At 38.2% G+C, this 128,325-nt stretch overlaps 5 protein-coding genes and 1 long non-coding RNA gene across 10 annotated transcripts; 4 read left to right on the forward strand and 2 right to left on the reverse strand.

The window, feature by feature from the left end:
• The first annotated feature begins 13,036 nt into the window (after window positions 1-13,036).
• Window positions 13,037-20,201, forward strand: LOC135078121 (thioredoxin, mitochondrial). 5 transcript variants are annotated; one of them, XM_063972700.1, is made up of 4 exons: window positions 13,037-13,179; window positions 14,177-14,317; window positions 14,767-14,931; window positions 15,550-20,201. In XM_063972700.1, exons 2-4 carry the CDS (start codon window positions 14,180-14,182, stop codon window positions 15,679-15,681), a joined length of 435 nt encoding a protein of 144 aa, XP_063828770.1. In that variant the 5' UTR covers window positions 13,037-13,179; window positions 14,177-14,179; the 3' UTR covers window positions 15,682-20,201. The 5 variants fall into 5 exon arrangements, with proteins under 5 accessions (XP_063828770.1, XP_063828769.1, XP_063828773.1 ...); XM_063972699.1 differs by having other exon boundaries at window positions 13,037-13,064; XM_063972703.1 differs by having other exon boundaries at window positions 13,038-13,087.
• A 238-nt stretch (window positions 20,202-20,439) lies between these two features.
• Window positions 20,440-84,662, reverse strand: LOC135078325 (pecanex-like protein 1). The gene is made up of 27 exons (XM_063972924.1): window positions 84,176-84,662; window positions 81,339-81,505; window positions 80,538-80,653; window positions 75,524-80,064; window positions 74,761-74,925; window positions 72,702-72,846; window positions 71,162-71,328; window positions 70,227-70,383; window positions 69,613-69,738; window positions 68,515-68,631; window positions 67,175-67,327; window positions 65,414-65,610; window positions 62,716-62,885; window positions 56,563-57,723; window positions 52,637-52,784; window positions 41,358-41,509; window positions 36,890-37,073; window positions 34,277-34,446; window positions 32,210-32,440; window positions 31,901-32,082; window positions 31,574-31,684; window positions 28,440-28,564; window positions 27,032-27,142; window positions 26,458-26,523; window positions 25,974-26,110; window positions 24,528-24,951; window positions 20,440-23,971 (listed from the first exon to the last, which is right to left on the reverse strand). Exons 1-27 carry the CDS (start codon window positions 84,326-84,328, stop codon window positions 23,831-23,833), a joined length of 9,717 nt encoding a protein of 3,238 aa, XP_063828994.1. The 5' UTR covers window positions 84,329-84,662; the 3' UTR covers window positions 20,440-23,830.
• On the forward strand, window positions 42,324-44,675 carry LOC135078124 (uncharacterized). Its single transcript, XR_010258568.1, has 3 exons — window positions 42,324-42,468; window positions 42,657-44,077; window positions 44,318-44,675. It is a non-coding gene; the product is annotated as an uncharacterized LOC135078124 (long non-coding RNA).
• A 163-nt stretch (window positions 84,663-84,825) lies between the features above and the next one.
• LOC135078125 (mitochondrial 2-oxodicarboxylate carrier) lies at window positions 84,826-91,787 on the forward strand. Its single transcript, XM_063972707.1, has 4 exons — window positions 84,826-85,266; window positions 88,985-89,257; window positions 90,267-90,448; window positions 91,157-91,787. Exons 1-4 carry the CDS (start codon window positions 84,925-84,927, stop codon window positions 91,278-91,280), a joined length of 921 nt encoding a protein of 306 aa, XP_063828777.1. The 5' UTR covers window positions 84,826-84,924; the 3' UTR covers window positions 91,281-91,787.
• A 2,408-nt stretch (window positions 91,788-94,195) lies between these two features.
• Window positions 94,196-102,782, forward strand: LOC135078126 (uncharacterized). The gene is made up of 3 exons (XM_063972708.1): window positions 94,196-94,337; window positions 101,062-101,558; window positions 101,668-102,782. Exons 2-3 carry the CDS (start codon window positions 101,284-101,286, stop codon window positions 102,500-102,502), a joined length of 1,110 nt encoding a protein of 369 aa, XP_063828778.1. The 5' UTR covers window positions 94,196-94,337; window positions 101,062-101,283; the 3' UTR covers window positions 102,503-102,782.
• Window positions 102,783-104,443: 1,661 nt separating this feature from the next.
• LOC135078137 (ecdysteroid-regulated 16 kDa protein) lies at window positions 104,444-119,082 on the reverse strand. Its single transcript, XM_063972725.1, has 4 exons — window positions 118,929-119,082; window positions 106,779-106,892; window positions 106,216-106,334; window positions 104,444-105,280 (listed from the first exon to the last, which is right to left on the reverse strand). Exons 1-4 carry the CDS (start codon window positions 118,993-118,995, stop codon window positions 105,140-105,142), a joined length of 441 nt encoding a protein of 146 aa, XP_063828795.1. The 5' UTR covers window positions 118,996-119,082; the 3' UTR covers window positions 104,444-105,139.
• Window positions 119,083-128,325: the final 9,243 nt, after the last annotated feature.

A 128,325-nucleotide genomic window follows, 5' to 3' on the forward strand; every position in this document is an offset into this window, starting at 1 on the left:
ACTAAATCATAATAATAATGGCATAATGTAGGTACATGATAGAGTAAACCTAAGTCTCTGATGAAACTAGCAAGATTGGTTACCAGATAGGGTTGTCAAAATAAAATAATACATTTGTGGTGAATCAAAATGGCATTACTCTAACAGAAGAAAGAAGAACACAAAAAGACGTGTGAATTTAGGTACACCCAACCCACCCTACTTCAGAAAATTTTCGAGTTGAAGTTTTAAATTGACTAGACTTTGGACCCCAATACCAATGTACCAGTTAAATCGGATTGGTAGCCCTGTTTTCCAGAGCACTTTCTCTTGAACTTGATATTGTTTAGGTTAGTTCTGGAAAGGCGATTCAAAATATAGTTAAAGCAAAAGTTGAACTGCATTCAACTTTCGTCTTTAGATAAGTTTGCTGCAGAACAAGAAACCATCATAAATTCAAGACATAAAACCTAGATAAAAAATGGTTATAGTAATTGTATTACTTGGTATAGGTACCTACTACGATTGTAAACTATTGACATGACGTCATGACTCATTATCACACACATCCATTGGATGAACTCTATAAAAGTGAGAGGTGCTAAATTAACATTTTTATTAAGATCACAATGGTTTCCGAGCTTTTATTATGTCTGACTGACTCATTGGTGAGCTGTGAGAAAATTTTATTGAAATGCCCATTAAATTTTAGCCAGAGGTGGTCTTAATTCATAAACGCAATTACTTTCATAACGCGATTTAGAAACAGGTTTTGTCATATTGCGTAATGAACGGACATAGCAAAAAATGTCAGGACAAATATTTTGAAGACAAGTTTAACTGTGACATTCGTATAACCATGAATGAATTATCAAACGGATGACGCCATAACATTGCCTAACAAAGTCATACGCAAATTCTTATAATGTGCTATGAGTGTGCAAACAAAGTTATTATATTCAAGAGTGGTTTTTAGTCTTAATTTTTAATGCCGAAAACCTTTTGACCCTTTTGAGAAGAATGACATATTTGTAAATGAGTTAACAAGAACCATGCTTTTGTTCTAAACTTGAGAGGTTAACATGAATAACAGTAGCAGATACGAGCAAGTTTAATAATTTGACGATAATGAAACTTGGTAACGAGAAAAATACCTCAAAAAATAACTGACCGTTTATTATTCGTTTTATAACTGGACAGACTGAAGGACTTATTTTTAGAGTGCTTGATTTGTACAGAGAGCAAGTATTTGATAACGAATCTTATACTTGACATACACAGTTTACAGTCTGTTGAAGAAAATCTGTCATTGGCAGAACTTAACTTGTGCCTATAATTACATCCAAGTAATCATCACTATTTGTCCGGTACATAAATGGCTACACGATGACCGACCGTACTATCTAAGGGAAAACGGACCGGTCTCAAACTATACATAAAGACCTTGTTTATGGTCCATAATGAATGCTCCACGACTCCGCGACATTGACGGGATCTACTAAACATACGACTTCAATAACGACACCGCGTTTAAGTCGCAATATTGTACAGAACTTCAAATTGCTGATAATATGGGCTAATCAAGCAATATAAACGCCCTAAGAGAAAATCTAGGCAAATTAAACTCACTAATTGGCGAAACGCATAAGAGAAACCTACATGATGTGTAAAAAGGTTATGACGTCGAGTTTTTACATGAAAAAACGAATGGATTTTCTCCTTTTAATATAAATGCGAGAAAGTATTTAGTTCTGTTGCTTAAATATAATTGATAGTCCGTATAAGCGTGTACAATTCAATTAACCCACTTTCAACAATTATTCAAATCAATAACAATTAAACGAGCAACAGAACAATATTATCAAGTACCTATGTATTATAAAAGATTACATCTTGATTGGGTTGAGACATAGCTTCGTCATGCTTTGGAAGTATCGTCCTCCTTACACTTATAGACCACAGAATGTGCCTCGATAAAAATAAATTGACCAGATGTTAGTATACTATGGTTAGTTTCGAAATCCCATAACAATAACGGATGTTGTTGCATGCAGATACGACACCTGAATTAATATAACTGACCCATTTAATGAATTCCAAGCGTGTAAAAGGTTAAAGAAAATATTCAAGAAATTACTATAGGAGCAGCACTTCTAATGATGAAGTAGTTTTATGCGAAATCACAACCCAAAATACTGTCAAATACCCATCGTTTTTCCTACAAATATGTTTGTGCTATTAGTTGTTTGTTAATTAACTTGCGAACCGAATAATTCACGGTTCAACGGGCGATAGATCGGATCTAAACAAGGCTTGCCTGACTGAATAATATTAGTCAGACCGGGCCGGTCACGGTCATTGTCTTACAACATCTGACCATTTACACACCAAAATCCACTTGAACACTTTATTGAATACTTTTTTATTGGTCGGGAAACGGGTACTTTACCGAGCAAGAATAAAAAGGCAGTGTTTCTTCAGCGAAAAAATAGATAATGTTACAAAGGGCGGTGGTTATTTGTAGCGCATGACCTGGGCTGGCATGGCTGTTATTATCATTACGAATATTTTTTCCTTAATAATACCTATTTATACATTTGTGAGAATCGAATTGACCTGTTATCGCGAAATAAAATGAAGTGAGAGCCTTTTATCCCACAACGCATGCGGTAGTGCAATGGCATCTAAGAGTCCATTATAATTTTATGACAAGATTTCACGTGGTACATGTAAAGTTTCCATTAAAGCTAATGCGGGGTTCAAAGATGGATAGTAAAGTGCCCATAAAAAATTACCGTGGAAGATAAGATTGGTGCTCAATAGAAATTAATGAAAGGAAAAGTATCTAATAATACCTACCTATAAATAAAAAATAAACGTAGGTGTATGTCAGTTGTAATTGCACGAAATTATTACAGATTCTGTTAAAATTGCACATAATTGTCATCCATAATAACGGTAATGTAGTGTGCATGAACACTACTTAAATTGTGATCAATTTATTAATTATTATTTATTACCACTATAAATTTATATCACCGGAAGTGAGAGTAGTGTCTGTTGATGACACCAAATAATTAATTAATATTTTTGTTCGCCTTTCTAAATTAAAGACAGCTAAAATTTTATATCAGCAAGTTGACGTAAACATATGTAGGCATACGATTAGCACAACTAATTTAAATCCAAATGATAATTGGTCAAACATTGATATTCGTAGTACAATTTTGGAAATCGGTTTTTTAACTCATTCGGGTTAATTAAGTTTGTCGATTACTGTGATTCGTTCGAACACTCATGTTTTACCATTTCAGTGAATCAGGCGCCCTCATTTTCGAAAATAATTGAATTAGAAGCCTGTCAGAGAAATTGGCAATTCGAGCAAGCCTTTCTATTTTCGGGCACTACTTTTCTTTAACGTAGTCATTATTGTGGATTCACACTTTTTTTCTGATTTTGAAAAGAAAATAACATACCTCGACATTAGGTAGGTACATGAACTAATTCATAATACTTAATACATTCGAAATCTTCATAGAGGACTTTTATCAATTTTAATCCTAATGCCTAACACGAGTCGACAACACACTTAAAAATTATTGCAATATCCTACGGAAAATTATTACCTAAATGAATCCTACAAAATAATGTTTCTAAATCGGCACAATTCAATAAACATGAACAACGGATGTCACAGGATTATCGTCAAAAGTATTATACACTCGCCGTCAAATAAATCGCACCTCCCGCGACAAGCATTTTCAAACGTATGCATCCCCACTTCCCACCAATATTGGCACCACTTAAAAGCCTAGTTCTAACCTTCATTTCATTAAAGGAAAGGTTTTTACCCCAAAAATGTGACTTTAGAAGGATCCAGAGTCACTTCTTTAAAAAATAGGTAGTTACGCTAAAGCCAACTTTTATGGCTATAAAATTGTTAAGTTGGGATTAATCGGTATCCATCTGTTAAAGAGGACACGTGAGATCATTATTTGGTTTTATAACCATAAAAATTGGTCTAATTGATCCCACAGGTGGGCCCAAAGTAAGGTATTTTTTCAAGTCACATTTATGGTATATGTTAATCATTTATAAAGAAATTAAATGTGTTTTTCTTTAAGGATATTTATTGAGCTTTCAAATAATACCAATATTGTTGGGGCACCATGATTGTGTCAGAAGAAAATCGTTAAAGTTCGCGTCGCGGAAGGTGCGGTTTATTTGATGTTGAGTATATTATTAATTACATTTTACTGCATTTTTAGTAAAAGACGTCTTTGTATGTAAAAATGCGTAGATATCCTCTTTAGCGGGTATTTCTTTAATAGCCGCAAGACAAGCCACGTTCCATAGGCGAAGGTCGCCAGACGACGCCTCTGGATGAAATGCAGAGAAAAAGCAAAGCGAGCGAGGACCGAATTAACGAGCAGAATGTCGCATGCGGCAAAAACTGTTTTTATTTTAGGGCGGCGAACGTTGACCATCTAGGCAGGGATGCTGTAGAATTAAATGCACCAATACGCATTGATACAGGGTGTCCATCTAGGCAGGGATATTTTGGAAATAAACGCACCAATATACAGGATGTCTAGTGAACGGTCGAGTTAGCGATAGTATTCTAAACGCTTAACAGTCCCATACGAAACAAAATGCATTCTAAAATAAATGCGGAAGTGACTCTGCCCGTCCCTTTTCACGCTTAAATCGGTGATCCAATTTTCATATTTAGAGATTTGACTCTTAGTTTGACTCTAGGAGTTAATGCCCGTTTTCACCATCAATCCCTAATTTTTAAGTGACCCCTATGTAAACAAAATTCCTGTTATTGGTTACCATGATGGTGAAAACAGGCATCAGTCTCCTATGTGTTTCTGCACCTTATTTTTCCCAATTTTGGTCTAATGATAATTTGCACGAAGTACGAAGTAAGTACTTAATCTGTGGTATAATGTAGTCAGAATAGAAGTAAAAATTTGGAAATGACTAGGTTTTACAAATTAAAGGGCATGTAAATCTTATCTTTAAATTCATTTTATCATTATCATTCAGGACTTGACCGATACCATAAACTGCCGATATGACATGGGCGCCTTCAAGTTTATAATTGCACGTATTTTTTACCCGAGCAGGTGCCATGCCATAGACGTGGAGGCATTTAAATTCCACAATGTTCATGCGACAAAAATAATATAAGAGTTTACAAACTTGTATTCTGTTATGGTTCACGATAACTTCAAGGTGAGGCACCATCTTAGTTAAATAAAAATAAACAAATTATGAATGCGTTTTGCTCAGAAGAATATTGATTCATTATTAAATGACAATGCAATGTGAGCGCAAAAAAAAAACGCATGGAAAGGCAAGTAGTCAATCAATGTCATCATAATTATCTGGTATAATTTATTTATAGACAATTTTCAACCTTTTTAATGAATCCGTTAGATTTTTTACTGGATACAAAGCAAGCTAGCGTGTGAGATAATAACTGGAACAAGGCGAATACGTCGGCAATACAAAGCGATTTGAGAGCCACAATGTAATTACCAGAAATGCTGATAAATCAAATGGCGGCTGTGCAAATAAATATCTAATTGTAACTGAAGTGGAATTGAATTATTTTATTGTTGAAACAGAGAATCTAGACCACAAATTACCGGTAGATAGACTTTCAGATCTTGAACAATAATATTGATAGAAACCCCATTTTACCTATAACCGATAGTCGCTAAGTTATCGGACACTGTCTGAAGTCGAACCTTTACTTCGAATTCCTCCTATATTCTTCTGATTAATTTCGTTGCGGATTCAATGACAGTTAAAATTTTCCCGGGACAAACTTGACCTTCACTAGTTGGGTTTTTATTGGCGGTCAAGCTGTAGATCCTGGCTAAACAGGAGTTGCAGCGGTGGGAACGAGAGGTGGGAATAGTCCCGTAGTTATCGGATACCTATCAGAAATAAATCACCCTATAAAAGTGAAATCGACATAGTAGTTTTGACCTTTTAATTTTTGCTGAATACCATTCAGGGATGAGAGGCTTTCGTATCATACTGAAGTTTCCGTATTTACCGAGTTATCCATTCATCTTTCTCATTGCGAGATACTGGCATGAGGGATAGCGGCAGACCGGTCCAAAGATAGGGAAATGACAAAAGCTTCTACGCCGTTACGTAAATATCTAAATAACTATTTTCAACAAGTTCAACAATTTTCCTGCAACCGCGCTGGTACCCACCCTTAGACCTGCTATCCTTGCTGAAACCTTGGTAACATAGATTGACTGCTGCGAAACAATAAGTAACATAAAATGTTCTTTGCTACGGTGAACGCACCGTTCTTGGTATAAAGCTGGTAATTACGGTGGTAATTTTTAATTCCGGATAATGATTTATTTCCACCGACAAAGGCGCGTGTATATTAATTTAATTAAGTGAACAACACTGTCAATAATTTGTGAGCTAGATATCCAAATGGAGGAAATGGAGCATGTCACACCTGCTGACAGAGACACGATCAGAGTACGGCACACTTCAGTGAGCAGGACAGTGGGTCTGCGGGGTTATTCCGAAGTTTCGAATGTTGTCATCCCTCTCACGCAAAGCGAGATGCCAGCATGAGTGACGGTGACAGACAGAACTATGTAAACAGCGTTTCGGAGTACCCTGCTGGACGCAAAGGAATCGTTGCACGGTGCACGCGCGCCCGACCGTGACCTCAGGCGCGGACGCAGCAAGGACGCCGGTACAGTCGACAGACAATACATTTTGTTGCAAAATAACACGTATTACGATTAAGTAAGGTGCTACAGTGTTTAACTTGCTGGTGCTGGTGTTTAACTTGGCGCTGTAGACTTGTAAACTCGCGAGTGCAAAGGAAATGTAGTTATATTCATGTAGATCCAAAATCCGTCTTATCATTGTATCAGCGCAGAATAAACTAGACTTCAAATGGCCAGACCAACCAGAACTACTCAACATGTTTATCTAACAGCAAACTATTTGGCAAAAGGCAACTCTGGTGGCTCTCTGCGGTGTAAGCACTGCGACAAGTGGATGATATAATACTTATAATGACTCATTATCTACTAAGTATTGAAGAGTAATATTAAATTGGCCCAGTTTTCAGTTGTGCAGAAACTTCATAATTTAATATCAATCCATTCCAATTTTACTAAAAATTACAAATCAAGACATATCAAAAACAGATAAGTGCAAAATAATTGCTTGTCTTTTAGATTAGTTAAATAAATTGAGCATAATTAATCAGTTGATCTTATATTCATTAATTAGTCACTAATGTTAGTATTTTTTTATTGTGTCTGTGCCTTATGAACATTGCAAGTCACATTATACACTCAGTTACTACCTTAATACCTATTTTTGCTGATGATATGATGTCTTAAACACAATTTATTTAGAGTTGCCAGTACCTCCTAACTGCATTTTTTTTTTGGTTTATAGGAGGTATAAAAAAATACGTAAATATTACTCGCAGCTATTTCCACAGAGTTTCATTGCTATCTAAAAGGAAATATCAGTTAGGGGAAAAATTTCACAGCCACATAAAAGCCTAACAAAAGCAGGACAGGCCAGACAGGCCAATATTTGGCCGGACAAGATCATAAAAAGCCAAACATGTCCGGCTAAAGCCAGACACCTGGCAACCCTAGTCATGCGGCTTAGGAGCAAGAAGTTAAAGGAAGTGGGCAAAGTTCAGAGTTTTATAAAGATAAACAAGAAAAAAGTACCTACCTACCCAGAGAGTAATTGAGTGAGTAAATAAGAAGAAATTATAATTAATAGTTTGGTTCAGAATAATTTTGGCAAATCCAATTCGAAAGTTTATAATAGGAAATAATCTAGGAACAAATAGGTTATTTCTTGCCCAAGTAGGTACCCACAGGAAGAAATTATAATAAGTTTTGTGTAGTGTGCAGGTAATCCATGTGTACCTACCTACCATGTTTTGAGCAATTTCTACAATAAATCTTATTGGATTTCAACAGTTGCAATGCAAATGATGAGTTTGTTGTTGGTAGGTACTGCCACTAGTAATAAAATGATATCAAGAATGGATTATTGTTTCTTTGATATAGGAATGTGGTTCAGCCTTTCATTTTGTCCGCAATTATTAGACCTTGTTAAAATGAGCATTAGTCATCAAATACAAATCCAAGACTGGATTGTTTCTATCGGTACATCAACATTCAAAGTCTTAATAGTAACCTTCAGGAACAGATACATATTTCTTCATAGACCACAGGTATTTCAAAACGTTAAACCCAGACACAGTCATGATAAAAGAAAAAATATTTCTGTGGACGAACGAACTAGAAGCGAAAAATGGCGTTTCAAATTCATGGTTTTCCATGTGTTTTCATGTGCAATTCTTTGCAGATAGCAAACCAACGAATAATGCATTGATGAAAAACTGTTCAAGAGTGCGTAGAGTAATGAAATATTATTAATAAAACCAATAAATCTTACCTTTCTACAAAATTGACAGAAACACACAGCACAGAGAAATTTCACTGGTTTCAATCATAGAGAAAAGTAATACATAGGAAATAGAGAACCCTCTCTGTCATATTTTTGAACCTACTAATTGACAACCTGGTGTTAAATTCCCTGTACTTAACCTACGTACGTAACGCTCACATACATACATAGTCCACGCACACATACATACATAAAGTCCACGCACACATACACACAGTTCACGCACACATAGACCCTCATAACCTTCAAAGAATTATTGTTTTTTTGATGTACAATGTAGAATTTTTTCAAATCCATTATTTTAAAAGTATTTATCTTTATGGTGTACGTATTGTATTATTTTCAAAACAATGGATTTGGAAAAATTCTACATTGCACATGGAAATGCAAATAAACAAAAACTTTTCAATTTAATAATTTTACTTTATTTATGAACACACATAATATTATACACCAAAAGCGTCTTTTCGCAAAGTTTTCAACAACACTAAAAAAGCATTTGCACTTTGAGAAAACTCAGATCACTTGTGAACATAACAGAAAGTTTCTTCGCGATTCACGAAGGAACGAACAAAACTCCGATGAACCAGAACAGCAGCAGGTACGAAGGAATGAACTTGAATTTGACTCGACTCTTCAATACTTTAATAGGGCCACAGAACTCATAAACGATGGCTAAGAAAACAAGAATGCATTCAACCTAACAAAAACAACACCGGCCATTTTGGAGGAAAAACAAAGTTGCCATATGTTAAATAGTAATTTCTACTACTCTATTATGTAAATTATAACAAAAAATGTCACCGTTCAGTTTTAAATTAAAACAAATTAATTTCATTTTAAAAAAAGTTTTCACATTGTAATTAACAATATTCTGAAATATATTTTAATTAAGAAAAAAATGAAAATATGAAGGAAACAGGAGCAGCGACATCTAAAGCGTTTTAGGGTAGTTAAAAAGTATTGCTTCCTCATTGTTATAGCATTGCTGCAAAATCTGAAAAGCTTTTAAATATTTTAAGAAATAAGATGTGTTTCTGGAGTCTGGTGGGGTGCTCACCCAGCGTCATTAAGACTTTTATACAATGCTATTATAAGAAGTGTACTTGACTATGGCAGTTTCTATCTAGAGCCTTGTAATTTAGTTGGTTTAAGTAAATTGGATGCGATTCAATCTAAAGCGCTAAGGATTATAGCTGGTGCTATGAAATCGAGTCCAATCAATGCCTTGCAAGCTGAATGTGTTGAGCCCCCATTGAAATTACGCCGCCAATATTTATGTGACAAGTATCTTTTCCGTGTACTTCAATTTGCTGACCATCCTATATATAGCAAACTCAACAGACTTAATGATTTAATTGATACTTCCTCTTATTGGTAACGTAAATCTCCTCCTTGTGTGATTATTAGTTTTCGTAAATTTATATCAATCCATGCCCCAGTCCACAGAACCTCCTTTCTTCCGATATTTTCTGTAAATTTTGAATCCCTTATTCTTACTCCGACAATTCATTTCAACCTAGACATACATAAGGATGACTACAATGCTAACATTAAGTTCAATCAGATCGTAGACGAACACTGGGGCGATTGGCATCATATCTATTGCGAATTTAGAGATGGGTTTCCACCCGGGTAAAAACCCACATGAGGGTAAAAACCCAATAAAAACCCGTTTCATTCCACCCGTGGGTGTTTACACCGGGTGAAAACAAATAATTTTATAATTATTTCAATTGGTATCTTTTCTTTATTTTTATTGAATTTTTCTCATTTAAGTTTATTGATTAATAAGTAATAAATCATATTTAACACTAATATGCATTTATATCGTGGCCAATCGTAAAATTGATCACCTTATGATGATGTGACCAATTATTTTATAAAATGGTGTTATTTCAAGAATCGTTGAACCGATTTAGAAGAAATTTAGTAGGAACACAATAATTTGTGATCATGGCAAGGACATGGAGGGGGGGGAGAAAAAAAAAAAAAAAAAAGTATTGGAATTTATCGACTGAAGTCGCTGTTTGGAAGCAAGTTTGATCGTAGTATGGAAGTTTCCGTACCCTGGTTTCAATGCTGACAACATTAGCAAATTAACTTTGTAGGCCTGACTGCGTTTTGATTAAAATAAGATTTTGATTAAATTTTATTAATTCATAAGACTAGAATGGAAATATTTCCAAATCTAACAAAGTAAATAATTCTCTTTACTATTACTTTTTAAAAATATATCTGTAAATTATATTTTTCTAAAACATTTTTCAGTGCAGTTGGAAACAAAACGCAAAATCCGAGTTTTTGTTTCATAGTGACGTGCTTAGGAGAAAGTAATACTTTCAATTAATATCGTATTGAAAGTATTAAGAATCGAATATAAAAGTTATAAAAATTTGAAAATATAGAAAAAAAATATTAATGATCGCCAATGAGTTTTTACCCGACTGCGCGACGCAAGGGAATGTAATGTGTTTATTTCAGTGTTAACTATTCTATAGGTATTGTTCGGTTTTATGAATTTCTCGGTTAATTCTTCTGTTATCAGTGATTAGGCATATTCAATATTTTACAAATAAATTTTAAATATAATTATGCCTAATTATTTGCTATTTAACCAATGTATTATCGATGCGACTACTGGGTGCGTCAGAAAAATGAAACAGCAACAAGTAGGTGGTATACAATGGGGAACCTGTGGATTTACTCACTCCGTCAAGCGGCGTACATCGTTGCAAGAAAGATCCCCATAAAGCAATATTAATATCATTGTCAAAATGTTTTAATCATCGGCGTATCTTTGAATCTGTAGGTAGCCCAACATCCTGGGGCGGGCAATCGGGCACCCCAGCTCCTGCTATAGTATACGGTTTCAGTAGCAGATTTACGAATTTGCCAGTTTTGAAAATTATTAAATGTGACGCTTTAGACTTCAGCAAGTCAGCGCTGATGTGCTTATACTTATACTACATGGTAGTAGGGAAACGTACAGAATAATTGTACCTAATTTCGGAACACTAAAAATAACAATTTATTAGAACACAATTAAATTAGGCCTCTGGTGCGACGACACACGTTAACCATCTACGAAAAGAGCTTTTGCATGAGATGGAATCGCTATTTTTTTTTAATTTGTGTTGAGCAGCTATTCTAGTTCAATAAAATCCTAGTATTTTCTTACAGTTTGCCTCCGAGTCCTGCATCCATTAGAAAGTGCAGTATCTTTTGTAGTGTCCGACCGAATGTTCGGTTTCGGTTTCGTTTTCGGTTGAGTTTCGGTTTAGTTTCGTTTTCGGCGGCAAACTTGCCGAAACTACGAGCGAAACCGAATGTGCATAAAAGTATAATAAAGTTTAATCTAACCTATAATTTTTTTTTTGGTTCGCAAATGCTATACGTAAACAAACATTAGTTAGGTAGTTAGTAATGACTATAGTGCATTTCATGGTGATAATATTATGGATTCAGAGTTTCAAAGTTCATTTTAGTATTTATCACCAAGTACAGTAGATACTAACTTACGTACTACCAATTTTGTTTTGAGAAATTATTAAGGTAAAAGACCCAACCATGGGACGGGTTATGTAGATGTCCTGAATATTGCGAGTAATTAAAAAAAATTTAGACTAAGTATAAATCTTTCTTTTTCTTTTTTAATACATAATTTGATACCTTTTAGAGTAAAAAGGCGCTTTATAAGTTCAATTTTAATGCAATTTAAAGAGAAAACAATAAAGATTGACTGATTATTGATTATAATAACGTTTTCTTTATATTTCCCTCAAAATATGAGCCTTGTAAGGAAGTTTCGGTTTCGGTTTCGGCCGAAATAGACACCGTTGCCGAAATTCGTTTTCGGTTTCGGTTTCGGTCGTAAAACTAGTTTCGGTCGGACACTAATCTTTTGGGGGGCGATATGTTTTACATCTTGTGGGCTTAAATTATGATGTGTTTGCCTAGGTGTAAACTCCACTTGCGCATCAGAGGTCAGCAATCCGTGAGAATGTGTAATGGCGTTTCATCTGCCTCTTGGCACATCCTGCACGTTTTTGTTTCGGACAGTCTCATAGTGGACAAGTGCTTGTTTAAGTGAGGGCAGTGACTGCAGTGTCCAGTGAGGGCTCGAACTAAGATGCGCATTTTAATCTTACTCAGTCCTTTGATCTGCTTAGAGCTTTTTCGGTCATAGAGAGCTTTGGAATGAGTTAATCCTGGCGTGTCTGACCATGCCATAAAGGATTTGTTTAAATTGATGTTCTCGAGGGTCATTCGAGCGAGACTTTTGGGAATGCCACAAAAGGGTTCTGGACCATATTGTGTTCCCTCCGCTCCCGCTCTGGCTGGAATCTCTACCTATCCTATTCAATGTATTTTTAATCAATAAAAAAAGTTTTTATGATTTTGTCTATGTCGTAGTATGCAATAAATAAAATTATTATTCAATTAGTTTATGAACGGTCATCTAAAAGTAATTGAATAATGAATATTATGACATCACTAGTTTGTCAATATGACAACATCACTTTGCTGCTTGCTTGTCTGTCAATGTCATTTATTGTTTTTTCATGACGGGTTGTGAACTTGTGAGTTTAGTGTAAATTTCAAGGTTTTGTCATATTTTTATCTACGAAACAAGTTTAAACCGCTTTGCGAAAAGCTATTTGTGAATATCATATGTGCAACCATCTGTGACAAACCGTAAATACTCTTATAATGCTGCATGATTTTATGAAAATAACATGTCTGACTTAGTTTTAATCTGCAATTAAAAATGTCTAATTTCGGTGTCGGGGTATATTTTCTAACTGTCTTGTGGATAATCACTTTGTTTCTGTGCTGGGTCTCTGTACGGACAGGTCATTACATTGGGAAGATATCAGTAGGAATATCGTTTTTACTAACAATCATTTTGGTTTCATTGCCAAAAGGGGACGCGCAGAACATTCATGGTGCCAATTTTTACGATCACTTGTTCGTGACTCGATACGCAATTCTTTCGTTTATGCTTGTCAGTGTTGTAGCTGGTACTGCCTATAGTTTTATTTATGTTTGTCTTGCTCCTGTTGAGACTCAAAAAGTTAAGACATTTGGCTTGTTGAACTAAGTTACTCATAAGTTGCTTTGGTAAGTTTTTTTGTAACTCTTCTGTATTTATTAGCATTTACCATTCATTCACTAACGTTTGTAGGGATCATTAAGTAGTACCTAAATGAGAAACATCCTATTGTCTGTTGTTATCACTATCATTTGCTAAATGAGAGCTTATTCATACAAACATTATCTAACATGGTGTATCTCACATAGACTGCTTGTTGACTTTGATCTTTACAACAGACTTGCCACAATATTTAAGTGAAATCTTTATGTTATATTGGTTTATTTCTTTCACTTACTGGTAGGTACTTCAGTTACTAAATAAATTATATAACTAAGTAGTCAATATGTGTGGATTTTTTTTACAAGTGGTAGCCAAGTTTCAGAATGTATCTATAACTGTAACCTTATCATCAGATTGTTTTAGATTCTCTTATTATACAAAGATACCTTTGCAGTATCTTATCAAAATTAAGTGGTAGATCAAAATTAAGTGGTAGATAACTATTTTGGCTGCTATATAATTTGAAGATAATCTTCTCCAGTAAAGTATTAACTGAAGGTAAGTCAAATAGTCTAAACATAATATCTTTACTTTCAGAAAATGTCTAACACAATTTGCCAAGGGTTGAGGTCCCCGATCAGGAACCTAGCGAAACTGAGACAAGCAAAAGCAATCTCCACATCAATAGTCCACAATGAGACTATTTTAGTGAAAAATAATGAAGAATTCATCAATAAGGTAATTAACATTATGTTGAAAACTGCGTAGCTATAAATTTACCAATCAAGTTTTACACAGTACCTGTCTGATTAGCTGTGATTTTGGAAGCCTAGTTGTCTTGTGCTTTATTGTGATATAATAACTTTATTGACATAAAACAAGTACAGTATAAAATTGCGAAACCTTATGATTAGTGTGTGTAGGATATGAAACTTACATAAAGAATATACAAACAAGAATAGAAACACTTAGTTTTATAATTGTGATTGTGAAGCATTATTTCAAAATTCCAAGTGTAAAAAAAAAACTAAAAACTCATAAAACTAATTTATTTTTGCAAATAGAAGCACTTTTTCTTTTTAAACTGAATATTATAAATCTTTGGTACAAACATTATCTAACAATTTTATTAGGATACAGGAAAGAATGTTATAGTAGTAAATAAAATAAATCTTCATTTGTATCAGGTGATGAACAACAACAAGCCAGTCATAGTGAATTTCCACGCGGAGTGGTGTGAGCCATGCAAGATACTTACTCCGAAGCTGAAGGAACTGATCGAGCCACTTAATAACCTTGATTTAGCTGTAGTCGATGTAGAGGACAATGCTGACTTGGTGCATACCTTTGAGGTACGTAATTTTTGTTTTTTAGGTCTATACAGGCATTAGGTATTAAATTGTGTAGAAATGAATTTGCTTTGAAGGACCGGTCTTTGTGGAAATTCTTGGGGGAAGCCTTTGTCCAGCAGTGGATGTCTTTCGGCTGAAAACGAACGAACGAACGAATTTGCTAAAACATTTGTGCTCAATATAACTTCATAGTGAATATCTTCTTTTATTCGGTGATGAATGATGAAAAATTCAGTCTTTTAAGTCAGAAAAGTGTTTGATTTTTCTAAAACACAGATCACAAAAACTAAAGGGAGATGTGACAAGAGGGTGGGGCTGGTATCGCAGCAATATGCCCAAAATCAGAACACGTTGCTGCAGACATCATAATGTAAACAGTTTACATTGCTTGCGTAGTACTAAAGAAAACATTGGGTACTGATACCACAGTGGATAATGAGCACATATTTTGATTACTTTGTGTGTGTGTGAATTTCTAATGCGACACTGAGTTTCGAACTCAGCGCATTAGTTGGCATCTCTCTAAACCTCTATGTTCTAAAATATGACAACTGGTATATTTAGTAATATTTTAGTTTTTATGTAAATTTAGTCTCAAGTTTTCACGCACTATTTCAGGTGAAAGCAGTTCCAGCAGTCATAGCCATAAACAATGGTTTAATAGTTGACAAATTCATCGGCCTGGTCGACGCAGACATGATCACCAGCCTCATCGACAGAATGGCCGGTAAAAAGAAGGAGGGAGCGTAAATATGAAACGTGCATATTATAGATGTTATAAATGAATGGGATATTGGCTTTACACACATCGGATGTTGGCTTATGAGATTGGTGATAAAAATGAAGGTTTCACACTAGTTTTTAATGTGCTTGATACAATTCACAACAAGACAGAACATAGAATATCGCAAATGTGAAGGGAGTGTGTTATTTGTGAATTAAAATCCAAAAGTATCTACTGTAAAATGCCCTTCACTTCTAAGCAGGTAATTTACATGACAAGCCATTCATTGTTATCACTAAACTCAAAAAGAAAAACAGGGTTTTAGTTTCATTATTTATCATAGTAATGTCTTTGTAACCAGTCTTACTCGTAGGCTGGGTTGCACCATCTTACTTTGACTTTAACAAACGTCAATAATCTGTCAAACTTCATACAAAATGCACCGGTAATTGTTATACCTAGTTAAATAAGATGTAAATAAGATGGTGCAACCCAGCCTTAGTCTTTGTTTAGTTTAGTTTGTAAAATATGATAGGTCAATGTGTCATTCTAATATAATAGACAATTCCACTACATTTAATTTGTTATCTTCTATTTTTATGTGCCAATATCTCAGTCAGTTTTATGTAGATAAAAATCACAATTATTGTTGTTTACAGTTTGATTTTATTTAGGTAAAATACCACAAGCAATAAGATATTGTTGGAAAAGTATAATTAAAAAGTCGTTATCTAATTATGTGGGGTATTTGATGAATCTTCAACGATGCTAACTAATGATTTAAAAGGGCCTAGTCTTGGAAAGACTGTTTTTGCTTGAATAATTAGTTGTTTGTGTATAAGTTGTTATTGCCGCACTTTAGGAAAGATGGGCGATTGTGAATGAGTCTAGCTAGTTAATTAAATGACAATTATATTGCTGCTTTAAATATTAAGTTTAATCGCAACATATCTATATATATAAAAATGAAACCCGTTTCGCGTTGTCACGGCATCACGTGTGAACGGCTGAACCGATTTCGATAATTCTTTTTTTTAAATGTTTGTGGAAGTCCAAGGATGGTTCTTACGGAAAAAAATATTAAGAAAATCTCTACGCTAAGGCGGTACGAAGTTCGCCGGGTCAGCTAGTCCTCGATAAAAATTCAACTAGAAAAGTAGCTTAGAACTTTTTTTTGTAAGTTGCCCACGTTTTAAAAACCGTATGAGACAACATGCTAGTTTGAATAGCTTTTTTGTCGATTCAAAAATTTGCTAGTCATGTATTCGTCTTGTATTCTTATAGGTCGCTCTAAACTTCGAACTCCAGCAATAGTTTTCAGTAGAATTGATATTCACAGATGTGAATCTTGATTAAATGTAATAAGAATACTTACTGGTACAATTTGGAAAGTATTTTTACCTTAGAAAATACATAATAGCAATAAGCCTACTTTAATGGTTAAGTTACATTATTTAGTCATTAAACTATCATTATGTTCTGCTGATAGCTCTTTTAATGAGATGTAGTGCTATTAAGCATTCTACACACTTAAGTCGTCGACCGACTAATATTTTTTTCAAGAATGTAGTTTTTAATGATATGCTAAATCATCGGCACGTGTCGGCGACTTGTCTATAGAATGTCTTGTTTGTTACTCTGGATGGTTTCAAGGATAAGTAGCGATTGACTTTAGCTTTAACTAATCAGAACATATCTCGGCTTTTTATACTAAGCCTGCCTTATTAATCGTTTTGCAAAGTTATTCAAATCATAAATTCAATAAAACTGCACTCGGCCCCTGAGGTATGTTCTTAATGAGAGGGATAAAATGATAACTATATTTTTGTAAATGCTGCATGCCTTCGTTTAGTTACACTGGCTTTTTACATACTTTTCAACTTTATAGTTTTATACTCTATCTACTGTTTTGTATAACACTAATTAAATTAGATAAGATAGTTATTATGATAGTTGAAATTAAGACTTAAATCTTATGAAGAGTATATATTTTCTCTTACAAGCGCGAATAAATAGATTCTGATACAATTATGATTCTTAACTGTCAACTTACTTTTTTCCCTGATAGTTTAGTGTCCACTGTCTTCTAGAATGTAATAGTTTCTAGAAAATGTAAGACTAGTATAAACTTAGAAACAAATACACTCGCGAGCAAAAGTATGGAATCACTTACATGAAGTTTTTTCCATGCGATCTTGTGTACTAACGAATTTGTTAGTAACAAAAAAAGTGACACCATTTTAAAGATTAAACTTTTAACTTTAAAATGATACCAAATTTATTTAAATCACACCAGTATTTAAAAAGATATCCCGGCTGATGTGAAGAAGTAAATAAAAAGACATGTATCAACTGTTTGATACGTCGCGAGTTGCGGCCTATTTACCCCCTTATATTAAAGCTACCCTATTTAAGCGTGCTTATCGGTGACCTGCCGTCAGTTTCGAGCCTGTGACAGGCCTTTTTGGAGTCAAATTCTATTCCTTATATTTTAGGCGAACTGTCCACTCGCTAACAGCTATCCTACGAACATTTCTGAGCTCTTGCTGGACGTTGATACCAGTCAAATGACGATTTCATAGAGAGGTTGACTTGAAAAAACGGTCATCCCTCTGCGATGTGCACCGGCGCTGTTCAGAACTTGGTCTCGGGATAAAGCCACCAGTCTCCCGAAAGCGTCTTAAAACTTTCGAAACCCAGGACTGGCTTATTTGGAGCTGACGTGCGACAGCCCGCTGGCTGAGCCCTTCTTGCAATAGTGCAACGATTTGTGCTGCTTCTGAAGGCGTAGAATCCCAGGTAAAGTGTCAAAAGAAGCGGAGATGTGTATGGATCAACGTATGAAAGCAAAAATCCGAAAACACGTGCTTTTATAGGGGGTAAATAGGCCGCAACTCGCGACGTATCAAACAGTTGATACACGTCTTTTTATTTACTTCTTCACATCAGCCGGGATATCTTTTTAAATACTGGTGTGATTTAAATGAATTTGGTATCATTTTAAAGTTAAAAGTTTAATCTTTAAAATGGTGTCACTTTTTTTGTTACTAACAAATTCGTTAGTACACAAGATCGCGTGGAAACAACTTCATGTAAGTGATTCCATACTTTTGCTCGCGAGTGTACATATTTAGACGTCAACTGAAAAAAAAATCCAAGTATACAAAATATAGAGATTTTCTGATAAATACATTCTATAATAATTGATGTATAGTTGCTGCACATCGATCACAAATTTACTTTGTTATCTCACTCGTGTAATAGATGGCGCTGTGCGTTATTACATTGCGCTAGTTTCGGTGTTACCCAATTCTGCTAGTAGTTTTCACTTTAGACTTTCTGCAGACTATAGATTTTTAGTATGAGTACAGATAATGTAATACTAGTGTATAAGGAATCGTCTGATACCAACGAAATCGGTGTACATAACATAATGTGCATACTTTCTGATACTGACGTGGGCGCCTTTTTTGAGACATGCAGAGCGACATTGTGGCGCGCTTCTAATTTTTATTCAATTTATAGAGAACCGCAACCCCAAATGTGGTCAAATACCTGCCTTGTTATGCATAAAAAAAATCGACACCACAGTGAAAAAAGTTGTGCGTTTCTCATGCCTCTAATAATTTAAAGGTGTTATAATACCCCGACCAAACTATCGGCCTACAAAAAGTATATAGTCTGCAGGATTTCTTATAAAGATTTCCTATCGGTAAGGTGCTTTTGTATTCCATCCGTGTGTGTGTACCCCTCTAGTGATTTATAATAATCGAATATACTATGTATACGTAGTAAATAGACGTAGGAAGGTTGATAACATAAAATGTAAGCCAGATTTGTCAATGTGTAGACAAAGTCTATAAAATGCAATTGTAGTAAATATATCTTTTTTAATATAGTGCAGTGCTTTAGCTAGGAGCTGCTTAGTAATGATTATAGGATAATGTCACATCTCAGTTCCTTCGACAGGCTTACAACAGCACAAATTAATTTATTAGCGTAGACAAAATATCACACTACACAAAACGCATTAATATTTTCCCACATTTAGTAATAAATCCTCTCAAACAGTTTTGGGAATTTATCCCGTTTTTCATGTTTCCATTTAGTTGTAATTTGAAATCAATTTTACATGCGTCTAACAAAGCAATAAACGTCCTAAATCCTAACGAAAAGTATTACGATTGTGGTGCAATTATTTTGTAGTTTCACGTGTTAATACCCACACCCGTTAATTCGTAGTTTTCGAGCTTACGATAGAATAATGTCCTGTGTACGACCATATTCGGGTCCATTTTACCTTTTTGATGTGATGTGTATTAGATAATGTGTTGTTGGTTTAGGGTAGATATTGTGTAAGTAAATAAACCCCTGCTAACCTGCTTGATTGTCCAGTAGCACCATTGATTCTTAGATGCAACATTAATATTGTTTAAAAATCAGTAAAAAGAGACGATAACAGAAAGGAATTGAATTTTAATTTTAAAGAAATGTATCGAATCCATTTATTATGTCGTAAAAATATATGAAATATTTTCTTGAATAACTTGTTTTTATTTAGTAACCCTTTTCTTCTAGTCTATTGCAAAGTTGTTGTCAAAAACTTATTAAAATTTTCAAGACTTAGATTTTTTTCAAATAGTTGCATGTATCCAACTCTATTGTTCTCTGCGTTTAGCAGTGCAAGAGTATTCAAATTCAAAACGTTTATTGCATGTCACATTACAATTTATATAACCACCACTAAACGTAAATATAGGGGCTGATAAATAAAATTTCATGAATTCCAAGTACCACTTTATTTCGGGATATTTATTTTGATATTCATAATAACACAATTCAACAGTTATATTCGGCGGTTTTCACTCAATGCCTAATGGAACTCTGACGTTTTTAATCTGCATATGCCCTAACAAATAATGCAATAAATTCGTTTTTGAAGTGTTATAAGGTACATATTTTGTTTGTGTACATCTCATAAAACTCAAATCAAGTCAAATGTCATGTTTGCATATGCAGAAAACACATCTCTGTGGACGGATTGTGCTTCCTATCATTTAAAATCTACTTTGTTAATATTTTTAAGACATCAACTGCATACCGTTCATCCATTGACACACGACACAATATTATAACGTATTGTATTACGAGCGAAACACAAGTGAGGTAAAGAAAATTCGAACGAAATTGACATGTAACTTCATAAGTTTCAAGGAATAGTGTTCCTTAGAAATAATAACTATAGTACACATTGATAGAGAATCGAATGCAAGAACATTATAGGTGATCGCCACGTATGATTCGGTGGACTCTATAGTGTAAACCGCCTTTAAGTGGAGCATAAGTACATTGCGATGTTCTTATATTTTAAATAATTAAATTCAAGAGCGCAATACTATATCTTAACAATTATCTATTCATATATAATATGGGCTTAGATACGCTCACGATTATAAAAAATCAGTCTAAAATATATTAAGGCAACTTGAGAATATATACTCATTTTTGTGGTCCGTTCGCATTTGCTACCAGTGAAAGGAAGATTAGATTCCATTGAAGTTAAAATGTCATCGTAAAACAAGCAGTTTCTTTAACATTTTATAATATAAGACTATTTTTGTAATTAACTTATTGGTATGTAAATTGTACACTTAGATAGCAAATGCGAAGGATACTAAAGCGAGTGAAAATACTAGTTTAAATATCGATTGTATCTTCAAAAAATATTAAAAAGAGATCGTGATTTAAATTTAGATCGTTAAAATGCTTTAATGTTTTGAAATAGGTAACAAGATTCTTTTAGTGGAAAAGATTTGTCAAAAGATTTAAAAACTAGTACTATCAACCCGCCGCAGGATAGAATGTGCATTGCATACATAATAATAATGTAAACATTTCAACATGACGGGGAAGGTCTCAAACGTTAATAACTTTAGAAAGAAAATCGTTTTCAATCAAGCTTATTACAAGCACACTCGCGAATAAATACCGCATTTGAGTCACGATATAAATAATTTTAATATTAAATATTGAAACTCAAGACCGATTTCCACAAAATTATGATTTCTTTTTGATACAGTTTACGTTACTAATGAATTAGCACTTTCCAATTTAGTATGATAATATCTGCGATATGTGCTTATAATAATTAGGTATACAACTAGTGTTGCGCGCGCTCCGATTGTACAATAACATTATTTAATAATTTAAATCCCCTTAAATTTATAAAACTCAACGTGCCATAATTTCACATTACCTTCGATCATAAACAATACATAGATATAAAAATGCATCACAAGTATACATATTTAACAAACAACAGTCATTATTAATTAAAAAGTAATTAAGCCTCGTACACACTTCTGTGTTAAAATGCAAAGGCATTTTTTATGATACTTTATGTCCCAGACTACGTCAGGCGGCGACCGAATGTGTACTCAGCTTAAAAGAGAACACCTAATACATATTTCATAATAAAAGATTCATTTGGTGTCGAAGAAAGACTAAGATTTTTTGGGAGTAATTTTTACTTAAATTTAGTGAAGAAAAACATAACAAAAATAAAAAGAGTACTCTTCTTATCATAATAATGTATACACGTTTTTTATATATTAAGAGATAAATATACAAATGTTTACATATTATTTTACATTATATACAATTATATTTACACAGCGAACGAACCTGTCTACCATAAAGCTACTCACACACAACAAAGCGTTTACTCTTATGTATATACATCGTGGATTTGGGTTTATGCAAACTATACTGTAACATAAATCAGGTTTTGGTTACAAGGAAATTTATATTACAATTTATTATTATGTATAAATACTTTATACACGCACAAAATGTACTTAAATTTTATCAATGACGTACATTTCATTTTTCTAAAGATTATAAAGCTTATTTTTAACCCATTGTACCTGCGTATGATTGTATTTATGCATCCTAAGATGCGTTTTTTAAATTAAAATCAAATATTTCGTAACAATAGTTTGTGACACATTTGGGATCAATAGTACCTTTGGTCTTGGCACAATTTATTTAAACAGTGTCTACGCGTGTAACACTTCATAGCTTATGTAGTTAAACTTTTAAGACATTGGTTACAATTCATAGTTCCCATATTACTATAACTAAAGAGAGGAACTTCAAAGAAATATAAAAAAATATAAAAATCAGGCAGTTAACTAAATAACACAAGTTCTAAAGATCTGTGTCTAGCTAATTTAGATCACACTGTCCGCTATTCTTAATTTCCTACCCTCGTTACTAGTTTAGAACTTACGAGAAACGGAATGAATTAATTTATTAACTTCAAATCGGCTGAATAAACTTGAAATTCGTAACTTTATTCTATTGGTGGCTATCAGAACAGAGCCCCGATTACGGTAATTTTTAACGTTTTCAATCCAGACGCGTTTCATCGATTCTGCGATACGATTGGTCAGCGTAATGATCAAAACAGCGTACGTCAGCTGTTTTGACCAATCGTATCGCAGAATCGATGAAGCGCGTCTGGATTGTAGACGTTAAAAGTTACCGTAATCGGGGCTCAGTTTTATAAACAGAAAGTATTTACTTAGGTGCTTAATTTTATGTTTAATTATATCTAATATTGGTTCAGAATCTACCGTATTTTTCGTAAGATTGTAAACTAGTACAAATAGCCAAAATATACACCGACACTTACATAATTACGCTTTTAAATTCGATACTAGCGAACTCAACCTAATCTCGTTCGCGTTTGGTTTGATTTTGCATACGTTACCCCTTTTTATTAACAGGGTTACATACTTCTTGTCATTTTTATGAGTATTTAGCTCACGTTCAAGTTATTATTTACTATTTATAACATAAAAGGTTGGGTTGATAACATATTTTGTGGAACTGATCTGTGAATTATGACAGAGGATGTAAATTTCATCATTATCATTTCACTTTATCAGGAACTGTCAGATTTCATTGCCTCTCGAGTCATTCAATAAATTTCTCAGTGATAGGAACATAATATTTTAGTATATTACAATGAGAATCAGATGAATAGTTTAAACTAAGGTTTGTTTTGGAGATCTTCGCGTTAAGAATACAGGAGTCGAGGTACAGTCCAATCCTTAAGTCTAAATTCAAGACTGATAAGCAAGAATAGAGCTTACGTCAATGCTATAAAGTTTAAACTTCGTCGCCGAGGTCTTGCACACAGTTTTCCGCGATAGGAACGAATTTATCATCAATTTCTATGAGCAGGATGCTTTTGTCTACGTGTGAGCGGAGCTTGGGGTCCCTATGGTTTGGAATCCATTTGTGCACCACCTGAAATTAATATGTATGTTTAATTATGTACGGACGACGACTAGACACTGGCATCTATGTGGCGGTGCTATCTGTTTAAAAACAGTGATTTTATTTTTTAATTACAACCACACAAACTGTATTTATAAACTGTAATAATTTCATGCTATCAACGTTCAATAGCCTGTGTTTCGTTATGTGATAGAAAGATAAATAGTTTATTTGGTTCATCAAACATAGTTTAACACAATTTAAATAATTTATTGAACCAAAATTGCTCCTACTCAGCGTGTATCATGTTCTACTTCATGTCCAATTCAATTTTCAAGTGAACCCTATGAAAACAAAATTCCCGTTATGTGTTACCATAGGGGTCACTTGCGTGGGACGTCCACCCACAAGGTGGACCGACGACATCATAAAGGTAGCAGGAAAGCGCTGGACGCAGGCCGCTACCAACCGGGTAACATGGAAAGCATTGGGGGAGGCCTATGTTCAGCAGTGGACGTCCTATGGCTGAGATGATGATGATGATGATGATAGGGGTCACTTAAAAATTAGGGATTATTCCTCTTACCAGTCCATCCATCCCCGCGAGAGGCACCCAGCTGCCCCAGAAGTTTCTCCCGCCCCTTTCCCTCTGGTACTCAGAGGGCCACTGCACGTCAATCCTCCTCCCCAAGTTGATACAATCGTACACTCCCAAAGGCTCCGTTATCAACACTTTACTCCCCACACTGACGTTTATCTTCAACTCACTCTTCCCCGAATCCGAGCGCTTGATCTTTGTCTTTATCTCTTTAGTTTTAGAGTCCTTTTTCGAGTCCTTCTTCAGGACGGACTCCTTGTGGGACAAGTCCGAGTAGTGAGTCTCTTTCAACGGTATCGATTCGGGCTTCTCGATGTATCGACCGGTGAGCTCTCGGTAGCTCTCGCGCTCGTGACGTATCTCTTTGCTGAGCTTCGATAGGTCTTTAGATGTGCCCTCGTTTATGAAGTATCTGTAACAGAAGGGTGACGTCATTCGTAGTTTTAAAGTGAATGAATGAGTTTTAGTAATGATAAAAAATTGTTACTGAATCTTTGGTGATGAAATGTTATTTTAATAGTCGATGGCCGTGAAGAAGACAGAGCCGATGTCATGCCATGTTGAAGTATTAAAGTTATGATTGTAAAATTATGAACTTGTTTCACCAGAATCACCAGTGTCTGATGAAGTTTCGGATTTTTAACTGACATAATGCAATATAAAGATATAGTAGACCAGAAAGTCTCCATTGCAGGAGCATCTCATTTACTTTTAGACTTTACCAGCAACTAGTGAAACAGTACCTCTAGTACGAAAAACTTTCGACTTCAAATCGTTTGCGAATTCGAATCGCCATCAAAAGATTTAGTATGAAAACTTAAACCGAACGTGACGTAATATGAGAAATGATAGCACAAAGCTAATTTTGACAGTCAAGATCGTCACGTTATCGTTGAATTCGAAGGCTGGTCTTGTCGAATACGCAAACTGTCGCAAACGAGTCGAAGATGAAAGTTGTTTGTGCTAGAGTTACTGGTCCAAAAATAATATGATACAGAATAAAAATGCTTGATAAATAGAAAATAACGTTTGTTAGTCGTATACTTAGAAATCAAAAAATCTTAGTAGCTTTCACCTATTCGCATTTCACCGTGATAGCGTTTTTTGTTGTAGCATGTAATATCGGTAGTATATTTTGTTACTAGCATATATTTTTAACAGATTTTTACAACAGTAGCGAATTTTGATGTAGCATGTATTATCAATAGCCTATTTATTAAGCCGACACACACAGGCAGGAAAGTAAATCTACTATGAATTTTTTAGACAATTGTAATTAGCGATCAAAATACTACAAGAATAAAAATCTATTCAGAAATTTTGATATCGCGGCGGAATGCGATTAGCTGAAAAGCTACAAGGATTTTTTGATTTCGAGGTATACGACTAACAAACGGAAAATAGAAATGGTATGGGTGTGCAGCGTGCGTCTACCTTTTAAAGTCTCTGTCTTGCCTGGCGTTCCTGTTGGCGATGATCTTGCAGTCGGGCAGCGACAGGTCCAATCCGCTTGGAGCTAGCGCCAGGTCTTCCAGTGACGATTCCGCGCTCGGGACGCGCCCGCTCGATACCTGGGAATCAATTCGTTGGCTTTAAAAGGTGACCCCATAGATCGATTTTACCATTCGTCAAAGAGACTGTAGCCACCAGCGACCACAATAAAAACGTCATCGAACAGAAACAGTGAATGTTTGCAGCCGAAGCCACAAACAACTTTCTGCACAGAAACACACATTCGTCATCATCATAGAAACAGGAATGTAGCCCTAACAAGAACCGTTGCATAGCCCTGAGAAGAGCTGTGATAACTCGCTGCAGCACTTATTAAAGGTATAAGGTAAAGTTAGGTTATTAGTTAGTAAAGTTAGTTAATTTATTATTAAGAGACGTTATTTATTTTATTATGATTGCTAAGTACCTTAGCACTCGCCGCGCGTCTTGGCTGGTCCCTCCAAGCTCCTTCCCAGCCACTACCAGTTGATCCCTGAAATACGCAGTATTCGAATTGAATCGATTTTGTAACATCCAATTCAAACGTGGATTATAGTAAACTGTAATGTATTAAACGAAGTTATTTATGCGAGTTGTAAGCGTGTCCGTCTTTTGTCTATAAACCACGGACGTAAACGTTATCAAGATAAACACTAAGGTACTTTATTAGTTGTAATTTAATAGATGCCGCCATTATAAATAAATTATAAATAAACAACTGGAAAAAATTGAACTGCCCAAGGCGGGAATCGAACCCACGACTTTGATGCTTGCCGGGCGACTGCTCTTCCATCTGAGCTACTTATGGCCGTTTCCACCATCAATCCCTAATTTTTAAGTGACCCACCCATGGTAATACATAACATGAATTTTATAAAATTAGGGATTGATGGTGAAAACGGTTATTTCATCAATGTTGAGTAGTAATACCCTTAAACATCCAAGAGAAATACACATTGTTACAAATATTGTAGTTTCGTAGCCACCATAGTAGTTTGTACCTGCGCGTCGTCGGCGTGCGATTCTGCGCGCAAGTTGTCTGACGCGGCGAGCAGGCGGAACGACGCCGGCACCGCGCGCTCGCGCCGCGCCCGGCTGCGGCTGCTACTGGCCTGAATAAAGTACATATTATACAGTTAGAACATGGTTCCCACGGGATCCATAATATGCAGGATGCTTAGGTCCATGTTAACAATAAGAGCGCTTTCACATTTCACTTAGGCGATTTTAGCAACGCGACGTGCGACTGACGCGCTATCGATAATTTCATACTACATATATGACAGCGGATTCCAGTGACGTAACTATACCATTATTGTCTTAGGCTGGTACCGCCTCGCGTCGGTGGCCCGTGGCATTTTGCCAGCCCTGACACCTTATAGTTACGCCAGTCGCGGATGCCTGCCTTCACATTATTAAAACGCTGCTGCCGCGCTACTGACGTCCTAATGTGAAAGCAGTTTGAAGAAGTTAAACGTTGCATTTTTTTTGCAAAAAGAAATGCTATGTATACCTAAAATTGAGGTCATTTACGCATCATGTGTTAAACCATGTTAAAATGTATGAACTGTATTATGTATGTGACTTTGTTGGTGTACCTTATAAATAAATAAATAAATTCGTGCCGCGCCTGCTGCTAGCATGAAGAGTAGGTACACAGTAAGAAACGTGGTCTCTCAGAATAATGAGTTTTATGGGATTCTCCCTTCCAGAAAGGCGCGACATACCTACTAAAAGTTAAAACCCGACGATATCCTCCGGGACCAAGTACCTGTGTAAACAACTTAAGCTTCAAAGCTGTCCCTGATTAACCCGGCGAGGATGTGGAGGGGTCAATTAGACCCTATCCTTCATATTTTTGTGTACAGTTATTTATCCCGTAGCCGTATGTTGTTGAACGTCTCAGTAGCTGGAGTAATTGAACTCTGCTCTCCTTTGCACGTCACTAGTGAGTCAACCGTCGCCGGTGAAAAAAAATAGACGTGCACAAACGTAAAAATGACAAAATTTTGCCAAAACCATATTGCTCTATTTTATTAACAATGAGCTTGTTTGTACCTTAAAGTACTAATTATGAATATTTAATGATATAAAATGCCGATTATCAGAAAATACTAATTAATATTATGAAATACTGCTTTTTTGTTACAAGATTACGCATATATCACTATTTTTTTAGACTTTTAGAATAGCTCTATTATCTAAACATGTATAGGGGTATTGATGAATTTTTCAATATAAATCTTTTAATTACTAACTACTAGTTAAGTTTCTTGATAAATATTTTTTGAATTACCGCTTAGTAGGGAAAAATATACAAATCAAACACAGGGTCATGAAGACCCTCCACATCATCGACTTATACTTTTTGTAGCACATCCTCGCCGGGTTAAGAAAACCTCCTGTTACCTGTCGGGCGGGTTCCTTGGCGGCGTTTCGCGCGCGCATATTGCGTTCACGACGCGGCGGCGCGGAGCTGGCTCGCTCCTCGCTACGCCTGCGGGGCGAGCTGTTGTCTTGTGTGCTTGCGTACGCTACGGATAACAAGGAATCTAAATTAGTGGTTCTTAACCTTTAAGTCATGGGGGACCATTTTACCAAATTTCTGTCTTGTCAGGGACCACCTCATAATCGGTCAAAACAAGTTTGACTGCAAAAATCGGTTAAAAGTGGTGATAACCAAGGTGTGCAAGTGCACTTCGTGGACCACTTGGAATGTCTCCAGGGACCACCAGTGGTCCGCGGACCACCGGTTAAGAACCACTGATCTAAATATATAAAAGGAGAATCTAAATCTAAATACACTCAGCGGCACGGAATTTGGCCCAAGACTAAACACCCAGATATGAGGCCAAATAGGTGTTGTATACCTAAGTTTCGTGTGACATGTTAACAGAACATTTGTTTTTGTTAATTTAAGAGGCTAGATTAATAAAAAAATGCGTCTGTTTAACTTTTTTGACTCTAGAAACGCATTTCGTTGTTGGAGCGTAAAGAGTACGGGTAAGTTTAAATTCGATATTAAATGTTGTAAGGGTTTGGCGTTTTGTTTTTTGTTTTTAAATTAATCTTAGGGTTATTCTCGTTTCCATAATTTGAGAATAATGTCCATTACTTCAGCTCAAGTTGCTCAAATAGTGCTGCTTAGAAGTCAAGGGCGTATGCAGCGGGAGATGGCTGAAACTTTCAATTTATGTCGTACAAACTTAAGATACACTTTAAAAAGGCATAAGCATACCGCTTTTTACACAAGAAGACCAAGAAGTGGGGAGTTAAGGTGTAAATCAGCGCGCGATGACCCGATAATCGTGCTTGCAATATCAAGAAATCGGGTTCTCACTACGTTTGAGATACGCCAGCGTTTACAAACAACAAGCCTAGTAAATGTCAGTGAGTACACAATAAGAAGAAGGATGGAAGATCATAGCCTGCATACTCGAAGACCAGCTCGAGGACCAGAACTTCTCCGATACCTTCGCGAAGTGCGACTTACGTTTTCTAGAGAACATGCAAATTGTACGTTAGACTAATGGAGTAAACTCTTTATGAAAACTGTCTGTTTGCGTAGAAACTCTTCTCCGCACCTTCTCTATACACTTCCACGGCCGTCTGGAGCTCTTAAGGTGACTCTGCAATCATCGATCCATAGAACTTTACTCCATTAGCCTTGCGCCCAATTTGCATGTTCTCTAGAAAACGTAAGTCGCACTTCGCGGAGGTATCGGAGAAGATCTGGTCCTCGAGCTGGTCTTCGAGTATGCAGGTTATGATCCTCCATCCTTCTTCTTATTGTGTGCTCACTAACATTCACTGGGCTTGCTGTTTGTAAACGCTGGCGTATCTCAAACGTAGTGAGAACCCGATTTCTTGATATTGCAAGCACGATTATCGGGTCATCGCGCGCTGACTTACTCCTTAATTCCCCACTTCTTGGTATTTTTGTGTAAAAGGCGGTCTGGTCATGCCTTTTTAAAGTGTATCTTAAGTTTGTACGCTATAAATTGAAAGTTTCAGCCATCTCCCGCTGCATACACCCTTGACTTCTAAGCAACACTATTTGAGCAACTTGAGCTGAAGTAATGGACATTATTCTCAAAATATAGAAACGAGAATAACCCTAAGATTAATTTAAAAACAAAAAACAAAACGCCAAACCCTTACAACATTTAATATCGAATTTAAACTTACCCGTACTCTTAACGCTCCAACAACGAAATGCGTTTCTAGAGTCAAAAAAGTTAAACAGACGCATTTTTTTATTAATCTAGCCTCTTAAATTAACAAAAACAAATGTTCTGTTAACATGTCACACGAAACTTAGGTATACAACACCTATTTGGCCTCATATCTGGTTGTTTAGGCTTGGGCCAAATTCCGTGCCGCTGAGTGTATATAAAAGGAGAAACTGACTGACAGACTGACATATCAACGCACAGCCTAAACGGCTAAACGTAGGCACTTGAAATTTGGAAGAGACGTAGCTTAGGTACCGAAGAGGTGCACTAAGAAAGGAATTCCCGAAATTCCCACGCGAACGGGAATTAGCGGGAAAATCCTTTTGTATGAAAAATCTAAACCGCTTAAGTTAGACGCTTGAAATTTGGCATGCAGGTACCTTAGTAAACTTAAAGCTTAGTTACAACAGGATATTGCAAAATTCTCACGGGAACGGGAGTTAGCGGGAAAAAACATTTGTATGAAAAAATCTAAACCGCGTAAGATAGATGAAGGGGGTAAAAAAAAGATAAAAAAAAAGATAAAAGATCATTTATTCACCGAGAAAAAAAAAATTCAGGTAAAACGGGATCCACGCGTATGACGTCGCGGGCGGCCGCTAGTTAATGATATCAGAAATAAAATCAAAGAAACCAAGGCGGTCAACCTGCATCGGCGATAAAAGATATTCACTGACGCTTTCGCTAGTATTTCATCATCATCATCTCAGCATAGGCCTTCCCCAATGCTTTCCATGTAGCCCGGTTGGTAGCGGCGGTAGTATTTAATAAAACAGAAAAGTCAAATAACAAGCCCGATCACAACTTTTTTTTTTCCATGTAGCCCGGTTGGTAGCGGCGGTAGTATTTAATAAAACAGAAAAGTCAAATAACAAGCCCGATCACAACTACGCCTACGCAATTCAATGGCCTCACGAACATTTGCTGTGTTTTAGTAATTTTAGTTTCAAAAATAAGGTGTTCGCACGTTAATGAAAAGTGTATAATTCTGTTGTTTCGTCTTTGTTAGCGCGTGGTCTTTACCATGATACCGAATCGTACATCAGCCGGAATGAAAATGAAACGCGAGTTGCGCGCGACTGGAGATGAAACGCGAATGAATTGGAGAAATTACAAATTAGCGCAATCGGGGCCTTAATCACCACCGCGGTCGCAGGCTGAACGTCACTGAATTTAAGAGATCCAAGTATTTCTACGCCAACAAAATACGGCAGAATATGTAGAACTTTGTCATTTTAAGAACTGTTGTAACCATATTCTTTGAAATAAACTATTCTATTCTATTCTATTACAAACAATAATTATTACCAGCTTCCTCCAGGGTCCTTTCATGAGAGTGCTCCCGGAGTAGGCCCGCCAGTGATGCTAGCGTAGACGAGGTCGGCTTGCCCGCGCTCGCCAGGCTGCCTCTAGTTCCCGCTGCAATAAAAACATTAAATAAGACTGGTGTTTAAGATCTTTTTGACACTTCAAGATTATCCAATAGTGATGACAACAGAGGTCGCATCGGCTCAACTCAATACAGTCTTTTAAGTACAAATCTCCTGTAGGGCTCGAATTTAGGATTATCTTAGACATACAAGAAACATATGAATCCGCCTCCGCCGCGTGCTGGGGACAGTACGCTACACTCACCGAGCGAGGTCCGCGACAGGTGCAGCGCGTTGTGTCGCGGCGTGACGGCCGGCCGCGCCGCGCCCGCCTCCGCCGCGTGCTGGGGACAGTACGCTACACTCACCGAGCGAGGTCCGCGACAGGTGCAGCGCGTTGTGTCGCGGCGTGACGGCCGGCCGCGCCGCGCCCGCCTCCGCCGCGTGCTGGGGACAGTACGCTACACTCACCGAGCGAGGTCCGCGACAGGTGCAGCGCGTTGTGTCGCGGCGTGACGGCCGGCCGCGCCGCGCCCGCCTCCGCCGCGTGCTGGGGACAGTACGCTACACTCACCGAGCGAGGTCCGCGACAGGTGCAGCGCGTTGTGTCGCGGCGTGACGGCCGGCCGCGCCGCGCCCGCCTCCGCCGCGTGCTGGGGACAGTACGCTACACTCACCGAGCGAGGTCCGCGACAGGTGCAGCGCGTTGTGTCGCGGCGTGACGGCCGGCCGCGCCGCGCCCGCCTCGGCCGCGCACGCGCCGCCGCCCCCGCTGCTGCAGCCCTCCCCGCACCGCCGCCGAATGCTAAGGACCGATAGATAAATAAATAAAATACACTCATCGTCAAATAAACCGTACCTCTCGCGACACAACTTTAAAGATTTTCCTCTGACACAATCATGGTGCCCCACCAATATTGGTGTTATTTGAAAGCCCAATAAATATGGTTTACCGAGGGCAACGTCAGGTTTTAAGTGGCCCTGCCTTTTTGGAAAGGAAAACCCCACTTAACCCACTTGCTGCCGTAGGTATACAAACTCATGTATTTTTATGACGAAAAGAACAAAAAAAGAGAAGTTTTACTGCGACGCACGCGGCGCTTGATGGCAGTGACGGTGATAGTTGTCCAACACTGAACCGTCCCAGCTATAACACTGATAGGAGGGCGCTACTGTCAATACCAGCGTTGCCAGACGTCCCGATTTTGGAATCAAATTTAAATGTCCCGCGCGGGACAAGCTCGGTCCCGCTTTTCGGAGAGAGACACTCACTTCACCAGACTATTGTTTGAAACGCCATATTATTTTAAAGATTTTTTTTTATTTATTTCGATTTGTTCTTTTTTTTCTTTTTTTATTCTAAAGACGAATTTAAAATACATTTTCTATGGCTACTTTTGCTATCTATTGTCACGTAAACGTAATTTTAAGTCAAATAAAAAGATAAATATTTGAAAACCTTTGATTAAATACGTTTTTTTACTATGTCCCGCTTCTGACGGAAGAATCCCGCTATTTTCACTCAAAAAGTACCAAAGTCCCGTCTTGGCGAAAAAAAAAAAACTGGCAACGCTGGTCAATACTGAATTATTAGTTCCAAATTTTGCCACGTTGGACTACCATATAATTATGACATTTACAGGAGAGCGCTACTATCAATATAGATTTTTGACACTTTTTCAATGTCCTCATTTCACCTCAGAACCATTTCACCAAGCTTCATAGTTCGAACAAAGTGGAATAATCCATACCGTCGCCACGCGGCTACGACGCGACGCTTGATGGCGGTGACGGTGACGGGTCCACCCAGCAGGGAACACAGCTGCGGCGACGTGTCCGCGTACGACGTAAGACGGCGAGTTCTTACCGTCGCCGTCTAGAGGCCCCGACGGCGTCTAAAGAGGCTCACTGGAGTCTGAAGGCGCAGTGACGCCGCCCTTGGTTTGGGGCTGTGCATTAAGCGAGCAGAATGTCGAGCAGGAAACACGGACGAATGCTTGAAGCAAAACCCGATAGTGATGTCCCGCGTTCCCGACTCATATGGCTTACCGAGGGCCAAGTCTGTTTTTAAGTGGTCCTACCCTTCTAGCAGGGAGAACCCCACATAACCCACTAGCAGGTGGCAACTGGTGGGTATACTAATTCATGTATTTTCACTTCGATAACGGTGTTGACTGTCTAATTACTTACCCTCTTACTAATAAAAAGTTGTTGATGACTGTTTTAAAATGACATTTCCATACTAAACGTCACTTTAAAACACTGATCAACGAGCGTGTAAGTTTTATTAGTAAGGGGGTTAGTCTTTATATTGATTGAACTATTCCTAAATAAATAATAAATAATAATAAATAAATCTTTGGACAATTTCACACAGCGCCAGCTAGCCCCAAAGTAAGCAACTTTTTAATGCTTGTGTTATGGGTGCTAGCTTGACGGATACACTACTTATATACTTTTTTTTTTTTTTTTAAATACATACATATTATACATAGTAACACCCAGACCCGTCACAGAAATTAAAATTCATCATTTCAATTTCTGCCCGGCCGGGAATCGAACCCGGGACCTCTCGGCATAGTAGTCCGTTCTGAACCACTACACCAAACGGCCGACAAATTTAAAAAAAAAGAGGTTTTACCGTCGCCACGCGGCTACGATGCGACGCTTGATGGCGGTGACGGTGACGGGCCCACCCAGCAGGGAACAGAGCTGCGGCGACGTGTCCGCGTACGACGTCGTGAGCGGCGACACGTAGATCGGGTACCCGATGGGCTGGTCGCACGACGAGTTTATTATGTTCCGCAGGGCCTGTGGGGATATTGATCGTGAGAACGGCAGTAAGTGCTTGTTCACGTTGACTCGCGGGCGCGGTGACGAAATATCAAACATTATGTAGTGATTCCAAGTGTTCACGTACGAAACGCAGGTGCGGTCTAACTAGCGGGCAAGCTAGCGACTGGTGCGCGCGGAGCGCTCGCGGTAATTTCAACGCGTGAAGATGTTTGTGTGTGTTCATGTCAAACTAGCGGCGGCGCGCGCGTTTCACTCGCGACGTCAGGTAAGTTCAACCAGTTTGAACTTGTCGCTAGAAACGATAGTACGTCACACTCGCGCGAACGCCTGGTCGTCAATGTGAACACGAGCTCGCGACGTTTCCCGCGCCCGCGCCCGCCCCCGCGCCCGCGCGTACCTACGTGAACAAGCACTATCCTTAGTGCTTAGATAAACACTGATAAATGTTATACCTTTCGTAGGAATTATTCGGAGAGATACATAAAGGAACGTAAAGCTAAAGAAGAGTGAGAGGTGACGGGTTTACAACGGCGCACAGTAGTCGGCAAGCGGAAAAAAGTCCAAAATTGGAAGGTTCTAATTCATTAAAATTAATATAGTAGCCTTATTGTAGAATAGTTATGGGATCATAATCACAAAAAAAAATATCAATTAAACGTTATTTTAAAGGAAAATTATGCGTCATAAGTTGATCAAACACGAAATATTTATTTAAGCGTAGTTTCTACGCTCGGATGTCTACGAATGTATTTCTTAAGACATTGATGATATCAACAATATTTCTTTTTAATTGTCTTTTAGGAAGCATTATGTATTTACATTAAACTATATTTTGCAAATAACTGCTGTCGTCATGTCCTACTTGACCTATATAAAAGACACTCTTTTATATTCGAAATTATTGCTTTTCTTGGACCATAACTTTTTTGCCTTGTCGATCCTAGTGGAGATGTATGTATCAAAAGATTCCTTAGTCCTTCTAGTAACTAGCCTAATATAAATTAGCTGCTAATATCTGCTACCCTTGACATACGATTCATTTATCTAATGAGGTTAAGTGATTGGATATGACGAGACGGGGATGAGAGAGTAGGTACTCTCGGTGCAAATGAGGATATTATGAACATTCTTCTGGCTTCGTCTGATCCATTGATCAATAAATTTAGAAGTAAAATCAGCAAAAAATGTTTAGTTCTAAACCAAGAACTTTTAGACCTGATAAAAAAGTGACATTATTTGTTCGTAATTTCTGTTATGTATTTAAACATAGACATTGCACTATATAACGTTTTTTTTATCATTTTAAAGCAATATTATGAAAAGAAACATGACAACACTGAAAAATGTAATTATTTCCGCTCTCCCATACAAAACCGACCACTGTGCGGCGCGGCCAATTTGAATAACCAATCAGAAACGCGGCCGCAACAGCGTATTACACTTCAAAATTTCGACTGGTTCATCCAGTGTCTTAACTTCTTTAGTAGTTCCAATGGAAGAGCAGTCGCCCGGCATGCGAACGGTCGTGGGTTCGCTTCCCGCCTAAGGAATTTCAATTTTTTAAAGTTATTTATAACCAATCAGATTTCATACTATAAATTTCCATCAATCTGAATGAAATCTTATTGGTTATTTAAAACATTTAAAACTATTTTAACAGCCTGCGCAGGCATTCGCGGTTCAGTTTGATCACCCTGAAGCCTAGATGGCGCTTGTGGGTGATCATCCTTGAAGCTAACACTGCTACTACCCACCTGCTTAGCGTTCTGTATGGAGCCCCTCTCCGGGTTTCTGTTCCTGAGGTAGACCAGTTCCTGCTATCAATCGGTCTACAGCTCATACACTTGCAGATCAGATTGATCACCCTGAAGCCTAGATGGCGCTTGTGAGTGATCATCCTTGAAGCCAACACTTCTACCAGGCCTGTTCATCTCCGCGAGTTTACATCGAAAACAAAACACGCACGATGGCCCACCTACAGGATACTATTCGACAAGGCCTCACATACGAGCGAACATTGACTCACGCACGCGTATTCTTGTGTATGATGGAAGAAAATAAAGAAAATGGTGTACTAAATACTGTGCAGTATTTAACTGCCTAAATAATAATAAAAACACAGAATGTACTTTTTTAAGTTGCCTCAAGACACTGAGGACTGAGGAGAGGTAAATAAGTAGTTAATATTATTCATGATAATTCATGCTAAATCATGTAATTCCTCCGCCATTTTCCGCAGTTTGGCACCTCACGTCACATCATTTTACCGAAGTCAGCCCTATAGCTTCGGCGCAGTGCCGATCACTGACGTTTGTCAACAAAATGGTGCTTGACTCTTGAGATAAGCTAAATTACACCATATTGTTAATGACATTGAGCATACATTTTTTTAAATACCTTCGCAAAGTAAAACTTCTGTACGTAGTACTTATTATTATTCTGTGCTTCTACTACCCACCTGCTTAGCGTTCTGTATGGAGCCTCTCTCCGGGTTTCTGTTCCTGAGGTAGACCAGCTCCTGCTGCTGTCCAGCCCAGAGCCCACGCACGCATTCGCGGTTCAGTTTGATCACCCTGAAGCCTAGATGGCGCTTGTTCAGCATTATGATCTTGTAGTCGTCGTTGCCTTCGTCCATCACGTGCCTGGAGACAAAACACAAATGGTTCTTTAAGACTGACTCGTAAGACCATAGATATTTATAATTAGGCGCGCTGAAAACCGGTGTAATTTCATCTATACCATTGGTTCCCAAACATATTTGAGACGCGCCCCCTTTTGACCATACAAAATTTCCGCGCCCCCCCCCCCCCCCCTCCTCTAGTCAAGATTATTTACTGGTCGTATTGAGCAATCTCGAATGCATTCTCTCAGCGGTCGCAGGTTTTTTATACTTAAGTACACAGATGGCTCACGCCTTTAAAGGTCTTTGCGCCTCCCCTGGGGGGTACGCTCCCCACTTTGGGAACCAATGATCTATACTATTATAGTTCTAGCGCTTTTACTAAGGCAGTACCTGAGTTATGGGAGCGACACGGGAAGGTGTTTTTTGTTACGTCAAATGTCAGCGAGACTTCAGTTTGTATTCTGTCACGTCATAATATGTCAAAATCAACAGCCGCTCATATACCGCAGGCACTGCTTGAGTTAAGCTCTAGTACTATAGTTATTGTGATGTATATCAATAGCTTCTTCAGACGCGGGATTCCGCATAGTGCTGAATCTCTGAAATACTCCGGGAAGAAGTAGGTAGTATGCAGCCTAAAGGATTCCACAGACCAAACGCGGGTCAGAAGCAGTGCGGGTCAGTTGCAGCGCGACAGTAGGCATACTGAAGGCAGCGGCAGTTTCAAAGCAGTTGCAACGCGGGCGGTTGTAAAATAGAATATTAGTCGTAAACCGCTTTCAACGCGCTGTGCTGCACTGCTGCCGCCCTGCCTCCGGTGAGTCATGCTATGGCCGCCATAGTAACACAAAAGCGCGGGCCCGCGCTCGCGCCGCTTCTGTCCCGCTCCCGCGCCGTTAGGCAGTTGCAGTGCGGCGCGGTTGGAGCGCGGGCCCGCGTTCAAATTTGGTATGACACACTTCAAAGAGTTTCTTGTATTACAACTTGCGCGGGCCCGCATTCAAACAGCGCTGCTACTGCCCCGCGTTTGGTCTGCCGAAGCCTTATTATACCTATATTATATATATATATATATATTATATTATATATATACAGTGTGAGTCACGTTAAAGTGTACATATGAAAATATATGAAACTAGACCTATTTTTATCGATAAAAAAGAGGTCAAAAAATTTTTGAGATTTTTTTTAATTTTTTATAGAATTTTTTTTCTTCAAATTACTTATTGTAAAGAAAACGTAATAACTTTTAAACTAAGCGGTATATCCTGATAAAATAAAAACAGTAATAATGATAAATAACAGGCGATACTAAAAAATACATGAAATACCTAGAAAATGCCAATAAATAATAAAAAAATGATCTTTTTGAAAAAAATCTGCTTAAAAATTCGTATTTTTTTGGTTATTTGATAAATTTCTCCAAAAAATGCCCCTATAACAGGTGGTTTTTATTACTTTTTATTATTCTCTATCGTATTACTTTTGTAAAACCAAAAATCGCATGTCTCTATCCCTATCACAACGTTTGCAATAATCGTTTGAACTAAGCCTCTCCGGGCGCGCCATTCAACGCTTCGTTAACAACGAAACTGAAAGTGACTCTAGATTTGTAATTTGGATAAAGACAAGTTAGATTTTAAATAAAATAAAAGATTTCGAAGTAAAATAAGCATTTGAGTTAAAATTAAAATTGTCTCTACCTGTAGCGGAGAAAAATGTGGTGGCAGGCCTTTGTTTAAACGATCATAGCAAATGTTGTGATGGGGATAGAGATATGCGATTTTTAGTTTTACAAAAATAATACGATAGAGAATAATAAAAAGTAATAAAAACCATCTGTTATAGGGGCATTTTTTGGAGAAATTTATCAAATAACCAAAAAAATACGAATTTTTAAGCATATTTTTTTCAAAAAGTATCATTTTTTATTATTTGTTTGCATTTTTTGTGTATTTTATGTATTGTTTTAGTATTGCCTGTTATTTAGCATTATTACTGTTTTTATTTTATCAGGATATACCGCTTAGTTTAAAAGTTATTACGTTTTCTTTACAATAAGTAGGGTAAACCACCCAATTATTGGCACTTTAAGCAGCTACTTCACAAAACCGGTAAAATTCGCATGTAAAAATATGTTTTATCAAAGAAAAAAACATTTATATTGGTCTTTTAATCTTTGTAGAATATTATAAAGTACTTATCATTAATAAATTAAATCATTTATTCAATATAGTGTACCTTTTAAAAAAAATCCTCAAAATACCAGTTCCTGGCATAGCCAAACCTTTTATTGGCAGTGATAATTACCTATTATTGGCACTGTTCTCGCAAGACTGAAAAATAGCTGCTAGGTCTTATGTAGAGGTTTTAAAGAGATTCATGATAGAAATAAACAAAATAAAATCCTTTGTTATAAGAAAAGTAACATTTATTTGTATAGGAACATACCATATCAGTTCAAACGCTTATATTTAAATATGGTTTTAAACTTTCCATAAACACTTATTATCAAATCTTCTTTTCTCTTCACTATAAAATACTTTTTCTGCTACTGATTTTTATTTTATCCAGTCAACAAATAGCTGTTCTTCCTCGTCAGTTAAAATTGTGAGCGGACCGGGCTTAGAGCGATGATCAGGATGTTTCAATTTGAATTGTATAGTAGACCGTGGTACCACTTTCAAAGCCTTTCAAAGGCTTATTCCACTAATCCCGGGGATTAGTGAACTTTTTATTCATTAATCCCCGCTAACGCCAATGGAGCTTATAATGGGGATTAGGTAATGAACTAAAAAGTTCATTAATTCCCATTACTTTATTTTATTTTTCTTTATTCAGAAAACTACGTTAAAAAATAAAATACTAATGTAACAATCATGTACCTTCTATTTATTATTGGATAAGAACTCACTTATTGATTATTTTTATAATCAAATTAAATTATATTTAAGCCTGAATACAAAGCTATTAATTTACACCATTTTTATCTTGTTACATCTTGGCCCAAATTTGTATGTAATCATTTCCATCTTCTTTTAAATGATGAATGGGGAATAACGATTCAATATCCATAGTGCTTTTGGTTAATCAGGTAAGTGTAAAATTTGTTTAAGTATTTTAATCAGTCTTAAATTTAATTTAATTTGATAATAAAAATAATAAGTGAGTTCTTATCCAGTAATAAATAGAAGGTACCTGATTCTTACATTAGTATTTTATTTTTAACGTACTGGGGATTAATTAACTTTTTAGTTCATTAATCCCCATTATAAACTCCATTGGCGTTAACGGGGATTAATGAACAAAAAGTTCACTAATCCCCGTTGACAATCCCCGTCAACGGGGATTAGTGGAATACGACTTTGAAAGGCTTTGAAAGTGGCTTAAAAGATAATATTTTTTATTGGCATCTTTTTAACCAATGTTTGACACCCGTGCCAATAAATGGATTTTATATAATTGGCAGTGGGCCAACATTTGGATTGGTGTATCCAAAACGTTAGAAAATATTTTAAATGAAATTTAAACTCAATTTTGAGACAAACAAGGTATAATTTTTAATAAACTCAAATTATTTTAAATACCCTTTTATTGGCATGTGTGCCAATAAAATGGATAAACAGATTTTACGCATACCAAATGTTGGCACACCACAAATAATTAAAAGTTGGCGGTTAAATTATAAAATAATGTTTTAAAAAGGCAGTTAATATATTCAATAATGAGAAAAAATGATTATGTATAAGAACAACAAGGTAGATTTGCATTTTTTTCAAAGATTATAATAGCTCTTACCTTAGTAAAAAACGAATATTTCGATTGTTTTTTTCGCTTAGGTCCCGGTTTGTCAAACAAATGGTTGATGCGCCGCGATGTTTGAAAAAATAAAAAACGTGTGTAGCCAGTTGAGTAATAAATGATATTACTCTACAATTTCTACTAAAAAATATAAGGTTTGGCTACAAACAACCTTAATTTTCTTAAAAAACTGGAGCATGCCAATAAATTGGTAGAGTGCCAATGATTGGGTGGTTTACCCTAATTGGAAGAAAAAAAATTCTATAAAAAATAAAAAATAAATTTCAAAAAATTTTTGACCTCTTTTTTGTCGATAAAAATAGGTCTAGTTTCATCTATTTTCATATGTACACTTTAACGTGACTCACACTGTATAATATATTTCACCGGGACACCATTGCGGCGCAACCAGTCGCCGGCTACCAACTTAATGTATGCAGCTGGTTGAGCCGCCATGGTGTCCCGGTGAAATATAGCCCTAAGTGTTACACGTAAGACTGACCTCAATGCCAGCAAATGCGGCGCGCCCCTGAGCACATTGTAGCGCCACGCCGGCGCCGCCTCGTGGCAGATTACGAGGCGCTGCGCGTGCGACGATATGGCCGCGTACAGCGCTGAACTGCTGCAGTACTCCTCGGGGAACATGAAGTGGTCCTGGGGATAAGAGAATCTTCAAAACAAAACACCAATGTCAGGGCCCTTTCCCATGGTTATCCATTTTTGCGGGATTCTGCAACTGCATTACTGGATTTATGTTTCCACACGCGCGGCAGTATCCCCTTTTCTGCGGTACGGGTGTTTGGAAAAAAAAATATGCAGGAAGCTGTAGTGAGAACACTTCTATGAAACAATCTTTGTAATTAAACTGGATCCTCTTTTTTACTGGTCCAGTTTAATGACAACACCGAATTTGAAGGGATTTATTTTATACGAGACACTGCAAACGAGATATTCGAGTGAATTTTTACTACAGTACCAGCAAAACAGGATGTTTCCGTGGAAAAGAGCCTTCACAAGTAATAAGCACAGCAAAATAACTATTGATTTTTCTGCCTGTTACGTTTTCACGCCTGGCCAGCTAAATTGGATTTATGGGTAGATTTATTTCATTGACATTTAAAAAAAATATTTGAGCATCCGAGATGTTTTCATTAGATGGTGAAAATACAGTTTAAATGTTTGTGGGGAATCCCAGGTTTTTGTGTACACCTGGACGACACTCAACGCACCAAACACTTATCGATTTGAAGTATAGATAGTCATCAATGTAATTTCAGTCGTTGCGCAGTTACTTTATTGATTTTATTATTTATCTCCAGCGATAATACTACGACAAAACGTAGAGGTGGAAATAATACTAGTATGTTTATACAAAGAAGGATTGCGATAAAAAATGACTAATTCATTGATAACGTTAAGTGCAAGGTAGTATCTATGGTTAGAGAATCACCGCATTAAATATTGAATGTAATCACTATTATTTTACGCCGCTACTTAAGCTTTAACACACATTAAATGCACATTATTATCTAACACGGTGTGGTTTAAAACTAGCATTTGCAGTGTTTCAGTTGTTAGTTTTTACGTTAACGCGAACTACGAAGGCGGTCAAAGTGAGTAAATTGTTTATTATTACATTCATAAAAACTTTTCATAATTTTGTCATGTCATCGGTTTTTATTTACTTCAGTATTTAATTACATAACCCACTATCTTGTTTCAATGAGTAAGGCTAGGCTAGAATTTTGTTTAGTATTATTTAAAATTGAATGCAAACTAAATATACAACTTGGCTTTACAGGTCGACTGAGAAATGTAAGGTAACTTCCTTACTTTCATCATGAATTTCTATGACGACCCCAATGCATTTCAAAAATTTTTATCCGACAAAAGGTTAATTGATGACATTTATAATTCGATAAAACAAAAAGACAAAGGTGTAGCTGTTGTGACGGCTCTCGAAATATTGATGAAAACAAAAAAACTTCCCGTGATAAGGAATGATCCCAAACATGAGGGTGTATCAATACATTTCCGGAAGCTTGGTGACAAAGCCTGTGAGGAGGAAGATTACAAGAAGGCATTATATTTCTATAACGCGGCACTACGTAGAGCACCAAAAAATTCCAATGCTTTACTGGAAGCATACTTTGGCAGATCCAGTCTCTTGTTCCATACTAAAAATAACTACTGGCCAAATTGCTCGATTGATATTGATATTTGTCTTGCGCTTGACAACGGCGCCTATGAGTCAAGACTTAAAGAAATGAAAGCCGAATGTCTATTTGATAAACATTTACTAGAGTACGGTAACCCTTCACGGAATACGTTTATCGAAAATTTCTTTACAATTCAAGGAAAAACACAAAAACAAGTGCCAAGTGTGAGTGCGGCAGTTGATTTCATCATCAAAGATGGGCGGACCAAAATCATCGCCCAAAAAAACATTCCCCTAGGAACACTGGTCGCACTTGAAACTGCGTATGTTGGACTTTTGAATCCAGAAAATCAAATCAGGGCTTGTCATTACTGTCATGCGTTCTCGTTAAATTTGATTCCATGTGACAACTGTAACTACGCGTTATTCTGCAACGAGGAATGTAAAAGGCTTTGCTATGAGGAGTATCATGACGTAGAATGCCATATTATTCACGTGTTTCATGTATTATGTGCTCACAATTTACTATACTGGTTGTCTGTAAAAGCAGCAATAAAACTAAAGAAAAAATGCACCTGGGAGGAATTCAAAATTATATCCTCACACTTAGGGGTGAAAAAGATGAATTCCAGTTTAATAAATGAAGTATATGATTTAAACAACAAACTATCTATTTTGAACGTCAATACTGACAAGCATTTCGTTTTTGGAACGACTTATAATGCGATTTTTATTTATGCAACCATCATTCATTATTTAGAAAGCGTGCCATCTTTTTTTCCTAGTGGTGAAGAAAAAGCTGACGCTATACGGTCCCTGGGTAGGGTATTGCTTCATTTAAATATGACAATGGGGACTGTAGCTATAGAAACTTCACTTGTCAACAGTACCGCTCATGACAAAATAACAAATGTCCCGGAGAAAAATGTTGGTGTGTTTTCATTTACAAGTAAACTGAAGCATAGCTGCGATTCTAATTTGTATGTGGTTGGGCTAAACAACAAAGTAGCTCTAATTGCATTGAAACCAATCAAGCCCGGAGACGAGTTAACAATATCACACGTGTAAGTATACTCTAAAAAATTTAATTGAATCATACTTCATACAATAAAATTGTTTTTGTTTGTGTTGACGGATGGATGTTTAAACTACTGAATAATTATTGTTAATTTTACATCAGAATAACATGTGGACTGTAATTTAAAACGATATTGAGTTAATTGGCCAAATAATAATGAAACAGCGAGCCAAAGCTAGTGAAGTGTCTTTTAAACTAGGTACCGAACGTTTTTATTTGGTTTCAGGGGTCACTGGTATGAGCATACGTACAAAAACCGTACGTTGCACCTGTTTACCAAAACACAAATAAGGTGCCAGTGTGTTGTCTGTGTGGAATGGGGAGAGAAAAATTTGCGAAATGCAAAAATGAACAACCAGCAAAAAAAATCATACAACAATTTTAATTTCTTAAAAGCACAATTGTTTTTGGAATTCGCTGGCACGAATAGGAGAACAGAAACGCTATATAAAGAATCTTGTAGCTGCCTCACTGCATTCAGTGATCAACCAAACACCAAAGAGCATTACGAACTTTTTCAAGATTTTAAAGAGGCAATAGAATATTTGAAATGTATAGCTACCAACAATAAAACGCTTTTAGAACCATTTCGTTACCGTGGAACCTACATTTAACTACACTCAACATCAAATAAATCGCACCTCCCGCAACAAGCACTTTCAAACGTATGCATCCCCACTTGCCACCAATATTGGCACCATTTAAAAGCCTAGTTCTAAGCTTCATTTCATTAAAGGAAAGGTTTTTACCCCAAAAATGTGTCTTTAGAAGGATCCAGAGTCACTTCTTCAAAAAATAGGCTATTACGCTTGAGCCAACTTTTATGGCTATAAAACTGTTAAGTTGGGATTAATCGGTATCCATCTGTTAAAGAGGACACGTGTGATCATTATTTGGTTTTATAACCATAAAATTTGGTCTAAGTGATCCCAGAGGTGAGCCCAAAGTGAGGTCTCTTTTCAAGTCACATTTATGGTATATGATAATCATTTATTTAGAAATTAAATGTGTTTTTCTTTAAGGATATTTATTGGGCTTTCAAATAATACCAATATTGTTGGGGCACCATGATTATGTCAGAAGAAAATCTTTAAAGTTCGCGTCGCGGAAGGTGCGGTTTATTTGATGTTGAGTGTAGTATCCAATTATCGCTTTGTGAAGCGAAATCGATGTCATGCATTAAGATATTCTTATTTATCAACAAATTTTATATAATTTTACATAACACGAATTTTATAATATAACAGTTAGTTGTCAAAGCAACTTGTTAAATATTAACTAAATATTGTCTTATTATTAATTTCATTTTATGAAATAAATATTGAGAAAATTAATTGTGCTTAAATTTTTTTTTGATAATATTACTTGTACAAGTGTTTACAAGAACAAAGTTCGTAAAACTACCAATAGATGGCGCTGTGCTTACTTAGCTCTCGCAAGTGAAGTATTCGGAGGGCCCTTTATATAGTAAAATCTGTTTGTATGAAATCGACTATCTTTGGAACAATATACCGTTGTTTGCGAAGTTGGCTTTTATTTAGCCTAGCATTCCCTCGACTGGACCTGGGGTGTGTACATGGTCCTTCGAGCTCCGGTAAGGTGTGCCAGACCTCATCCGGATGGGAAAGCCGTTCTGACGGTGACGCGAATTTTGGAGCATTAAGGCGGTGTGTGGTGCATTGGAGGTGCCTAGCTGGTGGTGCCTGTCTGGAGGAGCAGCACCCTGAGGAGTTGGAGCTGCTGCAGCAGGGGTCCGAGCTTGGTGGCGAATCCGGCTTTGGACTTCGGGACGGTGCTGGTGATGATGCTGGTGGGGAGGTGCCGTCAGGAGCCAGTTCAGGTGCCAGAAAAGGACAACTGACCAGTGACGTCACGCGCGAGTGAGTGACAAGGACAAAAACTGTGAGTGTTGAATTATTTTCTTATTGGTCGAGTCAAGCAAAATTGAACTCTATAACTTCGTGGTAAATAACTTTAAAAACTTGGAAGTGCTATTAATATACGATACGTAGTGAAGTGAATTGGAAACGCGAATTTGAACCTTATTTGTTTGGAAGAATAAACTTTGAAGATTTAGTTATAATTTGAAGATCATTGGGACTTTGAAAATTTGTGTGCATGTTTAGTATTAACTTAGTCTAATTTTAAGAAAAATTTGTTCCGACGGGGAACCTATGCCCGATTTTGGTTAGATTTTTATTGAAAAAACACTTAGAAATATTTTAGTAATTTTTAACATAGTAAAGTTTTAATGTGTTTTAGACTTAGAAAATTTTACACTTGTCTTTGATAGAAGGTATAGTTTGATGGTGTAAGTTTAAGTTTCTGGAGTTTCAAACCCCGTTATTTTAAAGGTTTATTAATTGCATTTGTTTATAATATTAATTATTAAACATGGATTCGGAAATTAATTTGCAAGTGGATACTTATGATAAAATTTATAAAGCTAAAAAGAATTATAATAAATCTCCTAAAGAGCGAATAACAGAGGCTTATTGTAAAACAAGATTGGAATCATTAGAGGAATTATGGACTGAGTTTGCGAAAAATCATAGGTCACTTATTAGAAAATATGGTGCCGCATTAAAATCTCATGAATATTCACAGAAGGATGTTTATGATTTAGCAGAGGAGATATACACTGATTATAAAACCGAGCTTAGGTCTACTATAGAGTCATTTTCGAAATCAAAATCTGCTAGAACTGAAGTTAGTGAGAAACATCATGATTCTAAAACTGAATCATTTAAGTAACCTAAAATAGTTATTCCTAATTTTTCTGGGCAATACACGGAATGGATCACATTCCGAGATTTGTTTATCTCGTTAATTCATAATAACTCGAAATTAGATAACGTACAAAAGATGCACTATTTGAAAAGTTCACTCACTGGCGAAGCTGAGCAGTTACTCAGGCAGATTCCGATATCTGAAGCTAATTACGATCGTTGTTGGACTCAGTTGAAATCGAGGTACGATAATAAGCGCTATTTATCTCATTATATTTTGAAACGATTGCTTAGCCAAAAGAATATAGTAAACGAATCTGCGACGGCTTTAAAAGAATTAATTGATACCACCAACGATTGCTTGAGCGGGTTAGCTAATTTGGGTATAGACATTAGGAATTGGGACATAATTATTATACATATTTTATGTTTGAAACTGGATGCCGAATCGAGAAAACAGTGGGAGTTTAATATTACACAAAGTACTCCATCTGAGGAATTACCTAAGTACGAACAATTTACTGAGTTTTTAACGAACAGATACAGAGCACTAGAGTTTTTAGACAACAAAGTAGTTTCAAATAGATATCAGTCACATAACAATTTCAATGCAAATAATAATATTGTCAAATTTAAAGCTATGCATACTTCTACTGGAATTCAATGTGTATTTTGTTCAGAGGCTCACAAGTTGAGTGCTTGTAGAAGATTTTCGAATGAAACTGTGGACCATCGTCGTAATTTCATTCAATCAAACAGTTTGTGTTACAATTGTTTAGGTTCAAATCATGGTGCGAAGACTTGTCTCGTTAGTCAAAAGTGTAAAATATGCCATCGTAAACATCACACACTACTACATCCAAAAAATGCAGAGAACGCGCAGTCTAATGTTGTTAAGGTTGAGTCAGAGGGAAAAGATAGTCCACCAAAGGGGCCTTATGAGGCAGGTAAATCAAATAAAACATCAACTGTAGTTTCATGTAACGTCTCGACAGGTAATGTAAAACAAGTATTGTTAGCGACGGCGCTAATCAATACTGAGTCGAGAAATGGAAACAACTACATGTTGAGAGCCTTATTAGATCAAGGTTCTCAAGGAAACTTCGTTACAGAATCGGCTGTAAATGATTTGAAATTGAGAAAAACACCAATTCATGGTAAGATTTTGGGAGTGCGTGGAGATAAAGGATTAGTCTCAAAAGCGAAAGTGACCATAAAGGTTAAATCTAGGTTAGACCCTAATTGGAGTGTCACAGTGAATGCGTACGTTCTGAAATCTATTACTTCTTTCCTCCCTAGTAGGAAAATAGATCAATTAGATTACTCAGAATTCCAAGGCATAGAACTCGCTGACCCAGAATACAACCGACCCAATAAAATAGACATATTATTGGGTGCGGAAGTATTTAGTCAGATAATCCAAGAAGGTATACGAAAGGGATCAAATGGAACGCTCCTTGCTCAATCCACGAGCTTGGGTTGGATTTTATCGGGATCAGTGAAACTACCAAATTATCAAAACGCAGAAACATTATCGTTGCATTGCCAGTTACAAGAAAGCGATGAACTGTTGAAAAAGTTTTGGGAGTTGGAAAATAGCATGAGTCTCACAAAGGAACAAAAGTACACAGAAGAAGAAAGAAAATGTGAAGAATTTTATGTTAAAACAACTACTAGAGATAAAGAAGGAAGGTACATCGTGAAATTGCCTTTTAAGACAGAAAACCCAGAGTGCAAAAGAGGAGAGACGAGAAGTATAGCTGTGCAAAGATTAAAAGGGCTGGAAAAAAGATTCGAAAAAGATAACAAATTCAAAGAAAGTTATAAGGCTGTAATAAATGAGTATTTGGAAATGGGACACATGATCGAAGTAATGGAACCAGACTTGGAAAGAGAAGAATCAGTATATTTACCACACCACGCAGTTGTTCGAGAGGACAAGGATACTACTAAGCTCAGAGTAGTATTTAATGCCTCTCAGGTAGGAAAAAATGGGGTATCACTGAATGAAAACCTCATGGTGGGACCAACCATTCAGCCAGACTTGAGACATTTAGTGATGAAGTGGAGACTGTCGTACATTTGTCTTACAGCAGATATTGTTAAAATGTATCGGCAAATAAAGGTACACGAAGATGACACTAACTTTCAAAGATTGGTATGGAGAAATAACCCTAATGAGGCAATAAAAGATTTCAAACTTGTTAGAGTGACTTTCGGTACTGCTTCAGCTCCATTTTTAGCAGTTCGAACGCTTCAGCAAGTGGCAAAGGATGAAGGTCTTAATTATCCTTTAGCGGTGGATAAAGTTAGAGAAAACTTCTACATGGATGACATGATGAGCGGTTGTGAATCTGTAACAGAAGGAATAGAATTATATACACAAATGAAAAGTTTACTAAATAAAGCGGGATTCAGATTACAGAAGTGGGCGAGTAATGACGAAGAATTGTTAAAAATGATTAAGAGCAGGGAAAATGAACAGGAAAACGGGAAGGAAAAAGAGGAATGTAAGGATGGGATAACAATAAAAATGGATGAAGTAATAAAAATTTTGGGACTTACCTGGGAACGGCACAGTGATCATTTTCGATATAAAGTTGATCTTCCAGAACTGCTACCACCTATTACTAAAAGAAAAATAATAGCAGATATATCACGCCTATTCGATCCCTTAGGTTGGGTTACACCATGTATAATCATAGCAAAGGTGTTGATACAAAAGCTGTGGATAGCGGGGATTGATTGGGATGATGAAGCACCTAGTAAAATACTGCAGGAATGGTGTACTTACCGGGAAGACCTGAAAAGCATAAGCGAAGTGAAGATTCCTAGATGGCTTGGAACGAGATTAAATGACGTCAAGAGGGAACTCCATGGGTTCTGCGACGCCTCGAAGGTGGCATACGCCGCTGTGGTATACATCCGAACTATTGATGCGGAAGGGAATATCCATGTGTCGTTGGTAACAGCAAAATCTAAAGTGGCACCTATCAAACAAGTGTCTATACCAAGGCTGGAATTATGCGGAGCTGTAGAGCTTACACGATTAATGCTGGAGACGTCTAAGGTTCTAAATATTGAACATACAAACCTGCATGCATGGACAGATTCCACAATAGTTTTAGCCTGGTTAAACAGCTTGCCCAGCCGATGGAAGGTATTTGTAGCCAATCGCGTCTCTGAAATAATTACCAACTTAAATCCTAATCAGTGGTCACACGTAAGTACTCAGGAAAATCCAGCAGACTACGCATCCAGGGGAGTTACACCTTCAGAGCTGAAAAATAAATCACTGTGGTTAAATGGTCCGGAGTTTTTGATGACTAAAAATATAAATTACAAAAAACCTACAGAATTAACAACCGAAATAGAAGCCATCAAAGTTCACAACATAACAACTGAAGAAGATTTCTTCGAAAGATTTTCGAAACTGAGAAGATTAATAAGAGTAACAGCATACTGTCGAAGATTTTTACAAATGAAGAAGCCGAAATCTGAAAGAAAAGACAATGAGTATTTAACTACAAAGGAAATGGAAAAGGCGTTAGAAGTTTGCATAATAAGAGATCAAAAAATTAAATTTGAAGAAGAAATTGAAGCTATAAAAAAGAATATTCCAATTAAAAACAATTCATTAAAATCTCTAAATCCATTTATAGATGAAACAAATTTACTAAGAGTCGGTGGGAGATTAGAAAAATCTCATATGGCATCAAGTCGTAAGCATCCAATTGTCATGGCAAAGAGCTCTAAACTCACGGCCTTGCTGATTGCAGACGCTCATCATCAGACGTTACATGGCGGGCCGCAGTTAACATTGAATTACTTACAGAACAAGTACTACATTATTGGAGCTAAACAATTAGTTAAAACCCATGTGAGAAAATGTGTTGATTGCGTGAAGAATAAAGGTCAGACTTACCAACAATTAATGGGACAGCTACCTGCAGTGAGGGTCACACCGGCTCGCCCTTTTTTACGAAGTGGAGTGGACTTTGCAGGTCCGATCCAAATCCGCACTACAAGGGGTCGGGGTTATAAGTCCTATAAAGGATACATATGTTTGTTCGTATGTATGGCGACCAAAGCCGTACATGTGGAGGCGGTCAGCGAACTTACATCGCATGGCTTTCTTCAAGCTTTTAAAAGATTCGTCGCCCGTAGAGGTCCTTGCTCAGATATTTGGAGTGACAATGGCACGAACTTTGTGGGAGCAGCAGCAGAAATACAAAAGCTCTTCTCCAATGAGAAAGACAGTATCCTTCCAGAAATAGCTGAACAATTGGCCAACAACAATACAACCTGGCATTTTATCCCACCTCACGCGCCCAACTTCGGTGGACTATGGGAGGCTGGAATTAAATCCGTTAAGTTCCACCTCAAACGAGTCATTGGCAATTCTACCTTGACATACGAAGAAATGTCGACAGTGTTAGTACAGGTCGAAGCTTGCCTAAATTCGAGGCCTTTATCTAAGCTGGACGGAGATCAGGAAAATGAAGTGTTAACTCCAGGACATTTTCTTGTGGGTGAACCTCTAGTCACAGCACCAGATCGAAATTACGAGAACTCAAATATAGGCTCACTTAGACGATGGCAGTACACTCAACGTATGACTCAAGAATTCTGGCGTAAGTGGTCTAAAGAATATTTGAACCAATTCTTCCACAGATATAAATGGGCCACACAAGCCCCACAACCTAAAGTAGGAGACATAGTGTTGATTAAAGAGGATGGTCTTCCACCATGCAGATGGTTTTATGGTAAAATTGTGGATGAACATTCAGGTCAAGATGGAATTACGAGGGTGGTCACAGTAAAGAGCAAAAACTCTTTGATAAAACGCCCTACAAATAAAATATGTGTTTTACCTGTAAGTGACTGAACTTACATTTATTATTTAAGTTTTCTGTTTATATCTTAAACTTGTTTTTTTGTTTTTCGGTTTATATTACTTTGTAATTGTTTTATTTTGTAAGCCCAGCAAAGATAAATTTCTATTTTAGCGCGACATTTTGACAAGGTATTTTTTTAATTTCTTTTATAAGGACAATTATATCAATTTGTCCTTGGCGGGCAGTTAATGTACAAGTGTTTACAAGAACAAAGTTCGTAAAACTACCAATAGATGGCGCTGTGCTTACTTAGCTCTCGCAAGTGAAGTATTCGGAGGGCCCTTTATATAGTAAAATCTGTTTGTATGAAATCGACTATCTTTGGAACAATATACCGTTGTTTGCGAAGTTGGCTTTTATTTAGCCTAGCATTCCCTCGACTGGACCTGGGGTGTGTACATTACTTTTGCAATTTAACTTTGATATTATAGTGTCAAAATAAGTGATGTGCGGCGGGGGTGACCCTTGGACCGCATCAATACAAAATGTTCATACGTGATGCGGGCTGAGTTCACTTTGATTGACCTGACCGCGGACCGCAACCAGTGTGACAAAAACTAACCTTTTAACAGTCAAAATAATCAAATTCATTGTTTTTGGACAATACGAGCGAGTAAGCTTCAAAATAAGGTGGGAAGTAGTATATTCCCACTTCGGTATAAAGTTTAAGCGGTATCTCCCCACTGACCTGGTGTAGCTTGAGAGATATGGGGATGGCAGGCGCGAGCGAATAATGTTCAAAATATGAAGGGAAATATATTCCCACTTCAGTATAAAGTTTTATGGGGTGTCTCCCCACTAACCTGGTGCAGTTTAAGAGCCATGCGGATGGCAGACGCGAGCGAATAAGTAACAAAATGTGGTGGGAAATATATTCCCACTTCGGTATTAAGTTTTAAGGGGCGTCTCCCCACTAACCTGGTGCAGTTTAAGAGCCATGCGGATGGCGGGCGCCAGCACGGAATGCAGCAGCGACATGTCGGTGAACACCCACTCGTCGCGCGCGCACGTGATGCGGAAGTCGCCTTTGAACAGCGAGTGCAGCCCGTAAAGGAAAAACTCGACGCTGCAAAGAATAGTAAAAAAGTAGCAGGTATGAAAAAAAAAAACAGTCCAAGGTAGAGTTGCCACGAATAGTGATTTGGCCGAATACCGAATACCGAATATTCGGCAATGCTGTCGGCCGAAGCGCCGAATATTCGGCGGCCGAATATTCGGCACAAAGTACATGCTAGTCGAGCGCGTAAATAATAATACGACAGGTTGCGACCTGTCTCCATCGCGCGCGGGCGGTGTGAGGCTATTTGACTGTTTCATTCAATGAGGGTTTTCGCGATTGGAAAATCCGCCAGATGACAATACGTAGACGCGAGGTCCAAATGCTGCATGATTGGTTATTTTTCACAGATATGGATTAGAGTAGATACAGCAAGTTGATCGTCAAAGCGTGCCATTCCGATATGTCCAAATGGACATACATGGTCGAGTGATGTTCATGTAATCCGATTACAATAATCGGTTACGATGATTTTACGAGGACAGTAGTACGAACACGGTAGAAAGAAGAAATTATTTACGGATTGAGAATTGTAATTACAGCACAAGTAACAAATAATTAATTAGAATAAAGTAGCAGTAGAAGAAGTATAAAGTAGCATTGTTTTTAATACATATCCTGCGATGTACTCTTAAGAGTTAAAACCATGGTCCCTGTATGTGGTGCACTCATACCGATCCCAAGGAACCGTACTTACTCATAACAATAAGACACACACTGATCCATGTATTCATGCACTTGACAAATTTATGTCTTAAAACGCTGGTAGGTTAAAAAAAAAACGATATTTGACGATTTGTAAGAATTAATTTATTTTAAAAAGGTAAATAAAGATGTTTTTGGTTTTGTATTTAACAAATTATCAGTTTTATCGGAATTAATTAATTTTCGAGTCGAGTCACACGATATCATTCGATGACTTTGCAAATGCAGTACGATGATACGATTACTTTTACGTTGCGGCAATCACTAAAATTCGCTAAAATGACACTAATGACGTTTAAAAAGTGGCACGCTCGGCTTCATACAATTTTTGACACATGCTGCATCTATCCATATCTGTGGTTATTTTTGACATGAAATTGACAGATATGTCAAAATCCACCAACCCTCAAAATGAAAACCCTCATTGCGAGTAAATCACGTCACGGCACGCATTGTCAGATTAATATAAATTACAAATTTATTTAAAACGTTACGATTTTGCTGAAAAGTTTGTTCGTTAGTTCTTTTTCAATTGTTTGTTCATTAAAAAATGTCACCAATTAATAAAAAATCGGCCATATAGGAATATTATGAGATTTGTAGTGAAAATAATAAACTGGCCAATTGTTTGCTGTGTAGTAGCTCTGAAACTAAGTTGTAATGATGATGAGTCTAGTAGTACCGATGACGATTCTTCTCCACGTCGTAAGAGAAGAAACTTGAACGAAAATGATAAGTCATTTGAAATACACCGACAGTTTCTGGAACTGCTTTGAGGAAGTCGCTAAAGATAATATGCGAAATAGTAATGATGAGGACATGGACCTATAAAAAAAGGCGGACGGAACTCGCGCTACAACAAAACTGTGACGCAAAATTTTGGCGTTTGTCTATTGTGTGAGTGAATTTAGGGATGCCATGTTAGCCAAAACATTTTACCCATTTATTTTAAGAAAAACATAGATCGGCAGATGTTACTTGGAAATGTAGACAGAATTATTCCGTGCCATTTTAAAAGGATGAAAGGTGTATGCGTTGAGGTAGGCGCGAAATTTTCAATGTTCAAATTTTCTTACATTGTTTGCAAGTCAGTGTGTCAGGGTATGTACATAATGTTGATCAAAAATGATTCACGCAGTTACAAATTACGAATCTTGTGTACATTATAATCATAATCTTATGCATCATCAATATATTATTATTATCTCTGATAGATTTTTTTTAACATACAACCTGACACTGACTTGCAATCAATGTAAGAAAATTTGAATTTCGCAGTTCCACATTTTTGGGAAGGATCAAATTTGCCCATGAAAATATATCCCATTAAAACAAAATTATTATGATAAATTATTTTATTGCCATAGTATGCGTAATACATAACTAAAAAGTCCTAAAATCATTATTAATTTCCCATATTTCGGGTAATATTCCCACGTAAATAACTGAGAACACTGGTCTTTGACGTATTATTTTTTCGAGTGAATGACGTTTGATTTCAATTAATTTCAATATTTTAATGTCGGGAAATAAGTGATTGGATTATTATTTTGCCTGTGAAATGTGATTCCTTAATTTTTGTTTGTTCGAACAGAACGGTTTTTACACAATTTCATCACACAAGACAAGTCGTATTCGTGTTGTTTTTTCGCTGCTTAAATGTGTCAACTGTGTGAAGTTTTCACTCGAAGTGGTGTAACAGGGTGTGAATGTGTGCGTGCCGGCCTGTACGTACAGGCAAGCTGGTGTATCCTAATGTCACAGTATTTTGTTGATGAGAATCCGTCCGACTTTTTTTATAGGTCCATGGATGAGGAGAACGTGGAGAAGAATAATGTGGCAAATGAGATGGATTTTTATTTGAAATCAAATCGACTAGATCGGAACGCTGATCCTTACAAGTGGTGGTCAGCTAATGAAAAACAATACCCAAACCTCTCGAAATTTGCTAAAGTTTATCTTTCTTCTCCCGGGAGTAACGTGTATAGTGAGAGGTTGTTTTCTGAAGCTGGTCATCATTTACCTATGATGAAAAGCGTAATCGTTTGGTACCGTCAAATGCTGAAAAGCTTGTTTTTATCCATCACAACTTACCGCTGATTAATTTTACTTATTAAAGTATTGTAGTTTGATAATAAAGACAAATCTTGATTAATATGATGTGTCTTTTTTTCCATGATTTGGTATTCGGTATTCGGCCGAATAGTACCTATTATTCGGCCGAATACCGAATACCAAACAAAGTGGCCGAATAGGCCGAATACCGAATAGTAGCCGAATATTCGTGGCATGTCTAGTCCAAGGACGATGGCGGACGATGGAATTAGAGGCGATGAGAACATAATCTATACTAATATTATAAATGCGAAAGTAACTCTGTCTGTCTGTCTTAATTTCACGCCTAAACCACAGAACCGATTTTGATGAAATTTGGCATAGAGATAGTTTGAGTTCCGGGAAAGGACATCGGATAGTTTTTATCCCGGTTTTTGAAACAGGGACGCGCGCGATAATTTTTTTCTGTGGCAGAAAAAAATTCCACGAACGGGAAAGCTAGTCCCTCCATGTGTAGTCAATTTTGACCATTAATGTTCGACATTTTATTGAAACATGCCGTCGTTTTATTGTCGCATGGAAACTGGAAGCATTGAATTTTCGGATAGATCCAGTTTATTCTGTAACAGGAGTTGCAGCATTGGGAACGCGGTGGAAACTTGGGTAGGATCCCGTACCATCGGCAACAGTGTTAACTATCCATTGCCTGTCATGTCGTCTCGTTCTATCGCAAAGAATCACCATTTGATGAGAGCGAGAGCAAAAACGGAAATGGATAGCTTTAACAGTGTGGCGCGGCGGCCGAGCAGGCTGAGCGCGAAGCACAGCGTGACCAGCGCCGAGTTCTCGCGGGCGCCGGTGCAGGTCCCGCTACACACAGCTGCGGCGGCGGGAAGGTACCTGGAGGCGGACAGGTGCTGCGCGGCGGCCGAGCAGGCTGAGCGCGAAGCACAGCGTGACCAGCGCCGAGTCCTCGCGGGCGCCGGTGCAGGTCCCGCTACACACAGCTGCGGCGGCGGGAAGGTACCTGGAGGCGGACAGGTGCTGCGCGGCGGCCAGCGCGCGGCGGCCGAGCAGGCTGAGCGCGAAGCACAGCGTGACCAGCGCCGAGTCCTCGCGGGCGCCGGTGCAGGTCCCGCTACACACAGCTGCGGCGGCGGGAAGGTACCTGGAGGCGGACAGGTGCTGCGCGGCGGCCAGCGCGCGGCGGCCGAGCAGGCTGAGCGCGAAGCACAGCGTGACCAGCGCCGAGTCCTCGCGGGCGCCGGTGCAGGTCCCGCTACACACAGCTGCGGCGGCGGGAAGGTACCTGGACGCGGACAGGTGCTGCGCGGCGGCCAGCGCGCGGCGGCCGAGCAGGCTGAGCGCGAAGCACAGCGTGACCAGCGCCGAGTCCTCGCGGGCGCCGGTGCAGGTCCCGCTACACACAGCTGCGGCGGCGGGAAGGTACCTGGAGGCGGACAGGTGCTGCGCGGCGGCCAGCGCGCGGCGGCCGAGAAGGCTGAGCGCGAAGCACAGCGTGACCAGCGCCGAGTCCTCGCGGGCGCCGGTGCAGGTCCCGCTACACACAGCTGCGGCGGCGGGAAGGTACCTGGAGGCGGACAGGTGCTGCGCGGCGGCCAGCGCGCGGCGGCCGAGAAGGCTGAGCGCGAAGCACAGCGTGACCAGCGCCGAGTCCTCGCGGGCGCCGGTGCAGGTCCCGCTACACACAGCTGCGGCGGCGGGAAGGTACCTGGACGCGGACAGGTGCTGCGCGGCGGCCAGCGCGCGGCGGCCGAGCAGGCTGAGCGCGAAGCACAGCGTGACCAGCGCCGAGTCCTCGCGGGCGCCGGTGCAGGTCCCGCTACACACAGCTGCGGCGGCGGGAAGGTACCTGGAGGCGGACAGGTGCTGCGCGGCGGCCAGCGCGCGGCGGCCGAGAAGGCTGAGCGCGAAGCACAGCGTGACCAGCGCCGAGTCCTCGCGGGCGCCGGTGCAGGTCCCGCTACACACAGCTGCGGCGGCGGGAAGGTACCTGGACGCGGACAGGTGCTGCGCGGCGGCCAGCGCGCGGCGGCCGAGCAGGCTGAGCGCGAAGCACAGCGTGACCAGCGCCGAGTCCTTGGCGGCCGCGCGGCGCCGCCAGCCCGCGCCGCGTCGAACGCCGCAGTGGACTATCCACTCTTGGTATATCGCGCAGAATCTGCCCCTGGGGTGAGCGAAAAAATGAGCATTTTAAGGGACTTCATAGCGGGAAGTTAAGAGCGTTTACGCCGTTTGGCGCTAAAACAGTACTTTTTCAACTCGTTACAATCATTAACCAGTAATACTACAAATATGTTATAGGCATAAATAGTTAGGCAATTTCGTCGTCTAAATAGTTAATTGAGAAAATATTGCAATTAGTTTAGTATTTAAGAATTCTATCAAGATAAGTCCACACAGGTTTTGTAAATTTCCACTTTAGCGTCAGTTTACAAGCTGAAATTTTTATAAAAATACTGTGAAAACGATTTAACAAACATTTATATCCTATAGCATAGATCCTTGGGCAAATAGTTATCTGAGAAAATTTTTAGATTTAAGCATTTTACAATAAGAAATCACAAATTAAAAGAACGTGAAATACCCAAAAATCAAAGTGATTTTTTCACCAATATTCTTCCTTTATTCAACACAAAAATAGCTTAATATAATAGAAGAATATCTTATCTAAAATATTTACTTTGAAATTTAAAATAATTCATTGTAAATTTTTTTCTATGAGTATTTGAAAAATACTATAAAACGCCGCGCACGAATCGTTCAAATTCAGTCCGCCTCGAGGCGTTCCAGAGTGAGGTCACGTCGCTCGGTGCTCTGCTGACATGTGTCACGCGTACGTTGATCTTTGACAGGTAGCTGGACTTTTATAGTGTATCCGCAAAATCTTGGTGGTAGATTTTGCGATCACGTGGTAATTAAAATATTTTATTGTTATTTTTCATTACAGTCTATTTTTACTACAAATTCTATTTCAGACGTAATGAAAAATAAAATTAAGTTATTTTTAGCGATGAAATGAAAACGAATGACGAAAATTTGGAACAGCAAGTTATGTATGTATACTAATATTATTATAAAGAGGAATAATACTAATAATTTATTTGCCATAAATAGGTGGTTACAGAATAGTTAATAGGAATGCTCTGCCAGCAGGGTCCCACCTAGTTGTAGGGGGAACATATGTCGCAGTAAGATAGATAAAGCCGTAATATAGTTATATCCCTAGGGATATAATTATATACCGTAACATAGTTATACGAAAGCGATTCATTACTATCTCACTAGGAATATAGTTATAAAACGACCCAAGTATAGTGATATACTTATATTACTAGATTAAGTTTAGTGAAATAGCTAGTGAAGTCATAAAATTGGAACATCAGTTGGTATCCTGAAAGACTGGTTACCCAGAAATGCAATACAGCTTTCAAACATTACTTTGAATGATCCCATACCAAATGAAAACTTGTCACTGAGAGAAATATGCCAAAAATTGTCGCGCTTTGGTGGCCAAGGTTATTTAAAATGTTAATCGAATGTGATGTTATTATGTCAATTTTATCGACAAAAATGACCCCAAAAACGTGCCCGTCAAAACTGAAGTTTTTGACAAAAACTAAAATTCATTAATTTTTTTTAAGTTTTTTGGTCGTTATTTTTAATTTGTTTTTTTTAATGACACATATTATTGGCTTACAAACAGATTTTACGAACTAAGGAGTAAAACGAGGTCCACGCGTACGAAGTCGCGGGCGGCCGCTAGTTCAAAATAAAATTAATAATATTTGTATTCATCTGGTCTTACTTGACTTTTACTTTACGTATGTCATGCACGATGACATTTGCGTCAATATTTGTGTACGTCCCCACTAGGCATAATTGGGATGTATTTTTCTAATTTGTCATAAGTTGTGAGAAAGCCTGTAGCTACAACTGGGAAAGTATGTGTCACCACTGGTGACAATCGATATTATTTATGCCATTTATCCTCAGTGGCGACAAAGCCAGTGTCGACAACCGAGAATAGACGCCAGTTGCGAGGTGACCATAGGTCCCAAGGGGAAATGTACGTGTACGTGCATCACGAGAGGTGGAAACCAAAAGGTAGAGGCTTGAGGATCTAGGCCCTAGAGTGCTGAAGGGTACGCCTGGCCGTCAGCCAAATTTTACGTCGCACCATAGAGGCAGTTCTGCTTGTATTAGAGGAGTGGGTGCGACGGCATGATCGCCTCACACAAAGGGCGACCCAGGTTCTACCGGGCCATGGGTGCTTCGGGTCATTCCTCCACCGTATAGGCCGAGAGCCTGTAGATGGTTGTCAGTTAACACTGCAGTCTTGGCACGTAAGTCACCGCAGCAGACTGACACGCTCCAATAGTGCCCAGCCTAAGCGAACGAGCGGCGGTTGGTAATGACCTCTCCCTACCAATCGGGAAGAGGCGTGAGATAGATAGATAAATTGTTTATTTGTTGTAACACACTTTTTTTAATGCTTTTAACACACACAATAGTTGCTATTGAAATTCAATTCAATATCGAAATAAAGTTAGTTAGTCAAGAAACACACTAGGTGACACCACTGGTATTTTGTTACACAGGTTAGTAATAATTTCAACAGTTGCAACATAACAAAAGTGACAAAACAACATAAGATAAAGATGACTAGCGTTTCAAATAGTTCCCTACGTAAGAGTGATATGTGCCGCAGCGATGCAAAAAACAAAGAGCTCAGTATAAACACTACCCTCAAAAGGGCAGAACACTGATTTTCAGCTTTTGCTAGAGAACGCATGAAGCGTACAGGTACGGAATGAACCCGCTCGCTTTCGGAAACAATATCTACATTAGTATAAAATATATGATGAGACAAATAATCTTATGGTATAGTGTGCTTACTTTCTGTGCAAGTGTTCTTTCACAGAAAGAAGCAGTGGAAAGGGGGAGCGAGAGGCCTCAGCCGACACTCCGGTTATCCGCCGCCGACACCCTGGGCGCAAGAGGACAGCTTATGGTCTCCAACTGTCCCTTCCTAACAGGCCTCGGTCGCTAGACATGGAGGTGTCTGGTGGCGGCTAAGGACGAATGCTACAGGCAACAGCCAATGGCGATGTCCCGCGTTCCCTCATATCACTCATATGGATCATGGCAGAAACAGTCAGGTTTTTAGTGGGTGTAGGGGCTACCCACCTTCTGGTAGGAAGAACCCCACATAACCCCACATAAAATGTTATGCATTTTCCGGATAAAAAAAGAATAGTAAACAGGAAAAGTTTGTTTTGAATAGAACCGATTTTCTGACTGTTTCTCCATCCCTCGCAGAGCACACGTGACCCCATATTTAAATAGAAGTGACCTCCTTAACATGGAGTCACGGCGAGTGATGCATTTCGCGAGCCTCCTCTTTGGAGTAGTAAATTACGAGAGTCCTCCCTACCTGTTCAACAAATTAAAATTCACGCAACGCCAATCACGCATTACAGATCGATTGATATGTCCTCCTTACAAAACCGCCGCTTTTCGTGGCAGCTTCAGGTACTTGGCAACAAAATGTTGGAACAACATTCCTCCACCAATACGTAACTGTGTCACAGTCAGAGCCTTCAAAGTCAAATTCAAGCTACATCTGCTATCTATCCAAAAGAATATTTAAAGTACCTACCTACCTGCCTAAATGTATAAACTGCACATACCAACATTAAAAGTAAATGATATTAGGTACACTCAATACATATTATTATTCATATTATCTTTTCTCTCTCAAACTTATTTTAAATACCTTAACATATATTCATATTTATTAAGTCACTAGCTGACCCGGCGAACTTCGTACCGCCTTAGCGTAGAGATTTTCTTAATATTTTTTTCCGTAAGAACCATCCTTGGACTTCCACAAACATTTAAAAAAAAGAATTATCGAAATCGGTTCAGCCGTTCACACGTGATGCCGTGACAACGCGAAACGGGTTTCATTTTTATATATATAGATAAACCTTTATTGCATCATCTTAGATTATCATCATAATTATAAGGTGCTCAATAGCACAAATTAATGCACACTTACTTATTTTCTTCTATTTGTCAAATTTTGTAGTAAGTTGTAACGTTCGCTATGGGCCACGCACCCCTCTTTCATGGTTTCTGCAGAATACCAGTGGCCGTAACGTGCTCTTCAGTACGTTATGACCTCATACTGAGCAGAGACCAATTTGGTACAATGTATTTTGCTTTTTAAGTTGATTGTACTTATTGTTTAATTTTTTGGTACCAAATAAATGTTTTTTCTTTCTTTCTTTCTTTCTTTCTTTCAGAAAAAATCTCTCACCATTAAAATTCAAATTTTTTTCTGCTGAACATAGACTGTATAAAATATTCTCAAAATAGTAAAAAACCTTTGATAATTTACTATTTGATAAAGAATTTACGTATTTATTATTGATTAGGACTAATGTATACCATTATTTATAATTATGGAGTCGGTGTTGGAAGATTTGTAGATATTATAGTTTCCTTGAGCTGTCACTTGACAGCCTGGCACACTTTTACGATGGTGGATCAAAGTATTTTGGTTTGACTATAGAGCGTGAGAACACGCACACAGTCATAATTATTTTAGTGTGAATAAAAATAGCATCGAAATTACCTAAACTTGACATGCCACGCTAGACGTAAACGCTCTTAAGAAGGCAGCTCAATAATGGTGGATATTAACCATTAAATGTCGACGAGTATTGATAACAACAACGAGACGAGTATTTTTAAGAGCGAAAACGCGACTAAAAACCTATACACACCACGCGGCAACATTTTCAAGCGCGCCGTCGACGCTAGTTTGTAACGTTACAAACGTGATACACGCGAAAGTTGGACCATTTGTAAAAAAAAAACGTGGTGTACTATGTACACCACGTTTTTATAATTACACAATATCGTAACGTTCTATTACTATTACTATAGAACAATTAAAAAAGTGTGGTTAAATCACTCGTTCAGGTGCGGTAACATTAAATCTCTCGAGCACAGGAGACGATTTCAGGACAAAAAACAGTAATTTTCAACTTAGCTAGCAGCATGATCTAATCTGATTTTTTTGTCACAAACTCTCCCATTATATTTATATTTTAAAATCTAAAAAACCTAATACAAAATCTAAAATTACCTAGTAATACCCGACGCCCGAAAGTCATAATCTTCATCGAGGTTGACGTTGAATATCGGGTCTAGGTCCACGAAGGCGCGCTCGTTCATAGGCTTCAGCGCTTCTGAGAGCACCGGCGACGCCAGCCACTCTTCCAGCTTGTTTGACTGGATCGTGTAGTAGATGATGCTCTGAGAAGAAATGAAAAGGTATATTGTATGCTGCTTTTCTGGAGAGTAAAATTAAGGACGGACGAAATTAGACATGTTGAACATGAGTCACAAAACAAAGTAATATCAGGCCTGGCTCACTCCGCGCGGTACATCCGATAATTACCTACAGCGAAGCGCCCCGCCGGCGGGTATTATATCAGTCGAGTGTCACGCGCGCGCCCGTCAGGACGCTGGCGTGCGTTGAAGTACCTACCTAATTCTATGATCGAAGTATTATTTAAAATTGGACATAAAGAGAAAGAAATATTGTGCGGCGTTCGGGTGTTTAAATTCGAAAAGAAATCTACCGGATTTATCTTTTTTTCGCTTCCCAAAGATGCTGAAAGGTATGTTGGCCATGTAGGTAATCAATAATTCTTAGGATAGTATAGGAACCTAACCTACCATGACTATTGCTCAGAATGCGTTCGTTCGTTTCAGCCAAATGACGTCCACTGCTGGACAAAGGCCTCTCCCAAGGTTTTCCATAATGAATGCGTACTTACATACATACGTGTCATGAGGTACGTACCTCATGACATATAAGTAGATTAATTATTTTTTTCACTAGACAGCAACCCTAACAGCGTAAGAAGAGTTCAGAGGCACGCGATAGAAAGAGACAAAACTTGTAGGTGAATAAAATTGTAGGTACGTAGTGCTGTGCGAGCTGAATTCCACTGTATCGCGTCGCAGCAAGACTCGCATTTATTTAAATCGTCTTGCAGAGTAATCCTTCTGTACCTGTACTATTACTTATTCTGTGGTAATATTGCTTATTTTTTGTGATTGTAATATACGTGAATGACGAAATAACAAAAGAGAGCACTGGCCACATTATAGTATATCTTTTTCACTAAAACAGCGTACGACGACACAAAGCGTTGTAATATTATGAATTTGGTGTGTGTTGCATTGCGCTCGGGCGGCGCTACAGCGAGGATCGCCTCATAGATGTGACGTGCAGCGCAGTGTTAGACTGCTTTTTACCAGCCAATAGTTTGGTTGGTTTTTAAGACTTCAATTAGACTACCGTTTTACTATTCGGGGAATACCCGAAACTTGCTTCGTCTACGAAGTACAGTGCCGTTTTTATGGAAAATTAAAACTACTACAGACTTTTACTCAGCCGATAATTTGGTCGGTTTCCAAACTTTCCAATTTATAAAGCCCGGTCTGTGAGCACGTAGAATTTTGTCCAATGACCCCAAGCTACCCATCCTTATCGCTCGCGCGTAATTATATTGCTGTCGCGACTGTGCGACGGGCGCCCGCAGTGAGTGTGCGAGCGCGATAGCAACATAATTACGCGGGAACGATAAGGATGGGTAGCTTGGGATCATTGGACAAAATTCTACGTGCTCGCAGACCAGACTAGGAGGATTCGGCCGATACCAAATCGGTGTGATTACCAGATAGCGCCACTGTAGATAAAGGTCCTGTCACTCGCCAGTGGTGACAACTGTTCAAGTATAAAGACATTAAACTTATCAAGTCCAGAGGTGGAATTGTGTAAAGCAATCGTAATCATTTGACAGTTCATAACGTACGATAAAGTCAGTTAAACAAAGCGTTTGACAGAATAATCGTACGTTATGAACTGTCAAATGATTACGATTGCTTTACAAAATTCCACCTCTGGTCCCGCTCACCTTGACGTAGTACGTGAGCAGCACCTTCCTGAAGTCGAAGACCTGCAGCATGGAGACGGCGCTGTTGTCGCTGACGCTGTACCCCTCCAGCACGTAGCGCGCGCTGGCCAGCTGCCACGCCAGCCAGCGCAGCGCCCGCCGCACCACTCATCAAGTCCTGGTCCCGCTCACCTTGACGTAGTACGTGAGCAGCACCTTCCTGAAGTCGAAGACCTGCAGCATGGAGACGGCGCTGTTGTCGCTGACGCTGTACCCCTCCAGCACGTAGCGCGCGCTGGCCAGCTGCCACGCCAGCCAGCGCAGCGCCCGCCGCACCACTCATCAAGTCCTGGTCCCGCTCACCTTGACGTAGTACGTGAGCAGCACCTTCCTGAAGTCGAAGACCTGCAGCATGGAGACGGCGCTGTTGTCGCTGACGCTGTACCCCTCCAGCACGTAGCGCGCGCTGGCCAGCTGCCACGCCAGCCAGCGCAGCGCCCGCCGCACCACTCATCAAGTCCTGGTCCCGCTCACCTTGACATAGTACGTGAGCAGCACCTTCCTGAAGTCGAATACTTGCAGCATGGAGACGGCGCTGTTGTCGCTGACGCTGTATCCTTCCAGCACGTAGCGCGCGCTGGCCAGCTGCCACGCCAGCCAGCGCAGCGCCCGCCGCACCACTCATCAAGTCCTGGTCCCGCTCACCTTGACGTAGTACGTGAGCAGCACCTTCCTGAAGTCGAAGACCTGCAGCATGGAGACGGCGCTGTTGTCGCTGACGCTGTACCCCTCCAGCACGTAGCGCGCGCTGGCCAGCTGCCACGCCAGCCAGCGCAGCGCCCGCCGCACCACTCATCAAGTCCTGGTCCCGCTCACCTTGACGTAGTACGTGAGCAGCACCTTCCTGAAGTCGAAGACCTGCAGCATGGAGACGGCGCTGTTGTCGCTGACGCTGTACCCCTCGAGCACGTAGCGCGCGCTGGCCAGCTGCCACGCCAGCCAGCGCAGCGCCCACGCCGCGCCCGGGGCTAGGACGCGCCCGCCGCACCACCATAGACCCGTGCACACGCCCTCTGAGGGTCACAAGCAAGGATCCCGGTTTTAACTAAGGCGGAGCGGAGAGGAAATGTGCGGCAAAACTGGCTATTACCAGGCCTGTTCATCTCCGCGAGTTTACATCGAAAACAAAACACGCACGATAGCCCACCTACAGAATACTATTCGACAAGGCCTCACATACGAGCGAACATTGACTCACGCACGCGTACTCTTGTGTATGATGGAAGAAAATAAAGAAAATGGTGTACTAAATACTGTGCAGTATTTAACTGCCTAAATAATAATAAAAACACAGAATGTACTTTTTTAAGTTGCCTCAAGACACTGAGAGGTAAATAAGTAGTTAATATTATTCATGATTCATGCTAAATCATGTATTTCCTCCGCCATTTTCCGCAGTTTGGCACCTCACGTCACATCATTTTACCGAAGTCAGCCCTATAGCTTCGGCGCAGTGCCGATCACTGACGTTTGTCAACAAAATGGTCCTTGACTCTTGAGACAGGCTAAATTACACCATATTGTTAATGACATTGAGCATACATTTTTTTAAATACCTTCGCGAAGTAAAACTTCTTTACGTAGTACTTATTATTATTCTGTGCTATTACCACCAAAGTGGAGCGAAGAAGAGCGGAGAGGAGACGAGATGTGTGAACTGTACGTAGCTGTAAGCTGTTAGTCTATTGCTGTCTTTGAAACACCGCACCGCTCGTCTCTATGCCGCGCAACCGCCGCTGTCAAATTCTATAGAAAAATGAGTCCGCCCGATACTTCTCCTATTTTCTCCACTCGATCCATTTCAAAGAGTTCGGTATCGTTAAAAGGGTTCGCCTCGTTGTATGATGTTCAACGACTCAAGAGTTTCTTTAGAGCTCAAGTATTTTTCAGCGCAGTTTTTTTCTGTGCTCTAGTTGTGATGGGTTACAGATGAATGAGGATAAGTAAAGGCAAAGCACAATCGATTTAACATCTGCGGTGTTCTTTTGAGTTTCAGTTTTGGAGACTCGAGCCAGATTTCCAGGGTTATGTGAGCTCGATAGGCTCGGATCACGAGTCTAGTTGAGCGGGAGCTCTCTGAGCAACAACTTATTATTACTTACGAAGATACGGCTCAGAAGCTCAGGCTTACCGATCTTACTAAGTCCTGCCCATCCGCCTCAAGCCTTCAAAATTAGAACTCGACGCTTCAAAATTTATACATAGCCGTACCACTACAGCCGTGAATATGCTCTCTGGGGCAGATGACCGTCACCCCTAACTCAATAGAAAAACAACGGGGCTCAAATTTAATACGGCACTTATAATATGGCACACAAATACTATTTTTCAGTGACACGCCCTCCAAGTTAAGAAGGCAAATGGCTCAACAGGCTCGTCACTTGAAAAGAATAAAATAGAAAACTTTTTATTTGCAAGAAAGGTATACAAGCAGGCAAGACATAGATTAAAACAGAGAGAAATAAACAAGTGGACAATTAACTGCTTGTGCCCCTCTGACAAAAAGCGTACATCAAGACCGCCAGGGCTTGTCTTGAAACTCATTTTCAGCGGAGAACTCTATTAAATGTAACTCACCGCTGCTCTCCTCAGGCCCCTCCGAGATGGCCTCGACCTCTCTCTGCTGGCAGTACGTGCCTCGGAACTCGAGGCCGCGCAGCTGGAACGACACCAGCCCGTTGCCCATCTCCACGATGTGCACGAGGCAGTTCAAGTAGTCCGACGCCAGAACTGCAAGCCAAATACAAAGGTACAGTCAGTTAAACTACAGCTGAAATATTGAAAAAATAACAGAATAAATACTCCATTTAAACAAAATTAAACACATAATTTATAATGTATACTAGCTTTCCGCCCGCGGCTTTTTTCCGAATATTGTCTGTTACAGAAAAACTTTATCGTCCCTGTTTCAAAAACTATCATATGTCCTTTCCCGGGACTCAAACTATAATCTATGCCAAATTTAATTAAAATCGGTTCAGTGGTTTAGACGTGAAAGAGAGGCAGACAGACAGAGTTACTTTTGTCTTTATAATATTAGTATAGATAAAAGCGAAAGGTCACTGACCGATTCATTGATCACGAAATCACAGAAACTACAAGTGCTAGGAGTCTCAAATTTTGCATGGGGGTTCCTTTTAGAACATAGGTGCTCACTGAGACGGGATTTTGCAAAATTCAACCCCCAAGGGGGTAAAACGGGGTCTAAGCGTACGAAGTCGCGAACCGCTAGTAATTTAGATTGTTTCAATCAGCCTGAACAGCAGTGAAAACCATCATTATAAAAAAACGGATCGGGCCATTTGCTCGGGTTCCACACGCAAAGCTTTTCGTAGATGGCGCCTGGATCGCTCTGTAAGTGTCAAGCCTTTTGTATTTTTAGACAATGGTTCGTTCAGTTTTACATTAAAATGTATGTCAAAGACGCACGAGGAGCCATTCGTCCAATCCACCATTACATACAGGGTGTGGTTTTGTAAAACAACGCCCATTTCAGGGGTGGTAATACACATGAAAGTAATTACAAGAAAAATATAAATAAAATTTTAACTATTACTTTAACACTAAAAAACCTTGTTCAAAAGTCTACTAAAACTTTCGAGATGGCGCTTGTTACTGCCTGTACCACCCCCGCGTACCCCGCTACACCACCGAGCACATGCGGCCACCGCCCCGAGAGAGCGAGGGGACTGTCCGATAGCTCGCCCGCGTAATAATACCATTTTCCTAATTTCATGGATTTTTCCATGAACATTTAAAATATTTTTTTGGCATCAGTGTCGTGTATACTACCATCCCTGAGAATGACGTTGTTTTACAAAACCACACCCTGTATTTGTCAACAATCAACTCGCTTAACCACTATAGCATCATCTAACGTCTAATAGAACTTTTCTGTAATTATCAAGAAGACTTACCAAAGCAGTCTCCCTGTTGGACCTGCCCCCACCGACCAAGCATCAAATCGCCGCACAGGTAGTGTTGTAGTGACCGGGTCAGATGTTCGTAGAATATCGAATTCAGGTTGTTATCATCTGCAGAGAAATGTACAGGTTACATGCTACTTTTCATCTTCTTAGCCTAGGCGCAGAGCACTTTTAACTGGCCGATAGTTGGGTCGGGCTGTTAATCAGTATGGAGATGTATGAAAGTCGGCCGATAGTTGGACCCGATTTTAATTAATATGGAGAATCGGCCGATAACAAATCGGTGTAATGCAACATTCGGGTCCAACTATCGGCCGACTAAAAGTTGGAAGTGTAAGAAAATAGCTTTCTTACTTTTTATTCCTGTCTATGGCTGTCACTAATGACTTTATTTCGGTGTTGAGAGAATTAAATTACAAAGTTCTGTTGTCTTAAAAAAGAGGCTGTTGGCTTAGCGTCACATAGCTGTATTTCATATTTTCTTATATTTATTACTGTATTTCATATATTCACTCAATGGAGAATCATCGTTATAAAAGAAAAAGATCACGAAAGGGCTTATTCCATTAATCCCGATTGACATAAATCTCCATTCAGTACCGAACGCATTTTTGGAGGATTTTATAATCCCCTATTGAAGGGGTGAATCAATGGGGATGATTAGTGGAATAACCCCATAAAAACGTTGGTGGCATCGTGCCTATGATAAAAGGGAATATGGAAGGTTTTTTTAGTAGCCTTGGCATTATCAAATCCATCAGTGCTTTTCTGTAAAAAAAAAATGTAAAAGATACCTAAGATTTAGACATTTGAGAACTCATGACGTCATTGGTCATGTTGAAACGACACGCAGAGTCCCATACAAGTTACTACGGGCGGGTGACATTTGACGTCACGCTCAGCTATTTCCATACAAAGTTTAAACACTTGTAACTTTTTTGTTTCCAGTCCAATATCAATACTAGGTTCTCAAAAATTCTATGATTTAACTAGTGTTTATTTATACATAATTTGTTAACTTTTAAAATAGATGCATATTCCCTATTGTCAGATTAATTTTGGCTTCATGCTTATGATTATTCCACTCACCGGATCCGAGATTGCGTTCAAGCTGCGACGACAGCCTGGTGTTGCTTTGGTCCACCCTCTTGGTGTTGTAGTCGCGCTCCCAGAACTTCACCGGGCGCACGTATGACGTCATGAATATCGCGCTCCCTGCCGAATATCAAAACATTGATAAATTACGGTCATTCCTAATCGGTAAGGAATTAAAGGTGCAATAATAAGGACAATATTGAGGAAAGCAGTGGCTGAAAAACTCGATACTCGTGTTCATTGTTTTTTGTATCTATGGGATTCAACATTAGCTTCATACTCGAACGGCATCAGTGAAATACCATTGCCATTAGTTGCATTGAGGCCATTAACCCTTTGGGCGGAGCAAGTCAAAATTACACTGTTTTCGGACCTTAAGACAAGGGTATAGGGTTAAAAATATGGTGGTTAAACTACATAAGGTAGTGGGAAATAATTCCCACTTCATAAGGTAATGGGAATTATATTACCACTACTCTGTGTAGTGCGAATTATCTTCCCACCACATTTTTAAGTCCCCTGTGTAGTGGGAATTATATTACCACTACATAAGTTACTGGGAATATATTTCCCACTTGACATAAAATTAGAAAAAAAGCATTAATTACCCAGCGCGGGCGTGAGAGGCGAGGACAGCAGCGCCGAGAGCGCCGCCTGCAGGAACAGCATAGCGGAGTGCGGCACGGAGAAGGGCTGCGCGAACGCGTGGAACGCGCTGCCCCACGTGATCTGCCACGGCGCGATGTACGTCACCACGAACTGGATCTATAACGACATTTCGTAGCGTTCGTTTAGCGTATGTAAAGCCTGGTCCGTGAGCACGTAGAATCCCGTCCAATGACCCCAAGCTACGCATCCCTATCGCTCGCGCGTAATTATGTTGCTGTCGCGACTGTGCGACGGGCGCCCGCAGTGAGTGTGCGAGCGCGACAGGCACGTAGAATCCCGTCCAATGACCCCAAGCTACCCATCCCTATCGCTCGCGCGTAATTATGTTGCTGTCGCGCTCGCACACTCACTGCGGGCGCCCGTCGCACAGTCGCGACAGCAACATAATTACGCGCGAGCGATAGGGATGGGTAGCTTGGGGTCATTGGACGGGATGCTACGTGCTCACGGACCAGGCTTTAGCTGTTTTATTTGGATTTGTTTGAATTTGGGGCTGGGGTTTTACACACTACGCCGCCGCGACATAGTGTGTAGACGGCCTTAGTAGAAACTACATCAAAATCGGTTCGGTGGGATTGACTTCTGAACGAAAGACTATTTCGTTCAGAAAACTGCTACACGTATAAGTGGGCCTGCATTAATCGGCGCAGTCGAGCGTTAAAATCGAATTCGAACTATGAAGATCCCTAAGCCAGCTAGTAATAAATAAATACCTAACTAAAACTTTGTTTACTGTTTGTATATTCTTCACATTATAAATAATCTTCGCCGATTATATGACAGTATTTTTATAAAAGTCGAAACTATACAGATTTTGCATTTATTATAATTTTTAAACCATAAACTAAACAAAGAACTTAATACTTGCACAAACCTTGAGTAAGAATTCGTAGACTTTGCTGAAGATAATGGCGGTAATGAAATAGTCCACGAGGAACGTTTCCGATACGTTTCGACTGCTCAGGTCCCGTTGAAAGAGCAGGAAAGCGAATACCAGGATGAGGTACTGGGAATCGGGCTCTGAGTAAGCGTTCCTGAGACCTGGAATATACATAGTAGAATTGATAATCTAACCCCCTTACTAATAAAAAGTTACACAGTTGTTGAACACTGTTTTAGAATGACATTTCCATACTAAACGTCACTTTAAAACACTGTTCAACGAGCGTTAAGTTTTATTAGTAAGGGGGTAAGTAAATTAGGACAATAATAAACCCGACTTTTTTGTTCTAAATCGTATGGAGTGGCTGTTTTGGCAGCAATAATAGTTTTGATACTTTTAAATTGCATACCCACTGGCCCGGAAGAATCGGTGGGTTATGTGAGGTTCTCCCTGCCCTACTCACTAAAACCTGACGGTGTCCTCCAGCTTTTGGGACGGAACTACGAGTTATTGACCGAGCTAAACGGCCTAGACATTCTTTCGCGGCTCCATCCCAGACTGTAGTTTTTATACCTAATATAAGTGACATAAATAAAAACGGCACTCAAACGTAAAATTCAAATCAAATCATATATTTTGCGAAAATGGGTTTACATCATTAGGTGTTACAATTTTTCAAGTAGGTATCTCCATCTTCCTATCATTATTATTTATTTTAATCGTAGATTGTTTCATTAGATTTTTTTATTATGGAGATTCTTAGCACTGGTCATTCTCGGCTTGATCTTGTACTACTTATGCCCGTTTTCACCATCAATCCCTAATTTGTTTTCATAGGGGATGGAGACTGGTAGTTCAGGGCCAGGTGGAAGGCAAGAGAGCACGCGGTCGATCCCAACCCGCTGGATAGACGCCATCACGAAGGCCACTGAGTCCACCATGGTCCAGTGTACTCGCGACGCCTCTAACCATCAGAAACGGAAGCACATCGCCAGGAGAGCTACCCTCGGAGATGACATCACCCCACCATGTACCTCGTCAGCGCAACCACGACCACTCTGACAAGAGTGCCGACTAAAAAGAGGGGTCACTTAAAATAGACAGTTTGACACCATACCCCAATAATTCGAAACCACAACTTTTTTAAAAAGATCCTTTATTCAGGTCTTAAAAACTTAATTAATTTTAAATTACCTGTAAATTAAGATTTTTGTTCGCATTGTAATTGAAATAAGTAGTTTGATTGAGTTGACAAAATAGTGACGTCACTTGCTTGTAGTGCCATACAAAATCTATGGGAGAGTTTCGTTTTGACAGTTTTAAAAAGTACGTCAATTGATTGGTGGTGTCAACATGTCTATTAAGGATCGATGGTGAAAACGGGCATAAGTCGTAAAAAATCAAGCCGAGAATGACCAGTGCCAAGAATCTTCATAATCAAAAAATCTATAATTTAATATAATTTTAAATTTATTCTATAAATCTTTAATCTCTTATTTATTATACGTAATATTTGGTGTATATCACTCACATTTCAAAGCGCACACGCATATAATGAGCGCGCCGACGGCGTCACCATACTTGGCGGCGATGGCCGGCGCGTCTTGCGTTGTGGCCGCAATCACCACGCCCGGGTACAACACGTTGCGCTCCAGGAAACACAGGTACACGAATATCTGGAAAGGATTTTGTATATTAGGGCTCTGTGCAGCCAACCGAAGAAAGGGAACTTAAGTTGTGCAGTGTCATATTTATAGCTTAAGCCTAACGGGACTATTCCCACCTCTCGTTCCCACCATTGCAACTCCTGTGTAGCCAGGATCTACAGCTTGACCGCCACAAAAACTCGACCAATGAAGGTCAAGTTCGTCCCGGGGGAAAGTTAAACTGTCATTGGACCCGCAACGAAATTAATTAGAAGAACATAGGAGGAGTTCGAAATTAAGCTTAAGCCTAGGCGCAAACCATCGATTTTTTCGTCGTTTCGTTTTTCGTCGGCCGAGTCGGGCAGTTGATAATGTATGGAAGTGCGCACATTACACCGATTCGATTTGGCCGATTGTTCATACAATTTAAAATCGGACACAACTATCGTCCAACTAAAAATCGGTGGTCTGCGCCTGGTCTTAGTGTCAAGTATCGTCGTGTTTATGCCTGGTGTTACACAGGATTGTGATAGTGAGAATAATCTCTTTAGTTATTATATCATGTAATGTGTAACACCTGTGTCGAGTAACGGGACTATTCCCACCTCTCGTCCTCACCGCCGTAACTCGTATGTGGCCAGATTTACAGCTTGACCGCCAGTAAAACCCCAACTAGTGAAGATCAAGTTTGTCCCTGTGTCGAGTAGTCAATATATGGGGCTATGGTGTCGAATAGTGTGGTGGCTATGGCTCCTATTTTGGCTGCCATCGTTTCGAATAGTTTACGACACCTTCGTCGTGTAGTCTCCGTTTCCCGTTACGGGCAGTGTGGCTCCTGATTCGATTGTCCCCGGCTCCGGCTCGAATAAAGAACTTGTAGAGAGTCAAGCATTGTGCGCGGTGGAGTACAATCTGCCCTAGGCAGCCGCAATTCCGCGTGCATCTCACAAGATTCGGCCACAATAACCGCGAGGATCTGAGACGTGGTCGCTTACTATGGGCCTCAATAAGAAGGCTCAAGGTCACCCAAAGGGCGATGGAGCGTGCTATACTCGGAGTTTCCCTGCGTGATCGAATCAGAAATGAGGAGATCCGTAGGAGAACCAGAGTGACTGACATAGCCCGCAGAATCGCTAAAATCAAGTGGCAGTGGGCAGGGCACATAGCTCGTAGAGCTGACGGCCACTGGGGCAAGAAAGTTCTTGAGTGGCGACCACGAGCCGGAAGACGTAGCGTAGGCAGGCCTCCCACTAGGTGGACCGACGATCTGGTGAAGGTCGCGGGAGGCGCCTGGATGCGAGCGGCGCAGGACCGGTCTTTGTGGAAATCCTTGGGGGAGGCCTTTGTCCAGCAGTGGACGTCTTTCGGCTGAAACGAACGAACCGCGAGGTATGTATGGCCATGGGTGGTGGTGGGATTAGTCCCCGGCTCCCATAGTGTCGGGTACGTACCCGCTCAGTAGCGGCGTAAGGGGGGGGGCGGTGGGGGCGGTCCACCCCGGGTGCCAAGCATCAGGGGGTGACACAAGTCGCGCAGATTAGTACTCACTGGCGCATCTGCATGGCAAATCTGCGGTCTATGTCTGATACGGGGGGGGGGGGGGGGGGGGGGGTGCGATTGTCTTTCAATCTTCGAATCGGTAGGTAACCCCAAAATCTGGGGGGTACCAGGGGGTGACTTAGGACGGGGGGGGGGGGGGGGGTTATCGCCCCGGGTGCCAACCCATGCTACGCCGCCACTGTACCCGCTCGAAGCACATGAGGCGCGCGGGCTCGGTGACCTCGAACTGCGCGTGCTCGTGCTGGCGCAGCACGGGCCCGGCCAGGCACAGCCAGGGCTGCTGCTTGCGCAGCTGCGGCGTCAGTAGTGCAGCACCAGCCCAGGACGCCCGCTGTTGTCCCCGGGACCCTAGCGTCGCGTCGTGTCCCCGGCTCGGGTACGTACCCGCTCGAAGCACATGAGGCGCGCGGGCTCGGTGACCTCGAACTGCGCGTGCTCGTGCTGGCGCAGCACGGGCCCGGCCAGGCACAGCCAGGGCTGCTGCTTGCGCAGCTGCGGCGTCAGATAGTGCAGCACCCAGCCGAGGATGCCCGCTATTATCCAAAGAACCTGTGCACGACATGACCAAAATTGACATTTCGTGTAGATTTACGCCCGTATTCACAAACGATGCTTGCTTAAGTAGCAAATGGATTGGTTCATGTGTCACCCTGTGCGTCCACGCGCACTGTGAGACCTCACAGTAATGTTTGTGAGTACGGGCGTTAGACTCGGTTCAGAACCGTGCGGCCACCGCGCGGTTTCTGGGTGGTTCTCATTGGCGATGCACTGTGGCGGTAACCGTGCGGTTACGGATTGATGTAAATAATGTAAAATGTACGAAAACTGCCCAGCAACCGTGCGATTATCGCTGTCTGTTCCAGGCCTTATAGAACTTTCTGAATAAAAATAAAAACACGGATATTAGACACTAAACCTGATCAGACTGCCTTACTCCTACCAAGACTTTTTTTAATCAGCTTTAAAACTACTTTTATTGCGTATTTATTATACACAGTACTATTGGATAATAAATGTGATATATTTTTCTCATACATAAAACCAGAAACGTGGAGTTAAAGTTACATTCACGCAGTTGTCTTTGGCAGAGTGAAGAATTAAAGAGTTTGTGGTAGATTATAAGTAGTAGAATAAAAATATAACTCACCATGTTAAGTTGCGGTCTAAGCGTCGTGAACACAGTCGTGCAGTGGAGTCCAAACACGAACAGTCCAAGAAAAGTGCATACTATGACGTCATTCTTTAGACGAGCATTCACGGTTGCTTGCAACTTCTTTGGCAGTGGATCCTCCATGTCTTCATCAGGTTTGTCAGCGGGATCTTTATTACTCGAGTTGTTGGTGTTAGAATCTCGGCTTTTGTCTTCTGTTTCTGTAGGAGGGTCAACCTTCAATGACATAGTCGAGTTCATAGTGTCCCCTGCGCGAGGGTCCATCTTCAGTGAGCTAACGCTCGACGTCTGAGAACGCTTCTGCGTCTTCGCTATATTAGTCTCGGAGCTAAAGTTAATCTTGGACGCCGAGCTCCCAATAGAATTGTGTTTAGAAATGTTACTCTCTGAATTGTTCTTCTTATCGTCACTCAACGTGTTCGGCTCGTCTTTATTCATCTCAGGAGCACATTCAGGAGTATGCATCACATATAATTCCGGGGGCAGTAAATGCTTTTTGATTAGGTTCCAGATTAAACTGTAGTCACTTGCGCTTCGACTCAGGTGATATGCAATCGGGACGAGAAGCCCACAAAATATGGAAAAGAGTATGTTGTGCTTCTGATGTTGCGACTTCTTGCCTTCAACTAGCCCGCTGTAAGCAAAGCCGTATAGCACTCCTATAGCAGCCAGAGATCGTACGACGCAATATACTGCCGCACTCAAACTGCTCGTAGCGTTTCCACCGAATACATGCATGTCGATCTGTTCCAACAAATACATAAGAAATGTATTCACTTGCGGAAAGAAACCGAAACTGAATGCCAATGGAAAAAACAGCAGAAATTTTGATAGAATTTCTTGAATAACGTAGAAGAAGTCTCTTTCGTTCAATTCGAATCCATACACTACGAGGGATTTTACCTCCTCAGCACTTCTTTTGCTTCTGTTATGCGAATCGTCTGACAATGGAGTAGTCTGTTCCAAATACCCATTCACTGCACATAATATCGCCGCGCACAAACAAAAATACACAGGTCTCGAAAACACAACCATTTTATTAAATCCATGCACCGGAGACGCGGAGTCCGGTTGAACGCTCTTCAACAACGAATATTGACTTCCCGCTATGATAAAACAAAACCAAAATGCGTAAATATCCCTGTAGAATCCGAGATTTAGAACCATCGATCCCAAAACAGCAACCATTATCGCGAGGACTATAGATATGAATGTTTCTCTGAATGTCAAGTTACGATCGAAAAGCGCCATGAGCTTCAACCTATCCATAGTAACTTTGACTTCAAAGCATTTAGAAAACTTGAAATTGTAATATGTTTTTGGTTTCGGTTGATTAGCCTTTTCTAAATCATCCAGCAGTCTTGAGAATTTGCTTCTGATGTTGATTTCGACGCTTTCTTCGCCTATGGAAGGCATGAGACTTGGCAAGTTCGCTGAAGTGTTCTCAACTTGCTGCTGGGCCTGTTGTTGTGCTCTCTGCTGGCTCATCAAGAAGTTAATATGCATACTGGGCAGGCCCATCCTCGACTGTCTTTCGGCCTCAATTTGTTCTAGTAATCTATCAGTCACATAAGCAACTGGAGACCTTGGCTGGTCTGCGTGAGAAGTAGTTCCTCCGTCGAAGACGTAAAAGCGCTTATTCGCATTATTAGTATTTATCGCAACCACTGTAGATATATTATTGTTGCTGGATAGAAGGGGATTGTTGCTTCCCTGGTTCGAAGAGCTTTGGTCTATGCTGTCGCCGCGTTTTTTTGCTATACTCTCGCTATTTCCAGCTTCCGATTCTAGAGAACCACAACTGCCTTCCCCGGCAGTTTCCTGGGAGTTGTCTGGATTTTCAATGGGTTTCACCCTATTTAGTCTGACATTGTCCTCTTTCTCTGGTAATGGTATAGGTTGAGCTTGCGCCCGACCTGAACTGTTTTTGTCAAATGTGTATGACATCCAGTTCCCATATTCGTCCATGAAACAATGTATCGCTCCATCAGTCGTGTCATCAAAAGATGTCGCGAAATGTACACTGGTGGAATTATTCGGGTTTTCAGCACTTGAGGGTTTGTCTTTTTTATCGGGATTGTTTTGTGGGTTATTACGCTGTCTCGTTGAGCGCTTGATTTTCCGCACGCGGTTCCTATGGTTTCTGTCCATTAGAGGTCTCAGTCTTGTTCCTTCCTCTGCGTGTGGCGCGGGCTCCGCAGCAGGATTATCAGGTACACAGCAAGGCATAAAATCTACTCTAGAGTTAAGGAATGCAGCCAATAATGGCATTGAAGTGGGAAGTAGAGTATTTGTGGACGTCTGTGCCACTTCTTCGATGGACCTTTTTCTCGTCTTGTGAGAATTCTCCCTTTCACATCGAATGCTTTGCCTGTGACTTCGTGGTCTTTCCTCTCGATTCGGAGGAGGCATAACTACGGTGTTAGCATTAGTAGCCGCGAACAAACATTCAAGTCCTTGTACCAAAGCAGCCTGAGCTTCAACAGCATCCAGAAGGATTCTATCATCTTCTATATTTTCATCTTTTTCTTTTTTAGAATCCTTAGAATCTCTCTTCTTGTTCTCCTTCTGGGATGAAGCTCGTGAACGCGCTAAGTTTTTTATCTGCTTTGGTATAGCGCCCAAGTTTTTTGGAACGTTGGAAGACGATTCACCTAAAGCATTGGCAAGTTTTTGACATAGCACCTCGTCATTGGGCAGGGAGCAAGCCTCCGCTTCCTTGCTGGTCGATGCTATAGGCTGCGGCGCTTCTTCAAAAAGCCAATCTAAGCTGTATACACTTCTTTCATCAGCACTTTTACTGTCACAAGTTAATTGCGACTCCTCAGTCTCTGGCGCGTTATTTTTATCTTCCTTACTATCTTCTTGTCCCCTGTCTATGTTAGAATCACTACTAGTGCTAGAATTAGATATATCATGGTCCCAGAGTTTCTTTTCAGCAATTTTCCTAACTTCTGGCCTTTTCTCTGATTGGTCTGGATTTTCATTCGATTCTAAACTAGATTTTTCTATAAGTAAATCTTTTGAACTTGCACTTGCTTTATCAAAATAATCTGCGTTTGGATTAAATTTACATTCACATGGATTATTCGGACGTTCAGGACGCTTACTGTCGTATTGTGGCTCACTTTTTACAACTTTTTTCAGTCTTACTGGTTTAGATTTGTCATTTGGACAGTCGGGATTATGTTTAGAACTAGGGTGGCGATCACAACATTGCTTTTTACAATCGCTTTGGTTTTTGGTGCGAACGACTCTTACGTCTGCAGACCGGTCAAGCAATGGCGACCTAGAGCCATTGTTTTCAAAATCTGAATCGCTGGAGCGCATCGCGGGCGATTGTTCCGCATCCCAGTCGAATCCACGAAACTGTTTCTCATCGTCATAGTCACTATAACTTTCTCCACTAGAATCTAAATCTGTCTCTTTCTGGGAAGTCTGCATTTCATCAGATATTTCTGCAATTGGATAAACTATCTCCGAACCGTACGTCAGATATGGGTAGCTACAACCCTCGCCCGATTCGTTTTTAGGATATAGGTTTAAATGTGGACCGCGGGTCAAACATTTACTAGGAGGAGGGATTACCGCGCTTTTGGGATTTTTCAGCATTTGACCGCCTATTGTTTCCGCACTATTGGGATGAGGAGAGAGATTGGACACACTGGGAGGTGGACACCCAATTTCTAATGCGGCACTTTTTATCCTTCGAACTCCGGGACTTTTTCCTTTGTTTTTGTCTACTTCCCCACTCGGAGCTTCGGCCTTCACCATCATGTACTCTCCTAATTCAACACTCGCAAAGAAACCGGTGTCGGCGTTGTTGGAATGCCTTCTCATGTGCGACACCAGTTGCGCAGTAGAATTGAGAAGTGGCAGCTGTATTGTGGACATGGTGGAATTTGAATTCCTTCTCATATTGGAGGATTGCGCCGTGGCTAACGCTATAGCTGACTTTGTGCAACTTTCGTCTGGATAATTTGTGTATCTGCGTCTATGCGCAATACGTTTCTTAGGTGACGGAGGCCCCACGCTCGGTTCTGAATTATCCCTCGAGTCGGAACTAAGCTGCCGAGCGAACTTGGACTGGTAAGGCTCACCGGCAGCTTCGTTGGCGTCCAAATACAGCCATTCTTTGAAAAAGTCTCTGTTGCTTGAGCCTCGCCTGTGCGCACACTCGTGATACCTCCTGCTGACCTTCGCGAATGGACCCTCATCTATTAACATATGCACAGGTAAATTGTTATCTACACGAGGATTTTTGGAGTTTTCCTCGACGATTAGTTCGTCGATTCGGTTCCCATGTGTCCTCCTAGTTTTAGTCCTATGATCTCTTTTGTGGCTGGATTTGGACCGGCTTCTGTTCGGTGGACGGGTTTTCGAAGGGCCCGGCATTTCTGACGTTTGTGCGACGCACAAGTCAGATTTGGTGGTGGCCTCGGCTAGCCTGGCGGATGTTGCACTGTCTTCTATGCTTGATTCTGAACTATTTTTACGATGAACATCTACTTTTAGATCTGGAACAAGGAAATGTATTGTTATTTTAGTAAAGCCTGGTCCGTGAGCACTTAGAATTTTGTCCAATGACTCCAAGCTACCCATCCTTATCGCTCGCGCGTAATTATGTTGCTGTCGCGGTCGCACACTCACTGCGGGCGCCCGTCGCACAGTCGCGACAGCAATATAATTACGTGCGAGCGATAAGGATGGGTAGCTTGGGGTCATTGGACAAAATTCTACGTGCTCACGGACCAGGCTTTAGTTGGATAGATTAATTTTAAAAAATAGTGGTTTTTAGAAACCAGTCAGGTATACGGAAGACGTAGCAAGGGCAGGTTTTCCACTATGTGGACCGACGATCTGGTAAGGGTCGCGGGAGGTGCCTGGATGCGAGCGGTGCAGGACCGGTCATTGTAAGTGTAGTGGACGTCTTTCGGCTGAAACGAACGAACGAACGCACAGATATAGTAAATAAATAATATAGCAATACCTATCGTACTATTATTTGGCTTGTGGTACTCCAGAGACGTGACCGACTCGTTGTCGCTGCCCGCGGCGGCTGCGCCTCCGAGCCTCAGCATCTGCATCTCCATGCCTTCTTCAGGTCTGGGAAGACGGAAGGAAATAGTTTAATATTCTGTGGAGTTTTCATTACACAAGTTGTAATGGCAAAGGATGTTCAATCGTATTTAAATGTAGAGAAAATTTCAGGCGATATGATCACTTCTTAGATCATATTCTGATAGTTCCGTTAACCCCTCGTATATTATACGTGTTACGAGTTCACCACAATACGACTATTGTGGATACGACTCGACAGTCGAGCGACGGCGGGATTTGAGCCCGCGTTCTTCAGATATCAAGTCGGCCAGTCCGACCCCTTCACCGTTCGGCTATGGTGGCTTCATCTATCTATCATAATTTTTATTGTAGTTGGATAAAAGTGCTTTGAAGAGTTACTTAGGCTTGATTTCCTCTTAGGCTGACGTCGATGACCGACGTCAGCAGCGCGTACGAACAATGAACATACACTATAGTTCTATGAAGCACCGCACTGCAACGCTTTCGTCAACGGTAGATTACATAGAACTATTGTATCAAGCCTTACACCCGTATTCACAAACGATGCTTGCTTAAGTGATGCAGCAAATCGAATACACAGCGTTGAATAGAGCTCTGTGATTGGTTTGCGTGTCACCCTGTGCGTCCACGCGCACTGTGAGACCTCATAGTAATGTTTATGAATATGGGCGTTAGTCTATCTATATTATAAGTAAGTAGTTCAACTCACACTGTATTGTTGTTGGACGTAGATGCGTCTCCGCTGGGCTGGATGACGATGCACTCGCTAGTGTCGTACATATGGTGCAACCCGTGGTTCAGGAGCTTCAGACACGTGAACAGCACCGCCACCAGCGCACAGTAGATTATCCAACCTAGACTCGCTGGAGGGAAGTACTGGAAGAAACAAATTATTACTATAATAACTTTATATTTCACAGTTTTAATTTAATTCATTCGCTTTGTTCCCCAGCGTTGTGGGAAGAAGCAACAAATAATTAATTCTAATAAGAAATATTTTTCTCTGTACTTGTTATGTTGTGTGAATCATAACAAGTTGGATTTTATGTATTTATCCTGTAAATAGAGATATTTTAGAGTTCCTCATATTATAATTACTATTGTTATTTATTTTAATAGCTGACAGCGACAGCAGCAGAGTTAATTGCTGTGCTGCTTGACAGCAGAAATTTATTCTGATTTAAAGAGCTGGCAGAATTTATTTTAATTATTTTTTTTTATTATCATTTTAAAAAATAAAGAAAGTCTAGACAAAAAGAGGTTTCTAACACTACAATTCATTCATTTGAAATCATTTTTTTTAGTTTACAGAAACCTTTTCATATAAAAAGTCTTGGAATAAAGAATTAAGCATCATACAGGAAATAGCATTTCATTTACAAACTCAAAATAATGTTGTCATAATTTTATTTTAAGATAAGTAAATGAACCATGCTTCATTTTTAGTAAACAATACATTATTAAGTTCAATGTACAGACAACATCTGGCTATACATTTTGTTGCAAAATCAACTCTATGTCAACCAGATAAGATACCACATTGTTTAGTACATTGTGCCATTGTCTTTCTAGATTGTACAATCTAATCTCACAAAAAAAAAACAATCATACTAGAAACACAAATCAGCATACAATTATCTTTAATAGATCAGAATGAAAACAGCCTTCATAAATAAAGGCAAAGAGATTTTATGAATGTCATACATTTAGTAGGCCATCGAACTCATTCAAAATAATGTGGCAATGCTATTTTTGACAAAAAATGTTCTGACCTCAAAGCAAAGAAAGGAATGTTTACTAAATATTGCTTATTTTGAAGAAATCGTAAACTGTGTTAAAGGTTTAATGATGATTTAATGCTTTGTTTACCATAAGATGGTATTAGGATTAATGGCCACTAAACGACATAATTTTCTCATGGAAATTGGTCTGTTTGTATAGGTCTGGATATTTTCTAGGTGATAATAAAATTAAAAAATGCATTTATGTTGTTTCATGCATCTATTGACTGTTACCCAAGTACAAGTATTGTGTAGTTAAGAACTACATAGATGGTATTGTCTAAAAATCCAAGCATATTTATTAACCTTTAGCTACTGAGGTGGATTTAATTTCACGTAAACACTGACGTGGGGGCCTGAGAGGCCCGTACATATGTGTGCTTATATTGAAAAATATATAATCTTTTTAGGGGTTTATGTTTAATAATTATTAATAGTGGTTATATTTAAATACAATAAAACTATTTTTATGTAAATTATTTGTTAATAAGTACGTATTATTTCAATATTTAGAAAACATGTAGCATTTTTGGCAAAAATCTCATGAAATCATGATTCACAAAGTTATCATGAAAAATATTCATAAATTCAACAAATCAACTTAGAATCCTAATTTTCAATAGTCTTTTTAGCTAATGATATATCAGTAATCCTAATATGAAATAGGGGGAAAAAAATTACACACATCAAATAGTGCGAATTAAACACAGTCTGGATAAACTTGCTTTGCTCAGTGAAGGAAGCCATACATGTTTTTAAAATGTAGATTTCATTTGAATCTTCAAAATACATGTATGGCACTTGGTTTCATCGTTTAAATCTTGATAAACAGGTACAGGCTTATCATTTCCTAGCATACGTGCCAAAAACTACTGTTCTTCTATTTTTCGTTAAATGCTGGTTATTTTTACTTCCGAGATACCGCTTTCTCTCGGACGACATACTGTGGGCTCCGTATTATAGATTTTTTAAAATTATTTCAAGAAAAGACGACAACTAAATGAAAACTATAAACAAAAAAAGTTACGCCAATACTGAGGTGGGGGCCTGAGAGGCCCACAAGAAACTTTAAAATTAATTTACCTACTGAAATTGAGCGTGCAATCACATGCACCGTTGTTGACAGCCTCGGCGCAATGAAACTCGAAGGTACTAAGAGATTCGGGTGTGTCGTGCACGTGGGAGAGGAGAAATTCAACAATTTGACTTTTGCAAGGCCTGAGAGGCCCCCACGTCAGTAGTTAAAGGTTAAGGCAGCAAAGGAGTTACTTACTAAAGATTAAAGTTAGGAGAATGCATTATTTATCATTTTCATATTATACATTTTATGAATTTAGTGAATTTGCTGCACGTAAATGTGTAATACAATACAACAAATAAACCTTTAATCTGCAAGTGGTAGTTGTGTAGACAACCAAAGTACTATTAAATAAAAAAACAACTATTCTACATTATTCATCAACAAGTATATTTGATCAGTAGTGTTTGCAAATCACTGTATGAAAATCATAGAAAAATGAGTTCATTACCAGTAATTTTGATAATGTCATCAAATTATTTAAACACATGTAAATAATCAAAATATGATTTTCAGATTTGATCTGCATGAAAATAGTGCAATCTGAGACATGTCACACTTTGATATCTATTTGGTGTCCACTGAATGAAACAATAACAACATGTAACATGTTGACCTGATTTTGCAAATTAGTACATAACCTAACATTGCTTGAGTTCTTTTACTTCGTACCCTCGGCCTACTTACCAGATATACTGAGAAAGGTAGACATAGCAGGAAGAGCCAAATATACAAGTGAACTGTGTTGCAAAACAAATTTTGATGCGGATCATAGAACCATCCTCCTGTCAGAGATGCCCAAACACCTTGGCGTAATATCTCTAATGTCTGCGAACCCATCTTATGCGCTATGTCCACATTTCCGCACTCAATTCACTGTCCACCCACTTAACACACTCAACAACACTCTGGTTATCATGATCTCATTACAACTAAGTCTGCAAACCCTTCGTCTTTCCTGCCATTTTGTATGACAAATACGTTGTGTAGGCAAAAACAGACTCTATAGGCATTGATTACTAATCGTTCACACTATCATAATACTAAGTTTAGACTTGTATGAACGTAAATGGTTATTTCTAAAAAAGCATTGGCTAAATAATGTTTCGTGAAACAGGAAAAAAGCAAAATTTAGCACTGCAACAACTTGCTTCCAATTCATTTGACAGCACTACACTGGGTTGCCAGAAATTATAAATAGTTGTTTTTAGTAGTTTTTGGCTAGAATATTATCGATTTCCTGGTTAGCTCAACGAGACACTATAGCTCAATTGAGCTCAATAAAATTGTGTGACATCATTAGTCCCAGAGATAAGAAACACAAACAAAAGTTTATTTTATTCGTGTCATTAACTTTGACAGCAGTAGACGTCTCAAAAAAGTGTTAAAAAGTTTTGAATTTTTTATAATTGAGAAAACTTGGACATTAAACTGAAATGGCTGATATTGAGAAACTATTAAAACAAGCAGCAATGCAAATTGGTGCGGGAGGAAGTGCAGGATTTATAGAAGTGTGTATAATGCATCCATTAGACCTTGTGAAGACCCGGCTACAACTCCAGGCAACAAAAACTTCGTCCAAACATTCCGATCCTCATTATTACACTGGAATCGTGGATTGTATGAAGAAAATGTACAAATACGAAGGTGTGACATCATTCTGGAAAGGAATTCTGCCTCCCATCCTCGCTGAGACACCAAAACGCGCTGTGAAATTCTTGACCTTCGAACAATATAAAAGGTTTTTTATGTTTGGCTCCAGTACACCAACTCCTTTAGTGAGATTTTTATTTTCGTTTATTTCGCTTTAAAATTTATTTTTACTTATTTATTTGTTTCACTACCTATTCATTACATTAATATCTTGATAAAATATGTACATGATTCAGTGCATGTGTCGCAGTCGTATTGTATAATCCGCCGTTTTACATTACCACTAGGCATTTTACATTACAGCTCTGTTTTGTAATACGGCGGTTCAACGTTTAGGCGGATTGAAAACGGCTGAATGAAAATCCGCCGGAATGTATTCGGCGCCAAACGTTCTTCAATACGGCTAGCCGCAATGTAAAACAGCGTGTCATTACCCGCCGCACTATGGAGCGAAATTGCGATTTATGGACATAGCGATTTTTTTCACAATTTCTATTTGAAAAAAATACCTATCGATAGGTTACGTTATTCTGATGAATAAATGCTGCACAAGTTTTTCTCTAAAACCAATAGTTTGACTGGAAAAAAATATTTTCCATTTTCGTTGTATGGAATGAAACATAAAGTGGTCGATTTCGACTAAGCCTTGACAGATCTTGCTTTGAAACTACTTGAGCCTTGTTCTATAGCTTGTTGACTGTAATCCTACGCTATCAGCGCGCATCCAAAGTTGCCCGTTCACAAGTTATGAGGTTCTGAAAAATTAAAAAAAAGTAAGTAAAAGTGACTTTTTTTTGGATATCTTTAAAGATTTAACAAAAATATAAAGATTTTATACGTTAATAATGTAAATTAACCTTAAATTACTGCTAAAAACACATTTTAATAAACTTAAAAGGAATTAAATCGCCGATTTTTTTTTCACAATTTCTGTTTAAAAAAAATACCTATCGATAGGGTATGTTATTCTGATGAATAAATATTACGAACGTTTTTCTCTAAAACCAATAGTTTGGCTGGAAAAAAATATTTTCCATTTTCGTTGTATGGAATGAAACATAAAGTGGTCGATTTCGACTAAGCCTTGACAGATTTTGCTTTGAAACTACTTAAGCCTTGTTTTATGGCTTGTTGACTATAATCCTGCACTAACAGCGCGCGCCCAAAGTTGCCTGTTCAGAAGTTATGAGGTTCCGAAAAATGAAAATTAAAGTAAGTAAAAGTGTCTTTTTTGGGTATAAATCATTAAAGATTAAACTAAAACATGAAAATTATATACTTTAATAATGTAATTAACCTTTCTCTTGTCGTTTTATCTAAAGAAAAGTCAATTTTACTTACTTTAATTTTCATTTTTTGGAACCTCATAACTTCTGAACGGGCAACTTTGGGCGCGCGCTGTTAGTGCAGGATTATAGTCAACAAGCCATAAAACAAGGCTCAAGTAGTTTCAAAGCAAAATCTGTCAAGGCTTAGTCGAAATCGACCACTTTATGTTTCATTCCATACAAGGAAAATGGAAAATATTTTTTTCCAGCCAAACTATTGGTTTTAGAGAAAAACGTTCGTAATATTTATTCATCAGAATAACATACCCTATCGATAGATATATTTTTTAAACAGAAATTGTGAAAAAAAAAATCGGTGATTTAATTCCTTTTAAGTTTATTAAAATGTGTTTTTAGCAGTAATTTAAGGTTAATTTACATTATTAACGTATAAAATCTTTATATTTTTGTTAAATCTTTAAAGATATCCAAAAAAAAGTCACTTTTACTTACTTTTTTTTAATTTTTCAGAACCTCATAACTTGTGAACGGGCAACTTTGGATGCGCGCTGATAGCGTAGGATTACAATCAACAAGCCATAGAACAAGGCTCAAGTAGTTTCAAAGCAAGATCTGTCAAGGCTTAGTCGAAATCGACCACTTTATGTTTCATTCCATACAACGAAAATGGAAAATATTTTTTTCCAGTCAAACTATTGGTTTTAGAGAAAAACTTGTGCAGCATTTATTCATCAGAATAACGTAACCTATCGATAGGTATTTTTTTCAAATAGAAATTGTGAAAAAAATCGCTATGTCCATAAATCGCAATTTCGCTCCATAGTGCGCCGCTTTGACAATTTTATTTTTAGTTCCCATTTTCAATACCGTGGCGCTGCCTGACATAACAATAACTACAATGGCATCGGATGCAGAAAATGTGTTGCTAAATTACGGAGTTATTTCTGAATCTAATGAAGAAAACGTTATAAATATGTGTCGACAGTGAGTTTAAGAACAAATTTTAACTTGCAATTGTAGAATTTCTATTCTTCATAATGTGGAACAGTCAAAAATCCGTGGACAAGGGACCGAGTTTTGGAGGTTATAGCCCACATCAAAACCGTTAAAGTGGCTATGGATTCTGGTGTTCGGCGGAATCCTATTCAACATTATTGGTGCAAAAAGTTTGATCTTAGGACAGTGGCCGGTGAAGATTTTGAGATATCTTTTTATTTAAAATGTTTGTACCTTGTGACTACTCATTATGTTTAAAAATTACGAAAGCCAAATATTTTATTATATTATTAACTTTCAAAAAAAGTTTATTTGTTTTGAGATGGCTGTCCCCTGTTATTTATAAATATACAAAAAAAATGACTGAAGCCAAATGTATAATTTAGTATTACTTACAGTAACGAAGATAATAATTCTTACTTAATTACTAAGGAAAATCGTGAGAAGAAATCTGTCTTATTAAAATTAATTTTCATTAAACATTGTTTTATTTTGCAAGTATGGTCACCCTACAATCTAAATAGTAGTACGATGTGGCTAAACGTTGGCCGCCGTATTGAAGAACGTATCGCAATGACAATCCGCCTAAACGTTGAACCGCCGTATTACAAAACAGAGCTGTAATGTAAAATGCCTAGTGGTAATGTAAAACGGCGGATTATACAATCCGACTGCGACACATGCATTGCATTGCATAGTCATTAACTGGGTAATTTAAGTCTATTTAATTATTAAAACGACAACCACGTTATTAGGTACTTAAGCACTTTATTGATAACGTCGCCTTGTCGGAATTTGATAGCTTTATAACATATTAAACTCTATTAAACTATAAAAAAATCAGTCAGATACCTACATCAATAGCAAGTAAGTTTAGCAAACTTCTCATTCAAACTGTGTTGGCTGTGTGACAAATTAAATGCTTTGTTTTCACAATAGTAACAAATTGGCTTATTTGCAAATCAGCAGACAGTATTACCAATTTGGCTTGAAATTCGTCACCTGTTCAAACCACAAAGTAAATAATTAGCGTAACAAGGCATTTTGCTGTATGTTATGGTTTTTTTTTAGCTATCATTTTTTTGTACTCATCACTACCACCGACTACCGAGATCCCGCCGTAAAGGACGTAGCCTGCCTACCTACTCGTTTATGGTAGCTTGATGCGATTAATATATTTTATTACCTAAAACAATTTTTTTCTGTTTACATTAAAGCCCATTTAATATGGAATTAAGTATGTAGTTGTTTCCAATGATACTTAGTTAATTAGGATTAACATACCTAATGATAATATCCATGCTTTCACTTTCCACGCAACTTATTTATTAGCAAATGATGGTGCATAGAATATTGATGAGTTTTCGGTTCTAAATCGTTCTCGTCACTTGAATTATGTAAACTCATTAAAAACTAATTCATAGTAAGTAATAATGTTGTCAGAAAATCGAAAGGTGGCTTTATCTTTGTTTTACTAATTTAAAAAAAAAAAAAATTATACCGCTAGCACAAACTACAAAGCAAATAGTTTTTAAAGGTGCTTAATGTTGAATTTCAGACGTTTGCTCTAGCTGGCCTGGGAGCAGGAATCACTGAAGCCATTTTGGTAAACCCTTTTGAGGTGGTCAAGGTTACTTTACAGTCTAACAGGGCCTTAGCCACCGAAATACCAAGCACTTGGTCTGTTACGAGACAAATAGTCCGAGAAAATGGTCTCGGATTCAGAGGGCTAAACAAGGGACTTACGGCTACAATCGCAAGAAATGGAGTTTTCAACATGGTGTACTTCGGATTTTATCATAGCGTCAAAGGATACATTCCAGAAAATCAAGTAAGTAATCATCAACATTCAGTGTTCAACCTTTATTTTGAGCTCTGAAGAAGAGTAATAGCTTTTGTAATACCGTTTAGTAAATAAATTTTACGTAACAACTTTATTTATCGCGCTTCTCTCGAGAATAGTGTTTATTCCCGAGATAAGATAAGTGCATGAAAAATTGTGATACCTACCATTCCAAAATAATAATATTTAGAAACAGAATTACAATAACTGATGCAGTTTCTATTAAAAAATCTTAAAAATAAATTAAAAATTTCGTAAAACCATAAAGATACATTTTTGTGAAACTAATAATGTCTTGGCTAGAATAATTTTGTATAACTTATCTATTTTATCTGAGTAGAGACAGCCCAATTCAAATCAAATAAACATAAATATAATTTTAACAAGCATTTGTTATCTTATTTGCTAGAGATAGTTTGTGTAACTAACAGTTTTATCATGTGACTAGCTGTGCCCGTGGCTTCGTACGCGTGAAAACCCGTTTTTGCAACATTTTTCATTGTTGCTCTGCGTCTATTACTCATAGCGTGATGGTATATAGCCTATTATAGCCTTCCGCGCTAAATGGGCTTTCTAACACCGAAAGAATTTTTCAAATCGAACCAGTAGTTCCTGAGATTAGCGCGTTCAAATAAACAAACAAACAAACTCTTCAGCTTTATAATATTAGTATAGATTATAATCATACTTCTCTTAGTTTTATAGCATTTAGTAGCTGCTAGCTTCTTGTCTAATAAAAAATAAACTAGGCTTTTCCCACGGCGTAGTCAAGCGATCCGCGCATACTTAGGTATTTTGTTGGCACAGAAAGACAATTTCAAGTAACCAACTTCGCTGAGTAAATCGAGATATGAATTTGAACAAACTAACGTGCTTTATTTTGTGTGCTCTACTCTACTGGCATCGAGTTTTCGAACAAGATCAAACCTTTCATGTTTTGTGTGTGCACTTCTGTAACTTTTCTTTCTAAAAATCAGTTCTTTTGCTTTTATTACAGGATCCACTTCTAGAGTTTGGCCGAAAGGTAGCAATTGGTTTCACATCAGGAGTTCTTGGTTCCTGTGTAAACATACCATTTGATGTGGCAAAAAGTCGTATACAAGGACCACAGCCGACTCCGGGTGTCGTTAAATATTCTTCCACGACGGGGGCAATCATTTTAGTTTACAGAGAAGAAGGGTAAGTTATACGAAATACGAGTAGCTTCTTTTTATGACTCTTTAAAACCAGAGCGTTTCTATTTAATTTTATTTATCGAATTTACTCTCGAACAATAACATTATTTCATAGTAACAGTTTTTTACTACTTGTATTGTCACGTTTACTGACGTGTGTAATTAAAAACAACTTTATTTAGTTCTTTGAAATCACATCACACAGAAAATAATATAGCATAGATACAGTATCGTTTAGCCTACCTAAACTTTTGGCTAGCTGCCAATTCAATGTTACCGGACTTTGCGTCCGTCCGACGTGTATTTTAAACAAGAATTTGGTACACTGTCATTATTTACAAATGTACATCAATTTGTATATTCCATGCCCCAAATGCACTTCTCAAATAGATGCGACAAAGTTGTGCATACCTACTTAATTGATAATGATAAAGATTAACATTTATAACTATACGCTACGTCGTATCTCGTAATGAATAATATAATTTTTGTTTTTGGTGAACTCTTTATTTTCTCTACTCTTTATTACAATAATCATTGATAATTATTATCAATAAAAAGTGTTTGATTGCAATTAAAATAATTTTATCTCACAATAATTGAGCGTTAGCCAAGGAAAATTTTAATTTGCGTGAATCAAAGTAATTTGTTGAGTTTTATTGGATTTACCACCAAACCACGTATCTAATAGGTATACTATTTTTGTTTTCAGTTTTCGTGCTCTTTACAAAGGTCTGTTGCCAAAAGTTCTCCGGCTGGGCCCTAGTGGAGCTATTATGTTAGTTGTATACGATTATGTATACCACTTTTTAGAAAATAAGTTTCAGACTAAATAAATAAGTAATATTAGTCAGTGCACAATCAATGACTGATTAAAGAATTTACAACGTAGTTCTATTTTTTAAAATTCGTTATTTTTTGTTTGACATTTATCATGCATTTTTAATGTAGGTAGTATTAAAACTATTATGAGGACATCTCATGTACTTCACCTACCTAACTTTTAAGTGAAACAAATTCACACCATTTAAAAAAATAATGTTGAATGGAAAAAATATTCTATTGATTAGAGTTATTAACACTTGTTTTTAGAATAAGTACCTACCTATTTCAATTTTAATTTCATACGCTGATCTAGTGATCTTGAGGAAGTATTTTTTATCAACCTTTTACAAGCAATACAATATTATTGAAACGGATTTAAAATCCTCAATATCTCTGTGATAATTATAAAATAGTAGTATAGAATATTATGCCAAATAAAAAATTGTATCAATAAATAGTTAATTGACCAAATTGTAAAGTATAGAAATGTTATAGGAAAATATATTTTTGAACCTATACTCGTTTTAATGTGTTTTATTGAAATTTTGAGTTTCAAACGGTGATTTTATTAGCATTACCTATCTCCAATGCGATTCATAAAAGTTATAAAGCTGAAAGGTATTCTTTTACTCTTCTGCCAAGTGGCAAAACGTGGCAGTTGTAATTTCGCAATGCCTTCAGTTCGAAGTAATTACTTTAAAAAAAGTCTAAGGGGGCTGTGTGTGTCTATTTGAAACTATGTTCTTATAGGAATGCGACAGGTCAGCTACTTTGGCCTTGTAAATAGAATTATGTTTATTTTTACATTATTTTACGTTACGTATTAATAATTTGCGTAATTTAAAAATAATTAATTTCATTATAAATATTCATACATTAATAACTTTTCAAGAACGAGCTTGAATTTTTATGTGTTGTTCTTCACGTGTAATAAATATTTCACATTATTTAAAACTTCTTTCAACCTTAAATTGATTGATAAAATTTAAGGAAAAAATATTCAGACAACTCACAGTAACGCGACGACTATATAAACAATTTTAGAAAAAATAATACAGTGTGAGTCACGTTAAAGTGTACATATGAAAATAGATGAAATTAGACCTATTTTTATCGACAAAAAAGAGTTCAAAAAATTTTTGAGTTTTTTTTTTAAATTTTTATAGAATTTTTTTTCTTCCTATTACTTATTGTAAAGAAAACGTAATAACTTTTAAACTAAGCGGTATATCCTAATAAAATAAAAACAGTAATAATGCTAAATAACAGGCGATACTAAAAAAATACATAAAATACACAAAAAAGGCCAACAAATAATAAAAAATGATACTTTTTGAAAAAAAAAAACTGCTTTTAAATTCGTGTTTTTTTGGTTATTTGATAAATTTCTCCAAAAAATGCCCCTATAACCGGTGATTTTTATTACTTTGTATTATTTTCTATCGTATTACCTTCGTAAAACCAAAAATCACATGTCTCTATCCCTATCACAACATTTGCTATGATCGTTTGAACAAAGGCCTGCCACAACATTATTCTCCGCTGCAGGTAGAGAAAATTTTAATTTTAACTAAAATGCTTCTTTTACTTCGAAATCTTTTGTTTTTATTTGAAATCTAACTTGTCTTTATCAAAATTACAAATCTAGAGCCATTTTCAGTTTCGTTGTTAACGAAGCGTTGAATGGCGCGCCCGGAGAGGCTTAGTTCAAACGATCATTGCAAACGTTGTGACATGGATAGAGACATGCGATTTTTGGTTTTACGGAGGTAATACGATAGAGAATAATACAAAGTAATAAAAACCACCGGTTATAGGGGCATTTTTTGGAGAAATTTATCAAATAACCAAAAAAAACACGAATTTAAAAGCAGATTTTTTTCAAAAAGTATCATTTTTATTATTTGTTGGCCTTTTTTGTGTATTTTATGTATTTTTTTTAGTATCACCTGTTATTTAGCATTATTACTGTTTTTATTTTATTAGGATATACCTCTTAGTTTAAAAGTTATTACGTTTTCTTTACAATAAGTAATTGGAAGAAAAAAAATTCTATAAAAAATTAAAAAAAAATCTCAAAAAATTTTTGACCTCTTTTTTGTCGATAAAAATAGGTCTAGTTTCATCTATTTTCATATGTACACTTTAACGTGACTCACACTGTATAATCTTATTTTAACGTGCGTCAGTAGTTTTTGTAAACTAGAACTTGCAACATTTTTGAGCTCAAATGTCTGGCCAATTAGTGGAAAGCCAAAGCCTAATAGCTGTTTGTGTCAAAAAAAAAAAAAGAGTAGTGTTGTATCAATAACATACATACTTTTTATCGATTGGTAACTGAATAGAAAGGAATAATATCGCACCTACCTACGGTGCAATAACGTCACTTATGCAATTTTTTCAAAACTTAACTTATTTAAAATACCAAGTAAAGAGGTAGATTGGAGTATTTTCTCATAATCAGTTAAGTTTTGAAAAAAATTGCATAAGTGACGTTATTGCACCGTAAGGTGCGATATTTAGAAACCAAATTATCTTCTTTAATTTTTTTAGCAAAGCTTAATTTTATTAAAATAGTAGCGCATAAGTTACATTGGGTGGAGTAATCATACCATCATGTTTTGATAAGTGGAATAACCCTGTCTCTTGTGGACAAGTGGCAATTTTTGATCGCTCGGAAAATCCTTTCACGGAGCGAAGTATTCTCATACAAAAAATGCCACAGCAAGACCTTTCAAAACTACAACAGTCACGTGTTGCGTGCGACTTCTTGCAACTTGTCTAGGTGGATGAGACGAGACTGGTCTGCTGCGCCTCCTCTGTGGCAGATTTCGATAGTGGCACTATCTTATCGAATCAATACATCACTATCACTGAATGTTGTCTGACGTGACGTGAGACGTGAGTGACTGCTGTCAGTCATTCATTCATGTTTATTTTATTAATGTGCCGAGGTTGTATCTCGTTTTATTTGTATTGGTATTGTTTTCCCTGAATCAAGTTGGAACTGTGGCATTATTAATTGTTTACAAAAAGTTACAATTCAAATTAAATTATCTTTACTAAAGGTATGTAACTACTTGCCTCTATAGTGTAACCTTAGATTAATAAATTTATTAATCTAAGAGTGTAACAAACTTTCATCATTTACATTGTAAAATAAAGTTTTGACTAGGATAGATGTTTCATTAGAATCATTCAAGTTTGTTTGTTTTTCTGAAACTAGGTGTGTAATCTTTTGTGTGCCTAATTCAATGTTTTATTAAAAGTGTGGTTCTAAATTATTCTTATTGGAAATTAAATAACAGAACTGACTTTTCAAAGTTGTGACAAAAACTTAACTACAACTATAATGATATAGGGTCATTTCGCCTGTTCGCGTCCATTTAGTGCAGTTGGCAAGTTTGACGGCGATAATAAAAATGCCCCAGTACTCATTTCTATGACAAATTTGTGTAATGTATTCATTATATATTCTATTTTAAGATTAACTTTCAGTTGTATTAGAAACATCTTGCGTTTTCTTTTAAAATAGATAAACTTCAGAATTAGGCGTTATACCCAGTTTGCGTCCACAAAGTCCAAATTGCGTCCACCCGTGGACCATTTAGCGTCCAGCAGCTTAGAAAAGGAATATAGGGGTGATATTTTTAAGAATTATTAAAGAAAGATTGTATTTGAACAATTTCTTTATTTAACAATAAACTTAATTATTAAAAATCAACATTATCATCATTTAAAACTCACTTTAAAAAATAAAAATAATTCTTCTCAACATCGGTTTAAGTAAAAAATTCTTTATTATTCGGCATGTGACGATGCACAGCATCTGGTGAGAGATGCGTCTACTTCCGGTGTAGTTTTTTACCATTTTATACCTTAAATGACGTCATTTCCGCAATTATTTAATAGGAATTGATTTGACTTACTTCCGTTTGCCGCCATTTTAGTCACCTGGGGGCGAGCTTGCTCGGAGTTCTTCATAGCGTCTTTAACTTCCAAACTAGCAACATCGTAAGCAGAAACTCTGCTCAGATTTTTACTGAAATAATTTATTTCTCAACGTTCTTATACTAAGTTTAAAATTAAAAAGTGCAATTGACCGCGCGTGTGTGACCGCGAACGACATGTACGTGATGGTGGTTGGCGCCAAAGGGGACGAGTGTCTTCCGGACGACGAGCAGGTGGACCCAGAGCGTCGGATACCGGAGAAACTCGGACCCCGGCGAGATTCAAAACGGATGAAACGAGGTACGTGGGATTCTGATAGCTTTAACACTCTTTTCGATCAAATGAGCATTCTCGCGAATCTCTATATTGTATAAATAGATTGAATAACGTACCCACAACCATCTTATACAATTTTAACGGCGGCCCCGTCAGCCCCAATCGCAAACATTACCAATCAAAATACGTTGTTAGCATCACCACAATCGAACGATAACTCTTTCTGGTACGAGTTTCTTAATAAATACCCATTTAAAAAGGCTCATTGTGCTCATAAAATAAAGCACCTACAAATGCTTTACCACATCAACAAAGCACTTTAAACTACAACTATTAGTAGACTGGGTGGCCACCCCCAACACTGAGCCAGCTTACAGCTTGAATTATTAAATTCTAATGTTTTTTGCAAATCAAGAAGCTTAATAAGTATGACAAAATGTGCTAAGTACATCGAACATGTATACTTCTATTTTGCAACAACATATAAATTGTAATGTGACATGCAATAAACGTTTTTGAATTTGAATTTGAACATGTCACGAGCGTATCCTGGCTAAAATTCCTAATAAGCATTGTGCGAGGAGCACCCTCCCAGTGCTGGATTTTTGTTCGGAAAAATCACCCTGTGCTCGTACTGGTGATATCTAAAAAATAATCCGACCTTGGTTCTCTAGCCGGTCACTTCAAGCAAAATCAAAACATAACAATATCTTTATTTGCTTAGACTGATTAAATTAGTTCTTACAAATCGTCAAATACTAATAAGTAACCTTTACCTACACATCTTATTATCTTTAAAGCAAATACATAAGCCTCAAAATAACTCCCTTTGATTTAGAACAAAAAGCCAAGGATTCCAAATCAGTCCCTCCAAGCCGATGCTTGCCCCTGCAACGCCGTGCTTTATTCAGCGTCTTAACACTCTTGACTGTCTAGCGCTGACCAAATAAGAATAGCAAAGTCAAGTGACTTTCCACTCAGCAAATTCTACGGAGGCTGCCTTTGAGCGTATCTTAGGCAGTGGTAGGCGTCATCAGACTGCGGAGGTCAACCTGTTACCTGACAATGGTTCCAGGGATGCGTCTGCTATTCACCTCCAAGCCGGTGCTTGCCCCTGCACCTGCAACGCCGTGCTTTATTCAGCGTCTCAACACTCTTGACTGTCTAGCGCTGACCAAATAAGAATAGCAAAGTCAAGTGACTTTCCACTCAGCAAATTCTACGGAGGCTGCCTTTGAGCGTATCTTAGGCAGTGGCAGGCGTCATCAGACTGCGGAGGTCAACCTGTTACCTGACAATGGTTCCAGGGATGCGTCTGCCATTCACCTCCAAGCCGGTGCTTGTCCCTTCAACGCCGTGCTTTATTCAGCGTTTTAACACTCTTGACTGTCTAACGCTGACCAAATAAACCGAAATCCTGTTAAAACAGGTGCTGAAATTACCAGATAAGGCACCGCTCAGCATGAGCCTGCTCCTCACAATATTCCTTCGCAAGAAGGACAGACCAAACAACCTATTCTATTAAACGTCCTAATCATTTTTAATCATTAGATACAATTATGTAAGTATTGATCCGATCTGAAGTAGTTGAATGCTAAATTCTAAATCTGGATGCAGATACCGATCACAGAGACACCGCCGGCCTCTCCGCATGTCTTGTCAAGGTACCCTAAAATTATCAATCTCTCGTTCTCTACTGCATACCGAAAAACATTAATACAATCACAAACTACTTACTAAACCTCGTCACCTTTGACAAACCAGGCGAGACAGCAACTACTGGAACGGAAGGTTAGTGTGTAACATTTTATCTTCTGGAACACTTTAAACCTTGTCAATTACGTGAACTCAGGTTCAACAAGTCGTCATCTCTAAGGATTTTGTCGGTAAATACGAAATCTATACGACTCAACAAGTGCCTATAATGGTAAGCTTGATCTCCAGTGAGGGCTCATCACAACTCGACCCCACACAACCGATCCAATACACAAGACTCCAGCTCAACATCTCTTAACAACCATCTGGATGTCTACAAAATATCAGAAATCATAATCAGCGATGGGGGATTTCTCATTCTTTCATTCATTTCATGTGCGTTCACTAATTTTGCTATCGGACAATCAAAGCATAGCTTATACTCGAAACTAAGGGAGGAAGGGGCACATTCAGAGCCTCTATTGGAACTGTCTCTCTAACTTTTCAACTTGAAAAACATCACCTCCTTTCGGTTCAGTCGGGTAAAAATAGCTCTGACAGCGCAAAATATTATCTCCCAGGTCGATTCAATCAAATTTATCTGACGATCTAGGTCGATTTACGGGGAAAACAACCTACTTAGTGGCATCTCCTGGGTTCAAATCTAAAGGTAAATATTCCAAAAGTTCGGGAAACTGGATATCCAGAGACCCCACAGAGATTCACCAGCAGCCTTTGCAACGACTTCAACCAGGGTGGCTATGGTGGTAAACTAGGCTAAATCTTTGCTGTCCCGTTTCTCACCACAGCAAAAGGTACCTGCTTAGCACCTCGAAGTGACCTTTCTGGCTTTTCTTAGCAGGGCTCGAGGCCGACCCTCAAAATACAGAATCTCCACCATGTTCTTACCACATGGTGACCTCCACGTCAGGATCAGGTAACATGTAATTTTTTAGTATGTTGAGTTGGGGGTAATAAGGTATCGTTCCTAAAACATACCTGGCAAAAACCCACTTTAAAAACTTATAAAATAACCTGGCCTTGGTGGTTAAACTAATGGCCTAAGGAAAACAGTCGTAGCTATATACTTACCTCTTGAAGCTCGACAGCAAGATTTATTTGCTAGACTAAATCGTTTATCTACTCTTCTACTACCTTTATGCCCTGTGGGTCTAGACAAAATTCACTTTAAAATCGCAAACCAGTCGAAGGATGGACGATTAGCCTTCTTTTTTCTATATGAAGTTATAACGTACCTATCCAATTTTCGATTCGATCAAAAAGTGCTACTTGTCTAGGGGGGCTGGTATTACTAATCTAAAACTATATTAAAGATAACTTTAATTTTCTTACTAAGCATAAAAGCTTAACCAATTTCACTTCCCGATAAAGGCCTTAAACCCAACAGTAGGTATCTAAAATGTGACCTTTACGAGGCTTCTCGTAGACTAGCTTATGTATATTTTTCTCCTACCATCTACATCAGCTGCTGACATGACAAAACATAGTCTCACCTGAATAATTTCAAGATTAAGTTAATAAACCTTGACCTACGAGTAAGTTCGGCACCGTTACGGCAGCGACAAACAACTGGGAAAAATGACAGCAAATCCCAAAAAACAACATAGGTATGCCCTAGCTACGGTTGCGTAAGTTACTGGAATCAGGCGAGCAGAGGCGAACGGAATATAATAACACATTATTTATTTATTTTTCAACACCAAGTAATACTAGGAATCTACATGGATAAAAACAGTATAAAGGTTGTTGGATTTAAAACCTCTCCTGGCATTGTTGACTTCGTTGTGGCATCTTTAATTTGGGTTGATATTTAGCCATAGATTAAATTATTTGATGAGATATTGGTGTAGGCAGAACAATAATAGCAATATTATAAGGCAGACACTTTTATTAACTGATCTACGACCGATACACCAAATAACATATTATTTAATTAATAACTTTCAATCAACAGATCTAAAGCATGCATGTTGGATACTCTTCAATCACATCGTACGCCTGTATTATAAACTTATGTTGATGACTCGCATGAATCTTACTGCCATACGGGCAAATTATATCAATACACACTCAATCTGCATTTTAATGAGGAAAGAATTTCTGAATTCAGTTCAGTAGCTTCCCAGTTTATTCATTTCAAACATACAAAAGTACAAACCCTCCTACTTTGTGATATTAGTGCTGCTCTCACTGTGCATTTAGAACAAAACATGTTAATACCCTGAAATTAATCATGTTCTAATCTAGTTCTGTTACAGAAACTCGAAAACTTTCATCACATAGCGCCATTGGTAAGTAGTCACCAGGAGCTAATAAACAAGTCTCTCACCAGATGCTGTGCATCGTCACATGCCGAATAATAGTACAAGTTTTACAAAACAATAAAACTTGTATTATTGAGCAGAGACGATGCACAGCATCCCAAGAAGGCCTCCTGGTGAGCTCTCTATGAAGAACTCCGAGCAAGCTCGCCCCCAGGTGACTAAAATGGCGGCAAACGGAAGTAAGTCAAATCAATTCCTATTAAATAATTGCGGAAATGACGTCATTTAAGGTATAAAATGGTAAAAAACTACACCGGAAGTAGACGCATCTCTCACCAGATGCTGTGCATCGTCTCTGCTCAATAATACAAGTTTTATTGTTTTGTAAAACTTGTACTATTTCAGGCCAAACATTTTTTGACCTGGACGATCATCTTTGAAATTATTTTTAAACTCTCCGTCTCGAATTATTTTTTTAACAGTATCCAACAATTCTTGCTTTTTACTGGAAATCCACATTTAGACATGTTCAACTACTTTTGTATTATTGTTCCATTTTCTTCCCTAAACTTTGAATTTTTGACGAATTTCAATATCTAATTACTACATGACGTGACATATCATTGGAAAGAAGAGAAGCTAGAGATGTTTTTAAGATCATTGGCAATCCACTATCACCTTTAATTTTTTTTTAAATCGAATTCCAAGTTGAAATTTTTATCGTGGTTTGTACCTTTGTTAAACTTTCGCGGCTCGTAACTAGCTATCCAATCATTATCTGGATCTGAAATTGAATTTATTTGACTAAAGACATATTCGATATTAATATCAAATAACAAAAGCGGTTAAAAACACGCGAGAAAAAAAAATTAGGCAGTTTTTAGGTCAAATTTTGGAAAAAATTAAACAAAAACAAAAATATCAATTAAAATAAAAGTAGCTCACTTAGGGTCAGATGGGCGAACTTGTATTCTTAAAATGACCTTACCTATACACATTAATATTAAACAGTATGTTTAAAATTTTTTTTATAAGCAAGTATTTAACGAAAACAGTGGACGCAATTTGGTTTATTATTAATAGAGGATAGGTATAGTTTGCGTCCATTGTGGACGCAAAGTGGAAGTTTTGTAAAATCGATGTAGTAATTCGCGTCCACCTTATTTTATTCGTTAAATATAAAAAACATTACCAAATTCATAATAAACATTATACCTTTTTTCATCATTAAACTGTAGAAATAGCTATCTATCCTAAAATTCACATAAAACAATATAAAACTTACCATCAAACACGCCGCTGCACACTAATTTTTATCTAAACATGCAGCGCGTGTGAGCTTCCTTGTTGAACAGCCGAGACTAACTATTTTTCTAAACAGGAATGGTTGGACGCACAGGACTTTTGTCTATGTGTGCGTGCCTCTTATACATTGACGTATTAGCGGTAATGACTTTTCGTTTGATTGGTGTGTTAGTTGACTTGTTTTCGAGGATTTTTAAAAGGAGATCGGCAAAATGGACGCGAATTGGGCGATGGACGCGAACAGGCGAAATGACCCTACTACTATTCTTGTGCATTTCAGATTTCATCACTACAAAATGGAGCATATGCAGCAGCCACAGCAAACAATTCCTCATATTGTTCAGGTGTACCATCAGCCTGTATCCACCACCAAAATTCAGAATCCTCAAATAATACACATATCGCACCCATCTCTGCAGCCATCCCAAGGAAAGTGACTTACCAGCAGACTATCACATCGAAATCCTTACACATACCGGTTACTCATGTTCCGGAGATCCATATGTCACAAAACCATATCGTTATGTCATGTCAGCAAACGCACTTGCAAAATTTGCAGACGTTACAAGCACCGCAGGTCATACAAAACACAGATATGGGTCAACCTTTACATGTGATACTACCGCAAGTGCCGTCAATATTGAAGCAGCATTTGGTGTTGGGTGGAGTCCAACAGCCTTATTATGGACAGTATGAGAATTACCAAGAGGAACAGTGTGTTGTCACTAAGTTAGAACCAGATGTACATTTGCAAATGTTGCCACCAAAACCAGTGGAGTAAGTTCATTTGTATTTAAATTTTTAAGTTATATTTACAATGAGCTAAAGATATGACGTTTTGCATTTTATGCTAAAAATTATAACCCACATTTGTTATATTTTTCAGGTTTAAACCAGACAATAGAGTTGCTACAGAGACAGAGACTGCAAATCGTCCTAAAAGGATCAGAAATCCCAAACCCAATCCAGGTACATGGGCTTGTAATATACGAAAAGTGAAGCATCAAAGAGGCGAAGCATACGTCAGCAGAAGAGGAAAATATGTCCCAGAGAGAAGAGTCAAAAATACAAAGGACTGCCTCAAGTCATGCAAATACAAATGCAGTGAGAGAATCAGTGATATAGACCGAGAACACATATTCAAAGCATTCTACTCTTTAAATGCTAATGAAAAGAAACATTTTTTACTAAACACTACAGAAAGAAACTATATAAAACACAAATCGGATGATGAAAGTCACAGAAGAAAACATTCCTTTAAATATTTCTTCCTAGTTCGAGCAGTTAGACATACTGTATGTAAGAATTTCTATTTAGGTACACTAGCAATATCTCAGAAGCCTGTTTATAATGTGCATCTTGGCAAATCTGAGATGAATATACCCAAACCTGATGGTAGAGGCTTGTCCGAAGCCAGTGCTCATTCCTTGCCTTCTGAAGTTAAAGACAGAGTGAGAAAGCACATAATGTCTTTCAGTACAGAAAATTCGAAACCTGTCAAACAGTTTTCTAAAAGGAAACAATTTCTTGAGTCTAATTTAAGTATAAAGCAAATGTACACAATGTATTTTAATGATTGCAATAAGGATAATGTTGTGCCTGTAAAAGAGTCTATGTATAGAAAGATATTTAAGCAAGAATTTAATTTGCATTTTAGAAAAGTAAAGGCTGATCATCAAGTTTGTTGTAAGTGCAAAGGAGTAATTAAGAAAAAATGCTAAAATATTTATTTGAGAGATTTTATAAAATGGTCACTGGCCATTTAGCGTATTTTTTTGCCTTGATGCAATTCGGTAATGTTTATTTAACCACTAAAACTATGTGGCAAAATTTAAGTGTTTATTGCTTCAAGTTTTAGCCACCGCCACACTACACGCATGCACACACTTCTTCAATATTCCAAATAATCACTTTCTCATTATTGGGCTTACTACTTTATTTTAGCTCTGAAAACCTTACTTGATTTTAATAGTGTCAGATTTTTTTGAATACCCCTATTGTATTGTAGAGATGAAACGGATATCCGGTAACTATCCGGTAGGCCGGATATCCGGCCTAAATTTACTATCCGGCCGGATACCGGATAGTAGCTCACTATCCGGCCGGATACCGGATATTAAAAACAACGACGACAATTTCCTATAGTAAAATGAAATACATTAATCTTTGAGGTAAATACCAATAAAATGGCTTATAATAATGACGGCTTTTATTTAAAGTCCAAAAAGTTACAAAAAAGCCATATTAAGGCCTTTCAAAAAACTAATTTCTTTTTCTGGGCTATTCATTCTAATGACGAATACATAAATAAATAGTAAATATTTGATAGATGTCGAAATATTTCCAAATAAAATAGGTGATCTTTTTGATGGTCTGATTACATGCAGTTCAGTCAGATTACGCAGCAAGTAAACTAATTTACTTTTCGCTATACAATGGCACACTCACGATGGCAACCGAAATCGCCCGAATTGATCTGCCCCCTAGACAAGTGGCAAAATCTGACATTCTATTCGGACGGATAAGATTTTTGAAAAGTGTGACTTGCCTAGTCTACTAGACCCACTGATCGCGCTAAACTCGTCACGACATCAAACGAGACAATGGGTCAACTATCCGGCCGCCGGATATCCGGCTATCCGGCCTGGCAGCTCGCCGGATATCCGGTATCCGGTATCCGGCCAAACAACTATCCGTTTCATCTCTATTGTATTGTATTACGCAAAACAATACCTGAGCTTCTTTTTTCCGTGTTTCAAACGATATTGCTACTTCACTTACACATGACACTCGTGTATCCTCTGCCTTTGGCGCAAGTTGCCGTGGAGTTGAACTTGGACAATTTTCCGCATAGTGAACTTGCGCCATTTCGTTTATAACTTTGCTAGTCAACAAAAGGTCTTCAAAATGTAATGGGCAATACAACTGTCCAAAAATGAAGCACCTAAAATGATTATTATCACATACGAAGTGAATTGAATTGTTTATTTTTATACCAAACTTTGAATACGAATAAATAACGTACGCACACATTGAATGTTTTAATTAACAGTTTCGTGCAGTTGCTCTAATTAATGTTCCGATTTCCTGTTCATGATTAGTGTCGAGAAGGACTTACATAAGTTCCTGAAAGTTCAAAATTAACAAAGTTTCTTAAACTGTCTCTCGTAACTTGAGCTCGTATAAAATGACGGCTTGATGACGAAGAATTAAAAAAATCCAGATATTATGGTACTTCCCGAGTTTAACACTTATTTTATTATTCTGTGGTTTAACTGTTATTCTGACTTTAGTTAGGTTTCCTAAAGTAGGCAGTAGATTTCCTACGTGTACGTCCTAGTATTATTTAGCATTTACTTTACATAAATTCAGGTTATTTCAACAAACTTCCTTCTAACCATTCGGGTCCGTATCAGCATTATCGCGGTTCGTGCTCAAACTTTATGCCTTTGTTAGGATAAGCCTTTTGGTAGTTTATTCTGCTGTTATGCGGGCTGTATTTGAAAGTTCTAATATTAATAAAGATCAATAAAAACTTAAAATTGATTTGGTACCGAATACCTAAATAATAGGAGAGTAGTAAGATTAATATCTTAGTAAAGGGGGGAGCCGAACAATAAATTGTTAAATTTTTGTCCGTTCTTGAAATGAAATTAGCATCCTTAGTTTTTATTTTTTATTTTTACACTGCTTTAGTGGGTAAATTACTTAAAATTACATTGTACAAAACATTTAACCACGCCACCAAACCACGCAAACTTTTTATATTGATTTTTTTGTGATGTCATCAATAGTTTTACTATCATTTAAAAAATACAATAAAGAAGTGGCATCTTTACATACATACATTTTTATTAGTAGGTACTATAATAAAATTATTCTTATTTTATATTGCATCCTTTTAAAACTATATTTGTTGACAATAATAATATTGCACATTCACAAAACATTAAAATGGAATGTCTTTGGTAGTTAAGTTTCTGGGAGGAGATAACGGCTTCCTTTTTCCGCGAGATTACAATAATATTAAACTGAGATGGGTTAAAAGGAAATACGTCTTTTGTGTAGAATAAAAATTGCAATATCCGACCGACCAAGATTTTTATGAATTCGCTTGGTTCCTTGTCGTTAGGCGTACTAAAGTAAGGTAAACTGGCCGTTTCAGCTTTTTTAGAGACGGAGATTTTTTATTCGAGTCAGATACTGAGTGAACTAGACAAAAAACAAAAGAATTGCTGAAATTCATTTGGCTAATAAAAAGACCGCAGTTTAATAATCTGACTCGATTTGTAAACTTATAACAGGACTATTTTTGCACTTTTAACGTCCATCCCAGGGGCAAGTCGCGTCACCGAGGGTTAGTGGATCTTGGCGGGGATCAACACGCAGACCAGGTCCTCGCCGGCCTCATTCTTCAGCTCCCATTTGACGTCCACCTTTACTTTCGGGTACGATTTGAGAACTGGCAGCGTCGTCCTGTAATTCGCTTTCTCGCCAGCCTGTAATGGTTTAAATACATTAATTAGTGCAGTTATTCTCTACTCATCACCATCATAAATTTGACTTAGGCAGTAGGCTGAACACAGCCCTCCCCTAATAATACGTAACTTCTATGCAATCTAACTTAATTTTTAATGAAACTACTTACCTACTTACTTCTTAGTTAATTGGAATTCAAAATTCATTATGCAGTGGCAGGAGTTAAGTAGTGAATGACTCTTATTAAAGAGTAAGCGATTCGGTTTTATCCTCCTCGAACTTTTACAGGAAGTGGGGTGACTTGTGACGTAAGGTAGGTAGGTACCTGCCTACTGTTCTAGTAGGCAGGTACCTTTAGCAAGACAAACTTTTGACTTCGAATTGTTTACCGCCATCAAAAGATTTAGTATGAATACTTAAACAGCGCCCCTGAACGTGACGTAAAGTGAAATTAGTGTGAAAAATGGTAGCACGAAACTAATTTTGGCAATCGTAATCGTCACGTTATCGTTGAATTCGAAGGCTGGGTATCGATTTTGGTAATTTTGGTCGAATACGCAAACGATTCGAAGACGAAAGTTTTTCGTGTTACAGGTACAGAGCTAGCTGTCACTTAGTCTCGCGGCATTGAACAGAAACACACCAGCATCGCTCCTCTACCGCTGGAACCTACTCAGTTATTCTCACGCAACCTCAAAAAATAAGTTAGATCGTTTCTTCCACGAAGACGCGCCCCACCATTCTTCTGCTAATGTTTGAGTGTTATCGGTACACGCTAAATTATCCACGAGTGCACACGCATACCTACTACAATAATGACGCTCGGATTGCTTTGATCAAACTCCGCACCCCCCGCACCCCGCACTTCCCTCGACCAAAAATTGGCGCGTCTTCGTGGATGGAACGATCTTTACCTACACACCTAGATAATGAGATTAGGGTTCTGGTGGTTTACCTTCAAGGGGCAGGTGAGGCCGTTGTCCTTGCACGCGTCGGGCTGCGGCAGCGGGAACGGCACCGGCAGGTTCATGATGACTCCGTGCACTTCTGTCTCTATGGTTTTTACGTCCAGCGCTGAAAAGTAAAGAGGGCATTGTGAATTTAATGTTTTATTATATCGATGTAAGGAAAAGTAAGTCCACAGTTAAATGTGAACACAATGTCGTCAAATCAATAACCTCCAGAGTTCAGAAAAGGGGTGATTGTAGGTATTCCTCCTGTAGATATATTTTTGATTGTAGCTTTCATTTCAATTTTCCGCAGATAAGTAGGTACGTCTGATACCTCCCACAATAATGTGGTTGAGGTTCTTATAAAATGGATTATGTTATTTTTATAATGCTCCCTCGATGTCCAGTTATACAGAGAGCATATTTTCTTATTATCTCAATCTCCTCGATCCTATTATGAAATCCTGTTCAGGCTTATCGACTCTCTCTTAGGTATGTTTTGACCGTGCTGAGTGGAATGAATCCACTCGGTCTAGTTTACAAGGACTGTAGGTCTAGGGTAACTTACATGGTGTGAAGTCAATGGTGATGGTAGCGTTGGAGTTCCTCTTGAGGATGCACTCCTTGGCGTCCTCTGCGCACCCGCTCACTCCCACGCTTTCAACGGTAGCCAACTTTGAGCCTGGAAAATTAAAAATAAAAACATTTACATAAAATCCCATTTACAGACGATATAAAAGGAAATCGGACATGGTAAATTGAAGCAATGGCAAAACATTATGCACCACTGCTACCTATGTCCTCGATTTTGATTGACCTTCCGATGATTCACCAAAAGTGACAAATTTATCTTAATTCACAGAATACGAGAGCTATGGCTAGCGTGTACTAGAGCTAGAGCCACGTAGTGTACCTACGTGCCAAAGAGCTATGGAATTTTTGTTACATTAGCTAAAGCGTTTCGATGTTCTGCAAAAACAACAAAGTATTTTATTTCTTTATAACACAGTTTAACCCTTTGTTAAACTATAGTTAAAGCATAATGAGTTTAGGATGACATCCGGTCAATTTTGTGTGATGGGATTGGCCATTCTCGTTACAATGCCACGACTAATTCATTACATGAGATTACAACACATGACTAATTTTGTATACTTTTAGAACTTTTTATCGTGGATCCGCTAGCTAATGGATATGTTTGTCTGTTTGCTACTAGCAATCATTCATAAGTATTAATTGTGGTTTATGGTGAAGCAGTATTCTGTATAATATTTATATAAAATAATACCTAATAAATACTGCGTGCAGACTGCACTGCAGTAAGACTGAAGTAAAGGCATTTAATGCTAAAAACTAGGCATTTGGATTCAATTGAATGTGTGGCTTGTGAAGAAACCATTTCCTTTTTTCCACGCTACCCATGTTGCGAGTAGGTATAGGTAGGTACTTCAGCATTACATAAACTATAGTGTCTGAAGAATAATTGATGTAATAATATTAAAGTGCAGTAAACCTGCAGTTAGAAAAGTTTATGGATAATTTGTCATACAATGTAGCAAATGTATTGGGGTGATGCAAACTACATCCTTTTGGATGTTCCGAAGGTGTCTAAAGAGCAGTGGTACTTTTTCAGTAAGGAATTAGAGTTCTATTTCTCGAAGTCAAAGCTTCAATTAGTTATAACCACTCTAGTTTAAAAATGTGGTCTTTTTTACAATAATCTAACTCTACCTTCTATCAATATTATGATGAGTGTAAAGACAAATTCGCTTTGAAAAATTTGGCTATCCACTGGGAGACACCGGGACATGTGAAAGTAAACATAAGATAAATTACGTCTAGTTTCAGCAATGTAAACGAACCATGCCTCGCTATACCTATCTTTTTGTCCCAAAACGATGAATTTCAGATATTCATTGAAAGCTAAGAGGATGTTTAACTAACCTTATATTATGCTATTCCTACACAAAACATTTGCTTGCTGGGGGGAATCGTCACAATAAGTAAGGTATAAATAGGTAGAGTCGTTTTTATTTTTCTGTATCACTTTATTATGTCTGGTTCACAATCACATGACAGGCCCGACCTTTCGCCAGGTTCAATGAACATAAACAAATTACATAGGAGGTAATAAATATTGATGTCAGCCTGATTTGCATGATACAAGGCACTGATTGGGTGCACCAGTGACTCATGGAGGTACCTGTGACGCATGGCTTCTAATGAAGATTGTTTTGTTTTATGTGTACGGAATTTTAATTCATTACAACATTACTTATTTATAAACCCTTCCGGGAAGTAAAAAAAGATTTTCACCCCAGTCGGTGGGAGGCCCAACAAATGTTACTTGAGAAAAAAATATGTCGAACAAAGAAATATTATTTGGAAGCTTATCAAAGTACTCGTGATTACCTACCTACGTATTTCACCTTTGATTTGCTTTGACATGTGCAGTTAAAATTGCATGATGTAGGTAAAGCATTATCATAATCATTCATTTATGTTGTCGGTCTGTGATAGTGGCATTGTTAATTGGAATTAATGAAACAAATACAATCAGCTTGTGGTTACACTGTTAAAAGATCGTCTACAATCTACATGAATGAGATTTGTGTCATTTATAAAACGAGGCGAAATAATTCATTTGTTCCTAACTTATTATAGTTTGCTCCCTGCGGGATTCTCGCAGCTGGTATACTCGTTTACGTACTTATTAATAAATAAATACGATAAATAGGTATGATCTACCAAAGCCAGCATAAACTATGATGATAGAAATATAAAATACCCTAAGGATTAGATTTAATACACATAAATAAATTGAACAAAGAAGCTACGATCTTTGCTATATCTTATACATAACTATCAGTTAGCTTAAGATAATAACGTTAAGGCTATAGTGCGATCAATACCTACCATTGTTTTTCCGTCAACATTGCCCTAGATGGAATGCTTATTTCTGTAGGAATTAATAGGATAATCCTATTAGCACGAGAGAATTCGATCAGTGTCTATACGTGGATCTGAGCTCTTTCCTTTTCTTGAAGGGAGATGAGTAACCTCATTACTATACCGCATAATTTCAAAGGTCTTGCCTCTATAACTGGCGTGTCGAGAGGGAAATGTACGAGTAAATCTTTAAAAATACTTAGCTCTCAGTAATCCAAGTCCGCCGCAATGATGCATTTATGCATCATTGCGGCGGACTTGGATGATGAACTGCACGATTTAAATGGAGGATTTAAAGTAACTACGTAAATGTACCTACTAATTTATGTTGTTTGCCAAAAATTCTGTAGATGTAATATTTAACAACACATAAACGATTATTCAATGGGTATTTTATTCCAATTTAATTCCAATGAAAGTTTAAGTGCAAGAATCCAGTGAAGCGTCTGATCCCTTTAACCCAAAATTGGAGAAAGATCAACCGACTCGACCAAGTACGTCATACCAAAGATAAAACCTTTTAATCTTTCGGTAAACAAACCGAATTCTATTTGGCCCGTACAAACTGAACAGCGGGGCGCGCTTTAAAACATAAATTGAAAAGAAATTAGTTGTGCGGACATTTCGTAGCACTCGTAGCATCCGTAGTTATTTGTTTGCGAGTTCTTTTTGGGGCAAGACAGAAGGAATAACATTAAAAACGTTTCGATTATCTCTTTGTGTGTACTACTAACTAATACTGAATGCTAAATTGGAAAGAGGAAATAGTCTTTTTACCTAAAAAAACTTCAAATAGCCTAGAAACTATTTCACTTTATTAACATAGGGTTAATTAAATTAAATAATTTCTTTCTGACCTGTGTCATACTGTGAGGTAAGTGAGAGCTCTTATTCATTAGGCAAGGATGAAAGCTAATTAATAAAGCTAAACATATCTGGCATCATGTATAGTTATAACAGGGGATGTTTTGCAACAAAAATAGAGATAGGTGTAGGTAAAGATAGTCTGGCAGTGGTACTGAGGTACAAGCCTGCGAGCTTACTTGATTTTGAGATAGGCAACATTAATATTTGTGTCTACTTTCCACATAATCAGACCTTATTTATGCGAAATATACAATAACAGCAGTTGCTGTGGTTTTTGGAAACATTTGCATAATCTTCTCTACGCTGGCTTGCTGGTAGATTTTTTATTTGTACCGAGGAAAAATCTCTACATATTGTTGAATATCGTTTCTGATGCCCAGGGGAATTTATATTTTCCCATTAATAAGAAATCTATTACTTCGCATCGAGGTCAGAGAATACACAATATCAGTGAAATATTGGTTTGGTAGTATGGAAAAACAAATCTTTTTATTTATGACTCTCTATAATAGCATGGAAATATGCGGATATTAGCTTGTGTAGTGGCCATAAATATTAAAATTATTAATTTCTATTCCCTCTTTGGCATAGTAGTGCTCAGGGTAGGTATTGCGTTTTGTTTTATTTCTTTAGGTCATACATAGGTACATGACATACCAGTCTTATCGAAAGGCGATAGTTCGTACAAACTATTTTTTTGTTTACAGTTACGATATTCAGGGTCGGACTGGGCCGGAAGGGCCCGGGTGGCTGATCGCAATCCCGAGGCCCGAGACTACGAGTAGATCATGGTGATGGGATACTATCTACTACTAGGTGAAACTAGATCTATTTTTATCGACAAAAAAGAGGTCAAAATTTTTTTGAGATTTTTTTTTAATTTTTTATAGATTTTTTTTTCTTCCAATTACTTATTGTAAAGAAAACGTAATAACTTTTAAACTAAGAGGTATATCCTGTAAAAACAGTAATAATGCTAAATAACAGACGATACTAAAAAAATACATAAAATACTCAGAAAATAAAAATAATAAAAAATGATACTTTTTGAAAAAAATCTGCTTTTAAATTGCTGTTTTTTTTGGTTATTTGATAAATTTCTCCAAAAAATGTCTCTATAATAGGTGGTTTTTATTACTTTGAATTATTCTTGTTACATTCGCATGTCTTTATTCCTATCACAACATTTGCTATGATCGTTTGAACTAAGCCTCTCCGGGCGCGCCATTCAACGCTTCGTTAACAACGAAACTGAAAATGGCTCTAGATTTGTAATTTTGATAAAGACAAGTTAGATTTCAAATAAAAACAAAAGATTTCGAAGTAAAATAAGCATTTTAGTTAAAATTAAAATTGTCCCTACCTGTAGCGGAGAATAATGTTGTGGTAGGCCTTTGTTCAAACTATCATAGAAAATGTTGTGATAGGCATAGAGACACGCGATTTTTGGTTTTACAAAGGTAATACGATAGAGAATAATACAAAGCAATAAAAACCACCTGTTATAGGGGCATTTTTTGGAGAAAATCAAATAACCAAAAAACACGAATTTATAAGCAGATTTTTTTCAAAAAGTATCATTTTTTATTATTTGTTGGCATTTTCTGAGTATTTTTTAGTATCGTCTGTTACTTAGCATTATTAAGTTTTCATTACAATAAGTAATTGGAAGAAAAAAAAAATATAAATAATTTAAAAAATCTCAAAAAAAATTTGACCTCTTTTTTGTCGATAAAAATAGGTCTAGTGTCACCTAATTTCATATGTACACTTTATTATGACTCACACTGTATAATTATTATCGAATCTAACAGTTCTTGCCCCAGTAGAGAACGAAGTCTCGTTTTAATGCGCTTTAATGCTGAAAATCGTCTCTCACAAGTCACTTGCGTGAATAAAATTGTGAGAATCAAACACTGTAATACATAAAAAAAAGCAAAATAAAACTCCCATCATTTTCCGGCAATTTTCCAAGTATTGCATTTATTAGAGGACGCAATTTTATTTTTGGGACATGTGTGGGTCAATGTGGTCAATAGAAGCTTAACCTCAAGTTTTTGGGGTCGCCACCAGGGCCGGATTAACCATCTCGGGGCCCCTAGGCACAGCTCGTTTCGGGCCCCCCTTTTTTTTGTCGCGGAAGAAATGCCGGGGGACAGGGTGGTGTGTGGGACTCAAAAGGACGGGGTATACACACTAAAACCTCCACGGCGTTCCGTCATCGCCCAAGTCCAAGTGTCGCGAGTGTCCGGCCGTAGCCTTAGACTTCTGCGACACCACCGGCGACAGCTCGCCTACACGGCGGACCCTACACGACGCCGACGGGAATGGCCCGAAACGCCAAGCCGTTCCCATCAGACGGAGGTGACAAGGGTGCCCCCGCACCCCCGGCCTGCTGGCCGCCACCTGGAGGGAGAGTAGAACGATCGTACAACCGCCTTCTCCACCCCCTTCTCCGCCTGTGGAGCGATGAGGCGAGAGGATCGTACTTCCGCTCGCGCTCCGCTGCCTCTTTCTGAAGGATGACCTCTTCGCAAAAGGAGGCGACCGCCATCCAGCATCCTTCACTTTCTAGCATGGCGTTGACCAGGCTCGGAAGCGAAAGATCCCGGCCCACGACCGCAGTGAGGACACGGCGCTACTCCTCCCAGCTTGTGCAGACCGCGAGGGTGTGCTGCACCGTGTCATCCGCCGCGTCGCATTTGTGGCACAGCGGGGATTCCTCTCGCCCGATCCTATGCAGGGACGAACTGAAGCAGCCATGCCTGGTCAGCACTTGCGCCAGACGGAACGTGAGGAACCCGTGCGGTCGTTCCAACCATTGGTCCAGAACAGGACCAATGGCGTCCAGATTGCGGCGGCCAAACTGCGCGCGAGTCATGTCTTCCTTCCAGCGGTCGATCATGATCTCGCGCTCTTCCTACTTGACGGCACCGCGCCGTTCCGGGGCCGGGCGCTTTTCACGCGCCTTCTGGTCTGCCATCCAGAGATAGATAACAAACAAGACTCCAGCTTCTAGCTCCCAATGAGGAGTACCAGCGAGGACGCACGCCGCAGCGTGCCCTACCGTTCGGTAGGTCCTTGAGAGTTTCTGCGCTATGGGCCTATGGCCCGCTGGGGCCTGCGAGAAGGGCGGCATTCTCCCTCTTGTTGAGTGCGTCCGCCCAGATTGAGGCGCCATACAGCGCCATGCTCCTCAGAACGCCGGCATAAAGTCGACGACACCTCGTTTGTGGCCCTCCCAAATTCGGGAGGAGCCAACTCAGTGTGCCGGCTGCCTTGAGGAGGCGTGGCGCTAGTCCGTTGAAGTGCGGGCTAAAATGTCACCTCCCGTCAAGCGTGAGGCCCAGATATTTCATCTTTGACGTCAATCCTAACGTCCTCAACCACAATGTGGGCGTCGGGAGGGCCCAGAAAGAAGAGGGTCTCAGTCTTCTCCAGCGCGACTTTCAGCCGAAGAATGTGCCGCCCGCTGACGCCAGCCGTGCCGCGGCCCCAAATGTCTTCCCCCGGGCAGTGACCAGAGTGTCATCCGCATAGCATATGAAACTCATGCCCGCGAGAAGGACGCCCCGGAAGAGCCAGTTGAAGCCTAGGTTCCACAAGAGTGGACCGAGCACCGAACCCTGCGGAACCCCGCTGGCTACGCTGCACCGTTAGAGCTGCTGGCTGTCTCTGTTAACATACAGGACTTCGCGATTCCGTAAGTAATCGGCCAGCAGCGCTCGAAGTTACTGACACTGAGGCACTCTGTGATGTTGAAGTGCCTAGAATATGGTGAAATGAGGGATGGTATTGAAAGCGTTGGCTATATCGAATGATACAGCCAACACACCCTCAGTCACCCCTCTCCCTAGCCTCCGCAGTGAGGCTTTTTAGTCTCTGAAGGGTGTCGACGGTCGACCTGTCATGTAAACCAAAGCAGTAATGCCAACGTTACGAAAATGAATTAGGTTCCACAATATCGAAATAATTATGACGATTGAATGTGTAAACCAAAATAAGACGAAGTTTTAAGGTGGTTTGAGTTCTGTTACATAAAAATAATCTTTAACATTTTTTTTTCATTTTTTATTCGGGAGTGCTGGGCCCCTGGTTATAGTGGGCCCCTGGTTATAGTGGGCTCCTGGTTATAGTGGGCCCCTAGGCACTGGCCTAAAGTTCCTTATGGATAATACGGCACTGGTCGCCACCCTTGTCCCCCAACCGCCATCTTGAAAACACTTTTTTATGCGTCTTACAAAAAATTCGCTATGTCATAATTTGTAGCAAATTGTTTTGCCTACAAATATGTTTACATAACTTTTTGTCCTAAATTAAAAATTAGAGAATTTATACATAAGCAAAAACGATTTTTTATTTTTTGGTTATAACTTCTTTAATCTTTAATTTAAGGCAAAAAGTTATATTAACATATTTGTAGGCAAAGCAATTTTCTACAAATTATGACTGTACAATTTTTTGTACGACGCATAGTTTCCGAGACATGCACGCGGGCAACCGTAGCGCAGGGGCCACGCTGCGCGGGCCCCCTGTGCTGCGGTTGCCGCATGCCCCGCAACCCAGGCCCGGGGGGGGCCCGCGCAGGCTGGGGCCCGGCTGGCAAATGCCACCTCGACTGTATGGCCAGTCCGACGCTGACGATATTAACGCTTATATCTATGAAGTACCTATATATAGAGTTTGCTTTTATACTGTTAGCCGTAGCACTTTTATAGCAAATAGCATTCACGCATTTTTGGAGGGACTTGTAGACAGTATGGAATCTCAAACGGAACCCTCTACTCTACAGTCTCTACAGTGGATTGCGTTTACCTCAGTGTGTGAAAATCTTGCCGGAAAATACTTTTAATAAACAATTTTAGGGATTTAGTCACAAAAGAACTTATTATTATGTTTTGACGAACGCGAACGGCTTAAAACTATGTTAATTATCTAGACTAGCATCTCTTCTCTTCAATTGAATCTTTAACACGTACGTGCATGCATACTTATTGAATACTTTTGCGTACACGTGGATTTATCTTTGTTATTATCACGTTCATGATTAATAACTGAATGATACAACTAAATGCTGACGGTAGAAAACACGCACGAGGAAGAAAAACGTGTGCGTAAAATGACAACAATAGAAAGTATACTCGTATATCAATATTATTCAAATATCCAGGTCAACCGTTGAAGGAAAATAAATATATGCGTTTTTTTATCAATATTGTTTATTGGAATTCATAAGCGTCAGGCAGGATTGATTGATTACGATTAATTATTTGGAATGAAAATTGGCTTTGATTCGGGCAACGGATATATGGGTACGAAGGTGTATAATTTAAATTATTCCATACAAATATTTTTTCCTTTCAAAGAGCACGTATAAAAAAGTTCTTTATACAATCACAACATACAACTCCAATTGAGTTGCTTTTGAAGTAATAGCACGGAAAAATAATTGGAAGACAATAGATTTTCACATGAAGGAAGACATACATGAATTCGGAGAAAAATAATCACATTGGTTTTGTAAACATATATTAAACGAGATACTACCTAGTTATTTTATTTTTTATTTTATCTATTTAGCTTGTGACGCGCCCCAGGACGCATCGACAGCCCTAGCACCGAGCGCGGAGATTTTGACAACCCTACGGCTGCGCGGCCGCACGCCGCACGGACCGAGCTAATATAAGAGACGGCGGCGACCGCGGGCGCCTAGCATTCGCTCGGGAGCCATTGCAACAACCAGACGTTCGCGCGCGCGTCTATTGTTCCCTCGGTTGCATTGCACAGAGTCCCTAGCGAATTGCTACCCACACTGTTCCCACTAACTTGGCTTGACTCGATACCTCGTTTACCTCCGCGGAGCCATAAAGCTTCGTGTTGCTGTTGAAACGTTCTATCGTTGATAGCTACCTATTCTCATCCCTACCGAGTAGTGCATGCGATACTCATCCCGAACCCGCGGTAGCAATCCTGCTGCCACCCATCCTAAACTTCATACCCCCTCGCCACGTAGGTCCGACGCCTTTCCCTAACGGTTTCAGCTCCCCGACGACTTAGGTCTCTGGTTGTAGCGTATGAAAACAGGTCCTACCCCCCTAGTTATAAGTATCCACTAATACTCGCTGAACCTCGCACAGGGCGCCGCCCCTCTCGCGGATACGTAAACTAGTTTCGGGACGCGAACCGGGCGCGTCGCTATACCTCTCATTGCCATTGATTTATAATTGTTGAATAACCTGTAAAGTACTTGCTCGTAGTAATAATAAATTTAGAGTCAGTGAAGTTAGAATAAGGAACCATTGTGGAACTAGAAATACAAAGTGTCATTGTGTTATTGATTGTGCGTTTCCTTGGTCAATATCCCTGTAGGCATCCTGGATAGGTACACATCCCTCATCGCAGAAGGCGAACTGGGACTTAGTACTAAACAGCGGGGTGTCAGACTGAGCTAGCTAAGACGCCCCGTTGCAAGCTTATTTTAGGAACAACAGTGTGACAGTACACTCCTGAAAAATTAATGCTAAAACACGTATTTTTGTAGATACTACATAGTTTTTGAAATGTTCAATCAGATTTTGCACAAAATATTAATATAGAAATTAGTAGACTATTTATTTTTATTTTATCGGTCAAAATTACCCAGTAAATGCTCTACGTAACACGTGATATGGTAGGTTTAGAGTAGCTAGTACTAGTATTAATTTACTAGTAATAAATTACCTACATAATGTTATGCTCGCGCGATTGAGAATAGCAATCAAGAGACTACTGCTGCTCTACCATTTTATGAAATGTGTAAAACTACTGCAATTTCTACTTAGCATATATTTGTTTTTCTTAGTTAATATGCTCTATTTGCTTTGATAACTTTGTATTTTTTGTGCAATTTTAGTTGGTTTTGAAGAAATGGGGAACGAATAAAGTACGGTTTCTGGGGGATCATAAGTCCTTCATAAAGAGACACGTTGATTTGCCATGACGACTCAAATTAGTTTATTTTTACCTACTGCGAAGTTTTACAAATGACAGTTGTTTCAATACAAGCGTTATCTAATACATTTAGCATGATTGTATCCATTCTAAGTTAATTAAATCAGTGTAAAGGTTCAACAAACTAACTAACACGATAAAAAATTAAAACAATGGCGTTCAGACCGATAAAAGACCAGGCGATTATTTTAATAGTTAAATAATAACTTGTTTTTTTGTTACTACACACTGAATGTTGTCAATTTATAAACTTCCCTCTTGTGAGGTCTTGACCTATCCTAACTAACAGTCACTTAAATGTTAAATTGGTAAAGATCTATTCCCTGCGTCATCTCTAAATTGGTTATGACCTATTACTAATTTTGTTTCGGCGCCAAATCAAATTTTTGGTAGAAAATACCCAAAACTATAATTATTCTTTACCATACTTTGACTCAATTATTTACTTTAAAATGTAGAGCCCTAAATTGATGGTGTAATAATTATTAAGTACGAGTATGTACATTGTACAGTCGCGGAATGAAAAGGTTCGTCACCTTAGTGTCGGTTTTCGCTTGCACTAGGTACTGTAAGAGTCAAACCTGCCAACATAACAGTGCAAGAAACAGTGCTGCTAACATTTAAATAAATATGACGTTTGCTAACGAATAAGGTTTTGCTTGTTTATTTTTCTATCCCATCAGTGATCTCTACTTAATCTGTGCATCAGTGCAATGCAATGATGACATTGACCAATTGACAATTAATAGTTTTTTTATTTAATAGAAATAATAATGGCAGGTTGAACCAACAAAAAGGTTTTAGTTTATCAATCATAATAATCTTGACAAGAAAAATCGTCAAACAACTTTGATCTGAATAATTTTGAACTTTACTGACGAACAGTCAAAGATTATTTTCTCTAACTCGAGATTATTCTGTAACATAGTTTCAAAAGGTAATATGTGCTCGCGATTCGTTGAAGGAATCAATTTGAAAACTGACGAACCTTTTCGTTCCGTGACTGTACATATTATTTATTAATACGAGTAGAATAGTCAACTCTACATAATAATATACTCGTTCATTTGTTCTTGAGTTTTACAATTCGCTTTTATCCTTATTCATTCTTATCACCCGAATATAAATATGTTTTACATTATATTCAACATAATGGGTTCATTTGCTCAACATAAATCTCTACATCTGTGAACCGTAAATTTAATTAAAGTCCATTTATGAAATCTATTGTTTTCGATATAATATTAACTCATGAATATGTTGCGTGTGTGTGAAATGTGTTTCCTGCTTTCTAATTTCAGTCGCGAGGTGAGGTTTGCGGAGCATTAGAAAATTAATTATTTTTGTCTTTATTTGCAGAGTCGTTTAACGGCTAGGATGCTTTGTTACAATTCTATATGAAATTCAAAAAGAGATGCTGATTTAATGTATTTTCAGGTAAGTTAGTGTTTTATATTGTATCAGTCAAATTAAACTCTCAAATCAACACACAAAGTAGAGTTTACTTGACTACGTAGCGTCATCCATTACTTAAATGTTAGAAATTTGATAGTGTTGTGTAACCCAAACTTTGTCATACCCTTTCGTGAATCACGGAAGGGAACAGATAGCTATTATCTCGTTAACTGTACTTGTCAACAGACACCAAAGTGAAGAATTTAAACATCAACAACATGTTCAAAACAAATTGTACGATGACCAAGAACAATCGGTGATTCTACACTTGAATGAACATACACAAAGGTAAAATGCAATCCACAAATACCACTAGGAGGGGTCCATTGCGCAGTTAAAATTGCACTGACTCATTTTAGTAATCAAGGTTCTTTCAGAACTGCCTGATAGAGGAACTCTATATTTTGTCACATTATCATACTAAACAAAAAATAACAAAAAAACATAGAATAAATACCGCAATCAGTGTAGAACTTCGCCTGAGCACTGGCCAGAAGCACAGAAACGGTTAAGTAAAACAACATTTTAGTGTTTGAAAAAAGAATCGCGCGCTAACGTTGTTTCGACTCGCGCGTCGGTGACAGACTGACCGATCGGATGGACTGAGTGCCTTGTCGACCTTTATTGCTTTATAATAGGCGCGGGCGCAGGGCAAAGAGTAATGTACGTGCAGACGTTGCATTTAAAAATAGGTAGATAGAATAATTATGATTATATCTAAGCTTTACAATGGTGTCAATCTTTATAATAAGGACATATAGTATGCGGGCAACGCACGAAGCTAAAACGAAGAAGTAATTTAAAAAGAATACTAAGTCAGACATTATTTAGTTAATGAAGCACAATAAGTTAATTAAATAACATAGGACAATATTAAAAAAAATCCATCTACTACAAGCTGGTGGTCACTTGCTCGGAAAATTGAAAAGGAAATTGTGTTACCTAGCTCTGGTAATTAATTCTTTCTACAACTGCTTTAATTACACATACCTAATTTACTTGGGTAGAGAAAAACATGAAAACAAAAATCTTAATTGGGGTATTTAAATAATAATGAAAATATGAATCCAAGTAGGGAAAACCAATAATATTTACAACTTTGAACGCTTACTTAGCACTTTACCTACTTGAACGTTAACTGAATAGGTCTAGTCTACAAAATAGCAGATGCATAATCTTTGACATAAATAGACCGGAAGTATGTTCTCTACGCTACGTGTATTTCGGGAAAACGTGCCAATAAATGTACTGATAAATCTTTTCTATGCTTTAATATTATGAATAAATAAGAGTGTTTGTAAATTAGGCCTAAGTACCTAAATTGTGTTTTGGAAGAGTACCTAACTTGTACAAATTTTTGTAAGTTTGTATTTCTTGTTTACCAATATCAATCACAGATTTATATTGACTCAAGAATATAGGTAGTGCAGAGTTGGAGATACATAACAAATCTATGTTTCCAACTATCTTAGAATTAGAGTACACTTTTTACATGTTCATTACCTAAATATCATCTATCTCCTCACTCAGCAAATGACTATGGTAAGGTAACTAATAGGTATGTAGTTTCTTCTTCATTTGAAATTAAGTTAATTCACGCTATTTAAGATTAAATTGGACTTTTCCTTTTTAAGAACGAAAGCCATTAAAAATTAAATCCATTAATAAAGATAACAAACTGAATTTTCCTTGTTCTTCCAATTTGTACATTCAGCCACTTAAGATTACGGTTTCAAATCTTGCTATGAGTAATTTTAGAGTAATCGTACGACGGTGGCGATTATGTGTCAGAACTTCAAAGAAGTGTGCGCACAGGCATGAGTGGGACAGCGTGGTACGACATGCGACTGATCCACTAGTGTGGTCCAAGATTTCGAAAATAGGAATTGAACAATCCTCTTCATTCTGAACAAACTGATTTTTTAAAGTTCGTATAAATGTCTCAATAATTTCTTGAAAGTTTCCTAAAATTAACGTAATTAATATCGGAATCAAAATTAGGATTTAAAATTCATTAATTAAATTTTTCAACAAGTACGCGCTACGCTACGGGCTCTAGGTTCAACGCTACGAGCTATGACTTTCAAATTCAGGCTCAAAACCAAGATACGCTACGAGTCTTCAGTTCTAGGCGATGCGATGCTACGATACGCTACGAAGCTTCACCTCTAGCTCTAGGTCCAAATTTTCGATACGCTACGAACGTTACGCCCGTATTCACAAACGATGCTTGCTTAAGTGAAGCAGCAAATCGAACGCACAGCGTCGAATGCAGCTCTGTGTCGTGTGTTACCCTGCTTGCTTTCACGCGCACTGTGAGACCTCACTCATAGTAATGTTTGTGAATACGGGCGTTACTCTGCCAATGCTGCCATTATGTATTTTTAGGAGTCCAATTAACGTAGTTACTTATGCTACAAAGTCTCGACATCAAGTCTCGACCACTACACTGCCGACAATAAGATGTACCGTTCGAGAGTTGTTTGCTAAATATACACAAATATAAGTATTTTTACTGTAGGTACATAATCTTGACCCAATTTAAAAACAACATAGCTAAAGTTTCTATCTTAGACCCGGAGTATGAAGGAAGCCAGCGTTTAGCGTCCATCCTGTGACAAATCGGCCATTGTATACATTGTAGCGTGTTCAAGAGTTCTTAGTGAAACAGAAACCTCTATTCCAGTGAATCAAGGTTCAGAATGGATAGGCATTTCAGGGATGAACGAATGTGAATGCATGAATGAGCGAATCGAGGATCACTGGATTAGACTTGAGAAAGTGAGCTAACCTTGTGACGACCGCATTTTAGTTCTACATTCATAAATAAGTGGATATTGAAATTATTTTAAAGGTGCAGCACCGATATTTTTTTTTAATATTGCATTTAATGTACCAGAGTCTTAATGTTCCACAGAATACGGGCATCACGGTTTTAACACCATCAAAAATAAACTGGAAGTTACTGACGTCGAGAAGTACTGTTTACTATTAGTATCTAGTAGTAACTACCTATTTACATGGTTAAAAACCTGATTAATAATAAAAACTACAACAAAAACACCTTTCCAATATCACGACGAAAACTCTCATCATAAAATACTTATATCCTGGTATCACACTAACACGATCTCCAGTCGGGCCGCACTGCATCACGTCCTAAGAAAACAACTATCCACCTTTACGACTCGTAAGCGCATTACCTTGGCTCTTCCTGTGACGATGAGTAAGGAGAAAACAGGATAATATAGGTACAGGAAAACCGGGCTGACCCCTACGACCCCGTTCATGTAAGTTGCTTACAATGAGCTGACGCGTAGGCCAAATACCTAAACAATACTTCGGTTTTTAGAGTTCCGCAAAAAGGGATCCTTTATTTATAAGGTATGCACGCACTACACGCAAACCAATAGGTACCATACTTTAAATATGTACTTGTCCTTAGTTACCTAGGTAGGGGAGAGGGGGGCATAGTGGAAGGGGTGGGCAATGCGAAAAATTTGATTTTACCAACACTCTTTCACCCAACGGCACTCGTGCTTCACGTAAGCCAAGCACAGTGCCGACCAAGGTCATTGACCAAAATCAGTCCGGCTAGCGCCACTGAGCAGGCTACATGACTGCGCGATGTAGATCGAGTGAGTTTCTTACGAAATTCAAGGATTTTGGAAACTGGATATTATTGTCAAAAGTGAGTAGTGATGTTATTTTTATTATTTAAATCTAATATCTGTTTATCATAGATTCCTTTGACATTTTGTAGATTAAACAAATTTTAACACTTTCTTAGTTATCAATTGAAAACTGTAATTATTATCAAAAAGGCAAAGTGGAAAATATTTCAAGGGGGCAAAGTGGAATGATTCCCACATAGAAATATTTAATTTGTTTTTTCAGATGGTTCATAATTATTACAAAAGTAAAACGAACCAAGGCTCATGGAGAGAAGATCAAATGAGAAGAGCGATGGAGGAAGCGAGTCTTACTACGATTAGTTCGGCATCACAAAATATGGTATCCTAATTGGAACTCTTCATTGTCATTTGAAATCTGGTGATGCATCGAAGAAGATTGATAGGTTTCGTCCAGTATTTTTCAAAAAAACTGGAGCAAAAAATATATGATCTTGCCGTAGTAAGGGACAAGGTTTTTTATGGCCTGAAACAGTTCCTAATTACTAAATAAGTTGTTTATGTTATTTCATTTAATTGACCTCATTAGCAAAATGCTCAAATACAGTAGATAAACGCTTAATAAGTGCCTTTTTCACTTTGCCCAATGTGCAATTCCACTTTACCCTTGTGATAAGGGCAAAGCGGAAAATTATAGACTATAAAAAAAACTTATTTTATGCCAAAATAGTTAATAATTCGTAAATTTTTTTTAGAGTTATCTATAATATAATACTTGTAGTATCATTTCGATTAAAACTAGTCTTCGTAACTTATCTGGTTCTTTTTATTTTTTCGATTGAAGTTAAGTACTCCACTATGCCCCCCCTTCCCCTATCTATTAAAAAGGAAAGAGTTTTTGCGTTTGCAGACGCACCAACAACATTTCAGTTAATCTAAAGTTCTGTAAATTCTGTCACAGAGTTGAATGGTCCATAAATATAAACGTATTTAAAATAATACTGAAATATTGTAAGATGGTCAGTAAGTTTAACTGGGCTAATTTTCCGCACATAGCCTTCTGATTGGGCAATTTTGCGAGTGTTAGGGAAAATCTTTATAATAATATTGTTTTTTTTGTTATCTTAATAACCTCATCAAAAACCGTCTACCGTGCGCTGGCAATTTGTAATAATTACATTCTCATTATAAGCTACTTCAAAACTAAATTACCGAATCAACTTACTGACAGCCGTTTAGCTAATTTATAAAGGTAATGTTGTTTTAATAACTTTGTGAAAGACGTCTATTTTAGACAAAATACTTAGGTTAGCGACTAAAAAGTTAGCCTAAGCTAAGCCAGAGCTTTGCTAGTTTTTGCTCGTAATTTGACAGATCAAAAAAATAAAAATTATATTTTCTTGTTGCCGAATCCCATAATAATGATAAAAATTATAATTACCCATGGACGTTTACATCAGCATCATGGACTATATGGACATGCAGAATTCGGAAAAGTTAATTTCTTTGTCCTAAATTTTCCCAAAAATTATACACCTCAATACATTTACTAAAGCTTCGTTCGTTTCAGCCAAATGACGTCCACTGCTGGACAAAGGCCTCCCCCAAGGTTTTCCACACTAAAGCTTATTTGTCATATATTTATTTATTGTTAAAGATTTACCAACAACATATGATTCTAAGTACATGCATCGTTACATTATTAGAAAGCCAGAATTTAAAAGATATGCCTTTACAGTTTAATACAGCATGCATTTTTTTTTATAAAATACCAACCTTACACCCGTTGTAAATTTAAAAAAAATCATTGAGGTGCTAGTATTTTGAATGTAGAGTCCAATCAGTATTTTTACAAGTAATAACATAAACAAATGAAAAAAACATTTGAAATACTTGATTCCTAGGAAGCTTACCTAAATTATTTTTTTCGCTATGTACCTAGATAAATATTTTCCGAGAAGCACCTAACACGGTCGTTACGGTGGGCAAACATGACCTGACGCACCTTGCGTCACGCAGACTTTATTTCAGCTTAGTCATCATTTCTACAACGATGCCTTGACCACACATTATCCTGTCAGTTTTTAACTCCCTACCAATGAGTATTGAGTACCTAGTACTTAATGTTCACATTCATAAGATAGCGTTGTGTAAAATAATAATTTGTCTTTGAATAGAGTCACCACAATTATCCGTTGGCATTGGATGAAGACAGATTGATTTGGAAATCATCAGGGGAGGCATATGTTCAGCAGTGGACGTTCTGTGGCTGAAATGATGATGATGATGAACACAATTATTAATTTAGGAGTTTACAGAGTTAGTAAAAGGGTCTACAAAAATATTTCTAATTCTAGTACCTATGGCATTGATGGAATGAGTAACGCAGAAGGTAAAGAAAGTCACGTTCTTCCAAGACAACGTTTCTTACCTATAAACTGGTAACTGATCAAATGGCTTTTCAGTCGGGCAGTTTAAAATGTAAGCAATTAAATGACATTGAAATTTTATTTCTAGTGGTTCATAAATACGCCTCCAGCTCCCAATTATCATTCTAGAGACAGTCAACCATAATGCATGGTTGTTTACCTCGTTCGCCCACGCAACTCCAATCGAACCACCAAAACAGCCGAAATGGCTGAGCCATTCAGTGGCTATTAACGTAAATGCGCCTATTACCGCCAGTTTAAGCTGACTTCGGATAAACGTTAGAAAATTAGATATAAGACGTGGTAATAGAAAAGACATTTTAATTTATTCATAACAATGATGAAGTAATCTTTGAATTCAAGTAGTAACAATGAGTATTCAATCACACAATAATTAATAAATAGCAATTTAATCTGAAAAAGCAGTTGTTTCTATTACCGACCTATAGACGAGGTGTGTTTCTATTAACGTTTTCTCTGTTTCTATTACCGACCGCTAAGAATATTGCTCTTCAATTGGATATATTCCAAGAGGCACGGGTTCGATTCCTACTATACCCACTTGATTTTTTCAAGTTAAATTTGTTTTGCTTTTAGTTTTAGTTATTTGTTTTTTTTTTCAAGTTATTATTTTTTTATTATTAAAAGAGAAAAGGCACGCTTCTCGAAAATAAATAAATAATCAAGCAAAAATAGTAGAATAATAAATTCCTCTATTATACTTGATTACGCGGAACCCGGTATTCTAGTGAGTAGTGGGGGTCATTATTTAAACTATATTTGAGTTTTAATAAAAATTAATTTTCATTTAATATTTTATTGTTATTTTTAATTTGACTATAATTGTAAATTAGTTTTTGACCTATGTTTTTTGATTTTAATTGTGTGTAATTGTGTATTTTAATTTAAACTATGGACAAATTGGAAACTGTCTGTATAATTATTTTAAATATTTTTTTTTATTATTCAAAAGATCTGAAAAAGTTACATAGTAGTTGTGATAATGCATGATTGGTTTGGTGTCATGTCATAAATGTTAGTTACATACAAAATACAGGCTTATAAGTCTTCGTAGGTGGCGTTATAGTTATGAGGCGGTAATAGAATTAAGTATGAATATTACTTTATTCTATTAGCGACCGTAAAAAAAAACAGTAAACAGCTAAAATATCTACTTTAAAGAAGACGTAATCAGTGAAGTATCATTTTTATTAGGTTTATTTTATATCAAATAGGTACTAATTAGAATTTAACAGATTTTTATAAAATCTTTTGTCATACATTATTAGAGATATTCCTTAATGTTCATTGCAGTTTTATGCCAAAACTATGACAATTAACGTATGGCGTTAATTGATTTAATTATGTGAAATATTCTTATGAATCGATCAAGACAACAAAATGGAGGTTAAATGCGTAATTAAAGATATAAATACTAAAACAAAAAACTTTATCAAAATTCTAACAACGCCATGGGTCGTTATTAGGAACAAAATTATGAAAAGTGTTTCTATTAACGCCCTTATTTAAAATTGTATTTAAGCCACAAAAATACAGCGAGAGGGCTATATTGAGGGTTTATTAAGGAAACTAAAGTACGAATTAATATTGTTATGCAAAAACATGTTGGTATACTAATTTTGAATGTGTTAAAATCGCTAATTAATAACAAGGTGCACCTTAAGTAGCTGGGAGCGCGTCAGTATGAAAAGTGCGTCCGTTGCGGGTGCGTCCCATTTAATGTCAAATAACTCCGTTTACTGGTTATTTATGAATACAAACTTTAATCGTTTTGATAGTCAATAAACATATCTAGATATTTTTTAGGTAACGTGTTTTCTGGAACCTGTTATTATGTCTTTTATGAAAGAAAGAAAAATAGGGCGGTAATAGGATACAAATTTTGGGGGGTCGTTAATAGGCGCACTTACGTTACGATGATTGTGCCCAATGAGGATGTGTGCTTCTGTCTATCGGCTATTGAAGGAAATTGACGGCAATTGAACACGATCTTAATGGTTATCTAACCCACGTACGTTGTAAGAAGCGTATGACAAAAACAATTGCATCATTCAGTCATAGGTTCTTGATGTTACTAAAATGTATTTTTTATGCAAGTATTTGACTCAATTGAATTAAAATAGGTGTTATGATCTAGCACTTAACTGAGTCAGTGCCTGATGTATGGGATCGGCGCGGGAGGGGTGACATTGACATAATAATATTATTATATCGATACAGAGCTTACAAATCTGAAAGACATTTGAAGTTTTGTTGACGTTTCCGCGCTCCCATACCTTAAAGTGCTATTATCTTACTTCCAACGCGTGTACGTATGAAGCCTGAATTGCTATTATCTGTGTAATCATTGTTTCAGCTACAGCAGTCTACAACTGGACATTAACCTCCCCATGTAGCGCCAACATTTAAGCCCGAGTAAAAAATCTCATTTATTTGTATAAAAATATGTTTTGTATCTTTTTTGAATAACATTAGCCAAGTAATTTGTGCAACTTTATGGGTTTTAAGTATCTAATGGTAGTTGGATAATGGAATTGTTATGACGAGGAAACACGGTGTTCGCTTCCATAAAAATGCTTTTTTTTTTTTTTTTTTTTTTATGTGATAGGAGGCAAACGAGCAAACGGATCACCTGATGGTAAGTGATTACCGTCGCCCATAGACACCCGCAGACCCAGGGGCGTTACAGGTGCGTTGCCGGCTAAACTCATAATGAGCTGTAAGTATCATAATGTAAAAATAGATCGGCATAGAATACATTAATAAATATTATTACTATGGTGTATGGTGTATCTACTTACCAAAATCATTATGTGCAACAATATCATTTTCATTCTTCGTTTTAATGAATCGCATAAACTGGTAAACACTGCAGACGTCATCTTTTATGAATGGTTGTTGAATTTAAAGTTTTATGCAACTTTGAACTTTCTAAGAGTTCATTCAAGTCCTGCGGTCTGTTTTCACATAATTTCTAAGCCGTGACGTCACACTTTAAGTTCTAAGGAATTGTGGGTAGGCGTAACTACGCATTAGTGGGTGTACAATTTGTGCGCGTGAATGCCCATCGTCCCTTGTAAATATCTAATAAGCAATTCGGGATTATTACGTCTATATGTCATGGGCTGGATTAGTTCACCAATCTCGGGTAATTAATGACGTTGTCAGGACTGGATTACATTAAGTAAAGTTAATAGGTCAAAATAATACTGAGAATGCTAGAGAACGTGAAGAGAAAAAATGCTAAGAATGCTCCTTTGCAAACTTATTTATGAAGTTAATCATCTGAAGTTTTCTCAGAATCTGATGTTTTTGCAAGCTTGTGATGGGCTACTTTTGTTAGCAGACTGTAGATTGTAATAAGTATTTTTTTCACTTTGAAAGTAGACTATAGTAAATAATACAAAGATATTAAGGTGTTCATAATGTTATCAGGTAAACATTTCTAAGATTTGAACCTACAACCTGTAGAAGAAATACCACGTGGTTGTCAACTGAAATCGGTTTATACGTGTATAATATCGATATGCAGTAGGTAACTGTGTAATGTGTCTAAAGTTCGTCTTTAACTCTGTAATATGTAACTTTCTTTTCATTAAGTACTTAATTAAAGGTAACAAAAATCTAAACCATTGTTTATGTTGACTAACGTGACATATTGATGAATAGGATGATTCACGTCGTGTATCACAACTGGATATTGCATTTATACAATGAACGCCTTATAACAAAACCACCATAAATATAATTGTGGTTTTGTGTATGCTTTGTT

The sequence above is a fragment of the Ostrinia nubilalis genome, chromosome 14, assembly GCF_963855985.1.
Source record: "Ostrinia nubilalis chromosome 14, ilOstNubi1.1, whole genome shotgun sequence".
Taxonomy (NCBI): Eukaryota; Metazoa; Arthropoda; class Insecta; order Lepidoptera; family Crambidae; genus Ostrinia; species Ostrinia nubilalis.

Coding starts and splice junctions, on each gene's coding strand:
- LOC135078121 (XM_063972699.1), top strand. Junction 14,318..14,766: donor ATGAAGAATTCATCAATAAG/GTAATTAACATT, acceptor CATTTGTATCAG/GTGATGAACAACAACAAGCC. Junction 14,932..15,549: donor ACTTGGTGCATACCTTTGAG/GTACGTAATTTT, acceptor GCACTATTTCAG/GTGAAAGCAGTTCCAGCAGT.
- LOC135078325 (XM_063972924.1), bottom strand. CDS start 84,328: ATGGGTTCGCAGACATTAGAGATATTACGCCAAGGTGTTTGGGCATCT. Junction 31,685..31,900: donor CCTGTCGCGGACCTCGCTCG/GTGAGTGTAGCG, acceptor TTTTTATTGCAG/CGGGAACTAGAGGCAGCCTG. Junction 26,524..27,031: donor CGCACGCCGACGACGCGCAG/GTACAAACTACT, acceptor TGCGTATTTCAG/GGATCAACTGGTAGTGGCTG.
- LOC135078125 (XM_063972707.1), top strand. CDS start 84,925: ATGGCTGATATTGAGAAACTATTAAAACAAGCAGCAATGCAAATTGGT. Junction 85,267..88,984: donor CCAGTACACCAACTCCTTTA/GTGAGATTTTTA, acceptor GTTGAATTTCAG/ACGTTTGCTCTAGCTGGCCT. Junction 89,258..90,266: donor GATACATTCCAGAAAATCAA/GTAAGTAATCAT, acceptor CTTTTATTACAG/GATCCACTTCTAGAGTTTGG.
- LOC135078126 (XM_063972708.1), top strand. CDS start 101,284: ATGTCACAAAACCATATCGTTATGTCATGTCAGCAAACGCACTTGCAA. Junction 101,559..101,667: donor TTGCCACCAAAACCAGTGGA/GTAAGTTCATTT, acceptor TATATTTTTCAG/GTTTAAACCAGACAATAGAG.
- LOC135078137 (XM_063972725.1), bottom strand. CDS start 118,995: ATGTTGTTTTACTTAACCGTTTCTGTGCTTCTGGCCAGTGCTCAGGCG. Junction 106,893..118,928: donor GAAGTTCTACACTGATTGCG/GTATTTATTCTA, acceptor TTAATTTTCCAG/GCTCAAAGTTGGCTACCGTT. Junction 105,281..106,215: donor GCCTCACCTGCCCCTTGAAG/GTAAACCACCAG, acceptor AAACCATTACAG/GCTGGCGAGAAAGCGAATTA.